Here is a 121,896-nt window from a genome sequence, read left to right on the forward strand (position 1 = left end):
TCAGCTTAAATTTTGCTTAATTTGAATGATTTTTAAATTTAAAATTAAAATTCTGGTCAATTTTTATTGGTATTATTTTAATTTATTTAGTGGATCTTTTGACGTTTTCAAGTAGAAAGGAATAGGAATTATATTTATTTCAATGAAAATAAACCTTAAAATATTATCTTATTGAAGTTGAAATATATTTCAATAAAAGTAGAATAAATTTTATTGTAAATTAAATCAAAAAAATTGTTTTTAAAAACAGAAAAATCACTTCATGAAGATTAATTTGGAAAAATGATGAATAGAATATGTTTTATTTTGAAGTATAAATGCCAACTTTTGTTATCTTTTATTGTGTTTTCAGAAAGAAAAGAATTATTTGAAATTTGATAGGTATAAAATATAGTTGTAAGATACTTAAAAATTAAGATATACAGCATATACAATATATCATCTCTTCTGACAATGGCAACATTCTATACAATTTCAATCATCTACAGACAAGCCAATGAACCTAAGACATTGAAATTTTGTTATAACTTCAGTTGTATTCTATAAAATAACATATCATTTCTTTAAATTTATAAATAGAATGTTATTCTATGTTGAATAATTTCAGCGTGTTAACGAACTATATAGTTTCCCAAACGATAGATCGCGATTCCTTTGAGTATTTTTAAAGAATATCCAAGTGAAAAAAAGATTTCACATTGATATTTAACCGTTAAAAATAGAAAAATCAATTTATTAATTACATTAATAATTACTTATTTATATATGTACAAATTATAACTTTTTTATTTAATTATTCCATAACATTATTAGGGAATACTCAAAGGGAATGGCGGTTTATCAGTTGAAAAACTCAACTACTTCATTATAACGGTTCAATTATTCAACCTAATTTCTATCAATTGATTTTAAGATTTTTTATATGTAAATATTTTTAAAATTAAATATTTTAAAAGGATTTTTATCATATTTTTATTATGAAATATTCTGTGTACTAGTGATATTATGGTATATTACTTCAAGCAAAATGTGACATTTTGGAGTAAAAATATTGATCTATAAACAACAACAAATTTTGATAACCCCCAGAGGATATTGTCAATATATTTACATTAATTTATTTTATAATATATATATATATATCAATTTAAAAAAAAATAACATTGATTTTATATTTTATTCTTCTGTTTTCAATTTTTTACACAGAGTTCTCTTGAATATGAATAATGTGGAAACTTCTAAACTATCTCTAATCACTTCCTGTTTAGAAAAAAACATTGTTTTATTAAAAAAAATGATAAGTAGGGAGCTTAAATTTACTAAATTCAAAAAAAAATCTTTAATAATTTTTCTAAAAACAAGAGTTTTTTTTGTAGAGTAAATAATGTAAAACATATTTATAATTTTGTAGATATTGTATTTAATACAAATAATACACTTTAAAATAATTCTTTATACTATTTATTATATAAAAATTCATATAAATATGTGTAAAATGTTAAATTTCCTAACAAATTTAAAATTGTATTGAAGGAAATTTAGTAATATTAATTAATTCATCTGACTTTTTTAAATTTCAAGGAATACAAAACTGATAGATCACCGGACAGACAATACAAATGTAAAATGTTACTTCACAAAATATTAATTTAAAGTGTAGAAAATTAATTTATAAGAAATATATTAGGCTGGAAATATATATATTAAATTTTATATTTGATTCCCAATATAGATTCATATATTAGTTGAAGTATGTAATATTAAATTTTAAATAACATATATGAGTTACTATATATACATTTTAGAATGTGTAATATAAATGTTTGAGGAAAATTTAAAAAGAAATTAAATAAATATATTTCATTTATTTTAGTTAATTATTTAAAAAATGTTTATTTATATTAAATAATAAAAGAATAATAATAAACAATTTGTACTTATAAAATATATTCATTCAAAAATATATTCTTAATTCATATTTTATAATAAAAATAAATAAACATAAAGAATAATGTCATATAAATAAAAATGTGGAATATTTTATCTTTATTTAAAACAAAAAATAAAATAAAATAGTAGAAAAGAATTAATTTTAGAATTTTAATTAAAAACTTTTATTCATTTTTTACTTTAAATAAATCAAAAATAAAATTATTCTTTAGAATCAGTTAAATTAGAAACATTTACAATTGTATTTAAAAATACATTTTATAAAAGCAGCCTAAAAATAGTCTTTAATAGAATTTTTTTTAGAATTTAGTAAACATTATTATTATTATTTTTGAAGTCGAATGATAAAATGTAGTCATCGGAATGCGTAAGTGAATATTAATATTGATTCCGAGGGGTAATTTAGTTGATATCTATGAAGAAAAATCATATTTTTAGTCTCATCAATGACATTTTTGGATGATTTACAAACCGAAAGCAAACTAATAAAAGGTATCAAATAGCTCCATAAAGATTATAAATGTTAGAAAATTTTCCTGATAAAAAAAAGTTATTAAAAAATAGTTTAGAAATTTACAAAATCATTATTATATGATTATAATTTCCTATTTAAAATTTAAACTTTTATATATATATATATAAAAAAAAAAAAAAATTTATGTAGCTTCTTTCTTTTTATTATAATCAATATACAGTAATTAAAAGTTAATGGCTTGAATATTTAAATAATGATTAAAAATAAAAAAATGTCCATTAAAAAATTACTGATTATTATCAATTAACTTTAAAGTTTCCTGTTATATAATATTTTGGTTGATTGATTGATATTTGTAGTATTAATTAGAAATGAATTAGAATAAATGATTTTAAAATGTTAATAATAAAGTCTTATTAAATGATAAATATAATTTACATTAACTTAAAATAATAATTTTATTCTAATTTAAAAGGAATAAAAATTGCATTTATAGTTTTTAAAATTTAATGAGTTTAATATACTTTTTTTAAATAAAATTTTCCACATTTTTATAGTTTGTTTTAAATATTTTTAAATATTTATAATAAAGTTTAAAAGCTTTTTCAAAAATATTTATATAATTTATAAAATTGTTTTAAATTTTTTAAAATTGTTTTATTATTGAAATATTTATTTATATATGGCACTTGGCAAACCATAAACTTTTTTATAAACTAAACATTAATTTTTAAAACCTAAAAAAAAATCTGGAATGATTTTATTCATTCGATTTTAATAAAATGCAATAAACATATATACATATTTTTTAATTTCTTTCAAATATGAAATTTCATATATTAAAGTTTAAATATAATAAATAATTTAAATTCAAGAGAACTTTAATAAAATTTTTTTAATAATATATATTACATATACGTAATATATATTAAAAAAAAGAATATTATATATTATAAAAAAGTTTTATAAAAGTATTATATAAATTATTTTTTAAATTTTATTACTGATTAATAATATTTTTAGATTTTTAAATTAATCATATGTATTAAAAGTATATTTTCCTGTATTAAATGCATTAAAAACTATGTAACATTAGTTACATTTTTAAAGAAAAAACATCCATAGAGGGGTGGAATTTTATTTATTTATGAGGTTTTTTCTATAAATATTGATAAATAAAATGCAATTAATTATTATCATGTCGGCATTTTTTTTTTTTAGAATTTTATTCAATTAAAATACACAGATTTTTATTTTTATTTTATTTATTTTTTTATCTTTTTCTGGTAGAAATTTGCTGATCTTAGATAATAGTTTACAAGAACGATGTTATTATTCACATCAGTGTAACGAAGGGATAATCAGAGGAAGATAACAAAGGAAACCGCAGTAAAAGTTATAAGTGGTATCAGTGAAATAAAGCAAGATCCGATAAGGTTTTATCGAGCCGAAGTCTGCAACAAAAGGGACAAAAAAATACAAAAAAATAAAATAAAATACAAGATGGATGTAAGAAGAGGATACTGATCCAAGGAGGACGATAAAACAACTTTTTACATTAGAAAGATATCAACGATTGTTCTGTTAGTTTGTACAGAATATACCATACATCATTACACTGTGGTCCAGTTTTTAAGTAAAGTATTTCGAGTGTGAACTCGTGTGAATGTGTAGCTAGTGTTACGGGAGGCAAAAAAAGGTCTTGTATAGCCTATGCGGTAATACAGATAATTTCTCAAATTTTTAGGATTTATTAAAGTGTATGCAAGCTTATGCACATTTATTAAAGATTATGAAGAGGTATAGTACATGCAAGTTTATGTAAAGTCCTCGCAAGTAATGCAAATATTATACGTGATTATCGTGGTCTTTGTATGTTTGGATAGAGATTATGAGAATTTTTTAAAAAATAATACTTATCTATGCAGATTATCTTATATGTGTGATGATACAATGTTATTAAAGACTATATAAGTTTATGCAAACTTTATGCATTCTACCAAAATCTATTTAATATAATAAAATGTTTACAGTAACGGCAAGTACTTTATGCTAGTTACTCAATAAAGTTATTTTTAAAATTATTTAACGAGCGAATTAATGATTAAATAAATTACAAAACAATTATATATATGACCGTTATTTTAGTATTTAAATATTTAAATTTAAATGTTAATTTCATATTGTAAATTTACTTTAGTTAATTAACATATTTTTCAAATCTCAAGGTTAAATTAACGGTTTTTTTAATTTGTTTGTTTATCGACTTAAAGAAATTACCGTAATTTTTGAAATAAATAATAAAAAAGCATTTTAAAATCTATTTACATGTTTTAAAAACACATTTTTCTTTAAAATGGAGTCGGATGTTAAAAGAATTTTCTTTTTTCATTCTTTGAGTGGGTTGTAGTTGAAGATTAAAAAAATAATAATGTTTTTTCATGAAAAAAATTGAAGTTAAAGATGAGAAAATTACGTTTTTGATAAAGTATAAAAGTAAATAAAAATAAAGAAAGTTTATATAAATTACTTGTGATGATATTCGGTTATCTAGAACAATTACTTTTTTATTAATAGATATTATTTAAATGGAAAGGTGACAGTGAGAAATATTATAAATTTTAATTTATTCTTAATTGTGCTTTCATTAAATCAATCTCTGTCAGATTATCTATAGTTAATGAAAGTAGTGTTAATGGCAATCATTGTTGTTAAGTACCCCCAAAGGGGTCGTTGGACGTTCAGGTATTTACAGAACGACATTCAATGTCAAAAAAGCAATCTGAACTGTGTCATCGGCCCTATGTTATTGTGACTGTGTGTAATAAAGTCACTCGGTCCTTTTGTGTTATATAGAAATATATAATGTCCCGTCGGAACGATTTTTCGGAAGTGAATCAATTGCCCTTTCATCCAGCAGATCAGTTAACTCGTGTGTCAGCCACCGGTGTCTGTCAATGGCTGGCGCATGTCACGTGCCCGCGTGTGACGTATGACTAGAGACGGGGTTAAAGGGCTGGCAAGTTGCACACGGCAGTTAATACCAAATAAGCGGCAACACTGTCCACGTAACGATATTTTTCCGCTCTGTCATACTCTGTGTTCGTCTTCTAGCATATATAAGTCGATTGTGAAAAATATTTTGGCACGGTTCCTCACTTAGTAAGGATGTGTTTTGATATGGTATGACGGAAATTTTCATCATGAATCCCGGAATTGAAACACGTGTCGAAGAATTGTCAACTGTTGTACTGTTTTTGATCGAAAACGACACGGAAGAAAATGAATCTTCCTTGGATCTAGGACCAAAAATGGAGCCGTTGTACATTGCCATACCGATGACATTTGTTTACGCCATTATTTTAATTACGGGAATGATCGGAAATGTGTGCACGTGTGTAGTAATTACTCGTAACAAATACATGCACACTGCAACTAATTACTATCTTTTCAATCTTGCAATATCCGATTTATTGTTATTGATTATGGGACTTCCTCAAGAAATGTATCAACTTTGGGTACGTTATCCTTACGTTTTTGGTGAATTTTTTTGTATTTTTAGAGGTCTAACGTCCGAAACTTCTACGAACGCTTCGATTTTAACTATAACTTCTTTTACAGTCGAAAGATATTTAGCAATTTGTCACCCTCTTCGTGCTCAAACTATGTCCAAACTCTCTAGAGCCGTAAAATTTATAATTGTAATATGGATAATGGCAGCTCTGTTTGCAACTCCATTAGTAGTCCAATTTGGAATTGTCGTAGAGACTTCGAATGATGTTGCCATTACAGATACAACTATTTGCACAGTTAAAAATCCTTTAAAACACGCTTTCGAAAGTTCGACTTTTTTATTTTTTATTTTGCCCATGACTATAATTTCGGCTCTTTACGTATTAATTGGGTTGAAATTGCGCGAATCTTCAAATTTATCTCGTTGTGTTCCCACCGATTCTGCTCCTATGACTAATGGGTGGAGAAGAAATGCTAGTCCTTCCATACACGTTGATAGAAGGCACATTTCCAAGCATGGGATCAACCGACAGACGTCTTCATCTAGACAAGCCGTTATTAAGATGTTGGGTAAGTCACGTTATTTAATTAATAAATAATCGAAAAACTTTTATTTGTATTTTTAATGTTTTAAGTACAGAAATAGTATATTTATAATAAATAATTTAAGCTTTATGTAAGTAAAATTTGCTGGTATAGGGGTGAATGTCCTTAATCTCCGACTATCTATTGTACTAGATTAATTCTTATTTTTCAAAAAAAAAAAAAAACAAAAAAAAAACCTTGGAATAGACGGATGTACGGATAGGAGAACAGAGAAATAACGTATTTACAAGAGTCCAGCGTTAACGCTTTCAATTTCCTAGAAATCTTGGAAGAGAAAAAACTAACAAATAAATAGTACAGACATTCAGACAGACGAATCGAATACGAAATTTCAACTGTCTAGCTTATAGTTTCCAAAGATATATATATATATTATATTATTGTTTATCAATCAACTTCTACGCGACAATGGTACATGTTACATGTAATTTGTACCTTTGTTGCATCATCAGAGTTAATACTCTTGTAATATTCTTGTAATAAATAACCTGATGATTTGTTTATGAAATCTAAAATCACATTTCGAAAATTTCAATTTAAATAATTGTAAAATTTCGCTGACTAAGGAAATTTAATTTTAATTATTAATTGCAAAATGATTTTTAAGGCGTGTTAATGGTATGCCATTATCTCTTTGACAATTTAATTACTGTACACTATATCGAAATTACGTAAAAAATAAGACGAGCAAGTTTTTATCCTGACAAGTTAAAGTGACGAGTCATAATTTGAAAAATCAAAATTCAATTTTTATTAAAGTTATAAAAATAATTTTTAAAACATTTGCTTTTTATTAGGCTTTTTTTTTTTTAAAAAAAATAATAATAATTTTACGAGGCTTTTGCAAATTTGTAAGACTCCTTTAAAAGTATATAAACTATGAATTTTCTTCACGAATTAACTATCTTTTCTAGGAGAAAACAACCAAATTAATTACTTTTATATGGGTCAAGTGTAGCTTAACTAATAAATTATTTTAATATATCTAATAAGGCAGATTACACTCGCTGTTTTTTGTCAACAACTAGATCATTAACTGTTCGTTTCCAACATACAGATCGCCTTACATGCCCTAAATTTAGGTAAATTATATACTAATACTAATGTAAAATAAAGTCTATTCTTATTAAATTTTTTTATATATGTATATATATTACAAATATGAAAAAAATGAGAGATTATTTTATTATTTTGAAGTCTAAACTAATAGGTTTTACTATAACGCTAGTGTTTCTTTGCCCAACTTCCTATGTTTTTTTTTTTGGTAACAAAAAACTAGGAAGTTGGGCATTTTTCCAAAAGAAATATAATATAAATAAAATTTGACTTTTTAAATTTGGTAAATAAATCGATTTAAGTGGATACACGATCCAAAAAATCATGCCAAATTTATAAATTTATAACAAATGTTTATGCGGAAATATTTCCACATTCTAAAAATTTAACCTTATAAAATAACATATATCGGCTTATATATCAAAAAATTCTTCAATTCTAAAGAATTTTATATGTCTTTTTTTTAATAAAAAAACAAGATTTAGACATATATTTACATATGGCACACATATCTGACGTATTGAAGGGACGGTGACAATGAGTCAACATGTGAGAAAAGAGCACGAAAATATCTGTGACTTTCTCTGCGTGTTTTTAATATAAAATAATCGCTTGTCCTCGATTTAAAAAAACATTTAAAATGTGCATTATTTGGAAATAAGAGCAGAACAAATCATTTAATTTACTGCTCTACATCACTTTATACTTATATTCTTCCCCTTATAAACCTGACCTATATTTTAAACGGTGGTGATGCTAGATTATTACATCTAAAATTAAATTATATTTTATATTTTATTACATTTTAAATGTTTTCTTTGAAAAAACTAGGACGTTAACATTAAAGTATATATATATAGATTTTTAATACTTTCGATAGAAGTAGTGGTGCGTATCGATAGAGGAATTTTTGATTTTATTTATTTTTTGAGGGGGGAGGAGGAGAAAATTTAAGTTATTTTTACTAACATTTTGCTCCTTCCATCATCTTATGCTGTGATAACAACTTGCAAATTTTATGAATGACGTGTAGTACGTGCTCTGTAAATTCTTTTACTTTTATATTAACATATCTGAATCGATATATCCTATTATAAAATATATATTTTTGAAGTTAAGTTTTATGTTAAAACCATCGCTTGGTAGGTTCTTATTTTTTTAAAAAATGCCATAAGAAAAGCATATAAAAATTCATCGTGGAGTAAAAGTAATGCTTTTAGATGCGGATTATTTGATTTTTCGTTTAGGTTTTTACATAATAATCGGCATGTAAAAGTCCTCTTGAAAGATTTTTGTTTTTAAATGTATGCTTTACTGAAGAAAAATAAACTTCAAAATGTCAATTTTTTGTTAAAGAAATTTCGTAATATCTTTTGTAAGGATGCTTAAAATGGATCACGACACGATACGTTACATCATAATCTTCATTCTTTTTCTTGTTTACTTATAGTAAATGTCGACTTAAGTCGAGGAAAAAAATGTCATATAACACTGAAAATAAAATATTAAATCTCTTAAAAATGAATAAAATACTATTTTATTAACAATTGTGAGATTGTTATAAAAATATTATAACATATCACTTCATCCAATAGGTCGTCATGGTAACGTGACTAGATTGTAGGAGGTTGGAAAGATGTCGTCGATCTTAAAAAATAAATCTTCCAGAAAATGATGCGAAAATTTTTTCCTACCGAATGATTTTCTTTACATACATGTATTCACACATTCAATTGTATTCTGAGTCCTTTAAAAACCTCTCCTGCAGAATGATCCTAAAAATATAAAATCAGTTATTTTCAATCGGTAGTTCACGATCTACGTTAACTTATATTACATTTCACAGCTTCTAGAACGTTAAAAAATGAATCCTCTATATAAAAATCGTTAAAAAGTTTTTAAATTGGATATCTAAATTACTTTATAAATAAAATTTCAAACGATTTTTCCAGGAAAAAGACGGAAAAATGAAGGGAAAAGACATCACAACGTATGTGACATGTCTTAGAATTATGACTTTTATACTCCATTTAATTAATGACTCGATTCAAAAAACTAATAAAAATAAAAATAAAAAAACACTGAAAAACGTAGAGATAAGAACATTTTTAAAAGTAGAATTACTTAAGTGAAAGTAAAGTGATTTCTGTTGAAGTACAAAATTTCATTATATGTCGATGGCTGATAACCTTGAGCTGCTTGCAATTAATTATTTCTAGATCATCGACTGCAAATACAATTATTCGCGGATAAAGTATCCATTTTGATTCCATTTTTACTTGTTTTTAACTAATTAAATCATCCAGCGATCAAACATGATATGTAATTGTCATACAGAAGAAAGAATAAATGAATCTACTCCACTTCCTAATGGAATGACTCGATATGAATTAACTTAATTAATGTTATCAGTTAAGAAAAATCAATCATTTTATAAAGTCGTGTGTTTACTAATATCAAATTATACAAGGATTTAAATAAAATTAGCACAATTCTTCATTATACAGTCATTAACGTTCTTTAAATGATGATAAAACTTTAATATAATTAGATAGTTCTAAATTAACTATACTATAAAATTACATTATAATGAAGTTAATTAAAAACTAACTCATTATAATTATATATATATATATATATATTTTATATTAACATGTTAATTATTATATAAAATTTGAGCATTTTATATTATTTTAAAAGTTACTTTTTATATAAAATATTTGAAGTTAATTCATTAAAATTCTTGCTTATTCTAAGTAATTTTTTTTATTATTTATTAAGTATACAATTTATATTTTATGTATTAATAGTTTAAAAAATAATAAAAGAATTCCAATTACAATAAAACCTGCGTAAACCGGAAGTTTTCCGTTTTAGACAGGTTTTACTGTAGAAAATATCGAGAGAAATAAATATTTTTTAATTTTATTTTTCAGTAGTCGATGATATATATTCAAAGAGATTTTATTTAAATTTTATAGCGAATTTATTAAGGTTTTCAAGCCTGTGTATTAACATTTTAAATAAAGTTTTGGTTATATACAAAAAGTTTATATCCACAGCTCTCGAGTTTCTTGAATGGGATCTACTCACCGAGAAGAGCATTCGTATCTGATTAGCATCGATCAAAACAAACCATTGAATTAAATAGACTTAAATTTCATAAAGCCATTTTTTTCTCTCTTAATGTCCATTCTAACGACATTTTCTTGTTTGTTTTCATTCGGATATCTTCCATTCATATCTATCGTTTACATTTACTTTAAAGGCATTTCATACTTTCAATTTTTTACATAATTTAGATCGTTAATAAAAAGAAGAAGAATAGTTCCATTTAATATTAGCTTTGATTTTTATCTACTTTAGTAGAAATACAATAGCATTCGAAGTGAATGAACCTTCTTTTTATTTTATTGATCTTTAAACTATCTTACTGTATAAAAGTTTAAAAGTTTAACCGGAAATATCTCAGGATTAATATGGTAATTAAAAAATAATTATTGGGATTTTATATACTTTAATGTGTAGAATTTTGTGAAGTTTTGATTATTCGAATAAACAGCATCCAGGATGAAGATCCATAAGAGATGCTCTTAGTTACAGCATCCTTTTCTCTTTGTTTTCTTGCTCTATCAGCTAAATTTATAAATGCTGTTGATCAAATAAGTTTAAGAAGATTTAATAATTTATATAATTACTAATATTTTAGTAATTTATGCTAGAATTTTATGTAATTTAAAATATACAGTCGTACGGAGATGGTCAGTAAGTGAGGCTTTTAGTTACAATATATTCGTTTTTTTTTCTTTCGTATTTATTTGTAAGTCTCGTATCCAAAAAAAAAGCTCTCTCTAAGTGAAATATTTATAAAGATTTGTAATTAACTTATTCAATTATCTTTTGCTCGAATCGTGTTTAGTGAAAGATGCCAAACATCTCAATTAGGAAGAGTATTCTCATTTGCTTTAACAAAGTGGTTCATTATTCAATTCGTGGCACACATTTTTTCCTCTATTTTCATCCCAAAGTATAAAAGTGGGTCAAACAGATTTCAGAAGTATTAGAGAGCATTTTTCAATAAAGAAAAAAAAAAAGAAACTTTAATAGATTAATGGTTAAACCAATTTCCCCATAAGATCCCCAAACTAGCAATTTGATTCTATTCTCATTACAAATAAAAATAATAAAATGAAACAACATAAAAAAAAAAAATTTTTTTCTTATGTTCTTTGCTTCGATTGATAATAAATGACATGTTGTTCACTTTACTTTTAAATTTTTTTCACATGATAATTTCCCTGATGATCAAAAACATTCATCTTTTTATATATATACAAAGCTTGCAATAATATAATAAAATCTAAAACTAATTTGTATAAATACATATATATATATATATATATATATATATATATATTTTAAATATTAAATTAAAGTAAAAATAAATTTTGCTTTTAAATATAAATTAAAAAAAAAAAAATTCAAGTTTTTCTCTTCTTAATTTGATTTATTAGAAATAAAATATCTAAAAAAACAAGCAAGTTCTAAGGTTATCTTCCAGTTTTATATGACTTAATATTTAATTATTATTATTAATTAATTAAAAGCTAAGTTGCATGTTAAACTTTTAGAACTTTTTAAATTTTTATTTATTAAAAATTTTTTTTTATGTTTATTAAAATTATGTTTATATTTAAATGATTAAAAATGAATTTTTAATTTTTTAGAAATTTAAATTTTAATCCTCTTTGATGTGTTTTTTACAAATATATTTATCTAAATTAAAAAAAAAATTGTAGTGAAAATAATTTTATTTCACACAATTTGAAATGTCACATTTTTGAAAAGATTACATGAATTTTTTAAGTATAAAATTTAATTTTTAAAATAATCCTTTTATAATAATTTACATTTTTTTATTGCTATGTTTTCATTTATTTAATTATTTATAAACAAATTTTATTTTAGAGTTTATTCTACTTTCCATTAGAAGATGTGAAAATTTTACTTTGTTTTTTTTTATAAAATAATAAAATATTTTAATATATTCTACTCCCTTTTTACTAATATCCATTATATTCCAGTGAAAATTTATTTTAATATTATAATGCATACATTAATACATTTTTCTTCTTATTTTATTGGATAAATTTATATAAATTAATTTAAATTACTTTAAATAATTTTCTCTAATTAATAATTAAATCATTTTTAGAAGTAATCATATGTTTGAATTGATCAATATTATGTATTTATAATGTAAATTTGTGTGTCTAATGTAATTACTAAGTTTGTAATAAGTAATTGTGTAATATATTAAAATATATATAAAGTCTAATTACTTCTAAATAATTATTTAGAAGTAATTAGACTTTAGAATTATATTATTTAGAAGTATTTAGATTTAATAGTGTGTATATAGATATTTAAGGGCATAAAATTACTTGAAATATGTATATTTGATATGATTTTGGGTTAATGTAACCTATGGTTCCAAAATGGCGGCTCGTCTCTGATTCCAGCAAACAGAAGAAAGGAAACAGTGGGTACGCGTGTTCTAACCTGACCTAACCTATTGTAATATAATAAATTACCATAATTATTACCAATAAAATTATTAGAATAGGTTAGGTTACGTTAGAACATGTGTACCCACTGTTTCCTTTCTTCTGTTTGCTGGAATCAGAGACGAGCCGCCATTTTGGAACCATAGGTTACATTAACCAAATTTTGTAGTCATAAACGTACATGAAATTACATAAAAGTAAGCATAGAGTTAAGTACAGAAAATTATATTTTTAAATGCATTTTTTACGTTTTTAATTAAAAAAAATGTTTGTTTTTATCTCTTTCAGTTGCTGTTGTGGTCGCATTCTTCATCTGTTGGGCACCATTCCACGCGCAACGATTAATGGCCGTATACGCCATGGAAAAAACACCCACAAACATAGTCATATATTCAGTATTGACATATATTTCTGGCATTACTTACTACGTTAGTTCTACCATAAATCCTATACTTTACAGTATAATGTCATTAAAATTTCGTCACGCATTTCGCGATACTCTAGCACGTTGCTTCGGTCGTAAGAGGAATAAAGGAATGAGAAATTTAAATTCTAGATATAATAGTACCATACGTTCTACAGATTTTACATTAGTTTCAGACTGTTTACATACTGATAAAGATATAAAAACCTCTCGATTCTTGGCACGAACTAATACTAATCCCGTATTCCGTATACACGACTGTAAAGAAGATAAAATAACAAACATTAGTTCCGTCAATAATAGTAATTTACATATGATGGATGATAACGTCTGCGATGATAATAACGAATTATCCGAATCTATGGCTAAATTAAGAAGTAATCGTGGTTAAATATAGTTAAAAAAAATTAACAGATATTTAATACAATTAAATAAGCCCTCGAGCGTGAAAATGTTTTAAAAAACGTTAAAAAAAAGCTTCTGTAAACCCGGAATAACACGGTTCCGTTTTAGACAGGTTTTACTGTTCAATAAATATCTTAATGATAAAATGTAGTTTTAATTTGGTGAATTTTAAAACAGAAACGTTGACATTTTTAATTAAAATATATGAGTTTTTAACTCAATTAATTTGCTGAAATTGCAATTAGTTAATTACAATTCGCTATAGAAAATGTGGTTAATGTTACCTATGATTCCAAAATGGCGGCTCGTCTCTGATTCAAGGGAACAGAAGAAAGAAGGGACACACGTTCTAACCTAACCTATTCTAATAATTTTGTTGGTAATAATTATGGTAATTTATTAGAATAGGTTAGGTTAGGTTAGAACGTGCGTACCCACTGTTTTCTTTCCCCTGTTCTCTTGAATCAGAGACGAGCCGCCATTTTGGAACCATAGGTAACATTAACCGAAAAATGTTAAATAAGCATTAAACATCTTCCAGCCTTTTAAAAAAGTTTTTTAATATTCAAATATTTTCGGCATTAATGCTTTTTTATAGAACGAAAAAACACGAAAAAAATCAGTCAGAAAAGTCAGTTAATACGGAAAAACTTTTAAATATATTTACAGATTTTTTTGAATTAATTTTTGTAATTAAATTTCAAATAAATAAAATTTAATTATATTATATTTTCCGTCCGAGGAATTTATATATTTAAAATTTAAATAAATAAAGTCGATAATCAAAGATTTTATACGAGGGGGGATACGAGAAAAAAAAAATATATTTATAAATTAAAAAAATAATTAGGAAAATTAAGTATATTTAGAATGTTTCTACGGTGAAAAATATTAATAAATCTTCTGCTTTTATATAAAAAATAAATGATATTAATAAGAAATTAGTCAAGAGAATAGTAAATGAATAGAATAGAAATTGTAACTATGTTAAGGAATATATTTAATGCTTTAGATTAAATTGTAATTTATTATAAATCACGTTCGTTTATCATTAACCAATAGATTTTCTTATACAGTTTTAGTGTATAATGTTTTAAACATGTGATTACTTAACTGGTTCTAAAATATTTATGAATCAATCTATAATAAACATCACAACCACAAGTTAAAGTACAGGTTCATTTAAATCTAATGTGACTCCATCTGTTGATTGTTACACTACTCTTCATACAGGATTATAAATAAATAAAAATTAAAAAAAAAAAAAAAATAGAAACTTTTATGTTGTTATTTTTATATACAGAATGTAATAATTAATAAATAAAAATAAAAATTAAATTATAGTAAAATTATAAAATTAACTAATTAATTAATTGTAATATTGTTAAAATTGTGTAAAAAAAAATAATTAAAATTTATATTTAATTCAATGTTTTTAAGTAAGTGATGTTTCTTTTTGTGTATATAATAAATATATATATGTGATGCTCAATTTATTGAATAAAATAAAATAAAATGTTAAATAAATAAAAACATGTATATACAGTATGTATCTGTTTAAATTATTCATGTGTTTTTTTGTTTTTTTGCTTTAAAAATTATAGAAAAATATATATATATATCTGATTTGCATGCGTGCATAGTTCATGGGAATGACGAGAGGAATAACAGGGCCGTAGCTATAGGGCCAATACTTGTATAGGGGCCTACTTTGAAATCTGTGTAATAAATTCTAGAAAATTAATTTAGGCAATTTTAAGTGAATGAAGAGAGAAAAAGAAATATAGTAAACAGAGACTGTCGTGTCAGAAAGGATTTTAGAAGTTCATAAGGAGCAGACAAGATATTCTATTTAAGTTATATACCATAGGTAACAGAGGGTGATCAAGGACCCTAGACTGGTTCGAACCAAATTTTTCAGTTATTCTCTATGACCCTTCGAAAAATAAAGGTTACCGTGAAACCTGGAAGTCCCTGATCTCAATTTCTTGATACATTATGATAATTTAAGTGAAATTCACTGTTATATAAGTATTGAATAATAAGCAATGAAGACACATGCCACGAATCGTATTCTTTGTGATGATTTTGGACTACAAGATTTTTTTTTTCTTTTGGATTTGGAAGATCCTCCGAAGTAACTCTGCTGATTTGAGTTAACCTAAAATAACTAAAATTATAAATGTGATTTTTAATTCTAATGCTTGTCTTTATTACTTTTTACACACATCGCACTGTAGCTTCAGTGGACCCAGGCAAATTTGACTTTGCTTGGGTCTCTTGAAGCTGGGTCTTTGCAAATTTGATCCTGTACCTAGGTGGCCTCAGGTACAGGGTTGACTTCAGGCATTTTTCTTCGAGGGATGGTTTTGAGAAAATATTTTCTTATAAAAGATTGGTTTGGATCCTCATGTTAGTGGGTCCCCAGGTAATTGCTCTTTTTGCCTATAGGATAACTATGATTTTGCTCTTGGGGGTGATCTAGGAGGAAGATGTAAAAAGTACAATCAGAATGAAGAAAAATTAATTAAGCGTACTGTTTATTTTATACATTTATTTATTTTTTAAATAAATTTTGTTTTAGTTTAGATTTTATTCTTAAAACCTCTGGGGATCCAACACCCATATCACCCCTCACAAGTATGCCACAGATTATAAACACAGTACCTAAAAAATGTATATATATAGTTAAAATGTTGATTAAATATGAAGTAAATAAATAAAATATATACATATATTTTAGTTTTCTATTGTCAATAGATGGCATTAAGTTACTTAAGTAGATAACATTAAAACAGTTTTATGTACTGCAACTTGAAAATTTTTCTCAAATTAATTCTATGAGTTCTGGTAAGTTTGTATTTATCATGTTATAAAATTTCAATAATAATTAATATATATTTGTATCTAAACACGTGTATATGTAAGTGTTTTATGAATTATTTTAAATATTCTATACCTTATTTAAGATTTAGAACTTGGATACATAATGTTAATTATTAAATATTATTTTTAATAATTTGTATGAAATATTACACATACAGTATATTTAAATATATAAAAAATGTAATATATTGTTGAAAAGTTAAGGATATTAATATTTATTAATTTTTTTTTTAGTTGATAATTAAGAATTAATGATATTTATTGGTATTTAATAAATAAAATAAATAAAATAATAATATAATAAATTTTATTTATTCTATGATAAAAGTAGTACAGTTATATAAAACAATTCTTTTGGCCTCTTCCTGTTTCCTTTTATTTTCCTATATACTCCATTATAAAACATTATCTTTATTTTTTCTAATACTATGTTACTTTACTTATTCTTTATAATGATAAATAAAAATAATATAATATTTAAAAATCAAATTAATTTATTAATTCCTATTATTATTATTATTTTATAAAATTTAAAATGATTAATAAAATAATAAATTCATTTGGTTTAGAATGTATTTAGATAAATATATTTTGAAATATATTCCCACTTTTAATATATTATTCAATGTTAATATTTTAAGATTTATATTTTAATTAATTAATTAAAAGCATATAAATAAATATAGATGTATATTCAATTCTAGGAATTGAATATTTTTCTATGTACTCGAAACTATCATTTTAGAGTTTACTTTATCTGCATTAAGTGCAACCTTAGAAACTCCAGTAAAGTTCCTTCTTTAAAATTGAAAGTATTGTTAAGAAAATACAGAGAAATTTAAATATAAATCTTTAAAAAGTTTTATTGATTTTTTTTTTTTCAATTTTTAAATTGAATTTTAAATTAGTTCTAGAATAAACATCATACTTTTAATAGAAAGGTAATACACTACATTTTACTTTAAATAAAGTTGATATTTACTGAAGATGAATAAAAAAAAACATTATTGATTAATAAAAAAATAATATTTGTTGACATTCCCCTAATTATTATTCATATTTTAAAAAAGAAATTTAATCTAGAATATTTAATATGATTGAAAAAAGCTTACTGTTGCTATTGTTAATCAGTTTTTTTTTAAAATTACAATTATATTAAATTACAGTTTAGTATAAAATTAACAAAAAACTCATTATTAATTCTGTATTTTATTGATCGATTATAGGAGCTAATTATTATGAATAATATTTGATATACTAGAAAAACTCGATGTAATGAACTTGTAGAATGTTTATTATATCGAGATAAACTCAATATAATGAATATTCTATAAGTGTAAGACCGAGCTGAATTTTCCAATAGAAAACTAAATTACTGATAAATATCGGCATCTTGTACTTGTTGATACTGGTTCCAATATCTTCCCGGATATATACATAGACTTATTGATTAGAATTAGTTTATATACTTTAATTTTTCTATAAAATATTCAAATAATTATTCTTTGTAATTTCTTTAATTTAGAGGTTATCTGGTTATTTAAATTTTATATAATATTTAAAATAGATTTGTATTTTATTAAATTCATTAATGATAATTTAAAAAGATTGATAAAGTTGTCAAATATAAAATTCTTAAAACTGGACTAATATAGGACAAGGTAGTCTACCCATGTTTTCTTATTGTTTTGATATTTTGAACATCCTTTCCAGTATTCAATTAATTATTTTATTTTATAATTTTTAATATTATCTTATTATTTTTTCAAAAAATTATAAAAATAATTCCTAATTCTATTGTTAAACATGGTTCAATGAATATGGCTTATTCCTGTGGGTTACATCAATTCCTTTGTGATTTCATGTATATTAGTAAATCTTTAAACAATAATTTTTAAAAATATATTATTATTTTTATTTTTAATTCAAATAATATTAATTTCACAATTTAAAAAATTAAATCTCAACCAAAACTGTTTGAGTTTTAGCAAGAGCTTACAAAAGTCTGAGTTTTAGATTTAATATATTTTGCCAATAAAAAATAATATTTTATAAATATTTGCATGAATTATTCGAATTTAATGCACAATAGCTTATGTAAAAATAAAATATTCCGTTAAATTTTCATGCATGGACGGTTACTTGATCCTATATTTTCCTGTTTATAATGATTTCTGACATTTGTGCCATTTTACCTTGAGTTGGTATTTTCCCTTATAAGACTTATATCACACGACATAATTTATTTTATACTTGTTTTCTCCCTAAAATCTACATTAAGACCTTTACAAGTAAAGCATTAAAGTTTGTAAGAAAAAAAATATTATGCATATAAAAATGTTCTATTATTACTGATATATTTTGACTACAATGTAAAATAAGTAATTTAAATAATCATTTTTACAATTACTTAAAACTGTTTTGAATTATTTTTAGAGATAATTTTACATTAAGGAATTAGAGAAACGTGTAAATATTGTTTTATTATACAGTTAAACCTCTGAAAAACGGACTGGAACATAAAAAAAAATAAAAAAAAATGGCTGTTGCTTGGAGGTGGCCGTTGTTAAGAGGTTATTTTGTTTTAAAAAAGTTACCGAACAAAATGGCCCCACTGTTTAGAAGTGGACATTATTGGAGATTCGACTGTATTAAGTTTATAACTTAATTTATATATTTGCAACATTTAATAAATATTCAAATGTTGCAAATATTGCAACTGAATTCAATTAATATTTCACATCTAAATATTTAAACAGAATTAATTTTATAGAAATCATTGCATCCTTTCTACCTTCGAATTTCCTATTTTATTCCATGAGTTTTCTTCCCTACATCCTGCCAATTTTTCCAATAATCTCTTTATCTTTTCAAATGTAAAAAGTAGGACAAAAATCTATGAAAGTCACCTGATTCTCAGAAGATATTTTATGTAATTCCTTTAACTTAAATCAATAAAGACCAGATATTTTTTTTCCCGACGATTTAATAACTAAAAATGTTTTAAATTTCGGTATTTATGTGATTTTTTTTTAAATAGAAAATTTAGTTAGAATTTCGTCTTTTCCCTCGACTGTGTTGATGAATACATTAAGAATCAGACATTTGTAATTCAAACTTTTAATTTGGGCTAAAACTAACTGAAAACACGATAAAAATAAATTAAAATGTAAGAAAAATTAGTTGTTAGATATGATTAATTAAGGTTGTAATTGACTGTTTACGGGCACCACCTCGCTGGGTGAAAAATGACAATTCCTGTATATTGTACAACAGTGTTCATAACAGACTGTCATACAATTAACGAGATCGCGACTATGAACACGAATTAAAATGGTAAACGTCTATGTAATCGGAAATCTCTAATTTTTGGAGTGGTTTTTCTCACTTCCCTACGTTTAGCGTAAGTAATTTCCGCGGGTTTTCATGGATACGCGGAAATAAACAATGATTTTATTCAGAAAAAAACTGGTAAAAGAAATTTTTGTACTTCAAGGTTTTTTTACAACAGTAAAGGGAGTTTGTTTAAAAAATCCTTATTAAATAACATTAAAACAAAAATTGTTATCTTATCTATCCATATTTCTTTTCTACTTCCCCTTAATTCTCTTTTCATCCCTCAGAAAGTGTGAATGCCGTCTCGTTGTTCTTCACCAATTAGTGGGCATCAGTAATAGAGAAGAAAGTTTTTATCTCGCTTATACTTAATTTTCGACTGAAATTAATCCTAAATACGATTTATATAAATCAAAATTATAAATTAACGATTGATATTTGCTTAAAAATAAGGAATCAAAAAGAAACCATTCAAGTAGATCAGTGTTTACAGAAAATGTTCTAAGGTTTCTAAGGTTCTAGTTTTCTGTTATCACTTATAAATAACAAAATGAAGATTCTAAGAAAGATTCCAACGCATTTCATCAAACCAAACCATAGAAATATAATTTTTCTCTTAGTTTGTCTTATTTTTATGGAGTAAATATTTTAATGAGCCTTCTCCAGACTGTTCAATCTTTTATCCATTATTATCTATAACAATATATACCACTAACAAATAAGCTTAATTAATTAACTAACCGATGACCGTGGTGGTTAAGGCATCACCTATTGCATTGGGGACCCGAATCCGGGGCAGAGAATTCCAGAAATTCCTCACGGGCGGTCTCTTACAGATATGTTGGGCTCCCTTACTCAATACCCGATCGCCTTCATTGTGGGCCTGGGCAAGCCCATAATGGTTATGGAAAAAGTCTTATTAGTACACACGGTGATGGTCGGACGAAGGTGAGGATCCAGGATCGAATACGGATGAAAAAACTTCAGGAATTTTTCGGGGGTGGTCCATCCGGATAGGTCGGGCTCTGACCCTCACTTCCTAATGGTCCGATTATGGACCTGGCCACCCCTATAAAAAGGCTTACTAAAAAGCTCCTCTTAGTGCCCACAGGGTGGAAAGAGTGAAATAAACCAGCAACGAGTTGCTTAACTTTTCCAATAACATTTGAAATTTTGGTGGCGCCTCCTAATAAACATACCATCCGGCAAAATTTCAGAAATTTTTGACGAAGAGCATGGGTGTTATTAAGCTTCAAAGAGGGTAAACAAAATCGTGTTCCACACATACACTAACATACAAAAAAAAACCCGAATTTTTTGCATTTCTCGATGTTTCATGGTGTCCCGAGCCCAAAAATCTTGAGGGACCATTTTTTTGACCGATAGCCATACTTTCCCTCTGTTATATATAACAGCCGGGGAAATAAACAAGGGGAAATTAACTAATATAAGAAGAGTACATTAAATTCGTGATTGATTTAAAGTTGAGAGAAAAAGTTATACAAAGAACTTCGATGACAATTAATTTTGCTTAAAATTTAATTAATCCTTTGTTCATAAATGAAGGGAAATTTGATAGTTACTTTCCCGGCTGTTATATATAACACAGGGAAAGTATGAAGATTGGTCAAAAAGTGACCCCTTAAGGTTTTTTGAACTCAGGAGACCTTAAAATGTGAAAAAATGCAAACAAACAGAAAAAAATATTCGAGTATTTTACCCTTCTATGTATGGATGCTAATGTTTGTGTGAGGGGAGCACGTTTTTTTCACCCTCTTCGAAGCTTAATAACTCCCGTGCTTTTTGCTTAAAATTTCTGAGATTTTTCAGGGAGGTTTGGGTACTAGGGAGACTGATGCTATTAAATTTTGGCAGTTAAAGGTCGAGAAGGTGACGAGATATAAGGGAGTCCTGTATCATATCTCGAATAGGGTCACGGACGTAATGACGATTTTACTCGTTATTAGCATTTACAATTTTTTTTTAATAAAACTTATCTCTACCTTCATAAATTAATCTTTTTGCCATTTTATAATAATTAATAATATAAAGAGTTTCTAAAAGTAAAATCTCGTAATAGATGGCGCCACATACAATTTTAACTTGCCTGGAAAGTTATGCAACTCGTCGCTAGAAATAATATGATTTATTTACAATTTCGAGATCAATTTTAATTAAATGTTTCCGACTTTATTCCGGATGCTACAGTTTATGAAAATTTATATAATTTAATCAATCATTGACTTAATAATTGTATATATTTAAAATATTATGTATCATAACACAGTGCAAATATAAAAAAAAATTATGACGTAAGGTCCGTGATACGTCATCATTTTTTTTAATATTTGCACTGTGTTATATGATACATAAGATTTCATTCGTCGTAAAGTAAGTACAGAAGAACTTTCAACCATCTCGATCCTGTCATATAGGCTATAAATGTAAGTTATAAATTTATTTAATAATTGAAATAATGACCATTTTTTAAAAATTTCTTTTATAAATATTTAATTTAGCGCAATTTAATTCATTGTTTATCTTCGATAATTCTGTACAATAGTCCTGTACAAAGTACAGTGCAGGACAGTCAATGACAAACATAGTAATTTAATTATTATATATTTTGTCAACGTGGACATTAATTATTAATAGGATAATTATACTGGTTTTAAGCTTTTACGCAAGAATTGAGGAAAAAGTTCTTAAAGAAAACAGACTTACTTTATTAAGCTACTTGTACACATACATCGATTCACATGTGTTTCGGGCTATTATGCCCTTCATCAGCAGGATTACAATTGTGATAAATTTTGATTCTTTAAGAACCTTTTCCCTCAATTCTTGCGTAAAAGCATAAAACCAGTATAATTGTCCTATTAATAATTAATTAATACCTTCATCTATCTTTGGTATCAATAACATATCTTAAAATGGAGAGATATTCCTGCAAGAAATAATAAATATAGGAGTGTTTCCCACAAGTTGGAACTACAAAAATACTGGGAAGAAAGGGGATCTTAAAATTTTTTGGGACAGTTACATCAAGATAAAGATTGTACTTTATAATTTACAGTAACAATACAGTATTTTTATAATTTTCAATTTATTTGTATACTGAATATTTTTCATTTTAAGAAAATATATAACCTAGATTCAAAGGGAAATCCTGTTGAAAGAAACGTGAATCACGAATTGAATCATTGAATAGAATTGAAGTTAAATATATTACGAAGTTTTTATACAGTTTTTTTCTTTAAATTTTTAAATACGAATTTGTCGATTGTTGATTCTAGATGACACAAAGTAGTAGTAAGAGTTACTTCTTTGAATTACAATATACCATCTCAGCAATTCCGTTAGGAATTACATGGAAATGTAATATTATCCAAATATCATGCCCAATCTTTTCATCGGGAAACATAAATTTATGTAAAGTTATATATGAAACATAATATAAACTTATATAAAATGCAATTAAAATAATTTCTTGTGTATTACTGTAATTTTCTATATAAACATTCGTCATCAATGTTCACCACATTATTGAATAATCCATTATGAAACTGAATTACAAAATCAGAAAGAAATGGCAGGAAATCGTGTTATCCAAATAATTATTATAATTCAGAAAATATCCACGAATTGCTTAACTTTCCAGGCGACCTTATCATATTTTATTTTAAAAACTTTTATATTTTTAACTGTTATAATGGCAAAAAACTTAATTTTGAGGGTAAGGATGGGTTTTCAAAAATTGTAAATGCTAATAACGAGTAAAATCATCATTAAGTCCGATCTTACTAGAGATACACACGACCTCTTTAACTCCCCATCCCCTCTACCTTTAACCATCAAAATTTAATAGCATCAATCTCTCTAATAAACAAACCTTACTGCAAAATTTCAGAAGTTTTTGACAAAAAGCACAGGAGTTATTAAGCTTCGAAGAGGGCAAACAAAATCGTGCCCCCCATACACTGTCATCCATATTTACTATAGCTAGCTCTTAATTGATCTTCGTCGAAGATTGGTTTGGATCTCTTTCCAATTTCATTTTCGAGTTCAGATCCTAAAACCAAATCTTTAGAACCACTGTCGAATAGTCCTTTGCAAAAAATCTCCATTACCTTTTCATCTACATATATATCTTGAAAGGCCAATTATTTGTCAATCAGGTGTTTTGCGGTCGTGTATTCATCATATAGGTTATCCACATCTAATATATTCATCCATCATTTTAAACACTTAAACACACTGGATATCTTCAAGTTTAGCTTCTCGTTTTGATAAAAAATATTTTTAAAGCACAGACGCAATTTGCAATGGCGGAGTGCCTAAGAGACTTTTGAGATTAAGCTTCTTAGGCGTACCTCAAAGGGTACTAGAAATTTGAATTTGTGAAACCAAAGTTGGATTCCAGATAACAATTGGTTTTAGTAGAACAATTGATAAAATTCTGTTCAATTTTGCTTGTTTTTGTCTGGTGACGTTTTATGCAGCGCCGTAACTAGCCTTTTATGCGCCCGGTGCGAGCATCTGTAACTATGCCCCAAAACTATGATCCAAAACTTGGTCCAGGTCATTTCTGCGCTCCACCCCAGGATCTACGCCCTGTGCGTGGGCACCGCTGGCACCGCCCTTGTTACTGCACTGGTTTTTATGAAGTTCTACAATAATCATATTTCCAAAAAACGTGTTATTTTTGTTGAAGGAATTTTTGCCATAACTTAACATAACATCAAATAACTTAGGTGCCGTCATTTCATCCTTTTGTAGATGTCTTGTGACCTCTTCAAAGATCTTCAGAAAGTTTTGGAACAATAGAATGTAAATTTCTGTTTTACTGTAAATTTTTTCCCGGTCTCATTTTTTGATGTATTTTCATATTAAAGAAGGTCATTCTTCTTGCTCCAGGTATTGAAAGTATGATTTTATGGCAGGCAATAACTTAACATGTTTTTCTATGCCTGGCAACGATGACATCCATTTCGTAACACATTTCAGGCGGGGTATTAGCGAAGTTTCCTCTATCTCCGAAACAATATTATTGATTTGCTAGCTCTTTGACTCAATTCTTTACTGTTCGAACACAAAACGAACTGTGCGTAGTTAATATATTGTGGAAAGCTTAAAGCACTCGTAAGGTCTAACAGAATCAACAGTACACTATAAGAAGTTGAATTAGGGCCTTACTAGTGTTGAAATCGTTATCACTCTCATTTTCCGAATTTCGAAAATTCTGTGAGTTGTGACAACGTTAAAAATTAAATAAGAATTAGTACTAGTTTGATGCAAAACTTAACACTTAAATGTAAGATTGCCTGTAAATAATCGTGGGCCCACGATAACAAGGCCCTTGATTTCAAAGAAGCGATAATGGATAATTTATTAAATTGTCAACTACTCGTTATTGTAAGTAAAGTCTCCAGGTTGTTGGATTTATATGCCAAAAATAGCATTGCTTTCAGCCTCTAAACATATATATTTATAGTTTAAAGCCATTATATGAACGTTTCATTGTCTTTCACGAACTTTAAAGAACACCGGGATTTTAAGTGTCCTGAAGAGGATTAACCCGAGACACGAGATTAGAGTGTCAAAACCAGGACGGCTGGTCACTGTAAATTTATATCCCGCTTGATGCTTTAAACCAATCATGAGAAAACCGTGGTCCCCGGGGCTGTAACAACGAAATTTTATCTTCGTATTTTCTGCCTTTCGCCATTATTGCAACCCTAATCAAGTTGATATTCGTGATGAAGAACATTCAAACTAAACTTGACCAGTGAAAAGACTAGAATAAACTCTATATTACTAGTTTGCATATATTATTAGGTTAAGCATACATTATTTCAGTACTTAATGTATTGGCAGTTATGGAGTATGTTGTCACTCAGCAGGCAATTCGTAAGAAAAACAATATATGTGACCCGTCGGAAGCCTACGAAGTCCTCTTCCAGAAAAGGTTGTTTACCACATTATAGTTTTTTAGGTTTTCTTTACGTACTGTACAATAGAAAGTCCTCCCGGGAGGCATCATCCATCGGCAGATCGCGTTGCCGTAAGAAAGTAAAACAGCAAACAATTAAGCTTTAGTACCATATTTAAAATTACATGGTTTACGATTATTTGGATGTTTTTTGGATAAATTTCCGAACGACAAATGACATTTCAACTGGTTCGACTTTATAGCATGCCTTGCGACTTTGCAGCGGCTCCAGTCAAACGACAAGAATTGCACAGTGTGAACCAGCTTTAATCATTTCATATAACATATGTTATATATATATATATATATATATATAACTGTGCTTTATTTCATTTATTTCGTTCTCGCTCTTTTTACATTAATTCTTATTTTAATTTATTAAAACACTTAAGAATATGATCGTTAAGTGTAACACCTTTTGATGATTGAATAAAATCCGCCATAGTTTAAACATTCTCAAATGATTATGCAGTTACTAATTTCATAAAATAAAATATTTAAGTTTATACGCCGTAATTAATTAATATTCAAATTTTGAATTATTTTATGTTAATTTCATAAGTAGGTCAGTCAACAGAGGGAACACTTGACGTCACAACTAGATATCTGACGTCACGCGCGTAACGGGATCACTTAAATTCGCGGGTTCGCCTTGTTTGACAAGTTTTTTTATTATTATTAGTTAAAGGTCGTAAATAAGACATAAGTTTAAGATCGTAGGACGATTTTATATTCAGTAATTTTAGGTAAATAAGTTTTAGATATAAAAATCTAACAATATATAATCATATCAGAGATAAGTCATGCTGTATTTAAAAATAATTGCTATATGTTAAGTAATTTTTCAAAAATTTTGGTATATTTTTAATTAATTCCATAACTTCATAACTTTCTATGAACTAAAAAACAGTTTAAAATGAGTTAGAACCTAGAATATAGGCCAATAATTTGAATATTGTTTTTGTTTCCCTTTTAAATGAGAAAAATTTGAAGTATTTTACATCCAAATACAGTATATGAAGTGAAATTTGAAATTCTTAAATAATTTTTATATTTGCTTACTAGAAATTTACATTATATTAAGGGTAATAATATGAAAAAAACAGGTCGTATAACTGTTTTCCACGTTCATATATATCTAGTATTTGGTTAGCTGTGTCGTGACTTCCTATATACTGTATTTATATGAAGTATACTGTATAAGTTAACATAAGGGAAGCTGTCTATTCATTAAATTCAACTAAAAAATTTAATTGTTAAATAATCTTAAAGTTAAAAACATTTGTCGTAAAATATAATAGATACCGATCGTATTTAAAATATATATTCGATAATAAATGCGAGAGTAAAGGAAACATCACGTAAAAATAAGGTTTATTTCAGAAAGCAAGTGCTTATATATGTTTGCCGCGAGTAACGTAAACGACAGAAATAACATACGGTACTTGTATTATTGTGTATTATCATCAATATATACGCATTATGTGCCGGTTACAGATTCCAGAGAGTGTATTATCATTTTGAGACTTTTAAACTTTAGTTATGTTCTATTATTTCATATTTTTTGTAACATATTTGTAAATATTTTTGTGTATAATACTTTTCTATATTTTCTGTTCATATAAAAATATTTATGTTAAGATAAAATAATTATTCTAGAATTAAAATATTTCAAAAATATTGGATTTATTATATATTTTAATATAATTATGTCGGTTTGTTTTAATTAAAACTATATTAGTTATGTTAGTAGCGGATAAACTAATGTAATTTAAGTTGAAACTTTAGTCATTTTCAAGCGTTAATCATTTTTATAAAGGAGTCTTATCAATTTAATTGCATTCTGTGATTAATATAGTCTTAATCTGTAGATTGGTAGATTATTAAGATAGTTTTGTTGATTAAAGTATTATAATACTTAATAGAATGTAGAAATTTTTTAAAAGGTGTATTTTGAATTCTGTTTATTACTTACAAATGATAATCTTGCTTCTTTATTAGGAATACAAGTACAGTACATCAGTGGCTTAATAATCAAGAATTTTGTATAGGAATGTGTTAATAATTTAAAAGGTAATCAGTTTATACTTGATTTTATATTATAAGTGTTATATTTTTAACATGAGATATCTAACAAATGCAAAATTAAAAATATAAAAATATATTTTTAGTTTTGCATCTAACATACAAATTGATATAGTTTCTCATTGGGATCTTATTTATTAACATTTTAAAATCTAATTTGAAGTCAACCACAGCTTCCTCGAAAGGAAACAGAGTCTATCGTTAGAACATCTATAATTGTTTTCCCAGTGATGGACTTTGTTGCCCAATGGACAGTGATAAGCGTGGCTTGATTGCCTGAAAGTACTATGGAAGCTAGGGTCGATTTTAAATGTATTTCTGTAATAAATCAGAATTTGGAGTTTATTTAATATATTCAATGACAATAATTCATAAAGAGAGAATTAACTTTAACAGAAAGTTCACAAAAATGCTTTATTAAATGCAATCGTGTATTTAGAGGTGAAAACAACCCAAATGTTTTTGGACCTCCTGTCTGTTCGGGACTAAAACATTGTAAAGTTTAAAATAAAATGCAATCACTTTGTTGGAATGGACAACAAAAGGTAGTTACTAATAACAATCTACTTGTTTCATAAACGTGTTGTCATTGATTACTTGCAGGCTTTTTTTGTAAGTTCTTTCCTAAGATTTTCAGTTTAGAGAAATTTGTATAATCTTGAAGCTATTTTATTAAGAGATCAAATTAGGAAGGTGGTAATTAGAAGTTGCACGAATAAAAGTAAAGTAACTACCGTATATTTCCGCAGATAAGACGAGGTATAAATTTTCGTCAAAGTTTTATAGTTATAGCATATATCTGTCCTATAAGACAACCCTAGATTTTGGGGACCTTTTTTATGATTCAACTGTCGTCTTATCTGCGGAAATATATGGTATATATTTATTATATTTGGGGTTTGTAGCAAACACGGTAAACTTGGAAAACATGGAATTCTTATGGATTTAGAAAATAGAATTTTGTAAAATTTCTATAGAAATTGCTGCCATGTGTTAATGTTATATGCTTTTGCCCAAAGTAATTGATTAATTAGATAAGAGTACTATTCTGAAATATTTCTTGCAGTACTTGTAAACCAAATGATGCATTCTTTCAGTTCTTCTGTGATGGATCTTACAATGGAAAGTAAACAGAAACTATTGAGCTAATTTAATATGAAAAATGATCAATTGATTTATCAGTTTTTATAACTTCTATGTAGATATTGTATATATTTATTACTACAAATTATGATATAAATAATGAAAGAATGAAAATAAAACAGATTTTTTATGTGTTTCTGTTAGGGGACTTATCCATCTTAAGGAAAAGGGAAAATGTTTAAACGAGGGATAAATTATTGACAATTTATTAATGGAATTAAAAAAGCAAATTGTTAGAAACAGTATTGGATGCTTATTTTACGAATAGCCAATATAACTTAACTGTTACAATAGAAATTGAGAGAGAATGACTTAATTTTCTTGATCTTCAAAGACAAGTGTTGAAAGTAACCTAAAAAGTATTCAAATAATCACATATATTACATACCACAAGAAGGTATTATTAAAAAGGTTAAAAATAAAGTTAAATAATCATTGATTTATTTTATACTTTAAAATAACCATAGTTGATCCTATAACAAAGTAATATCAGTCGAGATGGACTGATGAAATTCCAGACATTTTCACAATTGATCAGCAACAAACTCATATTAACAGTATAAGGTTAAAAAATGTGAATTCCGATGACAGTTTCACACTCCTATGTATAGTTTAAAAATATATTTTTTGTCACCCTTTTTAAATCTATTGTCGTTAAACTTGAAATTTCTTAAACAACATTTTGGATTGGAGAGTGAATAAAATTTTTAATTCGGCAGAATAATGAGAAATCGAGGTCTGAAAATGTTTTTAAATAAAGTTTGATTCGAAAACACTTTGGTGTTTTTGTGGATGTACAGTCACTTTAATAAAAAACAATACTGTGAAGTTTTTGTAAATTGATACCTTGAACTTTGATTTAATTTTAGCACTAGATTTTACAGTTTTTGTATTTCGACTAAATTTATTCCCGAATTTCCGTCGGATGAATAAATATATTGTTTTTTTACAAATAAAATATATTCATGTTTCATATATCTTCTTTTTTTATAATGGTTTAATGATTAAAATTTGAATGCATTTTATATATTATCTGTTGGATATCTAATATGCATTAATCATAAGAAATGTCAGCTTATCTTGTTTGTTTTAGTCTTATATGTATTCCAAGATAGAATGCTAAAATCAGAAAGATCTGATTTTTTTTAGGGAGTTCTACCTGAGTAAGATCCTAGGTTTGGACCGTAAACATTAGTGACGTAACAGTTTTCATAACTAAATGGAAAGCACAATAAGCTTTGAGAGTTTTATTTATAGTGATTAATGCTTTGTTGTTGGAAGATTACTTTAAAATCCTACCCATTGTGAGTTCGGCCAAACCTACTATAATGGGGGCAGCTGAGTGTTGGACAGTATTAAATATATTCGTGACAAACTGCTCGTGTAAAATTCCTGATATATCTCATCTGAATCTTGCAGAACAATAGGCTGATCCCTTTAGTTATGTTGGACATCTGGCTATCAATTCATGAATTATATGATGTGACAATTTATAAACTGTTTAGTTGTAGACTTGGTAAAAGAAATTAGAATCAAGTTTAGATGTTCGTGTTGTAACAATTTATGCTATAGTTTTCATGCACAGTTTTTGTTATAAGCTTTTTTTATAATTGTTGCAACGATCTTTCTCACTTAGAGAAAGTATATTGTCTTTGTTCAAATTTAAAATTCCAGTTTCTTCAGATTTCTTCATAATTTTATGTAAACCATTTGCAATCAGAATTTTCCTACATCTAATGTAAATAATGCAGTTATTATTCTAATACAACAATTTTGCTTATGTTGGTTCTTAATGATAATATATTTGAAACTGTTTCCTGCCTGATTGTTCAATATTATTTATAGTATGGCTCTAAGATCACTGTTTAATATCAGACTTATTATACTGAGACAAGGAAACATAGGTTTGTGTGTGTGTGTGTATATATATTCTATAAATTATGTTATCAGTCTATTTTGTTTTCATTTGTGCATGTTCTAATTGCACGATGTGTATAGCAAAATATCAACAATTAATGAATTCTAATTTATCCAGTGTTATTAGGATTTTATATTTGGGACAGATTGTCATTTGCCTCCTAAAGCAACAATAAATACTATTTAGATTACTTTTATTTACTTAATAGCGAGGTTGAGGCCGAAGTTTTAAACGCAAAAACGTGTACGTCGGACGTTCGGTGGCGCTTTCCCGTAAGCCTAGAAGTTTGACAATGGTGTTTAGAAAGTCAGTGGAATCGTGCTCGACATTCCAAACGCCATCGTCAAACTTCTAGGCTTACGGGAAAGCGGCGCCGAACGTCCGACGTACACGTTTTTGCGTTTAAAACTTCGGCTTCAACCTCGCTAATGTTTTAATAAATATATTTATAATTTCATTTTATAAAGTACTGTACTTTTCATACTTTCGTGTCACAGAAGTTTTACATAATATGAAATTTATTTTTGGCTTTAAAAATTTTACATTTGGTCCTGTAATAAGAGATTACATTATTTTATTTAAACTTATAAAATAATAAACAGCATAAAATAAATTCAGCTTAGATTAAGAATTTATGTTGTTAATCTGATTTTTATGGCATATTATTTTAAAATAACTTTTTGGATAATTTTACTGAATTTTTATTTTCAAAACTAATTTTTTCATAAATTTGTTTTTCTAAATTACTGTTCTGTTTTTCGACAACTTGAATTCATACGGAAGCAGTCTTTTTTGAATCTTATCTGTACGCAATTGACACTGAAATCATTTGAATTTTGAAAATAGTCCAACTAACAAATTTCACAAAAGAATTTCATGAAATTTAATACCATATTTAAAACAAAAATAAACTGTTAAATTTAGTCTGACATCAGCTCAGCGAGTAGAAGCAAGTTCTACTCGATGAGCTGATGGAATTCATATGGAACAAGTAGTAGTCATTTGGGTTAATGTATCCGTTGGTGCCATGATGGTGGCTCGTCTCTGATTCCGGCAAGGAAACAGTGGGACGCACGTTCTAACCTAACCTAGCCTATTCTAATAATTTGGTTGCTAATAAATTACGGTAATTTATTAGAATAGGTTAGGTTAGGTTAGAATGTGCGTCCACTGTTTCCTTGCCGGAATCGGAGACGAGCCGCCATCTTGGCACCAAGGGTTACATTAACCGTCATTTGAATCTCATCTTCACATAAAAGTATAATTTACAATGCAGAGTAGCTATTTTAGATACAATAAATTAACATAGATAGTTGTTTTGAATATTTTCTTATCAAAATGAAAAATTGTCCAGTCAACTACTTAATGTTAGAGAATATTTAATAACTATTTTTTATGATTATTTAATATTCTGTTTGTTGTAAATGTAACATTAACAGATTTTTAATTGATAATCATAACATCAAATATAAATATTATAACAACTATGTTACAGCTGTTAGTCTGCATATTATAATAGGTGGAATAAAGTGCTGTTTTGTTATTAATATTGTATAATATACTGAACATTTAAAAAAAAATATTTTAATAGATGGTTTTTATTCAAATGACAAACCTGTATAGAATTCAAAGTTTTGTTTACTGACTTTTACATGTCAGAAAGAACATAAACTGATGACATCACTGATCAGTTACAAGTTCTGTAAAGATGATTTTGTAGCTGTAATTCCAGTATAGAGTAAAATCTGATTAATTTGTATACTTTTTCGGATATAAAAGGGAATAAAGAAGACTTACATTACGTTTGAATTTCTTTTTAAATTTTAAAAACACCGAATATTATGAATACAAATGACCTTGATTAAATTTATGTAACATTTTGACAAATGTTTTTATCCCCAAAGCAAAAGCATACTTTCTAGGTATTTGCTAGACATGTTGTGTCAAATATGTTTTAAAAAACTTCCCTAACAAATTTATATAATTATTTCATAAATTGCAATTTTTTTGCGATACTTTTACACAATACAATGAATGGTCTAAATTTTTTCTATGGGAATTTTGCTGTATGTTAGGTAAGTTATCATCAAAATGTAATTTTATACCATAACAAAATTTATTATTTTAATAATTTAAAAAAACTACTGAAAAAGCATATGAAATATTCTAAAAAATGAAAAATTAAATTCAAATCTATTACTTAGTTTAAATTCAAAATATGGGTTAATGTTACCTTAGGTGCCATGATGGCGGCTCGTCTCTGATTCCGGCAAGGAAACATTGGGATGCACGTTCTAACCTAACCTAACCTATTCTAATAATTTGGTTGCTAATAATTATGGTAATTTATTAGAATAGATTAGGTTAGTTAGGTTAGAACGTGCGTTCCACTGTTTCCTTGCCAGAATCAGAGACGAGCCGCCATCTTGGCACCTAAAGTAACGTTAACCCAAAATATGAAAACAAGTTATTAACAACTGTATAAATTCAATATTTATACCAATATAGTATCAATAAAAATGTGTGTTATTGTTTTTAATTTATGCATTAAAACATGCATAGAGTACATACAAGCATTTTATAATAAATCAATAACGATAAACTTTACTTCCTTTGAAGAAGCTTCTACACAGAGATAGTGTACGTAAAGTATTCGGGCATACGAAACAAAGTTTAGAACATAACTATATAGAAATTTAAAAATTTTAAATGAAATTTAATGAAAAGCTGCAACTCCTAATGATAACAATATATAATACATATACATTATAATTTGAAAAATATCAAATTCATTTCACATAAGTAAATGGAGAATGTAGCATTTTAATTTAAAAAAAAAATTTAATCCTTTTGTTCTGAAGTTTGGGAAAGTTTGGTTGGTATGAAGTTAATACCAGTGACGTAGCGAACATAACTGGTGCCTGGGCATAACTGGCACCCGACACTTTATTGGCGCCCCTCTTTCCTTTCCAGAAACACATATAGTTTGTCTTGGAGACCATTTGAGTGCCCCTCTGAGAGTGGTGCCTGGTGCATGATACACCCCCTTGCACCCCCCTCGCTACTCTACTGGTTAATACCTATGAATTTGCACATATAATATCTTTATGAAAATTCAGCAATTTAGACTAGCATAACTACACCATAAAAGCCATCGTTTTCGGTAACTCTTCGTCTTAGTCTACATCAGATTGAGTTTGTAGGACTACTATAATACTAAAGACTTGAATAGAATTGAATTAATTGATTAAAAATGATAAAGTAAGAAAGCATTTTCATCTAAAGAGTTAAATCCTGTTTTTTTTATCAGTATTTATTAATTCGCAAATTTTTTTTCTTATGTAAGATTTGAAAATTAATAATTCTTAGAATTGCTGTTTTATCCTATCTTCCGCCGACTCCAAAGGGAAAACTAACTACACCAATAATTAGTCTCAAAAAATGTTTTATCTGAAAATAAAAGGACTCCTTATCCTGTTAGTAGTCAGTGTATTTGAATTTTCTTAGAATTACTTTGAAAATAATAGTTTATAATAATAAATAAAATAATAAAACAATGGAAGAAAAAATAAAGAATGAAATAATTTGAGGCATTAACCAAAATATTTTCGTTATGGATCCAGAATGCTTAATAATGATAATCAGGCTTCATGATTGTCATAATGTGGTCTGCATGTTGATGCTTGATATCAAGAAAATTTAATAACTTGAAAATCTGGTTGTGAAAACAAAGAATAACTAAGAACTTGAAAATAGATGCCTTTTGGGCATAATGCATTTCAAAAAATGTTTACAAAAGTTGAGCATTAAAGATGCATGTTATGAAGGAAGTTCCATTCCCAGAAGATACCTAAAAAATTATAAAATTCTATTTTAAGAGAAGAAAGTTTTGCTTTTTTAGAGCACTTATTAAAAACATTATTTAAAATATTTAGATTAAACAGAAAATGACAATAACAACTAATTTTGACGTATGATTTCGATGTTACTGATACCAAAACTGGTAGAAAGTGTCATTGCACAAGAGCTTGAATTTTTCTTTCTCCACTGAACATATAAAGTCTGATCTTGGCATACGAAAAGCAATTTAGAGGTATCAAAGTATTATGTATGAATGAGTAAATTGTCCAAAAGTGAAATGTCCAATAGTTCAATATTGCCTGTATTTCAATCTGAAAAAAAAAACTTAAATGAAAAAATAAGCATGCTTATATTTAAATTTTTAGTTTTTTTTTATTGTTTGTGTTTACCTAATCATGATTGAAATAAAATAATATCTACTTTCTGTTATCTATATATATTCTTTAATAACTAAATTTATTAAATCAAATATCGTAATAGGTAATAAATTAGCAAACAGTTGAATGGTTTGACAAATTAATCTGTACTTAATTCAACATCCAGTTAAAGGAAGTAGTAATTCCATTTCAAATTTTTATTTTTATCTAGTGAGTTTGAACAGTTTATGAATAAGTCACTCGATTTCAAATGATCATTAAAATTTTTCTCCGACATCCTTAACACTACAGTTCTCTGCTTTATTGGAGATCAAAACAAAATATAGTAGACCCCCCGTTCCGTGTTATATGAATTCCGTGTTGTACGAGTCAGTTAGATTTTACAAATATTTGAGCCGTTCACAGCCCGGCACTTCTGCAGTTTAGGGGGTACGGCTGTTTGAAAGGTTTTCTTCCATAAAATTAATCGATTCTGGACTAATTTGACTCGAACATTTCCAAAACACATATAATTTTTTGGGAATAATCCATATAAAATATGCTATAAACAAAAAATTGTAGGAATACTTACCGAGTGTGCACCGTTCGAAGACGCCATTGCTTAAGCTTGTTTTCGTCGCGGAGTGGCTTGTCGAATGGCGGATGCGTTTCCCAATAAGTTATTCTTTCTGCGAAAAATTTGCCAAACTTTGGAGGCATCATTAATAGAAATATAATTTTTATGGCCGTCGAATAATAAACGTTTTTTAGTAGGTCCACTGCTCGTTTAAACGCAACGGTTTGTGCAATGTCCACTATTGGTCCAGATTTGACCAATCCTGTCAAGACACGAGCCGGCCACGACAATCTGTCTTATTCTTTTATACGAGCCTCTTTTATTGTGTTATATGAACACGATCGCAATTTTTCTGCCGTGTTATATGAATCCGTCTTATGTGAACCCGTGTTATAGGGGGGTCTACTGTATATTCCACTTTAACTGTATTACTTTCAGGCTTTCCAACCCATTCTTAGGAATACCAAAATCATTGACAGAAATGTGACTTGGATTTGAACACAACATACGAGGGCTGTTCGGAAAGTTTGCGGCCTCAAATAGAACAACAAACAAAATAATGTTAATACTTTTTTTATTTTTCAATGTAGTCTCCTTTATTAGCAATGCACTTATTCCAGCGATGATCTAGCTTTTTTTATGCCATCACAATAGGTCGATTTGTCAAGGTGCGCAAAATACTCGTTCACTTCAGAGATGACTTTGTCATTTGAGTGGAATCTCTTTCCAGCCAAGAATTTTTTTAGGTTTGGAAAAAGGTGGAAGTCACTGGGGGCCAAATTAGGTGAGTACGGTGGATGTGGAACTAATTGGAAGCGAAGTTCGTTTACCTTTTGTTCAGTGATTCTGGCGGAATGTGCAGGTTCATTATTGTGGTGGAACAGAATCTTTTTCTTCTTCAAGTGTGGCCTCTTTTCTTCTATTTCTTTCTTCAGTTTTTCCAAAAGTTTACAGAAATAGACAGCATTGATGGTCTTTCCTCTTTCTAGATAGTCAATAATGATGATTCCTTTAACATCCAAAAAATCGAGGCCATCACTTTCCCCCACTGATGGAACTGTCTTTGCCTTTTTTGGTGATGGCGAACTGTGATGTTTCCATTGCTTCGACTGTTCTTCTGTTTCAGGAGTGTAGTAGTGGACCCACGTTTCATTAGTAGTCACAAACCGACACATGAAATCCTGTGGGTTTTTCTGATAGAAGTCCAAACACTCCTTTGACATCAAAGTGTGAACACGTTTTTGCTCGGCGGTCAGCAGACGCGGCACCTGCCTTGCTGAGACGTTTGTCATACCCAAATTTTCGGTTAGGATGTGGTAAACTTGGTTGACAGAGATGCCTGTTGTCTCAGCTATCTCACGCATTTTCAAACGGTGATCTGCTAACACCAAATCATGAACTTTGTCAATATTTTCTTCAGTGACAGCAGTTGACGGCCATCCACTGCGAGGGTCATCTTCCACACTCTCTCTGCCAGATTTAAAAAGGGCTGTCCATTTTTCAACAATGGTGTATGAAGGAGCAGACTCTCCCAAAACTTCATCCATGTCAGCTTTGATTTGAGATGGGGTCAACCTTTTTTTCGTCAGGTATTTTATGACTGCACGAGTCTCCATTTTTTCCATTTTTGACAAAGCATGTGCACACTGACTATCTGATAAGCTGTTACGACAAATCAAGCGGAAATTCATATCGTATCTTTAGCAAAAATGACTGAATTATTCCCGCCAAAAATTAAATTGATCGCAGCACCGCATATAGGCAAGGCTGCGAACTTTTTGAACAGCCCTCGTACTATAAATACATGTCGCTCCACACAACTCAATAGCTCCTGTCTAACTCTCACCTTCTGCCAGACAAATTATGCAATCACAACAGGAGTTAGATGGAAGCTAGCAAGTGGTGTGAAGTGAAATATGTTTACAATATGTAGTATAATAATCAAAATGGTTTTTGTATCCTGAGGATAAAGAATAAACTGGAAGAATTGAAAGTGTTAGAGATTAAAACAATATTCCATTTAAACCCTAAGAAAGTAGAGAACTGTGTATGTTAAATGAAAATGATTTCACATATTCAAAAATTAGTTGAACTTATTTACAACATTCATTTACAAAAATTGATTGTAATAAATAAAAATTCATTTTTATTAAATTTTATTTACATGACAACTCCATAATGTTATATGCTAAAAGGCACATCACATGTTACACATAACAGAAAACATGTTAATATGAATATTTTAATGAATGTATTAAATTAATATAAACGAAACAATAAAAGTTATTAAATTTAAGATATACATAAAATGATACATAAGCGCAGTAACATACTTAAAAATTGTTCAAATAATTATATCTAATCGATAGCAAGATTCATAAATTAACTGAATAACTGATATCCTTAATACACAAATTACATTTACTGTATAAATTCTATTGTATAAATCCATGGAAGCGAAGCGAACTACTAAAAACTGTCTACTAAAAGAAAAACAAGATTTCGTTATAAATATATACATTTATTCCTCATTACTAAACAACAGTTGAATTAAAATTACGTCTTTTGATAACATGCCAAGTACTCTAATCAAATAAATAGAAATAAGTTATGTACTAATAACTAAGAATAATAATTAATTTATTTTGATTTTATCTTACCTGTATCATAAATACAAAGCCTTTAATATTAACAGTAAAATGAACAAAAAAGTTTATGGTTTTGTTGAATATCCATCTTGTGAAATTCTTTATCTAGTTTTGCTTCTTATAGTATTTAATTTTATCATAATAAGAATTTGAATACCATCTGGAATCAAATATTTTGACCGAATCTTGACTTTGGATAGCTATGATTTACGTAACTGTTTTATATCGAATGATAATGCTGTATACAAAATTGCGGCTCGTCTCTGACTCCAGCATACAGAAGCGAGGAAACAGTGGGGGCGCACGTTTTCTAAACGAGCAATAAATAAATATAAATGTATTAGAATAGCAGCCACATTGAAGAAAATAAATGTATCCACGTAACACAGATGGTTATATTTCCTCTTTATTATTTCTATAAATAAATAGTTTTTATTTTGTCAGAAGCCCTTTTCGGTTAATGTTACCCTAGGTATACAAAATGGCGGCTCGTCTCTGACTCCATCATAATTATTAGCAACTAATTTATTAGAATAGGTTAAGTTTAGAAAACGTGCGCCCCCACTGTTTCCTCGCTTCTGTATGCTGGAGTCAGAGACGAGCCGCCATTTTGTATACCTAGGGTAACATTAACCATTAAGTGTTTTGAATGATTAGAGCATTCAGCAAGTTACGCAAAAAATGAACTTTAGGTGACCTCAAGAATCAAATACAGTTTTTCCATCTTGATTTTTCTTTGCAAAATTAAGCTTAAAAAGTTTTTTTAATAAAATATCATAACAGATGGCACCACACACGCAGTTTTACACGTTGCCTGGAAAGTTAAGCAACTAGTTGCTGGATTTTTATACCGGCTATACCTCATTTTTATAGTAATAGTCATATAACTCCATTATGAATTTTTCGAGCTTTTAAAGTCCTATATTTAGCTATCATTTTGAAATAATAATTCCCATAAGGAAAGTTTCATATAACATTTATGATTGAAAACTAAAATAGATATATATTTTGTAAATATGAAATTCTAGCTTTAAAAAATAAAGATTGCTTTTAATAAAAACAGTAAATAAAGTATAATAATATACGATACAAATAAATAACAAGGTTTAAAGTATTATAGATGCAAAACATGTACGATGGGAAAATTGTGAAAACGTTAATAGTAGTAAAAAATAAATATGGGTAATTAGAATAAATTTCTAAGATATTTGGTCATGGCCGTTTAGAAACGTTCTTAAAGCCGAATCAAGGTAACAAAAAGTGTACGTGATTCGTTTCAAAACGTAAACAAACGGAAAAGTATTACGGAAACGGGATTAAATCGTGTTATAACGTTACCACATTTATTTATTTTTTTCTCTTTTATAACATAATACAGTAATTCGAATAAATATATCATAATGAATGCTTTTTAATTCCAAGATAAAGTTTATTTTCTAAGAGATAAGTATCTAAATCGCATGAATAAATATCCTTGAAAGCGTCTGTAGATAAAAACCTTTCATCAAAAAATAATTTCGGATTTATGTTTGTAAAAAAAAAATTTAGTAGTGTTTTTGCGTGTGGTTCCCCCCTTCCTTCAAATAAAATGGTAGAAGAAGAACCCCCCCTTTTTTTTAAACCCGCACGAGTTCCATAGTGTTCGTGAAACTGATTGTTTACGAAAAGACACAGACGTTTGCGCATGTGTGTTCGCGTAAACTCGACTGACGAATGGGAACGTAGTGTAGTAGTCCGTTGCCTAGCACGTAGTATGTGACATTGTTTTCCTCAACCTCTTGGTATGCATATGCCGCTTCCAGACGTGGAAAATCGGTTCGTAGCACGTGATTTAGGTAAGCCAAATTGATCGAATTTTCCAATTTAAATCTATAAAAAAAATATATATATATATATATAGTTTTATTCGTTAATATACAGTATATAAATTAATATAATTATGTAGTAGTTCCGTGTATTTTCTGTTGTTTTGTTTCACGTTACGCTCTTTCCGATTCTCAGTAGTTGCATTTCGTAATTAGAAAATTGCAAGTGGTACTGTTAGAAAGTATTTTCTTTAATGCAAATTTTAGTTTGTTTTCAGGAAGTTTTTTTTAAATAAATTTATTTAAAATTCTATCAACTTTTATAACCGTTATTGATACGCCGGATGAACGTATTTATCGAAATTTTAATGTGTTTTCAAGAGGTAGAAACTGTTATCGCGGTTTTTAAATCTTTTAATTTAACTTTAGTTTGTTTTCCTTATCTCGTTTGATTTGTGATAAATATAAAATTTAATAAAGTTATCGCGTTGATCGTGTCAAATCCATATTATCTTTCGGTAATTTTATTCGTGTGGAAATTACAGTGATAATGTTACAACTGAAAGTAGAAAGAGAACGGCTATTTTAAATAATAATAATTATTATTATTATCTAAGGCTTTATATGTATAATTTTTTATACATTGGAATGTATATTCGTGGCTCCACGTCTTGAAAACTGTTTGTTGTGGAGTCATTTTAGTTTGTTTGATATTCCTCCTTTTGGAAATAACTTATTTACATGTTTGTGCGCCGTTTGTATCGATTAAACGAGTTTTTTAAACGTCACATCGCGTGCAAAATTAATAAATTAATCGTTATTTATTTAGAAAAGAATTTCTTGACGTTTATTTGCAGTAAGAACATCCTTTTTTGTATGAAGCTGTACGGATTTCTTATGCGGAATGCCTGATTTACACAGATTTCATCTACTTAAAAAGGGGGGGGGCAATAATTAAAAATAAATGGCTTTACTTGAAATAGCTCAGTTTTATAGTCCAGGATTGTATATTTTTAAATTTAGTTCCTATAATCGTATTTAAAACACAAGTATTATATTTAAAAAGGTGTATTTTTTCTGATGATGATTAATCGATTTTCTAATGATATAGCCAGAAAAGTGGTGTTATAACTGAAGACTGGGACAAGATCATTGTGAACTTGCTAGGAACTCGAACTCACTTCGTTAGTTTTTATCATATATGTTTGGCTTTGCCCTTTCGGGAATTTAAAACTTGATTGTACAGTATAAACCCATAAAAAAAAAAGAAAAAAAGGTCCAGTCTTAGTGCCATTGAACCAATATGATTGATAGATTTTTATAGAACTTAACTAATAATAATTAATTTTTCTTCTCAAAAAATCTTTACTGTTATTATTGCCCATTTCAATTTATTCTGATATTTTCATTCTAACAACGAAATTAATTACTCTTCTCTATATAAATCTGAGATTTCAGTATTAAAAAAAATATTATTTTAATCGCTAATTCATCTTATTGTTAATTAGTGTAAATTAGTTGTTCTCTTCTTACTCAACCAGCAGCTCGCGAGTCCTTAACGGTATTGTTTAACACTGTTACGGTTCTGTACGTTAATAAGGGGGGTCTACGATTTAAAAAAAGTTGGGAAACTTGTGATAAATGAAAACGTTTTATCTGCTGAGTAACGTTAATCTTGTTACATGATTTAAAAAGAATTAAAACTATTAAATTTATTGAGGGGGGGTTTAAACTAGAGAACCTACAACACTGTTTTGAATTAATAAATCTGAATTAACTTTAGAATAAAACTAAAAGTGTAGTGATTTATTTAGAGCATAGATTTGTTAAACTGGTTAAGTTGAATTTTTTTCTTTCTGGAGTCATTTATTTTTATCTGTTCGAGAATCATATTAAAATTCGAGTGATATCTCTAACGTACTAGTAGAACTGGTACTAATACCCTTCACGACATTCTTGTTATCCAGATTTTCTTTATTATATTCTACAAAATCAAAACCTTGTCGAAAATTATTGGATCTTTTCCAAATTCTAGTTTTCTCCGGACTCGTTTCCGGGATCATCATGCCCTACTTTCAACAATTTATAACCGTAAACGGGAGTTTTAATACCCCCCGATAACATCATTGGATTCTGTTTATTTTATTTTATTATTTTTTTGGATGTAAGAACGGAAATTTCTCTTCGATCGAATTAAATTTCACGAATCAAAGTCTTCATTTCGCAATTAGTCTTTTCTAAAATATTATAATATTTTCGTGGTATTTATTATCCCGTATGATCCTTGCTGGCAGGGCGTCAGTAGAAGTTTCTTAGAAATTCCTGGCGGACGTATGCTAATGCATTGAGGTCTTTATCAACAAGCTAAACACGTTACTACGGCCTCTTCGCGGTTATCTTATGTTGCATGCTGTCCAAGGTCAACATATAGAAAACTATTCTTAACCGCAATATATAGATTATAAAAGAAAAAAAAAATAGTACTATTGTTAAAGACCTACTTACATTTTCAAAATTGATTTCTCTCTAATAATTTAATAAGCAATATATATATATTTTTAAAGTTTTGTTGCCTTATTTCTCAATTTTTATCGAATATTCACTCTAAAATGAACTTTATACACTTAAATTCAATCTTCAAAAACTAATTTGTATTAGTATACAGGTGAATTTCTGCAAATTATGTTCTTGATTATCAATGGGATGCGATGGGTTTTGCTTAGTTTTTCTTTCCGCCGCTATACTGAAACGTGATTTATATTGTTTTTTTCCTTTGTCTTTTTTGTGTAATTGTAAAAAATATGTACATAAATTATGAATATTTTTTTTTTGTTGTTTATTTTATATACGATACGAAATTTAGACGGACTCTATTACTGCCACGTTCCTATTTAATTGCATGTAGTAAAAACCTGTTTGGATGTATTATTATATTTTTTTTTAAACTCGTCTCATTTATAAGCAATGGCTTGGTCTTATTTACTCCTTTCTCACGTTTAGAAAATTAGTTATCCCGACATACTTTTTTATCTTTTTTTATTTCAAGTTCAAAGTTGAGGCGGGTTTTTATATCGTTTTATGTATTCATATATTGCTGGAATCCGAGAATTTGATTTAGATGAATTTTAATCCAGTTCTTTTTAATTAAGGGGAAAAAATATCTCTGTTTTTAATTAAAGTCGTCTACAACTTAGTTTCTTTTTTTATTCAGTTCTTACCACGTTTTCATCACAAAAATAACAAATTTATATGAATTTCTGTTCTTGTTTTTATGTTATAGGAGCTTGCATAATTTCAGTTTTCTGTTAATTAGTGATTTTTAAATATAATTTAAAGAAAAGAAAATCTTTTCTGTACTGAAAATTGAATCAGTAAATATATAAAGTTTATTTTTGGTTAATGTTACCCTAGGTAAACAAAATGGCGACTCGTCTCTGACTCCAGCATACAGAAGCGAGGAAACAGTGGGGGCGCACGTTTTCTAAACCTAACCTATTCTAATAAATTATCATAACTATTAGCAACTAAATTATTAGAATAGGTTAGGTTTAGAAAACGTGCGCCCCCACTGTTTCCTCGCTTCTGTATGCTGGAGTCGGAGACGAGCCGCCATTTTGTATACCTAGGGTAACATTAACCGTTTATTTTATATACTTAAATGTTACAAAAATTAAATTTTAAATATAACTCTGATGTATATAGCAACTTTTATAGCGGAATTTATAGTTTAGTGTTCAAAATTAATAAATTAGTATTATTATTAGTATTTTCTTTAACATTTTAACTTTGAGATAAATTAGATTTTATTTCAAATCAAATGAAACTTTTTAATCAGACGTAAACTAATTTATTAAGATATGAGAGAAGTCATTTTTAATATTTTTGTGAGAGATTTTATTTTGAATTTAGTTTTATTAAATCCAGTCTAAAATGATTTTATGGATGATAAATAACTTAAAAGAAAAGTATTGTGTAAAATATATCCAGTACTATCAATTTCTTTATCTCTATCTTTCCTTCCCTTTTCTTTGTTTTTGAACAGATTATGTATTATCCTTATCCTTCTGTAATAGATTGGTGCATTGACTTGTTGACCAGGATTTACAATATTTTCCCATTTTCCTTGAAAATATCTCTGCCAGTAAAACATAATAATGTGTATATATTATTCATAGATATTTATGAAAATTTATTACTATTATTATTGTTATTATTGCTGTTGTTTTTTTCCAGTAGTTTTCTTTGTGATAATATATGTTATAGAGTCAATAAATATTGCATTATTATATAAAATGAAATATTCATATTTTCCTCATATGTAAGGTGACAAAATTACCCATTTAATTAAAACTCGGTTGATAATGTGGTCGAACAATTTTTACATTCAAATATATAAAATTAATGTCAAAGTTAAACTGTATTGTTGTCGAATTTAATTTATAAAAAAAGTGAAATTAATAGAATGTAGTAATAGAAAATACAATATTGTAAGTGAAATGTACCATCAAATTCAATGATAAAACGGTAGGAATGCAGTTTTGTCGACTCGTACGTTAATTTTATAAGTCGGTTTGAAAGTTTGTGTTTAAAATAAATGCTTTAAAATTGTCTTTGGAATTTATTCTCTTTTTAAAATATTAAACTTTATATTCGAAATTATGATTTTGAAATGAAATTTAGTTTGCATTGCAAAAACAATGCGATTACAAAACATTATCTATTTGCGATAAATTTGTGATTAAAGTTCCTCATTTTAAAAGTTATTTCATTTTGATGATTATATAATATTTAATATTAAATTTTACATAATTAATTTACTTATTGAAGTTAATAATTATTAATTTTGGAGGAAATTTATCAAATTTGGCTGCTTATTTTGTTAACCGAATATTTTTACATCGCACGAATAATCTTTTGAATATTTGAATAATTTAATATTGTTTGAAGGATGAGTTTTCAAAAGTTTTTTCTTTGTATGAAATAATCTATGATATGGTCTCTTGATTTTAGTAATTGCTTTTATTGTATTTAAATTAAAATGAAGCAATTGTAATATATCCTGTTTTCAAAAAGTAATTTTGATTTTTATAAATCAAAATTGCTATTATTAAATATTAAATGAGGATAAAATTTAAAATACTAAAATACTTTGAATTTATTTTTATTCAATATTACTTTAAAAGTTTAATTTTTTAAATAATTTTATATGTATGTATACATGAAATCTGGTAATGAAAATACATTGTAAAGCCAAAACTTTACTATTTCTTTAAATTTTTCTGAAATTTAAAGTAATAGTAAATTTGAATAGGATGGGTTAGAACAGGGATGGGCAACCTGCGGCCCGCAGTAATATTTTTTGTGGCCCGCTTCATATAAAATATGAATAAATGTATCAGTTTCCCAGCTTAACAAGATATTCAACGAAAATTCAAACGTTATTTTTTACAACTTACATTTGTGAATAGTTTTTTCGCAATGAATTTAGTAAAAATTAAAACAAGGAACCGGGTAACAGACACATCAAAACCAATTTAAAACTAGCAGTGACGAATATTTAACCATATATTTTCAATGTATTACATTTACATCAGTTCCAGAAGCTAAATTAAGTATACCTATGCTAATTTATAATTATATATGAATAAATAATTGTGATTTACCGACATTTTCCCCCTCTTTTCTCTTGTGTGCGGCCTGCATCAGTTCAAAAGTTTTGAAATGCGGCCCTTACATAGAAAAAGGTTGCCCATCCCTGGTTAGAAGACCATCCTATTCAATTTTCCTGGTTTAACATTAGCTACTCGGCTGATGTTGAACAGGGTGGTTCAAAAGATTTTTGCTAAATAAAACTACTGACCTCTATAATTTAGTTTTTGTTTAGATGAATGTGGAATTGTTATATTTTCTGATTTAAATAATTATATACATCTTTTTATTATAAAGTAAGAACTTTTTAAAATAACTTATTAAATGGCTAATGCTGGCCTTATTTTGTTGAAGTCAAAAAGTTTTTCATTGGTAATTCTATCTAAATTACCTACACTAAAATTTTAAAACATTATCATACAATTCAACTTGTACTTTATATACAAAAGTTATTAGGCCCTACATATTTATAATAAAAGCATGACTAGACTATTTTTCTTTCAATATTATTTGTCTATGTATTTATCTTTTTGCATGGTATTATATTTCATATTGATTAATTAATATTATGAAATAAATGTTAGTACAGTGGACCTCCGATATGACGCGCATGTCGGGTGGGAAACAACACTCACGTTATAAGGTGAACCGCGTTATACCGAGCGATGTGCTGTAACGCGGTTCACCTCTTTACTTTAGCAATAATTCAAGCTTTTCGTTCACACTGTAAGCTTCTTTTTACTCATCATGCATACAATAATTAAACACTATTCAAAATACATTCAGGAGCTCAATACATACACAATTACTCAATATGCAGTAACAATAAAATGTGCTACCCACTAACGCCGCACGGACCTGTATAAACGTGTTTGAACTTATCATGTCACAAACATCGCCTGCGCTATAACCGAGTATGCGGTATAGTGAGCAGCGCCATAACGAGGGTCCACTGTAATACATTTGACATATACAATTAATTAAGTAAAATAATAAAATATTCTTATTCATTTATAATATATATAAAATTATTTAAGGCATTTTTCCATGATAGCTAATGTGCAATAAATTAATTTAATGTATTATTTTTTAAATGTGTTTGCGGTAATTCAAGAGAATAAAGTTTAGACTTTGATCTGTAATTTAAAAATTTAAATTAAAAAAAGCTGAAATAAATAAATTCATTAATTTTTATTTTATATGTATTTTATTTATTATAATGCACAACATATTTTGCATATAGATATTTAATTTTAATAATATAAATAAAAAATAAATGCATATTTCAGGTAGCCAGCTATTTAAATTTATCACAAATGAACATCTTTGTCCTGTTTTTAGAATAGCTTTAGCTTCCTAAAACAGCAGTTTAGGATACTTTTGTGTATTTTTTGTTAATACTGTGCATGTGTATTATTTGTTTTAACAAATGAGAAGAAAAATGTCTCTCTTTAAATATTGTTTAATCCGTCAAAAGCAGTATAGAAGTTTGGATTTGATTTGAATAGTAACTTATATTCATTAGGAAGCAGAAGCTGTCCTAAGATAGGACAAAATGTTTCTTTGTGGTAAATTTCTACAGTTTGCTACCTGAAATAAGCATTTAATATGGAGCCAGAAATGCATGAGGTAAAACATATAAGACAAGGTTTTATATTTTATCCATTCTTCACTACTTCAAAAACCTAAGTCGTCCTATACGCGCAAGCGAAGGATTCTTTTCATTTTTGTATAATTCTTTTAAACTGTATTCACATTTTTAATTGGATTTTCACCTTCTGGTATTTAAAAACAATAGTATTTTATCTGGGTTGTTTGAATTGTTCTTGTGTATTGTCAGGAGTAAAGATGAATTAACAAAAGCAAAGCTTTTGAACTGAATTCCAAAATTACATGGGAGCTGATTGTAAGTTTTAATTCATTTCCATGTGAAAACAGGTAATTATTTGGAAATCAGAATTCAAAGAAACTCGTGAGTGTAATTGACGAAGAGTGGATTCGACTTTTAAGAATCGGCAAAAAAAGTACCCGATTGTGCAGCTTTACGTGAACAAATTATGTCGATTTTACAAGATTTTTCCTTGAAGTTTAAAATGCCAGTAATTTTTGCGGGACGTGTGCATTTACGTGCATCTGTGTGGATTACGTGTACGAAATCCACACAGATTTTTTAGATAGTCAAATGTCTTACTATATGAAAAAATAGTAATCCTTTTTCTTCTCCCAAATATTAAAAAAAAAAAAAATTAATGTTATCTGCCATTATTATTATTGATAATTATCAATTGTGCCTTTACTCTTGAGAAGCATACTGTCTCCACTGCTGATATACTAGTTATCTCATATGATAGTCACTCCTGGTAACAGTATTAGAGATAGTAAGTAGTACTTTCAGGAAATCCTGTGCCCTTATATGTTGCCTTTTATGTCAGGGCTTCAAACAGCCATTTTCCTGCTTGTCTGTACATAAACATTTTTAGGAAATCTAGCTGTTAATTTTCCACACTGTTGGCCTGCTAGTCAAATTTGTCTATCAAGCATTTATGGGATAAGATGGAATGTCAACTTCAGCCATCTACAAGTTTGAGGGATTTGGACCGATGATTGTAATATCTACAGACAAATCTATTGCAGGATAGCATAAGGTGTGTGCGCGCCTCAATCCCTGACAGTATAGGACCTCCTCTTACCTGAATACATGCAGCAAAAGTGTACTACAAGTTCCTGTAAATTGTATCATTGTTCATCCTTTAGCCGTGATGTAATTAATTATTTATTACAATTGTTATTACATTCACTCTAATAAAGTTTCATTTGATTCAAACACTTCATTCTTGGTACAGTTTTTGTCATAATTTATCATAATTACAAATAAATAAATTGTTATAAATTTCTCTGTATTAATATGATAAATATGTAAGGCATACGTATTTACATATTTCTTTTATTATTACTGATATTCACGTTGATTATTAAAAGTATATTATGCAAATGTCTAGTTCTTTTTGATTCTATTCAATAAAATTTAAAACAGATCTAGATCTATTTTACATTTTGTTGAAGAATGTAATTTATATATAATAACACTTAATGTATTATGTCATCTTGGGCTGTCATGACTTATTTGCATTTTAACTTTTGTCTGATTTACAAATTTCTGTTACCTTAGATCAGTGATTCTCAAATCGTATGTTGTAAGAGATGGCTGAATATTTCATAAATATTACAAAAGTAAGGTATATTTTAAAAATAAGAAGAAAGTAATTTGTAGTACAAAGATTTATTACATCCATGACAAACTAATAGCTAGGTTATGCCTATAGGGTAGCAGTTATTATAGGTCACAGCTATTTATAATTTTGTATATGAAGTGTGGCGGAAAATTTTTTTACATTTTACAGTGTGCCACGAGCCAAAACGCATTAGAGAACTACTATCTTAAATGCATAATATTATAATGTAGAACTATTAATAATTATTGTTAATACTTTTATCATTTTTATTTGAAAAAAAATAAACAAATTTATAACTTTTTCTAGTAACATTTTCAAATAAAATAAGTAGTATTGGTTAAAAGAAATGTAAAAGATTAACCATGGATATAGTTTATGAAGTTAAATATAAAATTCAATTTATGTTAAACATCTTTAAAAGAGGAGTAATTAATTCCAATTGAATTTATTTTACATTTTGTTATTGGTACCTTGTTAAGTAAATCAGAGATTTAATTCATATCCTTTAATTTTTAGCTTAATAATTTAATCAATCTTGTTTTTTAGAACAGTTTAAGTCTAGTGACAATTATAAAAAGTTAAATCTTATCAGGTATATTTTTAATGCTTGAAAATGTTTCAAGAAAAGTTAATTGTTAATAATTTTCAATTGCGTTTACTTAGAAATTTTTAAGTAGGAAATATATTGATTCAATCAAACACTATTTAAATAATGAGTCTATTTAAAATTGTGTAATTATTTGTAAGTGAAAAACTTGAATTATTTTGCTTGAAATTGGTTACTTTATTGTCTATAACTATAATTTATGTATTGAATTAGTGTTGTTGTTATAAGATTTACATTAGCATTATAATTAGCGTGAGTATTAAAATATTGCATTTAATTAATATTAGAAAAAATTAAAAATTTATTAGGATAAATTTTCAAAAGTGATCAAATATTGTTCAGTTATGTATTAATTTACTTTTATATTTATATATAATACCCTATGAATTTTATTAACTTGCTTGTTATGTAATTCTGTTTCTGACAGCATATTATGTAATTATACTACTGTAAAATTTAAGTTTGTTAACTTTTTTATTATGTTTATAACCATTTATAAATTAGTATACATAAAAAGAATGTATTTAATGATAGACACATGCATTCATTTAGTTTTAAATGATCTTACTATGAATAATTTTAAAAAAGTAATGTTAAAAACATTTCATATTTTCCATTGCATTGAGACATTAAATAAGTTAATGTTTCGTTATATAATTAAATTAAAAAGTTATTCAATAATATAGTGTAATTATGCCTTTTTTTTTATTTATTTCTAAGGACTCTTATCAATAATTGTATTTGCAAATACAACGAATAACACACCCTTTTAATATCCGTCAAAAACTGCTTGCCAAAGTAACGTTCTTGAGCTAATTGGATAGATATAAAATGCTTTGAAAACATGCTTTATCAATTAAGTTAAATTCCTCAAAATGTTTGGTAGAAATATGATAAATGATCAAATAATCAAGCTTCCAATGTATCATTTTTTAACTTGATGGATAAACCGAAAGTTTAAACAAACAAGATTTTGGATACCGTAATCCAGAAACTCATTTGTTTTTGTGTTTTGGATACATCAAGCATTGTGCATTTAAAGTTTTATGAACTATAAATGTTGTAAAGCAATTAGTGTATTTGAAAGAAAATTAATTTACTCAAAATCTAAAGTAATGTTATGTATATGACCTAGTTTCATGGCACTGCAATTGACAAATGACCAATTAAATGAAGAGTTTGATCTCTGTGTATTATACTCTATGGTATGTACAATGCTACACATTTTCTTTTAATAACTAATTTTAGATAATTCAGTTTCTACTGCAACTGCAGAAAAAGTAAGAAACAGTTGATTTTGAAAAGACCAGTTGAATTAACCAAGATAAGAAAAGCTTACTATAGTTGTTGATATTATATTATCAAAAGATAATATCAACTAACATATCAACAATATATATCTTTTTTAAAGTAATAAAATGTGTAGATAAATAAATATATGTATATACACAGGCAACTATGTAGCTAATATATCATTCAACAAATTTTTTTTCTTCAGTATGAAAGTAATTGCAAGAATTTCATAAGGTTTCTTCTACTTCATAAAAGAACGTTGTACTGTAATTATAAAATGAATAAACAAAACTGTATGAATCTTTTCAAAACTACAGAATTCTCTAATGTTTATTAAACTATATATTGGAGAAGTTTTTAGCTTTTTTTCATTTTCAATCTTCAGAAATCCACTCTTTATTTATAATAAAAAGCAGAAAATAATATACAGATGTAAACTGTCAGCATTTAATTTACAACTTATTATTATGACAAATTTTTGATATTAATTTAAATTATCCTTCGTACAAGTGTAAATATAAACTTAACACTCGTTAAAAATTTTCCCGGGATTTATTATTATAAAACTTACTCATAAAGCAAATAACACAAGAAAACACCATGCAAATGGAAATTGGAAAAAAAAAAAACTTATTGCAATTACTTTAGAAAATTGAATTTAAAAAGTTAAAATTCACAAAAAAATTTATGAATTTTTTTGTGGTAATTTCTTCACATTCATAAAATATTTTTATAAATACTAAAAATATTATAAAACTGCTGAAATATGTATGTCTGTATGTATTATTAAGTGTAATGAATTTCGAAATATTGATGATTATGACTGAAACTATGTTGTTGTATAAGCATAAATCAATAATTCGTCTGGAGTAAAGTTCAATGTGCGCTTTGCATAACTCGTGAAAAGCACACATTGTGCTTTTCACGAGTTATGCATAAGTGATACAATAATGATTTACATAAGTGAAAAGCACAATGTGTGCTTTTCACTTATGTAAATCATTATTGTATTATATAATTATTTCATTAAAGAACCTAGTTTTTCTCAAAATTTAGTTTACATGCCTAAAAATATTTATGTACTAAAATGATTATATCATAAAACCTTTTTTTATATCTCTGTACAAACAGATTTAGACAAAACTAACATTTCAAAATGTTAGTTTCGTCTAAATCTGTTTGCACTGAGATATAAAAAAGGTTTTATTTTGTCAATTTATCCTTCCCCAGGGATTGTGCGAGAAGTTGTTTTATGCAACTTGAATTTTGTTTTAAAACAGAAAATTTCTTATTTTCATTTTTGCTATGCATACATATTGAATTTATAATTAAGAAAATGTCATTTAAGTCAGTAATAGATTAATAATTTAATTCACAGATTTAACAAGTAAAAATTTTTAAATTGAGAAATATGTGGAATACCTAATGTATACTTTTTTTCTTTTTTCTCCATTCCTCTGTCTGATGTGAAAGAATTATACAATTAGATGATGACACTTCATATTTATCTGATTTTCAAGTCAATGCTCTTTCTTATTAAATTACACTAATAATCAAATGATAGAGCTAGATTAACTATCAGGCTAACGATTATACAGATATTATGTAATTCGGACTTTATAATTAACTAGCTAAGATGTCTAGTTGCACTCAGGAAAATGATATACATATTTTACAAAGTTATTGTACACCTGAAATTGCAATATTCATATATGGTTTAGACAAATTTGAGATGTACCAGCAATTGTTTGACACAACACAAATTATGCAGCAGATAAATGAGAGAATTCAGTCTGTTGGATTTTTTGCTCAGAGTTGCATTACTAAACCAATCAGTGATAAAATTGAAGTCATATGCTCGGTGTTCAAAAAATAATAATGGCCAATACAAAAAATAATAATGGCTAACTTCAGTACTGTCTTTATAGTTCTAAATTAAATTTCCAAGATCAAGAAATCTGCAGCAAAAATTTTAAAATTGTACTTTTCTAACTTTGCAAATATCAAAGATTTTGTAATGAAATTTCACAGTAAATGCATCAACTCATTATTCTTTTCTAGAAATTTATTGTGTTACACAATGAGACAAAATGTAATTACAGTAGAGTGTCGTTAATCCGAATTCCGGTTATCCGAATTGCCGGTTATCCGAACGATTTTCAGTCGGACTGTGTCGTGCCGAATCGAATGTTTTTGATACTAGATTTACTTCTAAAGTATAATTTTCACATTTTTATATTTTTCAATATATTTATTTTGTTTGTACAAAATAAAGAAATAATTTTTAACGATACAATAGCCTCGATTATTATTATAAAAGTTTTCGTTAGGCTTAAAATCAACAAAAATTCAACACGAAGCGACACGCAACGGAGAAAAACTTGAACATCGGACAGGTTAATATATTTTTTCGTACATAATCAGTTATCCGAACAAATCACTAATTCGAACAACCCCAGTCCCCAATTGATTCAGATTAATGACTCTCTACTGTATTTTAAACTTCTCCATCCCTTCTATTCCGAACTTTCTATACAATACAATTATAGATACATTCTTGTAAAATTAATTTGAAATTAGTTTTTCACAGAAATCTAACTAAAGAGCTAATCTTCAAAATTCAGTTCATAAAACATCAAAACATAACAAATTAAAAATCTGATGCTGTGTAATCCACCCAAAAACAATTTTACATTGAAAGAAATTCTAGATAAAAATGATAATGGTCATATGTTCGGTAATGCATACATTTTGCTCAAATAACAGGCTAACCAATCAAATTTCATTTGATCAGCTGATGTCCACTTTTGCTCATTAATGACCACATTACCCTATTGTATTCAATTTTTACAGTTCACTTCACACCCACTGACCTTCAGACAAAACTTCCTATTTGTGCTAAAGACCTGATTGTGACATGATTCATAAACTGATGATTTTATTGTCTTTTTAATATAAAAAAACACTTCTGCATAAACAACCTTATAACAAAATTGTGCCCAGGGCTTCAAAGGAACATAATCTGTTACTAACAGACACGAATTTAATTGTGTTTATGTAGCAAAGTTCTAGTTCGATAGTAAAGCTAACTTTACCATTTGATGGTTAGTATAATTTGGGCTTGGTTAGGGCTATTTAGTTATTAAATTTTGGAATTAATGTAAAAAATGTTCATCATCACAATCAAATACTGTATATTGCTAAATATAGAATTGTATATAAGATAATTTTTTCTGAGTTTAATAAAATATAATCTTTAAAAGCCAGAAAATAACTTTATTATTAAATATTTGTTAAAACTTTGAACGACTACTAAGCCTTCATATATATCAAACTATATTGTAATTAACCTTGTAAGATAACTGTATGGTGGCAATGCCTCTTAAAACCTTATCTTTAAAATTTGCCTTTAGCACTTCTTGTTTTTATTCAATACTCTATGATTTATGAGTAATTGAAGAAAATTAACTATTAGAATTTAAGAAATTGTATATTATTATATGTAATTTCTACCAAATTAATTTTTTATATATATAAAAGCAGCAATATAGACAATGATATGATAATTAAGAAATGAAATTACTTGTACTGTACTAAGAATTAGAAATTACACAGTATTTAGTCTGGGAATGGATATTATCGAGAAAAAAAACTTATTAGATTGAATTGTGAATTCATTTAAGTGAATTTTATTTACACTACTTCCTGTTTCCACTGCTTGGTAAATATTTGTTCTTTACAAGATGCAACAGTATTCATATAAACGACAGCAGTATAAATTTTCAGTTTATCTAAATAAATTTTAGATTAGATATACATGTAATAAAATCAACTGTTTGTCTGCTTTTTAGTCTAGATTATAGTTTTTATCTTTCAGTGCAAATAGATTGTAAATAATATGGTGGCTATATTATTCATTTTATCTTTAAACAGTTCAAATAATAAAACATATATATATTTTTAATTCTTGATTTATAATATCTACCTTATGTTAATTTCTTGTGTTAGGTAATTAATAAATTATTTAAATGATTTTGTTATTCTAGTACATTTTTTTATATCGTAGGTCCTTTAGAAACACTAAGTTTCTAAATTCATGGAATGTAGGCTACTGTACATTTGCAATTTTACTTTTTATGGAAGAGTTTCTAAAGGACCTGTGATGTAAACAAAACATACAAGAATAGATTGAAAAGTAAAGGCAGTTTTAAGTAAAGTTAAGAAAAATAAAGTAAGTTTTATAGTTTTTTTGCATGCATACTTGCATGCAAAAACTATAAAACTTAACATTCTATGTCAGAAAACAGTTTCAAAACACATTTAAACTTGTGTAACAATATACATTATGTATATTGTTAAACAAGTTTAAATGTGTTTTGCTAGTTGGCTATATGTAGTCAGTCTAGTTCTGACAAATTATCACTGGTTGTATTGGTGCAGCTTTCTAGCTGCACCAATACAACCATACGATTTGACCAACTTTTTTCTGGTTAGCAGTCAGAAGTGATATTTGTAAAAAGAATATTAGTGTAATATGAAGAAAAACATATCAAAAAGAAATTTAGGAATGGATGGAAAAGTTTAGGAACCATAAAATAGATGCGATCGACGAAAATCATTTAGGCCATCCAACGTTGACTCGGCCAATGATTACTATTATTTTCGGTAACATTACTGACCAGCCAGTATTTCCTTTAGCCCATCGACGGCTAAGTGGATAAAGCCACTAAACACCGGTAGTTAGTCACAAGTGCACCTTTTACCAACAAATTAACCATGCATTTTCTACGTTTTGTTGTCTAATTCCTGAATATGGACCAGTTCCCATAGAAAGCCCATCTGGGTGGTGGGGCAATTTTGGCAAATGCCTCCTGGATCAGTTAACACGACACTTGAGTTATTCAAGAAATTAATAATTTTAGAAACCATCAGTATTCAAATTTTAGAAGTTATTTAGTATTATTTTTTTCCTTTAATCGAACAAGGCTTTTTAGAAAATCAGTGGGCCGGGGCCGAATTTTGTTTCCAATCGGACTCTGCCAGAGATCCCAGACAGATTGTCCAACTGTTGCATTGCATTATTGCATTCATCTAATCCATATTCCTTCAAGGAAACTGACTGTTCTGTTTTTGATACAGATTAAATATTAAAGAAGAGGTGCATAAGTAATCAAACAATAGAAAACATTCTTATTTAATATATTTTTTTAATAACAAAGCTTAAACCGAAGCAAAAATATTTCGGAAAAATAATATAAAATTTTTTTGCATATTTTCTTGATTGATTAAAATAAATTCCTTACTTGATTTCATCTCCTTAGATGATGGATGGAGCCATTATTGGATATCTTTTTCCCCTTTCTTTTTCTCTCTTTTAAAGAATGTTCGACTTATGGTAAAAAATAAAATAAAATAATCCTTAGACTTGGTATGACCTTTTATCCAGTTTATTAACTTCATTAACATTTGTAAATTGTTTTTACTAAGCTGGAAAAGACGACTGTGATTGCATATATAATAGCTTAAAAGTAATTTAAATTTTTACAGAATTTATATTCAACATGATACTAAATTAATGTTTTTTAATTCTTTAACTCATTCGCGAATTTTATAACAGTTTCTTAAAGATATTTAAATGTTATTTTTAAGTGTTTTCCCGTGTTTTATGATTGATGAAAATGCTGTCGAAATCCTCATGACAGGCACAACATTTATTAGAAGAAACATTATAATTAAGTATTATAAACGATGCATTAATTATAATAATAATAATAATAATAATAGCTATTTGCGTTATTTTTGTAAATATGCCATGTATTAGCATATAGTTTAATGTAGTAAATTATTATTTAGATTATTTTATTCCGAGATTTTATGTGAATGGTTTTATATTAGTTTAAGAAACTGAAATTATCTGCATTTTATTTACTAAAAATTGGTTTAAAAAAATATATATATGTTTTTTATTCTCCGAATTCGTTCCCGGAACACGAAGGTCACGACGTTAATGACTCGGACGAACGAGGTGAAAATGTCCTTGCTAATATTATATTGTATACGAACTGTGGATTGGGTAAAAAGGGCAGGTGGTGGACGAGAAGTCGAAAAGTTGCGTGCTCGTTTGCATCGTTACGCGTATTACATATCAAATAGATGCGATCAAGGACGTTAAACTAAATATAAAATGAATGCTAATCCAATTATTGAACTTAATTTAAATTATGCAAATGAAAATAAATAAATTTTAGGATAGGTCTATCTATCTAATATAGCTTATTTTCAATTAGAAAAACAAATAGGTTAATGTTACCCTAGGTATACAAAATGGCGGCTCGTCTCCGATTCCAGCAATCAGAAGACAGAACGCGCGTCTCCACTGTTCACTAACTTAACCTAACCTATTCTAAAAATTTGGTTGCTAATAATTATGGTAATTTATTAGAATAGGTTAGGTTAGAACGTGCGAAAAAAGATTCTGTTAGTGATTTCTATTCATTTAGCATATTATTAAAGCTTTTAAGTGGAAGTAAATTTAGAAAACTAGAAATTAGAAAGCTTCAAATATTGGGAACAATGCTTAGAATTATGCCCAATTCTTCATTAAATGTAAGGAGATTTTAAAAGCGAGAGGCAAGAAAAAAGACTCCAGAAATGGGGCTTCCCATCTTCCACCACTTCCTTGTGGGGCGTCCTGTTTTGAACCACCATTATGCAGTCAAAGTGATAAACACGATTAGATTTTGTAAACAAGATACGAGGATAAATGTAAACAAGATAAACATAGATTGATTGCAAACGGAAGTTTTGCTATATTAATTCTCAAGTCATTTATATTGATACTGACACATCGATTTCTATGACGATATCAAGGAACTTTATATGAATTTGTTAATATTTATGTACTACCGAGTAAGGAAATTTTTCTTCTAAGTCTTTTAGAAATTTATAAGATGAATATAATATAAAACATTCGTAGTGATTAATTAACATGATCTAAATTGCAATAAAATTTCCATATTTTTAAAATATAACTCCAGTTTTCTCTAGGGGGACTTGTCAAGCCCTCCCGCTGTTTGCTTCACACTCGTCTATTCCACCTCCTGAGCGTTGTAAACGTAATTTACACGCAGGCAGTCCACGAATTTAGCATATTAGTGTCTCAGATTGAGGATACAAATTACTTATTTACGTGTAAAAATTCTTGTGGTGATCCAGTTCCAATCAGTGTTTTACCGAATAGTGTCGTTTATTTAACTTACAGTTAGTGTGGTATTGTTCAATTCTAGCATCTTACTTTCCTACTAATTAACTAAGAATTAAAACTTAAGCTCTATTATAAGTTTGAATTTATTAAATAAAATAATTCTTTTCATTAATTCTAGATATTTAAACAGATTTTGAAGACTTCAATATCATTTACAACTCGAAATCGAACCCGGAATCTCTTGGAAGATCAGAATTTAAATCTTGATCCTCCGCGAGAGTCTGATCGATTTGTTTCGAAATCTTGATCCTCCGCGAGAGTCTGTGATCGATTTGTTTCGAAATCTTGATCCTCCGCGAGAGTCTGTGATCGATTTGTTTCGAAATCTTGATCCTCCGCGAGAGTCTGTGATCGATTTGTTTCGAAATCTTGATCCTCCGCGAGAGTCTGTGATCGATTTGTTTCGAAATCTTGATCCTCCGCGAGAGTCTGTGATCGATTTGTTTCGAAATCTTGATCCTCCGCGAGAGTCTGTGATCGATTTGTTTCGAAATCTTGATCCTCCGCGAGAGTCTGTGATCGATTTGTTTCGAAATCTTGATCCTCCGCGAGAGTCTGTGATCGATTTGTTTCGAAATCTTGATCCTCCGCGAGAGTCTTGATCGATTTGTTTCGAAATCTTGATCCTCCGCGAGAGTCTGTGATCGATTTGTTTCGAAATCTTGATTCTCCGCGAGAGTCTGTGATCGATTTGTTTCGAAATCTTGATCCTCCGCGAGAGTCTGTGATCGATTTGTTTCGAAATCTTGATCCTCCGCGAGAGTCTGTGATCGATTTGTTTCGAAATCTTGATCCTCCGCGAGAGTCTGTGATCGATTTGTTTCGAAATCTTGATTCTCCGCGAGAGTCTCTGATCGATTTGTTTCGAATTTTATAGTGTTTTTTCCTGGATGGGATTACTAAATGATTTTTTTTTGTAACCATGTTTACCGTATTAGTCATAACTTTTCTAGTTTTTGAGGTAACGTTTTTGATTCGCCATTTTACTAAATGGCAAGCGCAAGTATAGAATTTTAATTTATTTAAAAAAAAAAAAAATTATTTATTAAATGAAAACGGGTTTGATACCAAAAATTTCGTCGCAGTTTAATTTTCATAACTAGTAGTATTTTGAAATGACTGTAAATAATAATGTAAATGATGTAGTATAATTAATTACTGATTATAAAATCTATTTTTTAAATTCATTTTTAAATAAAAAATTACTTTAAAAATGTTTTAAATGATTTTTAATGTTAGATAAAAATGACTTATTTTTTTTTTTTTTTTTAAATTCTTACTTTACATGATAAAGCTATTAAAATCTTTTTAAATTTAAACAGAACTTTAGAGTCGTTTCCATAATTTATCACAATTATTTTTGACTTGCGGCGATATTTGTGTGATTGATTTTTTTTCATTTTAAACATGCGATTAAGCACGTATATGCGGAACTAAAAATCGAATGAAACGAGTTTTAAACAGTCATAATCATGTTTTACCTGATTGTATTATATATATAATTACCATTATCAGTAAGTATAGTTTATGGATTGGATTATTTCATTTTAAAAAAAAGGCTTTTGTAGCTCCTAATTTTTATTAAACACTTGCTTTTTATGTCCTCAAATCTTGCAGCTTAAATTTCATCCATTTATAATTAAGACAGAAGCTGAAACTTCAATGACCTGCCTAAGTCTGACGACACTGCATTTTAATATTTTAGGGTGTGGGCCACTTACCTCCACCATTTCCACCCCCAATCTTAAAAAAATCACCAATAAAAGCGGTTTTTTTAATATATCGAAATTATTCCAATGTGTTATTGAATATAGACAGAGGCATATGTTAGCAGAAACTGTTTCAAATATTCTAAAGTGTTCATTTGAGTTTATTATTATAAAGATTAAATAAACTAATAGAAGTGTGTATTTATTTTAATATCTTTTACTATATTTAAACACTTTAAATATATAAATTAAACGTTGTTTTATGTCAGTATAATTATTATTTGACATATGTTTTTTGTCTAATCATTATAACAGTACAGAATATATCGATTTTAGTTCATTATATAGTATGTAACTTGTTGCTACTCACAGTATTAGAAATAATATACAGATTTAATTTTTAATGAAATTTCGATAATTTATTACACGCAGAATGAAAGTAAATTTAAAATGACGTATACATTTTATTCATAACGTTTTGCCAATACAATGAGGCAACTGGTGTGGTGTAATCACTCTGTGTGAATTAAACTTAACAAGCTTTTATGATTTTTCGTGCCTTAATGAAACACGTCAAATGTTTAAAATAAAGTATTATTTTTCTTAAATTTTAGAATTTAGTAATCGATACAAAATTTCTAAGGTGTTGACCTGATATTTCTATTGAATGATCTACCCTTTCATTTAAGGGTGAAACCAGTTAAACCTATAACAGTGGGGCGATTGGAATAATCTATATTTTTGCTTTCTTACGCCCTGAAAATTTCTCTAATTTCTTAAATGGTAGAAAGTACCCAAAGTTTCCAATTATTTAAATATTTTCTTATCCTGTTTCTTCAGTTACTCAGACTGAAGCTAGGAATTTTACTATTTGATAACATTATCAGTTAATTTTGTATAGAACGAAAAAAAAATTATATGTTTTTACCAGTTTTTATTTTCGAATTAGCAGATTTTTAGCTTTTACTAAACACAAGAATTTTGATAAAATGTTGGCTACGTTAACAATAATTATATTGATTACTAGGAGCTTCACCCCTGCAGAAACACTTGCATTTCTCATCGTTTAATGAATTTTTTTCCAATTTATTGACTTAAATAAATCGTCTTCTGGGACTATTGAACTTTAGCACCTCGTAGCGCATAAAATATTTGATGTTTTTTCCTAAATTTCCGATGTTTGGTAACGTATTCGATGCTCCTTTCCACCGTATCGTTTTTCTGTAAGAGGTATTCTTTTATTCAAATATACATTGTATGTCAGGTTTGAGTTAGAGCATTGTAGCTTTATGTATATAAAATATATATTAAATTTGTATATTGCATATATGTATAAATAGAGCAACATTGGCGATTTCCTTTAAAAGAAAAAAAAAAACACACTTCCTGTTTAAAGGACTCTGACCTCGGATAGTCTACTTCTACTACACATTTCAACGCGAAAAATACATAAAATTTTCGAGAAAATAGTAGTAATATATAGAATTTATTTAAATAATTTCGTAAATTCGAGTTATAAACACAGAAAATTTCGTTTTTTTTTTTTTTTTTTTTCGCGAAATTTTAACAAAAGTTACATTGTGTTTCGTTCATATATACACAGTACACATACAATTAAATTGATTTAATTGTAAATTAATGGGAAAGTAATTAGATAAAAGTAAACAATTTCGTTTTTTTCAGTTCATTTTATATGCAAATTAGCAAGAACTGGACGAAAATTTGAATTTCTAGATCGAGTACAGTACATAGTCCTAAACGTTTAATTCGGTTTGTTGTTTTCATAAAAATACATTCGCGACCTCCTTAATATTTAGATACATTTTTATAGGTCAGTCACGAATCGTTAAAATATAAAATTAACTTTAACTTTATAAAAATGTCATTTCGTTAGAGAGGGGGGGGAGATCTTCCGATCCAATTTTTAAAAATTTTTCCCTGGATATTTAACGGTAAACAAATGGAAGAAAAAACTTTTTATTATGTTGTTAGTTTATTTTTGTAATTAATTGTGTAAAAATGCCGTTATTCTGTACTCTAAATTAATTATAAATCATTCGTTGACGATATAGCGCATTAGCTTGCATTTATCTTTATAAATATTAACGACTGTCTGTTAGGTTTAGTCATAAATTACAGATGAAAATGTGAATAATCATGATTTTCCGCTCCTTTTTAAATATAATTTAATATATTATTATTATTTCCAGACTGTTTTTTAAATATTTTAAACATTATTTTTAGTATGTGCGTTGATAGAATTAAGCGTAAACGAAGTGAAAAAAATTAAATCGATCACTTTTATAAACAGTTCATGTTGGTTTGCATGTTACTAAATATTTTTCCCAGTATTAAACATCAAGATATTATACTCAGAATTGTTGATACGTCTCAACTTTGTACCGATTTTGTTTATTCGATTTGAATTACGTACGTATATACGAAATACAGTATATACAATACTACCTTTTTATAATTTCAATACGCAACACGCCGTACATGAAACTGATTACTTATCGAAGAACATGCTTCCTGTACGGTTTAATTGTCAGATTATAGAGAAAAAATACTGTAGTATTTTTAATATTAAGTGTGTAGAATATTGTAAATTTATGTCTCTGTTGTATAGCTGTTTACAACTCTATTGTTACTATAGTAACGTGAATGACATAGTTACATGTACAGTTAACTCGCATGCTGCGATATTTGCAGCAATATATATTCAGTGTTTTTGTGTGTTTCTAAACCTAGAAAGGTTTGGTCTACGTATACAAATATATAACAAGCAATTTTGTTGAATTAATTGGGAAGAATTCGTTAGTGGAAAATGTATCGTTGACAAGAGATGAATTCGAGGTGCAGCTGTACACTTCATGCTCATTAAGTTGTAGCAGCTGTTTGTAAGCTTTACCGTGCCACAGGTGGGCGGTGAATATATTTTTAGTATTTTATAAAAGTTTTTTTAAAATTTATGTAAATTAACTAAGTTTTCATGCAGTTTTGTCAAATTATAATGGTGTTAAATTGTGAATGATTAAGTGTTTTGTATAGCTTTTAGGTATTAAAAATATAATTAATATATTTTTATTATTTCTTGTATGTTCTAAATCTTTAGAATATCAACTTAACAGACTTTCTAAATTTTAGATTTTCTTGCTGGTAATTTTATTTGAAAAATCTTAAATATTATAGAAGCTTAAAATTCATATTCTAGGAAATATTTCCACTAGTAATTATGAATAATTTAATATTTTGTAGTGAATTTATACAAGCTGTCTTAATTTATCTTCATTTTTTTGATTTATTATTATTTTATATCGGTCTTAACGTCATAAAATCTTTTCTTTCTATAAATTTTTCACTAATTGTTTAGTATATAACACATATACAGTACGTATATATAAAAATAATTTTAAAATGCTCTTATGTAAATAATTATTTTAAATTACATGCAGATAATACTAACAAGAAGTATGAACATTTTCTCTTCTTCTACAACAAATATCATTAAAGCTTTACATATAGACAAAATATTTAATGCTCTCTTAATACATGTTAATACCCATTTATGACCAGGTATCAGTTATTTATGCCACTATAGGATAAATATTTGCCCTTAGTCATTGATACCCCTCCATTCGTAAAGTGTTAATACAGATCATCCATGAAATAGCAGCATGGAGTCTATCTCAAACATAAATCAAACCTGGTGAATCTGCCACCTTCAGATATTAGTATAGGTAATGGAATCGGATACAGATAGTTGTCTAAATTTTTATATTTTATTATTTATAGTAGGCATTCTTCCTTCTAACGACCGATAATAGAAAACTTGAAATAAAAGAAATGCTACACAATTTAGAGTCAAAACATTTCATTCTTGATTAAATATTTTTTGAGACATCTCATCTTCAGATCAAGCACTCTGATCTGTCAATAAGATAAGCCATAGCTAAAAGAAATTTTCTTCAAAGTAAAGTCTATTTTGACTTGTTAAACTGTACTGTGTTTCTTTTCTTTCAAAATTCTAATGTAAGATATTACGTCTTACTTGATTTTGAATCTAAAATAATGGCATTTACTATTTATATTCGGATATTTATATTCGGATTTATATTTATATGTCCAAAACATTCTATTTTCGAAGAATATACAGACGTAAGAAAGAAAAACTTTTTAAAATTTTATTAATTATAATTTTCACACTACTATTTTTATTTTTATTTTTATTTTAATAGGTTTAAAGTAATTATTTTGTATACAAGTTGTTATTTTGTTTTATTTATATTTTCAATTTGTCTTTAAGCAAAATTTTTTATAAAGATATTATAATGCTAAATTTTAAACGAATAATTTTTTAACATTAGAGAGGTTGCGGCCGACGTTTTCAATGTGAAAATGTGTACGTCGGACGTTCGGTGCCGCTTTCCCGTAAGCCTAGAAGTGTGACACTGGCATTCGGAACGCCAAGCGTGATTCCATTGACATTCCAAATGCCATTGTCAAACTTCTAGGCTTACAGGAAGGAGACGCCGAACGTCCGACGTACGCATTTTCACATTGAAAACGTCGGCCGCAACCTCTCTATTATCTACACGAAATACAGACAAATTCTTACCATGTGTTAACAAATTAAATTAACAATTATTTATTTTAATAGAATTTTCTGATGTTGATTTTTATAAATATTCAGTGTCATTAATCGACAACAGAATGAAAAATTATATAAAATCAAAAATATATATCAACTAATGGATCTTCCTTGCCGCGTTTGCGATAAAAACAATTAAAGTGTCTGTTGTATTAAGATTATCTTTAATGTAGTGTTATAAAGTCGTTAACTTAATCAACGATCAATGATGTCGATTATTCATTATTTACTTTTTCTATTTTATTATAGATGTTCCAATTTTTAGTTCTTTTTTTATATTTTATATGTATAGTTGACTGTAAATAAATAATTATTGTGAAACATCAGTTACAATAACAAAATATGAATAGTAAATTTACTTCTTTGCTTTATTATTGATCTGTTTACTGTGATCATTATTCAGTAGTCAATTTTTTAAAATAAATATATTTGTATTTATATTTAAGGTGCATCTAAATAGGATGAGTGAATACGTAACACAAATTTATTAGGAGTGGGATTACATTGCAAGAATAAAAATCCATTTTGTCTTCATTATATTCATTTATGAATGTCTTATATACAGAAAGTTGTGGTAATTATCATATCGAAAGAATTATTATTCAAAAATAGCATGAAATTTAAAACGAATGTTAGCCTATATTATGTAATTTTCTTTATATAGAGATAAGTGATTCTTAGATATCTTTGTGTATATCTACATTTTATACTTTTAATTTTGTAAATAATTTATATATTATTATTTAGTTCCTAACATATAAATGATGATACCTTCAATTATTATAGAAGAATATATTCGTGAATAATTTGATTAATTTTTACCTAATACAAAATTGTGATTACTGTAATGAATTATACAGAAATTAAATAATTTTATGGCTTTATTTCCTAACATTATTATTTATTGTAGTGTTTCTCAAACATATTTAGAAACACGTTCATAAAAGGTATTTTAATGTGTGTGTTAAAAATGCATTCAATATTTTTATTTTGTTTAATCAGAAAATTTTAAAACATTGAATCATTTACAATTGAATTCGGTAGCAACTTTAATATAAAGTTTTTGAAATTCTAGCAAATAGAATTTTCAAGTTTTGTATGCGATCGAGTGAAATTTTGTTTGTTGTACGTTTGTTACAAACATTACTAATTTCATAAGATTTTATTTATTATATTTGGGAAAAATTTCATTTATTCTGTGTAAAAAAAAATTGATTTGATCCTTAATATCCACATGAAACTTGCAAGTTATATTAACAGACTAGTTTTTGGGGTTAAATTTACCTATGGTAGTCAAAATGGCGGCTCATCTCCGATTCCAGCAAACAGAAGGGAAACAGTAGGGACACACGTTCTAACCTAACTTAACCTATTCTAATAAATTACCATAATTATTACCAACAGAATTATTAGAATAGGTTAGGTTAGGATAGGTAAGAACGTGCATCCCTGCTGTTTCCCTTCTTCTGTTTGCTGGAATCAGGGACGAGCCGTCATTTTGACTACCATAGGTAAATTTAACCGTTTTTGGAAACCAATTTGAGAAAACAGTTCTTTTAAATAAAAGATAGAATGAGATTTTGAAAACACATAGAACATCAAATGCTTCGGGCATTTATTTGAAAATGAAAGTTGCAGTTATGTTGGTCCCTGAAGATGAATTTGACTGGCTTCAAAGTACTTGGCTGTTAGAAGAGGGAACTGTTTTCTCAGATTGTTCTCCAAGAAGTAATTTGTTGATATAACTTATGATTTGGTGTTCTGTGCATACAAAATTTATGAAAGAGTTTAAAACATATGCCTAATTAACTGTTTTATACACAAAGTATTAAATAAATAATAAGAAAAATAATATCCCCAGTAATAGCATAATGTAAAAATTTTACATGCAAATATAATGTTTCAAAAATGCTTGTAAATTAATCTAAATTATAATTCACTTTTATAAATCTTCAAAATTGCTGATTCATTCAAATCAAACATGTTAGATATGTTAAAGTAGAATATTTGTTTTGTGTTGAAATTGTTTATTTAAATTTATTGTAATCCGTAAAAGCCATTTGACAGTCTGAAGGTTGTGATTTATCAAGTAGATTCTTGTTATAAATTCTATTTTATAACAAATGTAAAATATACTTTTTTTAATATATTAAGGTTCTAAACAAGAAAAAAAAGTAAATTGAATGAAATAAAATCAGATGAGACTGCAAGACTCAAAAGTTCTTGCATCTTAAATTGCTTTAAAAATTTGTTCTAATAAGTGATTTGAGATTTCTGATGAACTCATTTTAAACTTTGTTTTTCTTTAGCATTTTTTTATATTATATGTGCATATATAATATATAGATATATACATAGATACATTCCAAAGTATTACAAGATATTAGTGCATGAATATAGACATTGATCACAAACTGCTGGAGATACGCTTGAAAGCCATGGTTAATAAAACGAGGGTTTATACAAAAACTGACTTTTTAAAATACTGGTTTTCGAATCTCGACTTTCTTATGAAATCGGTTTTAATCGGCTTTCGGATTTTCACTCTCCCCCAAAATGGAAATAAGGAATGTTACAACTTATTTTAAAACTTTTTAAATTTATTTAATATTTATAAAATTTCAAAAATATAATAAAATAAAATCAACCAGTGTCTACACAAAACGAAAAAGAAAAAAAAAAGGAAGTGCTAGATTATCGCATTAAACTATAAAATTTACTTCATAGAAAACCATAAAGAAAAAGAAATAACAATGAATGCCTACAAAATATTATTTTATTTCTTATTTTTCCTAAGAAAATATGATTTTAGAAAGCAATAAATGTCTATAGATCTATTGTTCAACCGTGTCCTTATTTTGTGCACAAAATTGCCAGAAATAGAAAAAAACTCTAAACCCAGCTTGGTAGCAAGTGAGAATCATCTTTAAAGCATTAAATAATAAATCTAAATTTTTCATTCTTCTGTTTATACCCTCTAATACTAAAAACTTCTTTTTTTAGTGTCTTAGAGCTGGACGAAGTCACTTCCAGGTTTTTGGAGATATTTATTTATTTTTCCATAGCATTTTTTAAAGCTATGGCTTGATTTTCTTCTTTGCTACTTTTTCATCATCGCAGTCATCTTCTATAGAATAATTTGGATATAATCTCGATAATATTTGTTCAGATAACCTAATGATATCAGATTTTGCAGCTAGTGGAAGAAATACGCTAGATGCCTTTGTCCAAACATTCTGTGAATTTTGTAAATAAAGGAGATCTGTTACTAATCCTGTTTGTCTTTTCTCTTGAATTCGTACCTCTATAGCATGTAACAACTTGGAACTGATTTCAGTTTTCAGATTTTTCAATTTACATAACAGAAATTTCAAATATACCTTCACTTGTTAATAAATAGGACGACAAGATCCAAACTTTGTCGTCCTAAGGCATCCATCAGCTACTAAACGTATTGGTCCTAAAACTTTAAGAAGCTCTACAATTTTACAATACTCTGCTTTGTTCCACTTGTGAGAAGCACCGATGTCGTTTAAAGCTAAAACAATGCATTCTTTTAAACGTACAAATCTTTCTATCATTTTTTGTTGTTGAAAAATTTCTCCCTATTGTAGGGAGAATTGGATGCTTTTTAGGCATAGGGGGATATTTCTTGTGTTTTTGTAGTTAGTTTTATGAAACTTTAGTATTTAATAATAATCTCATTTTATGTCAGAGATGAGTTTGTGTCAAAATGTCTTATGTTTTTAATAAAATAATTAATTAATTTACATGTTTAAGTCTAGGCTCAAAAACTGGTTTTATAGTTGGGAAACTCGTTTTCAAATTATATAAATTTCTTCAAAAAACCGGTTTTTCAAAACGTTTAAAAACTGATAAACCCTAAATAAAACTGTGATTGCCAAAACAGAGACTTCATGGGCAGTAGGAGTTAGGGAAGAATAATTATGACATTGAATCTTATATATAAAATTCTCGTGTCACAATGTTAGTTACCTTACTCCTCCGAAACGGCTTTACCGATTTTTACCAAATTTTATATGCATATTCAGTAGGTCTGAGAATCGGCTACTATCTATTTTTCATACCCCTACACCATTTCCCCCCTTTCAAAAATATATTTATATATGGATTAAGGCTTTTATGTCCAACAGATGGCGCTACCTTCCGACGACCTAAGTTTGCTTTTCTGTGAGGCATTATGCTTTTCTGTGAGAATGGACTGAAGCAGATCATTTTCTATCTATCTATATAAATAAAATATAACGTTCGTTTGTTCCTACCGATTCCTTTGAAATTTTGACACAACGTTGCATTCGAATACGCACGTGTTTTTATATAATATACATGTCGAAATTCCCCCCAGTGGGGGGAGATGGACGGGATTAAGGCTTACTGTGAAGAACTCGGCTTCTATTATACTATTTTATATGCGGTTTTTTGCGTTTTTAATTGCGTTTTAATAGGTTACGTCAACAGAATATACACTAAAACGGGGTTTTTCGATATTCCCCAGCGGGAAAAGTGACAGGATTAAGGCTTACTGTGAAGAACTCGGCTTTTATTATACTATTTTAGATGCGTTTTTGATTGCGTTTTAATAGGGTACGTCAAGAGAATGTATACTAAGAAGGGATTTTCTGAAATTCCCCCCACGGGGGAAGTGTTATACATTTATAATAGATACAGCCACAACAACGCGTGGCCCGGTCAGCTAGTTGTATAATAAAAAATATAATGTTGTATCAAATATACAATAATATATGAAAAATTTCTGTAAACCGTAAGAAGCAAAAAATTGGTAAACTGTTTCAAATTGATTGAGAAGCATCAAAACTCCTCTTAATGCTAAGAATTTGAAGGTTAGTTTACTTCTAAAATCTTTTTGAATTTTTTCTTAGGACCTCAACATACCTTTTAATCCTTACTTATAATTCAAATTTTGTTTAATGAGTAGATCAATCAAAAGGAATAATTTAATAGAAAGTTAATTCAATAATAAACTAGATCAATGTTTACAAAATGGTTAGTAAGGTTGTATGTATGTAGTAAGATTGAAATTGAAAAGCTAGTGTTAACATTAACTGATTTTATTGCCTTCATTTTAAATACATTCCACAAGATCCTGTACTTGTTTTTAAAACTATAAATAATGATTTTAAAACACCACAATAAATTAAAAGCTTTGTATGAATTAACAAATACAATCGACTCCACATAAGTCGACACCCGGATAACTCGACACTAGTCGGTTACATAGTCTGTTTTTTGTGGCCTGCCGACTTACATAGGCATTAATGTTATTAACCTTAAAAAACTCTGTTTACTCGACATTGTTTAACTCGTCACCACTGGATAAATCAACATACTTTTTCTGTTTCACACTTTTTAGAATTCTGATAAGTCGACTCCCCTCCTGAAAAAATGAGTACAACACCATACAATAAGCTGTGTGGTGTGAACTCGTTTCTCAGGGGGGGAGTCGACTTATCAGAATTCTAAGTGTGAAACAGAAAAAGTATGTTGATTTATCCAGTGGTGACGAGTTGAACAATGTCGAGTAAACCGAGTTTTTTAAGGTTAATAACATTAATGCCTATGTACGTCGGCCGGACCACAGAAAACTGACTAATTAACCTACGGTGTCGAGTTATCTGGGTGTCGACTTATGCAGATTCAACTGTAAATGTGTTTGCAGACCCAGACAAAGATATTGATGGGATCATTTAGCTTAGTCCCAAGTACAGAGGGTCCAAAATTTATCTAACAAGCATGATACAAATTAAAATTACTTTTGATAAATGATGTGTGTGACTTTCAGAGATAGATTGGTCTCAAATTTGTGACCATTTTCATCTCACATCTCAGAATGTGCATATAGTTTACATTAATAAAAATTATCTACAGTATATATACTCTGTGGTCTTACTTAGTTCAATCACATGCCGCATTATATAAAATGATATATATATATATATTTTGGCAGATGTATATTTATATTAGTATGTAATGTAAATACTAAGCAGTCGAAAGAAAACAAATAAGTCCATTTTTCAAATTCAGACATTCAGGATTTTGAATATATTAATTTTAATATGTATAAGTTATCAAAACTTTGTTAATATCAAGGTTATATCAATTTTTTTTTTTTAATGTGATTATTTTAAGTTTAAAGGAAGTTAAATGATGTTTGCAGTTTTCTTCCATATACGTTATTAATAAAATCGAGTTGATAGCGTATATTTGTTTTTTGATTACATCTTTCCAAAAACCTGTTTAATATTTTATGTTATTACTGAAAATATGCATAATTTATTACAATATTACTGATTTTTGTTCTATTTTAGTTCTGTATATAAGAAGACATTTGGAAATACTATGTAATTTGAAATAACTATAGGTATAATTCAAGTTAGAAACAGTTAATTACATTGAATCAGTGGCATAGCGAACATAACTGGCGCCCGACACTTTATTGGCACCCCTCTCTCCCTCCAGAAACACATATAGTTTGTCTTGGAAACCATTTGGGCACCCCTCTGCGAGTGGTGCCCGGCGCATGATACACCCCCTTGCATCCCCCTTGCTTGAATCTTCAAATAAATATCTTTAGTTTCTTCAGTTATGTTTATCTAATCGTTTACTTCATATCATTCTTTTCATTGAAAATAATAATGTATATTGTTAATAAATTTAACATGGATGTCATTGCTCAAAATAGTTAAATATTTATTCCTTAAAAATTATTTAAAATTTAATAATTAGTCAATTATACATATAATTTTTCTGTGGAAAATATTTATTATTGTAAAATTGTTTAATTATAACTTTTTATTAAATTATTCTCTTTCTTTACAGAGTAGAGTATATTTCAAATGTTCAACCGTAACATTAAATGTTTGTTTAGAACATCAGCTGAAATGAAAATAAATTTTATATGTTGTTATATTAGAAGTAAGTAGAACACAATTTTACTCATTAATAACAAATAGCTTAAATTAATATTACTTAATTCATTTTAACGTCAAAATAACCGTGAATATATATATATATATATTTATGATCAGAATTCAAAGCGAACCTTTATCTCAATAATATCTTGTTAACATTTATTAGAATTTTTCATTGTAAGATTTGGTTTTAGAATGTATAAAATAGATGTTATAAGTTCTATTTTGTGTGTTAACTTAGTATTTTATTATGATTATTGCCATTCAAGAATTCTCTCCAATTTAAAAGAATAATAAATTTTTATAATAGAAATAACTTGATCACAAAATATCATTTTTAAGTATTATTCCGATTTAGGTTTTTAAAAATATTTTTAAATGTTCAAAAGAAATAATTATTAAATTTGAATATGAAGTATATTGTTTAAATTATAGAAATATATTGACTTTTAACTGCTTATGGAATATCCACTATAATATTTCTTAAGAAGAAGAAAATCTTCATTTAAATTATAGGAGAAAATCTGTACAAAATCTTGAATGAAGTTGTCTTCACATAAAATCTGCTTATAAGTGAGATTAATTTTGTAGATATTCATAAAGCAATCATATAATATGAAGAGTAATGTCATTCTTCTAGCTGTAGCTTAATTTTTACTCGTCACTTATCCTTAATTATTAAACTGTCATTTCTGTTTTTATTTGTCAAATATTCTTATTTGAGTCATATTGATTCATTTATATATTTATTTATTTCAAATTGAAATGTCAAAAATAAAAAGACAAACCTTAAAAACATGTTAAAATCAGGAACACACAAAAGAAACTTTGCTAGCATTTACCTTTCTTAAGAGTCTACTTGGCCTTCTTCAAAAATGTCCCAAACAAAATCACTAGGTGTCATCTTTAACTGCTGTACTCATATCTGGGAAAACCAAGTGCTGATTTTATATTTGTTATTCTCTTCAACATGCTAATATCGTACTCAAACATTCTCTGATAGATAAAATACATTCAATTATTTTCATTTCTGTTAAAAAAAAAATTCTACATTCTCTGATAGTTAGAATACATTCTGGGTATAAAGATGTTACACCAATCATAGGATGTAAATTTAATAATTACAAATAAATTAATTTAGATTAATTTGGAAGAAAAGATTGATCTGGAGCTGAACGTGAACTCGCAACTCCTGTTTATCATGCAGATACATTAATTTCAAATTATTAGATTTAATACAAGATGATGGCTTAACCATCTACCTTTTAGTCCAATTTATGTAATATCTGTATAATTAATTAACCAAGTTCTAGTCCAATAGTAAATCTAGTCATATCATTTCATAATTCTTAATTTCTGTTATAATTTATCTACATTTTTCTACTGTAATCTCTTTTTTATTAACATGCTTTGTTCTGTTTTTCATGTCTTGCTGAATAATGTTCAAAGTAGTCAATATTAAAATTTAATTTTTAAAAAGTCGAAAAGGAATTTAAGTTGTTTAACCTCACTTTGGAATTTATTCTTGTGTTGCACATTGCTTAAACTTAATTAATATCTGAATAAGCATATATACTGTAGTTGAGTGGGTAATTCTAAATTTATTTGCTCTTTTTCAAAGCTCCTCATTAGTATATTAATTTCACTCAAATATAATAGAGAAAATCTATTGTAGACTTTCTAAGTCATCTCAATTTCAAGTTTTGAGTTCAACAGCTATAGTAAAAATGTTAGTACTGCATTGACTTTTACTATTTTAACCAACTTTAGTATTATTATTTTGCAGAATTTAAAATTAAAAAATTACTTTTACCAATTACTTTTCTTTATAATTCTCTTGAAGGAAGTTATTTCTGATTACAGTATCTTATTGCTCAATTATTCTTTTAAGTTTTCCAGAAAGGATATTGTGTATGAATTTAGAAATAATTTCTCCGAAAAATGGAAATAATAATCTTTTCTTCCAATAATCACATTCTCACAAATACATTAATATATAACAAAATGAATAAAATTAATGAATTCAGTGTTATATCAATGATTTAAATCTACAAATTTCTGTTACAAATAGTAACTTTTTTACTCCACTTCTATTGTTTATATATCACTTATACTAAATACTCTTTGAATTAACTAACTTAAGAAAGACAAATTTATACTATAATATAAAATAACTCTAGACTTACACTCTGCGGAAGTCATAAGTTTTTTATTATTTAAATAAACAAAATATAAAAAAGATTCAATTAAAACCAAACTATTACCTGATTATATTGGGCTATAGTAATGCTACCATTAATAATTAAATGTTAAGTGATTTAGCCTTGAGGTAGCCAAGTTACTTAACATTATATATATTAAGCATGATATAATCTGGTAATTGTTTGGTTCTAAACTAATAATTGGGTTTTTAAATATTTATATTTGTATAAAATTCAATCAGCTTTAATGCTAGAATGTCCATATTTTCAAGCTATCGTAAGACAGCTGATACTCTTGTCTCCTGAAAAATTCACTATACTTTCACTCACTTTTTTAATGAAAATAGTTACATAAAATTTTTTATCTGATAATGTTTTATTAACATTTATTGTAATTTTTTAGATTTTTAATTTCTGTTGACTAAAAATATAAATTTTATAACAAATAATCGGATATTTTAATGTTCATTTTTGTTATTTGTTTTATTATAATAAGAAGAAAGCATATAAAAGATACAAAGAAGATATAACATAAATGGTTCAGTTGTTTTATGAGATTATATATAAATAATACGAAAGACATTGTTACTTATTATAATCGTAATAGGTTATAATTTATTTTTGCTATACATAAAAATTTACATAAAATAAAAGATAAGATATATTGTGATTCGGTTATCTCGGTGTTTTTTACCCGATGCAGTTGACCATGCATACAGTGACATGTTTGTTTCCCATGCACATTTTGTAGGTAACTTTTTTGCATTTTTGAGCATATATCAAAACATTTCAATGCAAATGCCTTCCTTGGCATTTGCATTGATTCAGAAGTTGACCATGGTTTCTTTGTTCACCTGCTTCTTGTTTGTTATTGATGCTTCAAGTTTCAGAATTTGGTAGGAAGAAGCCAGTTCTAACTTGCTCACTGTTGTATTCATCTCAAATTGCAAACTTGCAGGTTGTGACTTGCAATTTCTGACTTGCTAGTATTCAAGTGTTTTTATACAATTTAATGCTTATAGCATTAACTTTCCATTTTAACATTTTTAATGTAATTTTGTAATTATATAAATAATCAAAAAATTATTGTTTATAATTATCGTCAATATAATAGATCTAGATTTGCAAAATAATTTTCACGCAAAAAAATATACACAATATAAAGTTATACATTATATAAAATAAATGTGATTTTTTTCCCCCTTCTTTAATTAAACAAAAATATTAAATAAATTGTCATATCTAAGTATCAATGCAACATTTTAAATGTATTTAGACAGATTTTAATGATTGTTCATTAGGGGGGAAAAAATGTCCCTACAGCCTTTCTAGGTAAAAATGGTTATAAAATCTGAACTGATGTAGAAAGAAGAACAAAATTCTGACCAATTAAGCTTTACTATAATTACAAATAATCCTTCAAAAAACCTTTAACCAGCATGAGGTATGATTAATTGTCCAAGCAAATGTTTTCGGATCCCTCCTGGGTCCTAAAAGCTTCGTTTCAAGGTGATTCACTTTAAACATTCAATAATGCTTATAATAATTAGGGAATGATAGCACTCATTTTTCTCCAAGTTCCGACCCGCTAATACGGATTTTATTCGTATAAAAATACATAAACCTTCATTATAAGAAACCAGTCATTACGTAATGACTTTAGTCTAGCTTGCACGTGATTCCCATTGGATTTCGAAGTTCGCTATTTGAAATTTCGTTCCAAAATGGCTGGTCTTCGTTCTAACGGATCGTTACAAACGAAATAGAGCTTGAAGAAGGACCCAGGAGAGATCCGAAAATGTTTGCTTGGACAATTAATCATATCTCACGTCGGTTAAAGGTTTTTTGAAGGATTATTTGTATATTGCTTTGGTGTGCGTCAATTCTTTACTATAATTCATGAAAAATCATAAAATTTTCATTTGCTAAGTTAAAAATTATGACTTTAGGAATAGTTTAAAATTATTAAGGGGACAGAATTGCCCCATTGGCTGTTCTAGTGTTAAAATATAGAAGACACAAAATTTACTAATTTAAATCTTCTTCTTGAATGACAAGGACTCAAAAATTACACATTACATTAAAAACTGGAATGATAGATGAAAACTTTGGAAAAATATGAGAAAAGAAACGTAAACACAACTACATAACCACTCATCTCTATGCAAGTGAAATCTAGATATTAAAACAGAAAATTCATCTGTATTGTTTCTAATCTTTTTATACCACATAATTATGGATGTAGAAAATTCAATAAATTCCAAATAATCTGCCAGATTTGTTGGATAAATGAAAAATTAACAATAAGTTAATGAGAAAATCAGATAAATTCTTAAAAAAACAACCCGTGTTCTGTGAACGTGATGATGACCATTTAAAATGGAAGAAAACATTTGTTTTCATATTATTTCTTTTATTTTTGCTGGTTTATTGGTATTTAAGCCTAGTTGAGATTATTTATATTAAAAAAACAGAAAATATACTTGATGATATGTAAAAATAGTATACAAAATGGAAGTAACACATTTAAGGGATGGACAATACAAAATTATCAAAACTCTATTAATTTAGTAGAAAATGCTTGCATGGTTGGCTTCCAGAATGACGAAAAGAAGTTTTCTGTGTAATTTAATTGACCGAATTGAATAATTTCCTATTCTAAACTGAAATAATGATGGTTCGTAATTCGTCACCTTTGATAAAGAATTATTAAAGAAATAGTTTTAATTAGGGACTTAAATAATGTAATAAGAAGTACTGTAAATAAAACTAAATAAACTGATCTTTTAAGAACTTTATATTTTATATTTAAAAGTATAAATATATACAAAATTAATATAAGTAATTGTAAAAATTGTTTCAGAATTTTTAATTTTAATATTTAAATTAACAATAGATTAAAAATTAACATTTAAAATTTTTCTTTTTATTATAATAAAATTAGATGAATGATTGTATTATTATTATACTTAAATATTAATTTAAAAATTTTGAAAATTACAGGTCATTCATTTTATTCATAAATTTTTAATTGTAAGAAATTGAATTTCAAGAAAATAAAATAAACAAATCCTGATGAATTTTAAGTTTTAAAGATGAAAATTGAACATTTTCCTTTGTTTAAAGGTAATATATATTCTTTCAGTTATTGAAAATAATTTACATTTAAAATATAACAATTTGTTTTAATGTTTAGAAATTCTTAAAGCACTCGATGCCAATAATTACATAATATAATAAAGATAAGAGACCGTCTTTCGGCGTTGGATATTTTTAATCAAAGTCATTCTAATTCCGAAAGACAGTTACTTACCTTTATTTTATAGTACTAATGTTAATTTGAACTATTTTTAATGAAATGTAATTTAAATGAGACTATCTTTTAGCTGTCATATTTTATGATTTTAAATATATAATTACCTTGTGTTTTGACGTATTTTGAAACTTCTGTACACCATATTTAAATTTTTAATCATTTACTTAGATCTACTTCTGTTCAGATGAATAAAAACTTTCAAAAAATTACAGGTAGTTTTGCAAATCTTGACTGGGAGCTGCATGTTATCCAAATTCGTTTTTAGAGTACAGTAGAGCATCGTTTATCCGAATCAATTGGGGACCGGGGTTGTTCGGATGACTGATTTTTCGGATAACCGATTATGTACGAAAAAATATATTAACCTATCCGATGCTGAAATTTTTCTCCTTTGCGCGTCGCTTCGTGTTGAATTTTCGTCGATTTTAAGCCTAACGAAAATTTTTATAATAATTATCGAGGCTATCGTGTCGTTAAAAATTATTTCTTTATTTTGTACCAACAAAATGAATATATTGAAAAATATAAAAACAAAAAAATTATACTTTAGAAGTTAATCTAGTATCAAAAACGTTCGATTCGGCACGACACAGTCCGACTGGAAAGCTTTCGGATAAACGATGCTCTACTGTATTTGAGAAAAATGTACTTTAGTGACTTAGGATAATCTTCATATCCTGTTTAATTCATATAACTTGTACTCTTTGCTTACTAATATACTCATCCCTGCTACTGTTCATCGCAGCTAAAATCCGTGAAATGTCCTTTATTTCACATTACTTTTCTACATTAATTCCAATTGAATTTATTTATTACAAGAAGTTAAAGCTAATGCCCATTGAGATGAGTAAAAATTTGGTTTTTTAAAGAGTGAAAATCAAATAACTTTGTTAGTAAAGATGTGTGTGCATACATACATCCGAAATACTTTTTATTATGATTGATGTCAGTTGTGGTAATTAATTATCTGTTAAAACAGATACTGAATACGTTCTAAATATATAATGTTTAAATTTTGTAATGCATATAGCTATGTTTTGTAGTTTGAGGAGGTTTACAACTTAGACACATCATAAAGTAAGAATAAGAACGATGCTAGAAAACTGTCCGAAAATCTTTTGAGTGATTTGCTTCTATAGATCCCATTTATTTTTGGTTTATCTTCAGAATAATAATATATAATTTAACATATCTTCAAGTGAACATACAGTGCATTTTGTAATAAGTTGTGAACCAAGAATATGCTGATTTTATTCTCTAGTTCAGTGTTTCTCAAACTTTTTTGTCTGGTGGCACACTGAAATTATTAAATAAAATTCACGGCACCCCTATTATTATTATTATTTGCTTTTTTACGGTTAGTAAAGATATGAAGGATGAAAAGTCTTTGAAAAAAAATGAAAGTTTTTTAAAGTAAGTAAGTTTATTTCCAAACAACACAAAAATATTCAAAACAAAAGTTATTATTATAAAGGTATCTGGTGATAAAATGAGCTCTGAATTTTTGATGATTTACTAGTGCTAATTGATTCCTTTGCTTTGCTACCAGTAACCACTTCTTGATCGTTAGAATCTTTACATTTTGTTTTTTTAATGAAAAAAATTATTCGTGATATTGAACGACATAATTAACTTCAATATTTTATTATAAAATTTAATTACAAGTTAATAATTTATTTGTTCTTGTTGTAAAGAAGAAAAATATTTGTATATGATGCTTTCTCGTTATTGTCTGAACATATAACAATAATAAAAACAACTATTTACCGCATTCAACGCATTTATATTGCACTTCTACTCGCTGCAGGAACAGAAGAACAGACAACTAGTAACTAGTTCGTTTTTTTTTTTAAATAGTATTTACGTATCGCCAATTACAGAGTCATTGAGACAGGTGGCGATGTAACAAGATTAGTAGAAAAAGCCAATATTCATTTTTTATAATTGTTTTAATTATTTATTTAATTTAATACTTTAATTCCATTATTTTAAGTAATTTTAATTTAATTATTTAAAAATTTCGCGGCACCCTTGTGGCGTACTTGCGGCACCCGCTTTGAGAACCACTGCTCTAGTTGATAAGCCAGGATTGTGATTGATGGTCCATGTAGTTGGACAATACTTAAAGTAATAAAATTCAGAAGTCTTAAAATTAAAAAAATATTTTATTGTTGCAATTAAAATTTTTTTAAATGTAGAACTGAATATTTTTATAAATGTTTAACTGAATGAAAACTGGCACTAGATTACATTAATCATTGCTCATTATTGCTAATGAAAATGCACTGTTTTTATTTTTGGAATGATCTGTTTGATAGACTTAAATCTTTCAGCAATTTTAATTAATTTTTTTAAGTAGAATATTTTCCTACATGTAGTAATTCTCTCTCCTTTTCTCTTTCTTTTACTCATGATGAGTAGGAAAAGTTTTAGGATGTATTCGGGAATATGAATAAATTAATATTTTTTGTTTGATTATGAAATACATTATTAAAGTTTTATAATTATTTCAATTTAGATTTAAGTATTCATTGTATATTGCTGTTAAGTGTTTCTTTCACTAAAATATATATATATACACACATACGTATATATATATATTTTTTTTTCCTAGAAAAATTGCACACACACAATGATAACTTCAGTGATAATTTTCACAGAAAACATAAAAACTACTATACTGTTAATGCAATTTCTGAATATTTTTTTCAACTTTCTAACAAAAATACTATGATTACATGTACTCAGTATGTCTCTATTCAACGAATATAATAAGTTTTATCAATGTTGTTTTTAAATTTTTTAAGATACTTAAATATAATTAGTTCATTGTAATTGATGGTCTCATCAGCTATTTGAAGATTTGATGATATGAATTAGATAAGTCATTTAAGTTTCTCTGCAATTAAGCACTGGTTAACATACTTTATTCATAGAATAATAGCTTAAAATAATTTACTGTATAAATAATCAGGAATATTATTCATTTCTTTGTGCAACTTCCAATTGCTAGAGAGGGGGAAAAATTTGTATTTAAAAAATTCATGAATTTTTAATCTATTAAACTATTAAAATTTATGATCTTCAAAGTAACATGAATTAATTTTTTTGAATATGAATTTCTCATAATGAATAACTTTCGCAGAATAAATGAAATTTATATCACAATTTTCACGACTTTACTGTTGAAAGTGTATTGTTTTCTAATAGAATATCTTTTTAAATATGAATTGTAAAACTCGTTTTTCAACTTGAGATAAAATCCAATGCTTTGCAATCAATTGTCATTGCTTATGATTGAGGCTGATAATTTTTTACTGCTCGATCTATTTTATTGATACGAGGCAGATGAAATAAATAAGGTTAGTAGTGCTGTTAAAGAAAAATAAAATAGAGCATACAAGTTGAGACTAATAGTAGTAGAAGAGTATACAGTAATGCATTGCTGTACTAATAGTCATCTCTGCCAGGCGGCATTTGTTTATATCAGACTGCAACAAAATTGAAAAGAAAACTGTTGTTCAATTTTCGACAGCTAAAAGCATTATACATAGTGAGATCCATCGCAGGATGTATGCGCAATATGGAAATCTATGCATGTTGCTAGAAAAAGCCTAGGTTCAAAAGTCTACACAGTTTGTCTATGTTCATTCAGCCCTTCTTTGAACTTTTGAACTCAAATGCAAGCTTTTTGTAGCAGCATGTACTACTAATTTATTTCATAATTAATTATTGGAGAATTGAAATAATCTGTATAATTTTATTGAGATTTTCATATTGAATATAGGATGCTAAAAGTGTTAGTTTTAAATAAATAAAAGTTGCTTTAATTACTTAATGTAATTAAGAAATGTTTTATTTTCAATATTTTTCAAATTATTTTAAATTTGTTTTTTTTTTACTACTACAGAAATCAACTATAGCTTTTCTGTAAAACAAATAAAATTACCAGTTTATTTAGCAAATTGTCGTCAGGATACCTATGTTTAAATTGCATATATTAGAACATTTAATGAAAATATTATGTATTACGAAATTGATTTTAATAATTTTCAAAAGTAGCTGGAAGCTCCTTTATATCCGGGAAATGCTACTAAACAGCTACTCTAACTTTTGCCTCTTACTTGCAGTTTAGCTAATGTAAAATAAATAGGGACACCCATTTCCTTCCAATGAAATTACCTATCTTTGCTGTCATCTGCCATTTATCCAACATCCTGTGATATGTATAAACTTACTCAGGTAGGGTATTATCTGGAGGAATAAATTTCCTGCTTTCTTTCAAAAATATTGTGATTAATATTTTATTCTTCTGAAATTTATTTTTTTTTTATCTTGATGATGATTAATTACTACATATTCTCTGTATAAATGGTAATAATTTTTATTTTTTCTTAAGTTATTAGAAGTTTATCAATTTATCATTCGTATTTCTATAACTAGAAAAATATTTTAAAATAATTTTAAAAAATTATAGTGGAACGATAATTATTTTCGTTATTTTTAAATAAAATAGTTTTGTTATGAAAAATTTATTCCTTTTTATAATTTTATGTACTTTTTTTTTTTTGACATAATAATGAAATTAAAACTGTGTTCGAAGTAAAGTAATTTTCACATAATTAAGTTTTTGTTTCTTATAAACTATTATTAAATTAATGATTGTTTATTTTTTCATTAATCCACTTTTAATATTAATAATGTAATTTTCATATTTTTCTTTATTTATAAGAAAGTATTTGAATATCAATTTGTATGTATCCTTATTTACTAACAAATTTTTTGTATTATGGGATTGTCCCTAAATTACATAATGCTATTTTTATACTTTTCAACTATCATCCCATACCCTTGTAATACCCCATTATACTGTCACATATACATACTCATTCCAAAAATTGTGTATTGCATATTCTTGATTAACCTCCTAAATTGTATTAAGGAATAACATTATGTTATTTTATTAATTACATGTATAATATACAAAGCAGTGAAATAAACAGCGTGGTTCACTGCGCTACACTTGAGAAACAAATTACTGTTCTACTGCTACGAAGGGTCGAGAGACTAGCATTACGTGATGTTTTTGCATACACTCCTATTCCCAGGTAACTATCGTAACAATTATCTGCCCATATCTGCATTATGTAATTTATGAACGGCCCTTATATGGAATATACAGAATATTACGCCCACCTATTTAGAATTATGTGTACTTTGTCCTAAGACTTGAAAAGTTTGGTCACCTCCTAGATTAGACCATCTTCATTGCCAATCAGTCATCAGTCTAATTAAGCAATTGATTCATTAGTTAACTATTGTTGGCTTGTGTTTAGACCAGGGTTGTTCAACCTTTTTCCTAATGGGCCAAATTAGAAATTTACATATATTCAGTGGGCCACAAAGGTACCTTATATAAATATATGCTTTTAAAATGTTCAAAATTAAATTTTAACAACAAAAATATATAATTACATAAAATACTGTATTATTGACAATAAAAAAATTATACTTGCACAAAATAAAAAATTCAATGGGATTTTCGACATTGCCTTCCTTTTATAATATTGCTAATATCTGCTCTTATGGTACTAGTCTTAATTCTAAGAATGTTAGTTAAATGGGAATCACTCAATCTATTTCTTTCAGCAGTTTTGATGTTTTTCATGCATGAAAAGAATTGTTCACAACAGTATGTTACACATGTGGGGTAGTACTGCTTTCTAGCACCAATTACGTCATTACATAAAAGTGTATCCAGTGAAACGAGAATAATTTTTACAACATTCTTTACCAAAATAAATGAAAATGTACCTACGAGGGTGAATCAAAAATTATCCGCAATGTAGCTATAACTTTTATTGCAATACAAATAGGAAACTGAACTTAACATCATTTTTTCAATATAGTCCCCTTGCTTTTCAATGCACTTAGTCCATCGTTGCACAAGCTTCCTGATGCCCTCAGAAAAGAAGGTTTTTGGCTGAGCAGCGAGCCACGCATGCACCGCATCCTTCACTTGGTCCGAGGTGTCAATCAACGGCCCATTAATGCCTCTTTGAGTGGACCAAACAAGTGGTAGTCAGAAGGGGCAAGATCAGGACTATACGGAGAATGAGCCATTACTTCAAACGTGAGTTTCTGGAGCATTTCAGCAGTGTGGGCTGCAGTATGTGGACAGGCATTGTCATGCAACAACACATCATCTTTCGACAGTAGTCCTCTGCGTTTTGTTTTGAATTGCAGGCTTTAGCTTATCAGTAAGCATCTCACTGTAACGCTCACTGTTTATTGTCGTGCCTGCTTGTTATTCCTCTTTGGTGCAAACTTCTAATGGTGCGTCCATTATCTATCTGCAATAAAAGGAAGACAAATGGAGGAATTAGGATCGAAATTCCATAGCAGAACCACAACAGCATAACAATAAAATAAACGAGGACAGAGGTCAGTATGAACAATGTAAGAAGAGTTATGTCAACATTGCGGATAATTTTTGACTCACCCTCATATTTCTGCTTGTGATCTTTAGCACACCATGTGTCTGAACAGATTCCTGTTTGCAGAATACCAGATATAGCATGTTGGAATACCAGATATTCTGGATTATTGTGCATTTGTTTAACGAACTTGAATTAGTTTCTAAAATAGACTTTTGTAAATGAATAATTTCAAAATTTAACAATTTAATAATATATCCCATATCTGTAGATCTGTAGCACTTTTTATTAATGGAATGTTTAATTTCACAGTACTTGTTCTAAAAAAATTTGAATTTGGTCTGTTAAATTTTAATGGTTAAGTGATTTATCATAAAATTTATAATAATTTTTGAGTTTCAATTCAGTTATATTCAAGAAACTAAATTTCTTTGAATGCTGTGGTTCATCCATTGATAGGTTTCATTTCTTCTCTCTTCATTTTTGATGGTTTACAGCTAATTTTTATACAATTGTTAAATGCTGATATTAAAAAAGTAAGCAGAACAAAATGTTGAAATAAAATAATTCTTACATCAATTCATTGAATAATTTTTTAAATTTATATCTTGTTAATTTATGAGAGCATTTTTTTTTTAACCTTCAATGGTCCATAAAACAAAGACAAATGTAAATAACAAAATGAATTTATTACCAAAAGTGAGATACAAACATGGTTACTTTTTGACAATCACCGTGCTGATGAGGCATTTGTCATATCTGTGGACAAGCTTTGCAATTCCCTCTTCATAGAATGTTGCTGCCAGTGACTTGAGATGGGCCTTAACGTTGTTTTGAAGATCGTCATTAGTCTCGAACCTCTGCCCTCCTAACCTCTTTTTCAGTTCAGGGAAGAGGTGGAAGTCTTCACACATTTAAGGTGTGTGAAGAATTTCACCTTTCAGACATTCACCCAGCTTGGAACTTTTTAAACACCCAGCATATAGCCCTGATTTAGCATCGAGCGACTTCCACCTCTTACCTGAACTGAAAATGTGGCTAGGAGGGCAGAGGTTTGAGACTAATTATGATCTCCAAAACAACATTAGGGCCCATCTCAAGTCACTGGCGGCAACATTTTATAAAGAAGGGATTGCAAAACGCGTTTGCAGATTTGACAAATTTCTTAATTTTCACGGTGATTATGTCAAAAAGTAACCATGTTTGTACCTAACTTTTGATAATAAATTCATTTTGTTATTTACACTTGTTTTTTGTTTTATGGGCTGTCGGAGATTGAAAAAAAACCGCTTACATACAAATAATAAAAATAATTGAATATGTAATAATCTTAAACATACTTTTACATAATTACAAGAACAATTAGAAAGTTAACTAGTGTGAGCCTATACAAAACAAATAATTTTCTACTAACTACTACTAATAAATTGTAATGTACAACTTGCTTTGAAGAAATTGAATGTCATACGTACCATGTAAAATGATATTTCATATATATTTGTGCTCCATTCAAGTAGTTCCAGACGATTTTCCAGACACTTTGTGTTTAATATATTTATTGAATTGCACAATAAAAATAGTCAATGTATGCATTTAATAGTTAGAATTATCTCTATGAATTTGACAAATGATTAGGTTAATTTTTATTCACAACAATATAAATGTCACTTATCAGTTTTGGGCTTTCACTAGTTTGTATAATGAATGGATGTTCTTCCCAATTGATTGATTCAAATTTGTTATTTTAATTAATTTTCTCGGTTTATGATTGATATTTTGAGATTTGCAGGGTTAACTTATACGGTGGATTTAAATTTACGAAAGGCAAAAGACATTCTTAATCAATGTAACGTTTTCATACGATGAATTTAAATTCCACGTATAGAACTTCTCTCCATGAAAACAATTGCTAAATAATAATAAAATACAGAAAAATTATAAATAGCTATTTATAATATAACATTATGTGTATACACACATAATCATTCAATATTGCAATTATATTTATTATAGAATATTTGCTATTAAATAAACTGAGTGCTATATTTTGCAACATTTCTAGCAAAATCAGTGTAACTACACAACAAATAAGTTAGCAGATTTTAAATCTGCAGATACATATGGATTGTCATAATACTTCACTTTAAACGTTGCAAAAAGTTCACCGAGTTCAGCGTTATATCCACATTTGCTTGTCACAAGTACTTTCGACGAACCTTACTGTCGTTGTCTTCGGGCGAGAGCATAACTTTGCCGAAAAACTTTAAAAAGGAACTAATCCGATGCAGAATAGAACGCATAAAGCTTTACCAAAGCCGTTAAGAACGTAAAGTGAAAATTATATTTATTACAATATTATAATTTATATGGTGTTTGGCGTGAAAATTATCGTACCAATTTTTTTACTTCACTTTATTAAGTACTTTTAAAGCCAGAAATTGTATAGTGAAGACCAAAGAATTGAGTAGACTTCTGATATACACATGTTACCCGATCATTCAATAACAGTAGATATGTAGTTTTTTTCCATCAGAAATATTGTTTACGATATAAATATACAACTAAAGTAGTTGTGCACTTTTTTCCTATTGTTTAACATTGTTGTTACATAAATGGTTTCTTCATTGTCCTGTTGTTTGTCTCTTACAACCTTCAGAACATTTTATATACATATATTACATGTATTTTAAAATTACCTAGTGAATTCTTTACTTCTAATGAGGAATTTTTTTGTGTTTTGTAGTATGTTTAAATCTTTTTTGGACTATTGATGAGAAATGACGTTTATTATATGTTAAAAATGGCTGAAAATACTATATTAATTTTTTTCATATTCCATCTGAAATACATTGGTTATGTATGCTAGTCGGATTTAAAATACTGTTTAATTAAACCCTGTAACCTTATTTTATACTGGATCTGCAGTGTAAATGAATGTTTAGAAATTCAGCAATATTTATTTAATAAATGTCTCTTTTCAAAAGCCATCTTCAGGATTCATTAAAATAGAATTAATCAGAATACATACAAAATTTAGATTATTTGATTTATGAAATAAAACTAACAGTAAATAAACTTGTAGATTTTTTAACAAAAATTTCTATTTTTATTAAATTATTATACTTAAATATAAAATAAATATAACGCTACCCAGACCTTCGTTCGATCCTTTGCTTCCAGATACGTCCAGTTCTAGATATAACCATTCACAGTTATTGGATGATTATAGGCCACGGACATAAGGTCGTCCCCAGTCGCACTGCAACTATACTATACATAAACTATACTATACTATACGATCAACTATACATAATATATGTTTGCCAGATTGATTTAAGATATTAACCACAACACAAACTGGTCATATTTGTCACAAATAACATAAAAATGTAAATAACTGCTTCATAATAATCCAGATTATCAAATGCCAGCCTACCAGGCATTTTTGCATTTGTATAAAATTTTATACATTATATGTAAAGTGAACAATGCAAACATTATTTTCATTTTGTACTAGAACTCGCTGCTGTATACTTCTGACTTGTTTGCACGTGTTCTTTAATCAGTCTGAAGTTGATACAGTACTTGACTATATTGTGATAATATTTATTTTGCAGATATGATTACTTGTGTAAAGTGATTGCAGAAGTATCAACATTTTTAATAAAATGAAAACTCAAATATATAAATATATATATATATATATATATATACAGTGGAATCATGCTCAACGTTCCAAACGCCATTGTCAAACTTACAGGAAAGTGGCGCCGAACGTCCGACACGTTTTCGCATTTAAAACTTTGGCCTCAACCTCACTAATATAAATGTAATATACAGTAATATGTAATATAATAAATGTAATATGCTTCAAACTTGTTAAGAGCATTAAAATTGCTTTATCTACATTGACATAAACACAAGATTCTAGCATGTTTTCCTGTAGGTTTCGCATCATTAGCTAATTTCAAAATTGATTCATGATTTGTTATTATGGTTGATAAACTACTCATAGGAATTCCAAACTTTGCTACAATGTCTTTCTTTTTTGAACTTTCCGCAACACGTCAGTTTTTTTTAATAATGCTTAAACACTATATTAAGTTCTTCAAATTCCAGTCCATGACTTATTAAATAAAATCTCACTAATTAGTCCAGCAGTTGTCAAAACTATCACCTTTGTAACGTTTTTGACATTCATTAATTTGTAAATCGTTTATCTGCCAACAACAGCATTTGGACCTAATCTCTCTCTTCCTTGTTTACAACCATGTGGGGGGCATATTACACGACGACCAGTATTTCTCATATCTGGGCCATGGTTTTACAAAGGGTTTTCAGGTTAACGCCTGAAATTGAACCTAAATTCAAACTCTTGCCGTAGGGATTAATCGACTTTTAACGATCGACGATCCTTACAAATTAAAAAAAAAATGTACACAATAAATTTTATAATCAGATTTTAAGAATTGTTCCCAGTATGGATGTTTTCAGGTTTTAAATGGGGATTATTTAGAAAAGAACATGTGCGGTCATGGTAGTATGTGATATGGTTCTTAATTAAAAATTTAATTATTTGTTATTTAGATATTTAAAATTGGATCGTTGTATGTGTTTTTTGATTAAGAAATTTATTATAAAAATTCTTCCATTTGTGAAAATTTCAAAAAATTATTTTGTAAACTCAGTTAATGTATCTACATACTTATCTTTTTAATTTTCTGATAATATAAATAATAGTAGTAATAATAAATAAAATTTATCCATTAAAATTTGTATGCCAAATTTGAGAGGATGCTATAACTACAAATAGATCTTTTTGTTCGTAATTTTCATTTCCTGACGGCTTATCAAAATTTGTCAGGAACAGTCTTCTTCCTGTGAGTTTAGCTATTCCTTGTATATCACTGACAATATTATTTTTCTATTTTATCTGTTATTATAAATCATAGGTTTAAAACTGGATGTTTAATTTTGTATAAACTTTGTGAAATTAATTGTGTTTATATTATAAAATGAAATGTTTTGCATTTATTAGTCAATTTGAATATTTTTTTGGACATCTTTATATTTAAGCGTGTTTTAGAAAATGCCTATATTGTTGCTAGATGACCATTGGACTAAAGTGTTTTGAATTTATTCAAGGGCGAAACTTTAAAAACTGATTGAGTTTATGGAATTTTATATGAATAGAAGATTTTTTTCCTCGGAAATTTACTACTGAAGATGAGCATTATGTCGAAAAAACACTAAAGGTTAAGAATATTATAAGTGATTTGCTTTATTGATAAAATAGTTTGTTGTTTCATTTTTGAAATTGTCAAGATTTTAATCAAAATCCATCTAGCAAACAAAGTGATAATTACAGTTACGTCGTACCAATCTTTTATAGCTTTGCAGTTAAAAGGTTGGTACGATGTATCCGTATATCAAGATCTCACATATCTTTGAAAATACAGTGATAAATTTCATTCTGATAACAATGTTATTTCTCTGAGTTTACAGACATTAGATTCATCCAACATTATTATTTATCAAAAACTAAAAGTTAATCAATTATGTTCATATAACATACCAAGTTTTAAAATATTTATTTATAACTACAAATTCTGAATATTATTTAAAAAGATATTGAAGCATTGAATGAAAAAAATCTGTGTTAGAATTGGTTTTTCCCCATTTTTTTCCTAATTATATATGGTATATTTTTCATCTTACTTTAGATATACACTCAAAAGTGAAATTTCAGTGTCATGAAAAAATTTGCGTACCCATATGCACATTACGGGACTGGTAGACGCGAGAGATAGGCAAATGATTAAAAGAACAAGGATATGCAACAGATACCTGTTTATTCAGTAACGAATATGACCCCCACAAGCATCTATACAGGCTAGGGAGACTATCTATGAGGTGATTAACAATTGCCCGCGATATCCCTTGTCAAGCTGTCCACTGCAGCACGCATGTTGTCTATGGTATGTGGCAGTGGTCCCCGGTGCACCTTGTGCCAAACAAGGTCCCACAGGTGAGATGGGAGAGACATCTGGCAAGGTTGCCAGCCATGGAAAGATGTGAATTTTGTTCAGGCTGATGAGAGTTTGCCATGAGATGTGCTGTCGAGCATTGTCTTGCTGGAACATCGTATTGGGTGTGGCCTGAATTAGTGGCCAAACCACAGGCCTTACAATTTGTGTGATGTACTGGTCCATTGTCAGAGTACCAGAAATGTACACCAACGCTGTCTGTTGATCGAACACGGTGTCTGGTTTGGAGCCTGTGTGATGTTTGGCAAAAGTAGCATTTCCCGGGATACTGCCACACTTTTCCAGGGCTGTCATTCCATCATAGACAGAAGCAGAATTCATCCGTAATCAATACCTGATGTCATTCAGTGGTCTAGTTTCGATGACGACGACATCGCCAGTGGTATTCAGCTCGCTGACATCTCTGAAGCATTTTCTATTCTTCTTCAAAAGTTTTGCTGCTGAAGACTGTTGCAGATAGCATTTATGGCCTAAGCCAGCTACTGGTCTTTACATTATTTTTTCTTTACAATATTAATTTTCTTATCTATCAGCTTTATTGAGGACTGTGTTCTTCTGTAATGGAAGAATTAAGAATTAAATTATTCACATTCAGTATAATTAAAAATTCTCAATTATAGCTAACAGTATGTAAACATTATTTATAATATAATTTAAAACATTGTTTTTTCTTTCAGATTTTCTTGGAGTATTATATAATCGAAAAATGAATGTTTTTGCAAAGATTAAACGAATGAAAATATTTTAAAAAGGAAAATTTTTGTATAATACTAAAGAACAAAATGAAAAGAGTGGCAATATCTCTTCACTTTATTCCTTATTTTTCCTTATTTTTATTTGTATTGATTTCTAAATCGGCTGCAAATTGCTGGGACAAAGAGAAAAGTGTGGGCAAGTATAGGAATTTTTATTTACCACAATTGATAAATGCAATTAATTTCAGAATTATTTAAAATCATTTTCATATTATATAGTAATATACTAATTTTTTCTTTAAAATTAACATAATAGATATGACTCAAGACTTTGACGTAGAAGTGGGATCGCCTTTCACATTAAACTGTACTTTGCATCGAGAAAGTATAATTATAGATGAGAATAAATATTATGCAAATGCTTCTTATATTATTTTCAAGAAAGGTGATAGACTTATTGAACATGCAGAAAAAATTGTGGTTTCTCCATTAACTGCACTGCTTAAAGTAAATGTTAGTGAAGCTAATGATACTGGATATTATAATTGTATTATAAAATTACCTGATACCAAGAAAGATATTACTATATGTAGCAGTCGTGTTTGCGTTGGCTGTAAGTATTATCAATTGTTGTTTTTAGTAATTAAATTTATCTATTTGCGAGAAAAAAATTCTTATTTAATTCAGAAAATTTCATTTAACAAAACATAAATTACAAAACAAAAGCAAAAAATTATTAAAATTCATAAAATAAACATGGATCATTGTCATCTAATAATTGTATTAATTCTTCCTAATATAAATTATCCACCTCTTTAATTCCTGATATCATTTTCATTCATATCGTAAAAACCCTCTCCACCAAAAGTGTGGTAGGCATTTACTATACAATGTAAAATTGCATACTTGTTAACAGAATAGTTTATTAGATTTGCTAACAAGACTGTCGTGAAAAATAAGTATGTCATCATTAAAATTTCATCATATATGGAGATAATACACAATCTATATTGGCAAACTACTATTTGCTGAAAGAATAAGATAAACAAGTGATTTTACATAACCTCTTATATCAAAATTGTTTTGTATAAGTACAGCATTATACAAGGATCACTGCAGTTTGTGAACTGTGTTATATCTAAACCATGTTGTATAAGTACCATCTTATACAGAAGTAACATTTATTTTTTTATTTGATTTTTTTTTCTAATTCATATTTTAAAACTTATTTTTACTTTCCTGGCTCTGTTATATATAACAGAGGGAAAGTACAGCAGTCAGTCAAAAAGGACCCTCTCAGATTTTTACATTTTTGGACTGACTTTGAAACGTTAAGGAATGCAAAAAGAATTTGGGGTTTTTTCTCTGTGTGTGTGTGTATATGTGGTATGATTTTGTTCCCCTTCTTTGAAGCTTAATAACTCCTGTGCTTATTGTTGAAAACTTTTGAAATTTTTTAGGGAGATTGATACTACTAAATTTTGGTGGTTAAAGGTCGAGAGGTGGGGAAATAAAGGGAGTCATGTGTTATATCTTCAGTAGGGTTGGACTTAATGATGATTTTATTAGTTATTAGCATTTACAAATTTTTATAAAACTCAATCCCTATCGTCAAAATTAAGCTTACTGCCATTTTATATTAGTTATAAATAAACAACTAACCCATTATACATAAAGTAAGACACCAACCAATGCCGAATTATGGGGCTAGAAATTTCTAGCCCCATAATTCGGCATTGGTTGGTGTCTTACTTACTTTATATTAGTTAAAAATATAAAAAGTATTTTAAAAAAAATATCATAAGATGGCACTACCAAATTTTGCCAGGAAAGTTAAGCAACTCATTGCTAGATTTTTTTAATAGATATTTTAAAAATTTTTATTTTAAACATAAAAGTAATCTGGATAGAAAAGTTTAAAGCCAAATGATTGCCAGATTAAATGTGGCTACATTACTGCAACTATTAATAATTAAATACTAAGTAATTAGGCACTAGAGGTAGGCATTATGTGACATCTCTTATTAAATTTAATAATTATAATTTAAATCAATATTATTAGCAGTATGTAGCTTGATTTTAAAATTGCAATTGTTTAGCTTTAATATGATCACTATTATTTGAAATGTTAAAATTTTTTAATATAATGGTATAATGGCCAGTTGAATAAATTAAAATAATTTAAAAATTAATTTTCTTATATCTAATATATAGGTATAATATAATCTTACAGATAAACCAACACCACCTGTAAATTTTTCATGTAAAATTCTTCACTATAAAACATTACAATGTGGATGGTCAACCGAACCAAACAATGTTACTATAACGTCAAAAATTTATCAAAAGCAAAATTCAAAACAGTAAGTCTAAATTTTATGTTTTACTAATATTATTGATCATTAATATAAACAGATCCTTACAATCAACAAATTATATTCTGTGTTTATTCTGCGACTACAATATCACGAAGACTAAAATAATTCATTTTAATATCGGTGACTAAAATTAATTTTATCCATCCTCCACGTATGACTTACTTTTTGAGCAAGTGGAGTGTACTTGTTGATTTTTTCAGTGCGGGCAATTTTTATGTTGTTGCTACTATTAAATACTTATTTATACATTTAATTTTTACCTTAAAGTTTTTATTAGCATTCAGCATTATTAATTTGCATGTAAAATATGAAAATGAAGTATATTATCATAGCTTTTATCATATTTTAAAATTATATCTTCCATTTTGCACTGTTTTGCTAAATTTAATCTTTATGTCAATAAATAAACAACAACAATAATAATAATAGTCTAAAATGTGCCCAAATTTAATTTGTAAGAAGTTAGAATTATTTCTTTAGTATGATAAAATTCACTGTATAGTACAGAAACGAAAGACTTAAATCTTTTTAAAAATCTTCCAAAAATGTTCATTCCAATAAAAATACTTTGTGTATAGTTCTCTAAAATGATTTTTGCAACTAAAATGTGTTGTAATTTTTTTCCAGCAATGTTTTTTCAGTTCAGCAATGTCCACATAAAGAACGTAGTTCAAGTAATTATTGGATGTGCGAGTGGAAGCTGACCTCCAATCCGGCTTTTAATCAGTTTATATTAGATTATGATTTTGTTGTTGAGTCAAGCAATAGTCTTGGATCCAGAGATGATACATTTAAGATGCATCGTGATGAAATTGGTAGGTTTACTTTTTAATTTTTTTAAAAAATCAAATACTTAAAATAATTCTGTAAATTACATTTTTTTTTAAATGTAATGAACAAACAGAAAAACAAAATAAATATAACCAACATGAAATAGCATCAGATTAAATTTGTATATTTTGTGACATCATATTTAGATTTATAACTAAAATAAGAAAAGAATTTAGTGATAACAATTTTCGTCTAAATTTTTTCTGGAAAAATAATAACAATAAAGGGACATTACTATAATCATTCATATAGATCAATCGCCAAGGTATTTTTATCTAATATAATAAAATTACCGTATATTTCTGCGGATAAGACGATAGTTGAATCATAAAAAAATACCCCGAAAATCCGGGGTTATCTTATAGGATAGGTACAAAAAAATTAGATTGAAATTTATATAAATTAAAACCATTATAAAAAAAATGGACAAACGGTAATTATTTACTAGTAGAGAGTAGGGCACGTCCACAAAATAGAATAGCCCGTACGACATTTTTGTGAATAGTCAAGGTCATTACCCGAATGCCCGAATCGGTGCGAATGTTTGCAACAATAGCAAGACAGAAAATAAAATTTGTTCGTTCAAAAAATTACGGAATAGGACGTAATTCCGTATACGCTATAGAGTATTATTATCCAGAAGATGATTGCCAATCTAAACTAAATTCATAGGCCGTTGATAGTTTGGGGGTTGTCTTATAGGACAGATATATGCTAAAACTGTAAAACTTTTATGAAAATTTACACCTCGTATTATCTGAAGGTCGTCTTATCCATGGAAATATACGGTATATTGACTTCACTTACTGATTCACTAGCACTAATTTTTTTTTTGTCAACGTTGTTGTCTCAAAGATGCATATTAAATTTAAAAATATCTGTTTTAAAATATAACATTTTCAATTTTTTTTAATCTTGAAGTATTGTTAATTTTGTTTTTTGTAAATTATTGCATTTACATATTCAGGAAGTCTTTAATAAAAAGTTGAAAGGGCTTATTTATTGTTCATGTTTTTCTTCAAAATTACTTTATTGAACTTAATTCAGTAAATGAGTTCCAATAAAGCAATTTTTTGTTATTAAGAAATTGGGAGATTTGCTCACAATTTTATAAACATTTTAATCTGTACAGTTTTTAATAATTCGAATTTAACTTTCTCTCACACATACGCACACACATTAGTTAATTTTTTTAGTTCTTTCTGCTCCGTAGGCACTAAGAGGGTCTTTATAGCAAGCTTTTTATGGGTTTGGCAAGGCCCACAGTGGGGTGGCTGATTTTGAGAGATGGAACCCAACATATCCATATAGACCCCAAAAAATTCCAGCAATCCATCTAGATTTAATTCTGGGTTTCTCCAGTGATAGGCTGCCAGCTGGCCATGTCGCCGGCCTTTGTTAGATGTTTATGAAATCACATGGATTACTAAAAATAATACATTTTATCAAAGTTTTTTAAAGTTGTGATTATGATATAAACAGACAAAATTATATATATTTTTACATAAGAAATAGTTAAAATTTTGTGCTATTAAGTCTTTTGTATTTTGTATATTTCAGTATTGCCAGGTCAACCTAAACATTTAACGTATCGCAATTTGCAGCCAAAAAGTTTAACATTGGAATGGCAATATCCAGATGAAATGGAAAATTTTTTATCACGTCTTATTTATCAATTAGTATATTATAAAGTAAACAAAAACTTCACTAAAGATTTAAAAGTATGTATTTTTTTTATAATTTTATAAAATATATTTAAAATTTCTAACACAATCTCTTTCTAATTTAGTTTTATTGTTTTTTTTTTCTCGTATCAAAATAGCATTAAAATCTAAATATTGATAATTTTATTAAAATAATTACATTAAATTCAATCGCCATCTAATTAATTAATTCAAGATAAATAGGAGAAATTAAACTTAATTTCTATTTAATTATTCCAAATTTCAAAGTTACTGATTTGTCCATTAGATGACAAATCATTCAAAATAATTAATAACTAAAAAAACATTAATCTGATTAATTCGGATTTGAAAATATGATCTACTTACTTTTTATTATTCTGGACAGTAGTTCAAAGCAGTGAATGGAAGATTCTAATATATAAAAATTATGAATTAGTATCTTTCATTCATTGTCTTGAATCATTTTTCATTCTTTGATAATGAAGTATTATGCAGTACTTCTGATATAGTTTGTCGTTCTCAATTCTGAAAATGTAAAGAATAATTTTGTACGTATCAATAGTTTAAAGAGGATGTTAACTATGTTAAGAAGTAAGAGATTATTGTTTATTGTATTTTAGAAACAAAAATAAAATTAAAGACTCACGCCAAGGTTTATACTTCTTCTCACTGAAAACTCACTGTGTTCAGCATTAATAAAGTTTCTTTAGTATTAGCACAAGCACTTTCGACGAATGTATAATCGTCATCATCAGATGAAAAGAACTATTTTTAACGAAACGAACGTGCAGAATGTTCCAAACAAAGAACAGATTTTTTTTAAAAATTCGAATCAGGTGTCCAGTAATTCCGTTAAGAACATATGTGGTCCGGAATGGAAATACTAAAATGCAGTAACAGTCGAGGGCTTGTATTCATCTGGGAAGCTTTTATCACAGCTACTACAGAAGCATGCAATGTTCCCACTCTTGATCTACCCGGGATGTGGGTAGCTTTGTACCAGTGTTTAAACAACCAAATGTGCCTGACATCGCATCGCAAATGCGGTGTCAATTACACGCATGCGCCGCTCGCTCCATAATTTCAAGGATTTGAACACGACAAAAATTATCTGTATGTTCTTAATGGAATTACTGGACACCTGATTCGAATTTTAAAAAAATTCTGTTTTTTGTTTGGAACATTCTGCACGTTCGTTTCGTTAAAAATAGTTCTTTTCACCTGATGATGACGATTATACATTTGTCGAAAGTGCTCGTGCTAATACTAAAGGAACTTCATTAACGCTGAGCATGGTGAGTTTTCTTCCAGAAGAAGTATTTTAGAAAATTACAGAAAACATTTTGTCAAATTATTTTTTAATAATTTAGATATCAATGTTGTTATTGATATATACAGGTATCCCTTGTATAACACAGTAGCTACATTTCTAAAAAGTGCCATGTTATGTGAGTCCTTGCTATACAAAACAAAGGACTAGTGCAAAACGTAGTTATGTTCCAGAAGTTAAAAAAAGTATTTGGTATTTGAATACGGAATTGTTCCCAACTGGAACAATTCTGTATTCAAATACCAAGATATCACTGTTTCATTTGTCACTTTTATGAATGATTACTTACCTATGATTAAAAAAAGTTTAATAACATTTACCTAAAAATATTTTAAAAAACTTTACTAAATATGAAGATTAATCTATAAAAACAAAACACAGTGACAGTCTTAAAGGCTAAAATCTGAAAGCAACAATGATGACAGGAAGCAAGGATAGGAATAAAAAATTCTATCAGTTTTCATTAAACCTGGTGAAAGGCACAAACAAATCGAAAATTTCAATATTCTAAAATTCATGGGCAAATTTGAGACAACACACACGCTTACTTGAATAAAAAAGTACTGATTAACGTAGTTTACACTTAAAACTGTGAAATTTTGTACTGAGAATTTCTAAAACTGTGTTAGAACGATAATCGGAAGTCGTGTTGTATGGGGGATATCCCCAATTTTCAAACCGTGTTAGAGCAAAACTGTTGTAGAAGTACCACGTTGTATGAGAGATACCTTTATATCGCTACTAATTATTAAATAATTTTTTGATTTCTTATTAATCCTTTTTTTTATTAATTAACGTTATTTACATTGTTAATTTAAGATTTAATCACACTTGTAGAAACATTCAAATCAAAAACTGGAATGAATATTTTTACTTTTGAATTTGGTAAAAAACATTTTAAGTTGTTTATTTCGCTCCAGTCTGTTTTAAATGATAAAGTTTTAATGGAAAGATTAAATGTTAGATTATTAAATAAACAATATTATACCATAAAACTTAAAATAAAATAAAGAACAATAAGTTCAATTTTTAGAATTTTAAGCGATCAAATAATAAAATTTAAATGATTTCTAGATATCCGGAAACAGAAGTCAAAATGAGATTCCAGAGACAATACTTCCAGAGATAAGTAATGTCTTTGGAAAAACTATCTTTATTCAGTTACTAAAATATATTTCCTATGGATAATTAAATTCCTATGGATAATTTCTTGTTACAAAACATCCCTAGACTTCTAAATAAAGACCTAAAACACTTCTAATATTAAACATTGAAATAAATATGAGCTATATGTAAAGATTAATAAAGACAAATAAGATAATTATTTACTCAATTTTCGGTGAATCTGTAAGAAGCAGCAGTCACGAGAGGGAGAAATTATCCTTATCATTGATGATGGGTGAATATAAGTAATAGAGAATAAATGTTTGCAAAGTGAAAATTCTAAGGATCATCTCCTACCATCAGATGGTCTGTTGGTAATTAGTGATTTCAACAAATTTAAAGAGAGTGCTGTATAAATTTTAAATGGCTAAATACAAATAGAGCAAATTTGTTTACAATTTACACTGACGTTAAATGATGTCTCGTGTTGTTAATATAGATACACGTTTATGTTATTTGAAAGTATAATGAACGCAAATTATATTAATCAGATTTCAAGGGAATTCAGTTAATAATAAACTTATTGGATTATGTTTGCAACCTCCAGCATTAAATTTCCACTTGTAGAATCTATTTTACTGTTTATAAAGAAATTTCAAGAACAATAATTACAAATGTACTTGTATTTTTTTCTCATTAACATTGTAATAAAACAGTGTTAATGAGGACTTACAAAACATATTTATTTGAACTCTGTTTATATTATAGTATTTGTATATAATAATTTTGATTATAATTACAGGTTATTAATGTTACGAGTAATGAAAAACATATATTTTATAATATTACAAATTTAATACCACATATGCAATACAAATTTGAAGTTCGATGCCGCTCAAATGCTTCCAAAGGTGACTACATGTGGAGTAAGAATGAAACAATAGTTATTCAAACTAAAGAAGATGGTAATAAATTTCTTATTTATCTAAATGTTGAGGTGAATTTATCCGATTATTTCATTAAAATAATCAATTTTTCAGTTCCTTATATTGTGCCAGAAATAATAAAAGAAGCTTTTGAAGTTCAGAAGTCAGAAAATAATTATAGAATTACCCTTTATTGGAAAGTAATGAAACATATATGATTTTTTTGTATTTATATATTTACTTGATATGTATTACAATAATTAAAATACATAAAAGTTTTATCCTGTTTTTGCTCTATTTTAATGAAAATTATTTTTAATAGCCCGTACCTGAAGAATTTAGAAATGGAAAAAACTTCTTCTACGTGGTGACTTATACACCATTAAATATATCATATGAAGAAAGCAATATTGTATTGTATAATAACAAAATCAATTCATCATCATCACACGTCACTTTCAATAACCTCAATTCGAGTATAGCATATGAATTTAAAGTATATTCTGCTAATGATAATGGTATTTCGGAAAAATCAAACACTATCGTGGTGGACAAATGGGATAATTGTAAGTTCAATCAAGAATATTTTTGAAATTTAGATACTTACACAATGTTTTTTTATATCAGTTTTTTATAAACATTTTAACATTACTTTTAAAAATTATATATTTTAATGTCAAAAAATCATGACACTGGAGTAAAAATATGCCTGATATATTTGTTGATTATATGAATAGCTATTTTATTTTAAAATAATAATATTATTATTATTTTTTTGCTCTTGTTTTTAGTATTACCATCTCCTGTTGATGTTGCTGTGATATCATATGGTCAGGATTATTTCAATATATCTTGGAAACCAGTTTATAAAACGGAAAACCTAATTAAAGGTTATACAGTATTTTGGTGTACTAATCTACCAAGATCTTACAATCTCCTTTCTAAACCATGTAACGGTTCCATTCATTGGAAGCATGTTTCAGCAAAGACAACTTCAATAAAACATCCAATGTCAGATCTCCAAACAAATATAAAGTTTGCTGTAGCAGCAGTTTCAACCTCTTCATCTTCAGGGATGGTATGGGCACCTTGCATGATTTCATATAATGACAGTAAGTATTATATAAAGTATTTTTATGAAGCATTATTTGTATACTACGTTTTAAATCTAAGTTTTTTTTTAGAATTTGAAATCTGTTTTTTTGGTATTTAACATCAAAATAACTTATTTAAGATGCTTCCCATAAATATAAGTCCACTTTGAAAAACAGTAACAAAACATGAATAAAAAATTTCTTAATGCCCAATGTGACATCCTTGAGCCAAAATTAAATTAAATACGTGATTAGGCATTGATTTCGTTAAAGTTTGCAAGTATTTTTCTTTAATTTCCTTCCATTCAGTTAATATTGCATTCTTCAGTTCCTATATTATGTTATATTGCTGGCCTCTTGCATACACAGCTCTAGTAAGTATTTTCTACATGTTCTGAATGGGGTTGAGATCAGGACTGCAAGGTAGCTAATCCAAAATTAGCACTCCATTACTCAAAAACCATTCATAAGTGGACTTAGCATTGTATATTGAGGCATTGTCCTGGTCTTAGATCCATCATGGGCATCCTATTTTCTCTGCAAATGGTAAGAGATGTTTCTCTAGCATTTCTTGATAGCCATTTACGTTCATTCTGCTCTGTATGAATGCCGCATTAGGCTTTACCTTCCATCTGAATGATGCCCATATCATCACAAAACTGCCACCCTGTTGACATTTTGAACATAACTGTTCTTCTCGTCTTAAACTGTGCCATCCAACAATCCATATAGGCCATCCAATTAAACTTTTTTCGTAACTCCATATAATCCTTTTATTTTTCTTTCCAATACATCATTTCTTTGATCCATTTTAATCACTTCTGCTTGTGTGCTTTTGTTAAGGCAGAGGTAAGTTTTTTTTGACTAAAGAATTATTTTTCAAAGAAAAATGAGCAAAAATTTCTCCATTGCAAGAAATTAAAAAAATAAAATAATCATAATTTCAGATTTGATTAATTTCTAAATAATTTCATAATATTTATTATGAAGATATTTAATTTTATTAAAATTATTTAAAATTAATTTTAATTACAGCAGTCGTGAAGATCAGAGAACCATTTTCCATTACTGCAAAAAACTTTTCTACTTTACATATTGCTTGGAGTTTTGATTGTAATGCTCAGAAAGCTTTAATAAAAGAATTTTATATTATTTATTGTCGAACAAAAGACGAGAGAAGTAATTGCATTGGTAAGGTTTATAAGTACCGTATTTAAAGCAAAATAATAGTTACGTAAAAATCAAGTAATAATGATCACCAAATGTTAAAACTATCGGTTGATGTTTATTTTATAATGATTCATCAGAAACTATTTTACAAATTTAACCCATATGTATATTAATTTTATATATATATATATAAACAAGATGCGGAAAAAATATAATATAATATAATATAAATTTATATTTAACAAAAATATAATATAAATTTGTGGAATGGTTTTCGAAGGTGGATTGTGAAAATAATCCAAAAAGTGTTAATCAAAGATTAAATGATTAATTAAATCAATTAAAGATTTAAACTGTCAGTGTAAAACTGTCTATTGATTTATTGATCTAGAACAGTGTTTCCCAACGTGGGGCCCACGCTCCACAGAGGGGCAATTTGATTGTTAAGGGGGCAATTCGAAAATGGACTCGTCCAGAGTTTAAGTTAACCGTATAGCCGCTGTATGCCATATTTATTATAAATATTGATTTAAGTTAGTTTTAATTTTCTTTGTTCTTTGTTTCCCTTTTCTTTTAGAACTTCCCTTTATAACTCTTTGCCCTTGGGGTGGGATTAACAATTCTGGGAACCACTGAGAACAAAGAGATGAACGAGGCCCTGAGGCCGGTGAAAGAAGAGAAAGGACATTTTTTGCCCAGACCTCGAGGTGGGCAGACACGAGTTGTGGTGTTCCAGGTCACATTTGGCAATGACTGGAAAGTGCAAAAGAGTTTAATGAAGGGATGGGTTTTATCGTGATTACAATGGCAATTAAGTGCAAGAAAAACTTTAACGAACACGACAATGACAGACCTTCCAAAAGAGTTCAACATATATGTTGGGGGGCATAAGAATTTTAGAAAGGCTTAGGTGGAGCATAGCACAAAAAAGGTTGGAAAACACTGATCTAGAAGAAAGAAAATTTACTATTAATTTATACTGAATTTTAATTATCATGTCATTGAAATTACATTAAATTATTACTAAAGTTTTTGAATTATTAGAATACTTAAACGATATAAGAGAGCTTATTTATATTGGAATTTTGTAAGATCTAGAAAAGATTGTTTTAAAAATTTAACTTATCTGAATTGAAGTTAATTGATAGGTATTGTCTACCGCACCAAATTGTTTGAATCATGAAATAACCGAATAGTCAAATAATAATTCTCTAGATTTTAGTTAATTATTAAATATTTAGCATAAAATAGAAACATAATTCTAATGAAATAAATTTGATACGTTAATAATTTATAAATTCCGATACAAGATAAATATTATAAATATAATGGATTATTGAAATTGTAACACACCAACACTAATTTTGTCACAAAAGTCATACTATTATTTTATCTTGCAACTAAACAGAATACTTCTATACTTTTCTTCGTCTCTCTCCTTGCTGGCAAGTCTAGCCAGTCCCAGATTCTAGAACAACAGAACCATTGTCCCACAAAAGAGCAGGATCCCTGGGTCATAGAATAACAAAAATGATGAGTTAGTGTTAATTTGCAATGTTATAATGATAGGAAAAAAACATTTTAAATATATAATAAAAGTCTTATAAAAATATATTTGAATTAAAACATTTTTACATATTCTTTACAATAAATAAGGATTCAAATTCATTTTTATTAAATTTTTAAAATTTATTTCAAAATTTTCATACTAGAGGCTTTGCCCCCTCACTCACCCCACAAGCCTGCTTACTTGTTTGAAAATTTCTTGTTGATTCATTGCTTTCTCATACCACTGTTTCTATTTTTTTCGCTACGACGGAAAAAGTATATGAATGAATTTAAGCTAATAATTTTGATTTATGTTGAGTAGATGACACTCATTCATCTGCTACAAATTTTAATTCGTAAGATGAACCACAAAACAGAAGTAAAAATGTCTATAAGAAACTGTGTCTGTCATTTTATTTCCCCTTTTTTTCTACTAACAGAGAAATAACATTACATAATCACGGGGGAAAAATAGAAAACTGCCTGTATTTATTTAAAAGGTTCTAGTAATTTGGATCTCAAGATACACAATTTAGGCAAACATACAAAATATGCACTGTGCAAACACTATCAGTGCATTGCTAATAATTAAAATAATGTCTAGCTTGGCTGTTTTACAGTTTGGGAATCACTGCTCTATTTCCTCTTCTTTCTAAAGCATTTGATTTGAAATCCATTTCATGTCGTCAAGTAACTCTAAATATTTATAATTTTTAAATTAAAATTAGACTTGATACTGTTTAGCTAAATTTTTCTTTTAATTTAAAATGAATAAATAAAACATACCAAAGCAAAAAAATAAAATAAATTATATTGGTAATAGTTATTAAGACATTATATATATTATCCTACATCCAATATATTAATGTAATAATAATGTAATGCAAAATAGAAAAATATATGGCATCGATTTGATAATATTAAAATATACTTATGTATTTCAGACAAAATATATTCACATAAGTTAGAAAATAAGAGCGAAGAACATTATTATATAATTGGACTGGCTTCGAAAACATATTATCGTATCTTCATTAGAATTATTACTACAAACGGCAAGAAAGTAGATAGTGCTCATCAATTTGTACAAACGCCATCTGAAGGTATGTATAATTAATGGAATTATTATTGTATTTATTTATTAAAAAGAATAAAATATTGTTATGTATCATATACTTCTATTTCAGTTAAATATTTGTAATGTATTAAATAAATTAATTTGCAGCAATTTTAAATTAATATAGTCGTAATTATAAACTTTGTATATGTATATGTATATAAACATTTGTATATGTATATAAACAATAGTTACTATGAATACTTCTAAATTGTAATAAAATTAGTACAAAATCAATGTTATATTACTTATGCAATATATTCAATAACACGTGCATTGTAGTATTTTTTTCAGAACCCAATGCATATTTTTTATATTTCTATTTGCATTTGTTAACTATAATAATCTCAAGTAATAGCAACATACGTAGATAATAATTATAAATAGATTAGTTTTATTTATATTTTGTTAGTATAAATTGTAAATTATGCTAGTTTATAGTATTTTCTGAATACAACTATATTATATTACTGTATATATAAATTTCTAATATAGCTTATTTTTTAATAATTTAAAAATTATTAATGCACGTATTAATTCTATTATTAACACAATTCACGAATAACTATCTAAACAGGATATAGTTTCCTGTTTGGTTATCCAGTTCCTTCGATACAGTTTATATCTATTTTTACATATTCATTTAAATGTGAGTCTATCGTAGTAGTTATATAAGATACCGGCTATTTAGTATTAAAAATTATAATTAATAATAAAATATAAATAGGAAAAATAACTGAATTTCATCTTTTCAATTTTGTTTATTCAATTATTTTACTTTTCGAGGTACCTCTCCAGAAATGATTGTCAGTATCATTGTCGGCGTGTCCTTCACTTGCATTTGTTTAACATTCATAATTTGTTTTCTTGTGAAATGGTGAGTATAATCTTTCATTTTTACTTATTTTATATTATTTATATAAAATAATACGATTATCACACAAATATTGCAGAATTTAAGCGCATAGGTTTAAACATTTTTTCGAATTTATTGAAATTATTACTATCAAAATTTTAGATCTCTGTGTGTAATAATTTGAAAAATTGTAATTGGCAAAATTCTATATCCATATGCTTATCTGTTATCAATTAACTGATATCACATCTAATTTTTGTGTACGTAAGGTTAAGTTTGCATTAAAAATTCTATTACCGCTAAAAGCTTTGATTAAACATAATTCATTAATTTGCAAATTTAACAAGCTAAGCCAATGCAAAAAACAAGCCAAATAAACAGTTTGAAGACTACTTGAAATTTTTTCTCCTAAATTATTCTTTTCTTTTCTTGGACTTTTTGACGGAACTGTTGAAGTTAGATAAAAATTGAAGCTTTTTTCTGTGAAAAACAAATTAGAAATCCGATAGTCGTTAGTTATAAAAAGAATCGGGCATTTTTAAAGTTTAACTAGATTATTTTTAACGTGATAGAAATTAATTACTTAAAAATTTAGCCTTGAAGTTATCGACTGATAATTTTAATTAATAAACAATTTGACATTTTTAATTAATAATTTTGACGTTACTGGAGGAAAATTTTAACTTTGATTAATAATATATATTGCCATTCAATTACGCAAGCAGTTTATTTTGAAATGGGGCAAGTCCATTTTTTGTTGTTGTGATATATTTAAGGATTTGCATTTCAATAGATTTAAAAAAAATTGATATATACTAATAGACAACATTCATGTATTTTATGGTGTTAGATAATGTAAATTCATTATCCAATAGAGTTTTTGATGATAGGTGAAGAAGAAAAAGATTTTATTATACTTAAATGAACTTACCTCGCTTTCAAAAGTAATGAATTATAGTAAATGGTAAACTGGTAATATTTCAGTTCAATCAATCTTATTTTTAATAACAACAACGACAAAATATTATATTTTACAGTAGAGCATCGATTATCCGACTCAATTGGGGACTGGGGTTGGTCGGATAACCGAAAAGTATGAAAAAATACATTATTAGTATAGTATATTAGTATATCCCATGTAATTAGTATATTACTATATCGCTATTAACCTACTTTGCGTTGAATTTTCATAAATGTTAAGCCCAACAAAATTTTTTTAAAAATAATAATTGTCGCTATTGTATCGTTAAAAACTATTTCTTTATTTTGCACAAAATAAATACAAAAATAAAGAAAAAAATAGAAAATTAAGCCTGGTTTAAATACTGGCCTCCCTTTCATGGTCGACTCGGTGTTGCCAGCTAAAACGCAAAAATTTAACAAAAATAATAATAAAGTAGCTAAGACATATCCGAATATTGTAGCGCCGCATCACGAGCGGACATTTGAATTTGCCGACTAGAACACTGTCGGTTAACCGACGTGAAGGTTGATCAGGGGTTCAATGCTCTACTGTAACACTGAAATTGTTTTGAGTTTTGGGGACTGAGACTAAAACAAAAACCATGTTGACTTTTTCAAGTTCTTACTGTAGACTGATCTAAAACTTACTTGCCAGCTGATAATATAAATTTGCAATGATACACGCACGATGAGGCTATTGATACAACCAAGCAGTTTTTGAAAAAATAAAGATTTTATGATTTTTACACTCCTATATGTTCCGGTACACTATTTGAATTGAACAAGAAATACCCACGTTTACAATTTTAAGTTTTCAGTGTTGAGATTACTGCTAAATTTTACAGGAGAAATTATACTGTAAAATATTTGGCTAAAACTAATCATTGATCCAAGATGGACTGGCACCACTTTCAAAATTAATGTTTTGCGATACTGTTAATCATCAGAACTTTCATTGTCAAAATACTAAGGATTTTGAATCAATTGACAGTAGATTGTTTACAGGTAAAAAGATTGTATTAAGTTTTATCTATTGTTGTCATAACCTTCATTTTTTTTCAAAGATGGGCTTTCCTCAGTTTCAAAATAAATGGCTCATATTAATATATTACAATATACTGATTGATTCACCCAACCACTCATTGTCATAAAATATTCGATTTGAAATAAATGTCTTACAAAAGAAAAACAAAATAGAATGTGATTTGATTAGACAGGAATATCAAGTACATCACCAAAAATCACGAATCTTTAAAAATTAAGATTTTATTCATTATTAAGTGTGAAAATTTGACTCTTGACGTCTTATGGAACATGTGGGCATCTCAGAAATTAACTAAAGCATCATCTACTTTTTAAATGTTTACTATTATTAATTTGTTCTGAATTATTTCAAAGTAAAACATTTTCTTTTGTCTAACTTTGATTATTCTTCATTAAATTTATTATTATTAATTATGTATAAAACTTATTGTTTATAAGGAATTATTATAAACTGCAACACAGTATCACATAGCAACCAGATGCAATTAGGAGCAAAGCCTATACTATCAGATGTAATTATGTGAAAATCTAAGTTCTTTTGTGTAAAGAGTACAATTTAAGTTTGGAAGTTGTTACATTATGCATTATACTTTTAAGCCCTGCTATTTTAACTGCAGGGTTTAACAGAAATTTCATATGATTTTTAGGAACACAAATACCATGTTACAGGAGAAACAACTGTAGATATCATAAAGTAATTTCACTTAGGATTTTAATTGGATTAATTTGGACCTTATTTAGATCTAAATTAACTCAATTAGACTTTAAAACGGGGCTTGATAAGCGGCCAAAATCTAATAATTAAGTTTCAAGATTGTGAGAATTTTTAATTCTCACAATCTTGAAACTTAATTATTAGATTTAGTATTAGATTTTGTTTATTTTCATTCTTTATAGAAATTAGTAATCAGTTAAAAATCATATAAGAAAAGCAGCTTCGAATCAACAAGATCTATTTATTTATATAATATAAAATTAAATAACAAAGTTTGTATCCTTTGTAACATATTCCAAAGTACATGAATTTGTTGTAAGAATGAGAAAAATTAAATAGAATTAAGTAAAATATGGAATAAAAATTTGTTTTGATGATTAAAATTATTATTTGTAAGGTTTTAATGCAGTAATTATAATTTTTTAAATCTTAATTAAATAATACATGTAATTATTACTGTGTAATATTTTAATAGGATGAAAAAGAAATATGATGCAGTGAAGGGAATTAAAATAAAATTACCTGAAGGTCTTAATGTAAGTTGCTATTCAGTTTACAATTACATACTGATAAGAGAATATTCTTAATAAGGAAATAATTTTTATACATACGAGAAAGTAAGATTAATGTAAATAATAAACCAGATGATTGTCATATTTAATTGGGCTAATTAAGTGTTATTATTAATGATTAACTATTAAGTAATTTGGTACTAGAGGTAAGCATTAGGCATCATTTCCTTATTAAATTTAAATTAAGATAAAAAAACTAGTAAAAAAAAAAAACATGATTTGATACTGGATGTGTGATTGCATCTAAATAGAGTACCACATTATTTGTGAATAAGCCTCAGTCTTAATAACAAGTACAGATAGATCTTGACACTCATTGAAAATGATTTGATACCATTAATATGATTTGTTTCATAAACAAAATATCTTAAGAACAAAAACTAACACCAGTAAATACTTTAAGGAAAATCAGGACTTTTTCATGATTAAAGACGATCAGACCGGAGGTCTGGGTAGCATAATTGGCAATGCATCCGCACAGTAAGCAGGAGTTGCGTGTTCAAGTCCCACTCCAGGCCGATTTTTTTCTTCCAGTAGATCTAAATTATTTAATTAAAAATTATAATTATTAAATGTATTAAGAGATGGTACCTGATGCCTCCCTCAAGTGTTAAATTATTTGGTGATTTATTAATATTATAGCCATTATTAGCCCGATAGCATACGTTAGTGGTTGGCTTTGGTATTACAATATGTCGGGTTTAGTAGTGTAGTTTGTTTAGGTTTGATTATTAAGAACTTTCGAGCGACAGCTGGAAAGTGCTTAATGATAATCAAACCTAAGATTTCTTACATATAAACCCAGGATTTTATTTGTCATGATGAACTGAGTTTAAGCAGGAACTCTATTTATTTACTTCAATGTAAAAGAAAGAGATGCATTAAACAATATTATGAACTTAAAACTATAAATTGAAATTAAATTGCATTGTTAGGTTGTGTAATAGTTTACAAGCTGTTATAGAGAAGGGAAAAGACACGCACAGCTTTTTAAGTGAAACGGTACTTCTAAAACAGGTGATGGATCTAAAGTGGTTCCTCTGCTTTTTCATTCCCTCAGTTGATTTTTAATTTCAACATTATTATCTGATAACAGAAATGAAGTTCAGATTATGTTAAATTATAAATATTTTTTCACTTAATTTTGATAATTTAAGTAATAATAATAATAATGCGGTGTCATGCAAAATGTTTTATTTTTGATATCATTTCTAAATATAGAAATACTTGAAAATTTTAATAATGTATTCATTATTAAATTTGTCGTTTTATTTACATTAATAAAAGAAACGACTTCATATTTTATCAGATTATTTTTATGTTTATGCAATTATACACAATGTTTACATGGAAACCAAGTGAGATTATATTTATCTTAATTTTATCATAAAGTTTATTTTCATTATAACATGCTTTACTTATGTGTTCATTAATCACAAATTTTAATTTTAGGGCCCCTTAGGATCATATGAAAACTTTAAAAAAGGTTTATTACAACAGAATACAAGCTTACCTCCACTGAAACCAAGACCTGGCTCTTTTGTTTTGGATAATAATAAAAATAGATGCATATCTGTCCTCAGTAATAGCTCTGCAGAAGAGGTAAGTTCAATTATTAAATAATCTTCAAATCCTTTCCTTTATGCAGATAAATAACTTAAGCTAACATATAAAATAAATTAATAATAGTTGCAAACTACATAAAAGTTATCACAGGAATTGTGGTCCATGTTGATAAGAATCATCATTCTGATTTGATTATATCGGTGTTTCTAGAAATGGAAATTTATCTCTTAAATTGACAGAAATTAGAAGAAATTATATTGCCAGTACAAGATAACATATCCTGTTGAAATTTCTTTTTCAAAATACAAACATAATCAAGCAGCAAATGTCATTTATTAAAAATAAACTGCAAAATACAAACTTTGAATTCAGATAAAATTCCTTTAAAAAATACATCCCGACTAAAATGTCGGCAAAGCGGAATATTCTGTGACAAAATATTTATAGAAAGAGTTTTATTCTGATTCTATATAATAATTAAAAACTTATGTTCAGCCTTTTCTTTGCTTTTTTTCCTTCACTACTAGATGCATTAATAGACACAAGGCATTTTTACTTTATCTTTATTCTGGATCCGCTATAGTAGTAAAGGAAAAAAAGCAATAAAAGGAAGACACGGTCTCGGAGTACATAATTATGTTCAGCCGTCAGATTCAACGTTTAAATCATACTTGTTATTCAAAATAATTACTAAGTATTCAGTTTTATTTATTGGACTTTGGTTACATTGCCCTAACCACACCTCTTACTATTTAAGAAATAGTAAGAGTTAGAAAACACAATAAACAGAATCATTATGCATAATTACAGATGATGATGATAGAATTTGCATGCCCCTAAACATGTAAATTGGTAATGGTGACAGTATCATATTATAATTGATTAATATTCAAATTACACATTTTTTTAATTGTTTTAACAATCTTTTAATGCTAGAATCAATAAATCAGAATATTCACTAATTGTATTCTTATTTACTAATTACTGATTATTCTTATCCATACAGGCAAGTACTAAGGTGATTACAATAAGCAGATTTTACTGTTTAAATTAATTATACAGGAAATTCTTGTTAGTTCAAAATTCAAGGAAAAAAATTGCGATTTCGAATTATCCTACGTATATCTGTACGACATGCTAAATGCTACATAACTGATGTAATTTATTAAGCAAACTGAATATGGCTACATATACAGAATGCTATTTTCAATAATTAATAATAATAATATAATATAAATGTGAAGGTAAATGGCAGTGAGAACCTCACAGGTCACCAGATAGTTTTATAAAAAAATAAAGCAGAATTCCTCGAAATGTAGCCCAAATTATTTTTAAAGTGGCCCAAAAAGTAGTAAGTAGCCTAGAGCTCTACAAATATCTCAATCTGCAACTTGTAGCCCAATCTTGCAATCCCGAAAACCAACTGTATTTTATAAGCGAAAAAAGAGCAGCCCATTTGTAAGGTGACACCCGAAAACGTGTTACTGTAAAAACAAAGCCATATTGATCAGATTAGAATTGTTCTTGGTCTATTGTTCTCTCAGAGCGTGGAGACACTTCAAACTAACTGTGAATTCCTTTACATATAAATCTCTCTATCCCCAACCAGGAAAAAAGTACAGTTATGAACTAACGGGATTTCAAACTATCCGAGTTTGAATTAACAAGGATTTTCTCTATTGATAAATTTCCTACATGTCTTATAACAGTGATTCTCAAAGTGGGGGTCGTGAAAAATATTTGGGGGGTCGCTGAAAAATTGATGCCAGATCAATGTTTTTTCAAATATTTTATAAATTTACTATGGATTCATGTTTAGAAATAATAGAAATAAAAAATATATAAATTAATTTTTACTATTGCACATATAAATAATAAAAACAATATAAATATTAAAATACGAGCCTAAATATAATATTTATAAATTTGTGCGCTATTGGGGAATCCCCCGAGTTCCACTCTCCGCCTAAACTATGATAGAACAGCATTGTCATTTGGAACGGTGTTCGCTAGCAGCGTTGCGTCTGTAGGCAAGTCGAGTTAGAAATACAGTAGAGCGTCTATTATCCGAAAACCGATCAACCGAAAGCGTTTCAGTAGGCTAATTTGAATTTCTGCTAGTGCTGTGGCGCTGCAATATTTGGCTATGTCTTGGGATACTCAGATATTATTTTAGTTGATATGTGTTTTTAGCTGGCAGCACTGGCGCAATCATGAGAGGGTACTTAAGGACGCCCCAGTATTTGAACGAGACTTTTTTCCTGTCGTGAGTGGTAAGTTTTGCTTGTTTTTCTGAGACTGTGTTGTGCTGAATCGGAACGTTTTGAGACGAGATTAACTTCCGAAATATAATGTTTTTTGTTTTTATATTCTTCAATATATTTATTTTGTTTGTGAAAAATACAGTAAAGAAATAATTTTTAAAAAATTTCGTTAGTCTTAACATTGTCAAAAATTCAACGCAAAGTGGCGCGCAACGAAGAGAAATTTGAACATGGAATAGATTAATTAAACAAAAGAAATGAACTCCTCCTGAATTTAAATTAACCCCCTCCCTCCGGGATGTTTTTCTACACATACTCATTCTTCGGGGGTCCTTCGAAATTTTTAAGTGCAAAAGGGGGTCGCGGACCAAAAAGTTTGAGAAACACTGTCTTATAATATACTTTCTAATATTTATTTAAAAGTCATTTATGAAATTTATTAATGAATATTCTAAAACTGTAAACTTTAAACAGTGAAAAAATCTTAAAATTCAAAATATTTTGAATTTAAAAAAATAAAATTCAGATTTACTATCAATAACATATTGTGAATATTTTAATGATTGTATATTGTAGAATGTATTTAAGAAAAAACAAACTCTTTCACAAATGACTTTTTTTAATTAAGATAAAAAATTACATTTTTGAACCTAGATCTAACTGTAAAAATACAATTATTTCTTAAATTTACATCAGATTTTAGAATTAAAAATGCTCTTATTGTAATTAATTATTTTTACTTATTTTTAGTTGTTGTACAAAAATATCGACCGATGTAATAATTATTGGAGAAATCCAAGTGGAGATAGTAGTAGCGGATGTAGTAGCAACGGAATTCACGATAGCATTTCGTCGTCTAATACCAATCACACTCATCTGTCGACGGATTCCGGTGCCGAATTAGACATTTTGCCAGTTAATACCATCGACAACGTTTTCTGTGACCCGAGTCTAATTTTAAAATCGAAGATCCATTCCAAGTCTGAAATAGACATACAAAATGACAAAAGCAGTGATTCTGGTTTAGATAAGGAAATACCTGTAGTGTGTGGAACCAAAACTGAAATGGAACAGCCAACTTCCACTGCCAACTTTATTTTGCCATTAAATAATCAGTCGTTTCAGCATCCGTATAGTAAATTTGGTTTAAATGGGCCAAATTCTCTTTATTCCAAGCAGTGGAATAATATATTAACAATCAATTCTAATTTATGCAACAGTGAGCCCTCTATTATAAACATTAACAATAATTCTAATGATAAAAATAAACCTTTGGCATCGATACCCTATTCTAAAATAGGTATCTCCAGGAGCTCAGAAAGTATTGATCATTTTCCTAAAGATAATCAGGATTATTATAAAAATGAGAATTTCATAGAAAATGCTGACAAAAACAAAGATTTTGAATTACCAGCATATGTTTGTTCAAATTTACAGCATAAAAATAATGTCTTAAAGCCTTATATTTCTATGGGATCATATTTTGAAAGCATCGTTAAAGTTCCTAATTGTAAAGAAGGCTTGCCTGTAAATTCGAAAGGTAACGACGATAACATGGCATATTCTAAATTTGATATCCATCCGTCAGTAGATGTGGTATCGAGCCAAGTTAACCCTTATATTCCAGTACAGCAGGCCCATTCTATGATGCAAGGGGTAATTTTGCCAGAAATCAATTTAAATCCTTCATTTGATATCAATATTTTTAATTTTAATAACAATTTACCACCGTCAGAAGTCTCGTCACCGGATACGAATGTCGGCGAAGAACTTTTAAATACCGACGAAAATTTTTATTCTTCAAAAGAACATGCCATAAATGGAACCGCTTGTACTTATGGTTGTGATAAAGAAATTGACTTAAGTTCCGAAGACTGTATCAAAAGGCAAAAATCTGACGCGACAGAAAACGAAAGTCCACAGACATCGAATGTTTGTTATGCGGAAGAGCCTTATAAAAAGTTTAAATACGTGAATGGGAACGGTACCACACCCGAAGGAAATAACTTTGAAGTAATTATGGCACCGCAACAATTAGAACAGTCGGATTGTGCTCCGTCTTACATATCTCCGTTCAGGTTCGAGGAACAATCCAACGAAGTCAACTCTACGAGTAACGAAAACGGTTACGTTCACCTCCCTGCCGTTTATTACGTATAGAACAAAAATCTGTGTTCAAAATTTCCGTCGATTACCACTTTCATAAAATTGAGCCGACTCAGGGGTTTACGTGAAATTTCTTGTATAAATGTTACGGAAAATGTTTTATAAAGTCAGTTTATTTGATACGCGATAATGCCACATATTTTATATAATTACACAAAGACAGTGGTATGGGAGAACTATATTCAATGAAACTAGGTACAATATTGTAATTATACAATGAAAGAAACTTTTCTTTATGTACCAAATTGAAAGTTTGCTTAGTTTAATTCATTACGGCCTTACATTACGTTGGCATTATTAAACTAAGACTTCATTTTTTGTCATTCCGAAAAAATTGCTCTGTTGTCATAAGCAGTTGCTGCTTCACATATTTGATTTTTTAATTTTTAAAAAAATCACGAGAATTTACAAAATTAAACAAGCGTGGAAAATTGTTTCCCGATTTCTCTATTGTTACACGATAAATTTGGGCTATTGAATTAATAATGACCTAAATTTAAAATGATGATTTTGATTTTTAAAAAATCTCACGGTAATATTTCCGTTTGATATGACATAATTTGGTATTTGAATTGTTTTATTACGAAAACAAATATCACATAAGTTCAAAAATTTATAAATCTAGTCATTTATAAGCTCAATTTTTCTACTGTTACAAAGCTTTTCAGTTCACTTTCTCATGTAATTTACTTAACATTCGGACAAAATGGTCTTTTTTATCGTTCGCATTCACGAAATTTTCTAAAAACCAATGAATAAATGTAAGCGACACCCGGTAACAATTCACGGTAACTGTTCTCAAAGTCACTTTTCTGCCAAATTTCCTTTCCGTTCGGTTCAAACCGTATTGTAAATATTTTGGTGTATTTTTGTGCGTCGTACGAGGATAGGAATGGATCATTTCCGACATTGGCGCGTTGCACAATTATTTATGTAAGTAATCAAGATCGACTCAGGTTCGACTGCTCATACGTGCATAATTTTTAATTGACCGTTGTGCCATTATTGTTTGTTTTTAATAAAATATAATTAAGATTTCTAATAATAATAATAATGTTTAATAAGAATTTGATCTTATATTAAAATTGAAATGATGTTTATATAAAATATTACATTTGCTCAGAAACATTGTTCATAATTTATCTTTTATAAGTAAAACTATAAACGTTGGAGCGAGTTATATATTTTAAGCATAGTAAATTAATGAATTTACGGCCAATTTTTCTTGTTTATCTGTCAGCAGATAGTTAATTTGAATGTAATTTTTTTCATTATTATTATTATTATTATATTTATTTAAATGAATGAAAATCTAGAAATTAAACAATTTCTTATTTCTTTGAGTATTTCAGAACAAGAATTATTTCATCTTTAATTAAAGTTTTGTTTGTCATTCAGAAGATGGAATGAGCCTTGCTTTGATAACAAAGAAAACAAAAAAAATGTGTGATTTTTTTCAGATTTTAAGCAGAGTTTTTAAAAAATATATTATAATATAATAAACTTTCCATTCTGTTAAGTTGTTAGTTACTATTTTCTTAATTAGAATGTTGTTTAGCAACAATTTTTTTTCTGGATTAATTATCTAAAAAATCTAAATTTATTCCTCAAATTCCTTGCTTTAATATTAAATTTAAGCGGCGTGTTCATCCCGACAAACAGAATCTGTCCGAAACTCATTAAAATCTGTGATAAAAATAATCATGATTAGATCTAATATCAGTTGTGTAATAATAAAAAAATGAAATTTGTAAAATGTTCATATATATATATAAAAAAAAACAAAATCATTTATAGTCTATATTTAATTCAATAATTATATTTTGAATATATTTACATTGTTATCATTTAAGAGGTCTTTGTTATGTTAATGCGAAAAAGAAAAAAAAAACATTCCATCAACCTTAAAAGTGCCATATCGAATCCAGTGGCCTCCGAAATAAACGGGACCAAAAAAATCAATTACAATTTAACAAAAGATATCGAGCAAATGCCCAAGCACTAATCAAACTAATGTCTTTGTTTTTGTATCGGCGGCTTGGAAGTTCCTATTAAATCTGATCTTTGGACAATTCCATATTTTATAAATTTTCCATTTAATTTTTTTAAAAATACAATTCAAAAATTCTCTTTCTATCTTTGATTTGTTGTAAATTTAAACTTGTAAGATTTTTTTTTCTATTAATGATATTCCTGATATATATATAAATCATGTTGCTTTATTTATATTTATATATGAAATGGAAACTATGTGAATTTTGCATATGATATAATTACAATCTTTTTTTTAATAATCAAATTAAAATTTTACTAATGTATATTTGGTTGAAGAGTGCACAAATGTCTTTTTTTTTTTTTTTTTTTTTTTTAAATCATGATTCTGTATTGTTTAGAATGCAATGTATGTGTAAGAGATCTCATCTAATAATTCATTGGTCACTTTTATTTTATAACATGTTCCTGTAAGTGTTTCAAAATCAGAATAAAGTTGTTTATATTAAATTATGAATTGCCTTTATTCGCTATCTGTACAGTGTATGCCACGAAATCTGTGCATTGCGTGCGATTTTCCCTGGAAAGCGTGTGCACAACAAAAGGGGCAAGATTCTCATGCAGTTTTTTTTTTAAATCATGCATAAATTCTCGCATATGTGAGAATATTTGCATGATTTAAGTACACAAACTGCATTGAGCATCTTGCCCCTTTTGCTGTGCACACAAAAGGGGCAAGATTCTCATGCAGTTTTTTTTTTAAACATGCAAATATTCTCAGCATATGGGAGATTCTATCAGATTTGGCAGATTATACGTATCTACACCCTGCCCCTTTTGTTGGATGCTTTCCTGCAAAATCTTTGTGTAACATGGTGCAGCATAAAAAGTGGATTTCGCGACATATGTATATAGAATTATTAATTACATACATTAAATTCTATAATTATAATATTACTAACATAAAACGAAAAAAAAAGAAAATATTTACAAATATAAATATACAATAAAACAAAAATAGCGGAAATAAGAAGTAAAAAATAAACATAAATCTACCGGTGATACTTTATGTAAACATGGTAGCAAAGGAATAACCGCTTCCTCCCATTTAATTAGTGAGCCTTGGGTCTGCGCGAACCGCGACAGTACCGTTGCTTTGGAACTTTTTCTGACGTCATACTTGTGTTCTTTGAGTCTTATCCCTAAGTTTCTTGTTATGACTCCAATGTAGTCTTTTTCGATTTCTAGTTCCGTGTTCTCGTAAGGGATGTTGTACACTCCTGCTTTTTTCTTCTTTTTTTTTTTAACGTGATCGTTATCATTTCTTAAGATTGTATATAGGTTCGGAGCTCTTTTTAGAACCATTCTGGTCTCCTCGCGGTTTGCAATTTCTTTCATAATGCCTTTTGTGTTCTTGTTATAAGTAAACTTTGCGACTTTACTGGGAACATGTTTTGAACTTCTTGCTGTGCCCATCTCATATTTTCTAACTATTCCTGCTATTGTGCCTTTTTTATATCCTAGGGATTCGGCTACTTGTACGATTCTGTCGATTTCCTTAATTCTGTCAACAATGTTGTCACAATAGATAAAGGCTCTTCTTATAAGAGCTCGGAAGGCTGCCAGCTTATAACGGTAAGGGTCATTAGATTGCGATGGAATGTAAAGTAGGCTGTGCGTTGGTTTGATGTAAACGTTTGTAGAAAAATGCCCTTTTTTGAACATTTTGGTTAATGTTACCTTAGGATCCAAGATGGCGACGGGGAAAATTTTTCCCTACGTTGGAGACTGCGACGGGGAAAAAATTTTTTTCCTACAGTCGAGACGTCGACGACGTGGGGATTTTTTTTTTTCGGTTTCTACCTTGCGTTCGACGTGGCCGAGTTTTCTGTAACCTCGAAACGGAGACGGTAGTGTAGATTTGCGACGGTAGAGGGAGCTTTTTCGTAACGTCGTGCGAGAGTTAAATCGGCGGGAAATGTGTAGGGGTGTTACGAACGAATATGCAAATGCATAATCTACGACGTGATTTCTGTTCCTTTCTGGGCAATTTTATGCAAATCGACTTGTTTCCAGTTGGAATCGTTCACTGCAGTGTTGCGACGAATTGCGTATTGGAATAATTGCTGTTTTTTTTTCGTTACGATATTTCATTTTCACACAATTTATTATCGGTAAATATATATATATATATATATATATATATAATTATTATTATTATTTTCTCCAGTATTAGTAATTATTGTTATTTCTTTTATTACAATTTAATCCTAAAAGTTAGAAAAAAAGTAATTAGAAATTAAGAAAAAACCGTGTTTTTTTTTCTCCCCACCTCCCCGCGATTAGTTTATTGCCAATTGTTCGATAATAATGAGTAGTTTTGCCGATTTGAGTTGCAACGACGAATTTTGGTTGAGCTGCACCACCCGTGATTTCTACAAGTTAATGGAAGATGACTTTTTGGAGCTAGGTTTGCCTCCCCGTATCGATAACGCATTGAAATTTGCTGTAAAATTAGGCATACAGCCGACCGATTCCGTTTGAATTCCGTGCGATTCTAAATGCAAATTATATTATCGGAGTAATAGAGAAAGCTGTTTCTTGCGATGTAGTAAGTGCGGAACGAAGACTTCTGCCTTTGAAGGAACATTTAAAAGTAAATTTGGCCACATTTCTTGGGGTTGCATTCTGTCGTTTATATGGCACTATCTATGTCTGGAATGTACGGCGACGACCTCTGCGATTGCGGCGGGCATATCCAAAAAAACGGGAGTCGATTGGTCCAATGACACACGGTTGGTAATGCTTATAGCTTTGAGTAATTTGACATCGTTTAAAATAGGAGGGCCGAATAAAACGGTGGAAATCGACGAGACCGTAAAAGAAAGCAACCGGCAATTTACCAAAAATGGGCATTTACATTGGCAGGGGGGATAAAAGGCAAGAGGACAGATGACGACAGAGTTCGCCTGCCTAAACTATGTGTGTTAAACTTCCACCGCTCCCCGGGACGAACAAGTACAGACGGAACTAGACCCTTTTTGATTGTTAAGTTATAGCAACGCAACACTCGGGCGATCTGCCTAGGGGAAGTGGGGAATGCCTACCGGAAGGTCTTTTAAGGGAAACCGGCCCCTATTTAAGCGTTAAAAACGTGGAGAAAACCCGGAAACTCTCCGCGTAGCCAGCCCACCCGAGCGAGGCGCGAACCCACGATCGAACTCCCAGTGTTCAGGGTACGAAGACAGTTCGGCCACTGGTGGGCCTGACTCATCTTGACCCGAACCAAGCCTTCCCTTTTTGAGAAATCAGGATCACAACTAACCATTCAGGTATTTATTAACTCACGTCCGAAATTGTAAATGTTCTCTCCCTCAGTTCGGCGCGCTTGTAGGAATAGACTTTTCCACCGTTCTACGCCGTTGTAAAATAGTTCTAACTTAGTTAAATAAATTGTTATTTAACGTTTAAATGCGTAGTGGAGTGGGTCATTTTCGGCGCGCAGTCTCTTTACGCCCTTCTCCATCTTGAACCCGATCGTTCTCATTCGCGACCGCTCGCGCGAGACTCGCGTACGGACTTAACAGTCACAATTCAGTTAATACACCACAATCCTAAGGATTTTGGTGCCAATTTCTAATTCGAGATGCAATAAAAAGGATCAAATCATAATAATAAACGCGAGAATATTGTCCAGCCCAAATGTTCTTTATTAGTATTTGAATATTCAAGTTAGTTTCTCAGACAATCCAACAGATATGAAAGAAGTGAAACCGGTAGATCGCCGATATTCGGTCCACCTCGGAGTCAAACTGCAAATATTTTAAATTAAAATTATATATGAATATATTATAAAATATACTTATAATAGAATTTTAACCGTTTTCCTGAAAACAAGGGTCAAAATTTTGTAAAATATTTAATAAATAAATAACTATAAATTTCGACAAATGTAACACTTATAAATAGAAGTAAATAGTATAAATAATTAAAACCGAAGTGATTTTATTCTATAACAAATGAATAAAATTCTGTTTTATTACATCAGTACTGACCTCCTTTAATTCTATTATCGAGTTAGCTTCAATTTTCTTTCATCATTTGGTGAAGCATCGCCAACTCGACCAATGGCCGCACTTTCTTTTCCAAACATGGGCCTTTCCCTAAAACCGATAAATATGTTTCTTCCTTTCGAATTGGATCGATCACGTCCTTCGATTTTCGTGTATCGTCCATCGCTACTTTCTAATAAAATAATTCCTGAAAAAATATATACATATATATATTTTATTTAATTTACTTTCAAATACGTTTAAAAATAGCAAATTTGCAGATTATTTTCTACAAATTCTTCTTACAATAAAGATAGGGTGGGGGAAAACACCGTTTACAGATTTCCGTTGCTACGGGTTCGAATACGCAAAATCATTCTAAAGTATGTATGCCGACGGCCGGATGGCCGAGCGGTCAAGGTGGCAGCCTACCGCTCTGGGGGACCCGGGATCGAATCCGAACGGGTCGAATAATCCTCAGGAATTTTTCGGGGGTGGTCCGTTCGGATATGTCGGGCCCCGTCCCTCACCACCCGGTCGCCCCATTGTGGGCCTGGCCGAACCAATAATGGGCCGTCTATAAGAGGCCCTCTTAGTGCCCACAGGGCGGAAAGAGTTAAAAAAAAAAAAAAAAAGTATGTATGCCAAAAAGGTACAATTGGAGATGTGAACGATGCTGTTGAAATCTTAACAGAGCTATAGAGCGTGCCCGTAGGAGCAAAAACGTCAAAGAAACCAGCCCCTAATGTGACCCTAGCCCCCTAAATCAGCCGTACGCGATGGCGAGAATCGCGTGCGCCTGATTTCGCGGATCCTCGCACTGGGTTAAGACTATCGCGTTTAACTATTTAGCTCACGCGACTACGCCGGCTTCGAGTAGTCCACTTGATTGCTCGTGGCGTACTTGATGTTTTACAGTTTTAGGGGGTGTAGGGGTTCGCCCCCACCCGGGCACTGAGGTGCCAGCGTTAGTCAGCACCGAAGCGTACTACTACATGGGAGCGTAGATCGAGGCTCGCTGTCGCTCGTCTTGACGACGCAAATCATAAGAGAATAGGCAGTTCTGGTCCGAAGTAAAAACTGCTTTCGATCAGTAGAAGTTAATGCATTTATTAGAGAGATTAAGGCCGAAGTTTTAAACGCGAAAACGTGTACTTCTAGGCTTTCCTGTAAGCCCAGAAGTTTGACCATGGCGTTTGGAATGTCGAGTATGATTCCACTGACTTTCTAAACGCCATTGTCAACCTTCTAGGTTTACAGGAAAGCCTAGAAGTACACGTTTTCGCGTTTAAAACTTCGACCTCAACCTCGCTATTACCTGTTATAAGTGCTGTGCTGTATCACTGTGCTGTACTGACTGTTAATAAACGTGCAATAAGCTTAGCGGAGCACGCAGCGTAATTCTCTACAGCGCTTGGAAATAGGCTTTATGCCGATTTCGGGAGCTGTATCTCGCAAAGAGTCACATTTAGAGGTGTGGTTCCTTTGACTTTTTTGGCTCTATAGCTCTGTTAAAATCCCAACAGCGTCATTCACATCCGCAAACTTACCCGTCAGAAGATACTTTATAAGCGTTACTTAGCAATAATGACGAATGTAAACAGGAACTGGTACATCTTCGCTTATTAGTTCTGCTTCCGGGATTTCCTGAAGGTTTTGTCCTACCGAATGCTGAAAACACGCAACTTGCACGTCTTTATATAGGAAAAATATGCAATTAGTCAAAATTTCATTGGTTGCGTGACAGATGTCGATCGAAGTCGATGATGTTGCGCGTGGGAATGTTAAAATGTCCAATCGCGTGAATGCTTGTTTAAATTTATATATTTTACTTCAGTTACTGACCAGGTTCCATGATACAAACATGT

General features: G+C 28.2%; 3 protein-coding genes across 5 annotated transcripts; 2 read left to right on the forward strand and 1 right to left on the reverse strand.

The window, feature by feature from the left end:
- The first annotated feature begins 5,486 nt into the window (after window positions 1-5,486).
- On the forward strand, window positions 5,487-13,990 carry LOC136975351 (pyrokinin-1 receptor-like). The gene is made up of 2 exons (XM_067270408.1): window positions 5,487-6,508; window positions 13,456-13,990. The coding sequence occupies exons 1-2, from the start codon at window positions 5,611-5,613 to the stop codon at window positions 13,980-13,982; spliced, it is 1,425 nt and encodes a 474-aa protein (XP_067126509.1). The 5' UTR covers window positions 5,487-5,610; the 3' UTR covers window positions 13,983-13,990.
- Window positions 13,991-26,808: 12,818 nt separating this feature from the next.
- LOC136975300 (interleukin-12 receptor subunit beta-2-like) lies at window positions 26,809-114,114 on the forward strand. 3 transcript variants are annotated; one of them, XM_067270342.1, is made up of 20 exons: window positions 26,809-26,956; window positions 28,212-28,283; window positions 71,868-71,963; window positions 77,164-77,286; window positions 81,607-81,718; window positions 90,638-90,851; window positions 90,972-91,268; window positions 92,889-93,018; window positions 93,661-93,848; window positions 95,425-95,585; window positions 98,786-98,948; window positions 99,024-99,109; window positions 99,232-99,475; window positions 99,701-100,021; window positions 101,039-101,194; window positions 103,666-103,824; window positions 104,625-104,715; window positions 107,892-107,952; window positions 109,441-109,590; window positions 112,569-114,114. In XM_067270342.1, exons 6-20 carry the CDS (start codon window positions 90,743-90,745, stop codon window positions 113,976-113,978), a joined length of 3,726 nt encoding a protein of 1,241 aa, XP_067126443.1. In that variant the 5' UTR covers window positions 26,809-26,956; window positions 28,212-28,283; window positions 71,868-71,963; window positions 77,164-77,286; window positions 81,607-81,718; window positions 90,638-90,742; the 3' UTR covers window positions 113,979-114,114. The 3 variants fall into 3 exon arrangements, with proteins under 3 accessions (XP_067126443.1, XP_067126444.1, XP_067126445.1); XM_067270343.1 differs by lacking the exons at window positions 26,809-26,956; window positions 28,212-28,283; window positions 81,607-81,718 and adding an exon at window positions 40,531-40,633; XM_067270344.1 differs by lacking the exons at window positions 26,809-26,956; window positions 28,212-28,283; window positions 71,868-71,963; window positions 77,164-77,286 and having other exon boundaries at window positions 81,508-81,718.
- On the reverse strand, window positions 58,839-59,573 carry LOC136975331 (uncharacterized protein DDB_G0287625-like). Its single transcript, XM_067270386.1, has one exon. The coding sequence runs from the start codon at window positions 59,571-59,573 to the stop codon at window positions 58,839-58,841; it is 735 nt and encodes a 244-aa protein (XP_067126487.1).
- Window positions 114,115-121,896: the final 7,782 nt, after the last annotated feature.

Source organism: Centruroides vittatus, unplaced genomic scaffold (assembly GCF_030686945.1).
Source record: "Centruroides vittatus isolate TY-2023 unplaced genomic scaffold, ASM3068694v2 contig_370, whole genome shotgun sequence".
Taxonomy (NCBI): domain Eukaryota; kingdom Metazoa; phylum Arthropoda; class Arachnida; order Scorpiones; family Buthidae; genus Centruroides; species Centruroides vittatus.

What these genes read in the sequence shown, in the direction of transcription:
- LOC136975351 (XM_067270408.1), top strand. Translation starts at nt 5,611, where the DNA reads ATGACGGAAATTTTCATCATGAATCCCGGAATTGAAACACGTGTCGAA. An exon ending in AGCCGTTATTAAGATGTTGG is followed by an intron (nt 6,509 to 13,455) that starts GTAAGTCACGTT and finishes TATCTCTTTCAG; the next exon opens with TTGCTGTTGTGGTCGCATTC.
- LOC136975331 (XM_067270386.1), bottom strand. Translation starts at nt 59,573, where the DNA reads ATGGTTACAAAAAAAAATCATTTAGTAATCCCATCCAGGAAAAAACAC.
- LOC136975300 (XM_067270342.1), top strand. Translation starts at nt 90,743, where the DNA reads ATGAAAAGAGTGGCAATATCTCTTCACTTTATTCCTTATTTTTCCTTA. An exon ending in CATGATTTCATATAATGACA is followed by an intron (nt 100,022 to 101,038) that starts GTAAGTATTATA and finishes TTTTAATTACAG; the next exon opens with CAGTCGTGAAGATCAGAGAA. An exon ending in TGTACAAACGCCATCTGAAG is followed by an intron (nt 103,825 to 104,624) that starts GTATGTATAATT and finishes TTACTTTTCGAG; the next exon opens with GTACCTCTCCAGAAATGATT.